Source organism: Silene latifolia, chromosome 5 (assembly GCF_048544455.1).
Source record: "Silene latifolia isolate original U9 population chromosome 5, ASM4854445v1, whole genome shotgun sequence".
Classification (NCBI taxonomy): Eukaryota; Viridiplantae; Streptophyta; class Magnoliopsida; order Caryophyllales; family Caryophyllaceae; genus Silene; species Silene latifolia.
Genome location: NC_133530.1, coordinates 18,692,307 through 18,836,485, shown reverse-complemented (window position 1 = coordinate 18,836,485; position 144,179 = coordinate 18,692,307). Strand labels below are relative to the sequence as shown.

The 144,179-nt window shown below is 39.3% G+C and overlaps 12 protein-coding genes and 2 long non-coding RNA genes across 14 annotated transcripts; 4 read left to right on the top strand and 10 right to left on the bottom strand.

The window, feature by feature from the left end:
• Positions 1-20,482: 20,482 nt before the first annotated feature.
• Positions 20,483-21,769, bottom strand: LOC141654967 (protein FAR1-RELATED SEQUENCE 5-like). Its single transcript, XM_074462072.1, has one exon. It carries the CDS (start codon positions 21,767-21,769, stop codon positions 20,483-20,485), a length of 1,287 nt encoding a protein of 428 aa, XP_074318173.1.
• Positions 21,770-21,799: 30 nt separating this feature from the next.
• Positions 21,800-22,585, bottom strand: LOC141654964 (protein FAR1-RELATED SEQUENCE 5-like). Its single transcript, XM_074462071.1, has one exon. It carries the CDS (start codon positions 22,583-22,585, stop codon positions 21,800-21,802), a length of 786 nt encoding a protein of 261 aa, XP_074318172.1.
• Positions 22,586-34,263: 11,678 nt separating this feature from the next.
• LOC141656963 (polyubiquitin) lies at positions 34,264-35,544 on the bottom strand. Its single transcript, XM_074464059.1, has 2 exons — positions 35,436-35,544; positions 34,264-34,875 (listed from the first exon to the last, which is right to left on the bottom strand). Exon 2 carries the CDS (start codon positions 34,873-34,875, stop codon positions 34,414-34,416), a length of 462 nt encoding a protein of 153 aa, XP_074320160.1. The 5' UTR covers positions 35,436-35,544; the 3' UTR covers positions 34,264-34,413.
• A 440-nt stretch (positions 35,545-35,984) lies between these two features.
• On the bottom strand, positions 35,985-38,519 carry LOC141656958 (B3 domain-containing transcription factor VRN1-like). Its single transcript, XM_074464054.1, has 4 exons — positions 38,396-38,519; positions 36,960-37,302; positions 36,610-36,761; positions 35,985-36,464 (listed from the first exon to the last, which is right to left on the bottom strand). Exons 1-4 carry the CDS (start codon positions 38,474-38,476, stop codon positions 36,129-36,131), a joined length of 912 nt encoding a protein of 303 aa, XP_074320155.1. The 5' UTR covers positions 38,477-38,519; the 3' UTR covers positions 35,985-36,128.
• Positions 38,520-40,024: 1,505 nt separating this feature from the next.
• On the bottom strand, positions 40,025-43,701 carry LOC141654963 (B3 domain-containing transcription factor VRN1-like). The gene is made up of 3 exons (XM_074462070.1): positions 43,096-43,701; positions 41,467-41,783; positions 40,025-40,211 (listed from the first exon to the last, which is right to left on the bottom strand). Exons 1-3 carry the CDS (start codon positions 43,699-43,701, stop codon positions 40,025-40,027), a joined length of 1,110 nt encoding a protein of 369 aa, XP_074318171.1.
• Positions 43,702-49,487: 5,786 nt separating this feature from the next.
• LOC141654962 (uncharacterized) lies at positions 49,488-50,336 on the top strand. The gene has a single exon (XM_074462069.1). It carries the CDS (start codon positions 49,488-49,490, stop codon positions 50,334-50,336), a length of 849 nt encoding a protein of 282 aa, XP_074318170.1.
• Positions 50,337-77,044: 26,708 nt separating this feature from the next.
• On the bottom strand, positions 77,045-77,898 carry LOC141654961 (B3 domain-containing transcription factor VRN1-like). The gene is made up of 3 exons (XM_074462068.1): positions 77,709-77,898; positions 77,480-77,640; positions 77,045-77,377 (listed from the first exon to the last, which is right to left on the bottom strand). The coding sequence occupies exons 1-3, from the start codon at positions 77,896-77,898 to the stop codon at positions 77,045-77,047; spliced, it is 684 nt and encodes a 227-aa protein (XP_074318169.1).
• An 899-nt stretch (positions 77,899-78,797) lies between these two features.
• Positions 78,798-80,675, bottom strand: LOC141656956 (polyubiquitin). The gene is made up of 2 exons (XM_074464052.1): positions 80,537-80,675; positions 78,798-79,879 (listed from the first exon to the last, which is right to left on the bottom strand). The coding sequence occupies exon 2, from the start codon at positions 79,877-79,879 to the stop codon at positions 78,962-78,964; it is 918 nt and encodes a 305-aa protein (XP_074320153.1). The 5' UTR covers positions 80,537-80,675; the 3' UTR covers positions 78,798-78,961.
• Positions 80,676-83,830: 3,155 nt separating this feature from the next.
• On the bottom strand, positions 83,831-85,155 carry LOC141654960 (B3 domain-containing transcription factor VRN1-like). The gene is made up of 3 exons (XM_074462067.1): positions 85,066-85,155; positions 84,276-84,576; positions 83,831-83,970 (listed from the first exon to the last, which is right to left on the bottom strand). The coding sequence occupies exons 1-3, from the start codon at positions 85,153-85,155 to the stop codon at positions 83,831-83,833; spliced, it is 531 nt and encodes a 176-aa protein (XP_074318168.1).
• Positions 85,156-86,277: 1,122 nt separating this feature from the next.
• Positions 86,278-131,429, top strand: LOC141654959 (uncharacterized). Its single transcript, XM_074462066.1, has 6 exons — positions 86,278-86,287; positions 87,495-87,611; positions 130,803-130,918; positions 131,028-131,080; positions 131,189-131,294; positions 131,418-131,429. The coding sequence occupies exons 1-6, from the start codon at positions 86,278-86,280 to the stop codon at positions 131,427-131,429; spliced, it is 414 nt and encodes a 137-aa protein (XP_074318167.1).
• Positions 88,474-89,447, top strand: LOC141655962 (uncharacterized). The gene is made up of 3 exons (XR_012548269.1): positions 88,474-88,573; positions 88,929-89,136; positions 89,223-89,447. It is a non-coding gene; the product is annotated as an uncharacterized LOC141655962 (long non-coding RNA).
• On the bottom strand, positions 121,558-123,904 carry LOC141656962 (polyubiquitin 11). The gene is made up of 2 exons (XM_074464058.1): positions 123,725-123,904; positions 121,558-122,439 (listed from the first exon to the last, which is right to left on the bottom strand). The coding sequence occupies exon 2, from the start codon at positions 122,437-122,439 to the stop codon at positions 121,750-121,752; it is 690 nt and encodes a 229-aa protein (XP_074320159.1). The 5' UTR covers positions 123,725-123,904; the 3' UTR covers positions 121,558-121,749.
• A 1,806-nt stretch (positions 131,430-133,235) lies between the features above and the next one.
• Positions 133,236-135,110, top strand: LOC141655961 (uncharacterized). Its single transcript, XR_012548268.1, has 3 exons — positions 133,236-133,471; positions 133,694-133,835; positions 134,825-135,110. It is a non-coding gene; the product is annotated as an uncharacterized LOC141655961 (long non-coding RNA).
• A 3,568-nt stretch (positions 135,111-138,678) lies between these two features.
• LOC141654958 (B3 domain-containing protein At3g18960-like) lies at positions 138,679-139,941 on the bottom strand. The gene is made up of 2 exons (XM_074462064.1): positions 139,861-139,941; positions 138,679-139,077 (listed from the first exon to the last, which is right to left on the bottom strand). Exons 1-2 carry the CDS (start codon positions 139,939-139,941, stop codon positions 138,679-138,681), a joined length of 480 nt encoding a protein of 159 aa, XP_074318165.1.
• Positions 139,942-144,179: the final 4,238 nt, after the last annotated feature.

The following is a 144,179-nucleotide window of genomic DNA, read 5'->3' as shown; positions in this document are numbered from 1 at the left end:
CAGAGCCACTTGGGCTCGGTCCAGGTGGAAGTTTAATTGACAATGACGTCAAATATGGGGTCTCAGTTTGGTGTACCGAAGTTTGACGGAAAAAGTAGCTTCACCCTCTGGCAAAGGAGGATGAAAGACCTTCTGGTTCATCTTGGCTTGGCTAGAGCCTTGAAGGGGGTCAGTGGTAAACCGGAAAAGATGAGTGATGATGACTGGGAAGAGATGTGTACTAAGTGTGCTAGTACCATCAGGCTGTGTATTTCAGATTCAGTCATTAATTGCGTTCTTGATGAAGACTCTCCATCGGCGATATGGAAAAAATTGGAAAAGCTGTATATGGCTAAAAGCTTGACCAATAAGTTGCTTTTGAAGCGGCGGATGTATCGGTTGAGGATGGAAATCTCATTGGGCATATGAATATGTTTAATGGACTCTTAGATGAGTTGAATAAAATCGAGGTAAAGTTGGAGGAGGAAGACAAAGCATTGTTACTTCTTAACTCTCTCCCGGATACATATGAAAATTATGTGGATACTATCTTGTGCGGGAAGGATACCATTACTATGGATCAAGCGCAAGCAGCTCTATTGTCTTTTGATGCGAGGAAGAAGGACAAGGCTGGGGTGCAAAGTGGCAGCGGAGATACGGCTGCCGTTGCTCATGGTGGGAGAGGTCGATCATTAAACAGGGGTGATGGGTCAAAGCATGGCCGGTCTCAGTCCAGGAATGCTTCTACAAGCAAGGATGTGAAATGTTACAAGTGTAGTGAACTTGGGCATATTAGGAAGTTTTGTCCTAATAAAAGTGGGAAAGGCAAGGGTGACACCAACTTGGTTGTCGGTGAAGGAAGTGAAGGGAGTAGTAGCTGCTTCTTAACCGATGGTGATGAATTACTTGCGGTCTCAAATGGGCACGATGCTTCTTCTGAGGAGGAATGGATTTTAGATTCTGGTAGTGTCAATCATGTTTGCTTCCGGAAAGAATGTTTTGAAGAGATCCAATTGGGTGTGACTAAGAAGTTGAGTTTGGAGGATAATTCAACGGTGGATGTCATGGGTATTGGGGTGGTGAAATTCAAGACTTCTAATGGGTTGGTGAACACTTTGGATCGGGTTGCTTATGCTCCAAAGTTGAGACGGAATCTAATTTCACTTAGTCAATTAGACTCTCAAGGTTATGGGTTCAAAGCTCATGGGGGAGTGGTGAAGGTGACTAAGGGTTCAATGGTCCTTATGAAGGGGGAGTTGCATCGTGGGTTATACCGTCTGAAGAGCTCACATGTTGGCTGGAAAAACGAAAGGCGTCGACATGTTAGTTTCCAGGTTGCAGACGGGGGCAAGGGTGGTAAGAGTGAGGGGGAGAGTCTCCTCTCCAAATTCAAGTGATGCTACTAACTTGGTACGGCTGTACACGGTGCATTGGCCGTGGTTGTGAGTTAGAGAGAGGATACTAACTCGGGTGTGCAGCTGGTAAGTACGGTAGGTCAATGGTTGATTCCTCGGTTACCCTTGGGCTGGAGGGGGAGATTTGTTGGGTCGTAACCCAATATGTGTCTAGCCCAAAAGTTCTCTTTAGAACTTCGTCTTATGAAATAAAACATAAGGTTTGCTTTGCTTGTTTAGTGGGCTTGGTCCCCACGTGGTGTAGGTTAGAAGCCAAATCATTTGGCTGGTTGTTGGATATAAAAGGAGTTCCTCCTTTTATCTTGAAAAAAAGGCAGAGAACACAACAAGCACAACACACAAATCACAAAAAAAAAGGCAAACTTGCAGGTTGATTTGAGCGTGAGCTCAAATTGGTGCCACATCTTCTAACAAGAAACGGGTCTGTTTTCTTGGGTCTTCTTACACACGGTTTGATACAAGACGGTGATTGTCTTGGGTTAGTGTGTGGCTGGGTGGCAGGAGCAAGGTGATTTTGTGGTCGATATTCTTATCTCGTTTTCAGTTAATCGAGGTCAGTATAGTTCTTTGTATACGGTCTTGTATACGGATTTACACATTATTTAGGAGGTTTAATCTAGACCATCTTACTAGTCAGTTGGTGGAATTTGTCAATTGTTCTAGGGTTTAGATTTGGTTTTTTCCTAAATTATTGTGGTTCCGAATTGGTGTATTATTCGGAACGATGGATTGTACTGGTACTATTATTATAGTGGATTGCTCGATTGGCTGTGGGTTTTACCTCCGGATTTGGAGGGTTTTGTCCTGGGTATTTACCCTATATTTCTGTCTCGTCTTATTGTTGTTTACAGTTACTACTTTTGGTTTTATATTGTCGATTGTGCTTCCATTGCGTGTGGGTAATTTGGCGTAAATTTCCCAACAACTTATTACTAGCTTAATTGGGCTCACTTAATATACTCTATTTATTTATTTAATTTCCAAATTTCCCAGAAAAAAACAATTAAAACTTTATTAATAGGATCACTATTTTCCTATTGGTTAAATTACATTTATGGGTCCATTTAAGCAAGTAGCTACATTGAGCACTGTGACAGAAACATCACATTATTTGAAAGTTTAATCTTCAGTTGAAATAATCTCAATCTTCTGTCACGTCTTCAGATTTCATGGAACTACTCGGACTAGCAACATCAGCAGTATCAGATGAACATCGGATTATTTCGACTTTTATCAGATGTTTGGTAACCTTAATCAATTCAAAAACACAGACATCACCTACTCGTAAATTGTTGTCCAGTGCAAACTGTTTCCATCCCCTATAGAACTTCTTATACGTCGATGTGCCAATACATCTCACAGACCATGTACCACCACTTGGATTCACGAGTGTGTAACTTCCTGGTTTAATACTTGTGTGCTCGCTACCAAATGCTAACGGTACATTCTGTGGTACAAATCAATAAAAATTAAGCTAGAGAAATGAAATTTGCAGTAGTTTACTCTATTTACTTCGACTCCTCACTTTGGTTGTGTATTGTGCATCGACATGACTCTGGGGTTGAAACACAACTCTGTATGCAAATTAGCCATAACTGGACTTGGACATGCACTTGTGTCTGACACATACGAAGTACATTGGATAATTTAAGTTATACTCCCTCCTGTTCAGCCTAATGTTCCCCTTTCTCTAATATACGTGTGTATTATAATGAAAGGGGAACATAAGGCTGAATAGGAGGGAGTATAAGTTTCAAACAACCCTCTGCAGAAATTTCTATGAAGGTTTTATTACTATTTCATGAATGCTGCTCTAAGAAAGGATTGCATTAGTGAATCAGCTTAACACGAATAACCGACTTGAGTTTGAAAGCCTAAATCTAGCCATGGGAGAGGCAATAACCTAAAGTCTTAAACATACAATTTGGGTTTGTAAATATAAGTTGAGTACTTACCAAACAAAAGAGATCAGTCACATAAGATGGTCGCATTACGACTGTGAAAGACGGAATATCAAATTGATGGGAATTAATCTTCTTGACCTGTATTTGAGTGAGAGTACCAAACTTACTTATGTATTGTCTCACCAAAGCACCCATCCCTTTTGCTGCATCAAAGAAAAAACTTTACACATTTGATTCATCCAACAAACGGAAAAAAAAATACTAAAATGACAGGGTCACCCATCCGTTTTTCTGCACCAAAGAAAAAATTTTACACATTTGATTTATCCAACAAACAGAAAAGAAAAAAAACTGATATGACAGTGTCAAATGATGAAATTGGCCATTTCGACTTTAAATGAAGTGTCATACCCATATTCACAAGTCGAATTTCTGCAATTACACATGGTAATATAAAAGCCTGAGTAACATCAGAACAGATGAAAAGAAAACATAAAAATGCACCTTGTGCTGAAGAAATAGGTGCACTAGAGTTCATCTTTGTCTTACTGTCGCTCACTCTCTTCCGGACTTCCCTGGTTTCACAACGACCAAGAGGGTACTCAATCTCGCAGGCGGTCATGTCGAAGATATACACATTGAAATGAGATTTTTCTCCATATGTAAACATCAAGAAATGACCATGACATATTGAACAAAAGTTCACAACTTTAGACCAACCATGACCAAACCATGCCCTGCCATTTTCTTTCAGTAACTCGACCTTCCACGTCTTACCAGTTGGAATTTTGAGGCTTACAACACCCAAGAGATCCTTCCCATGGTCTGTCATAAACTTCTTCGGGATTCCCTAATACAATTAAGGATGCCGAAAACAAAACTGAAGAATGAAGATGAAAAGACATCATATTTACACAATTGGTCACCAGAAGTAACGAAAACGAATAGGGATAGGGATAGAAATGTGAAATGTAGTACCAATTTACAAAGGTCGTGTCAAGGCTCAAGAATTATCTTGAAGAAGCTTGGAAAGTTATTAGGAAGAACATCAACATCCATGAAAAAGATTCCCTTAGTTTTACAAACTAGTTGAAATGAGCCGCGGCTTCGCACGCGGCTTCCAACATTTTATTTTTTTGCGAAAATGTAAACCGATTAGAGGCGTCATGTAAAATGAGCGCATGTTTTATTCAAACAGTATTAGTAACATACAAAGTCCATGTGTTACGTATTTTGAACTGTACTTATATATGCTTCTATTTACACAACTGTCACATGTGAAGTATATCACCCATTAACATTGTCGCTCAAAATTGATAATGTCTTCGACTATTTTGAAAACTATCTAACACATCAGCCAAAAGGGCAGGGTTTACAAAGGGTTGACATGGCTCGGTGCAATTAAAATGACCTTATATTATACTCGATAATCACCAAGTTTATCAATTCTACGAAAATAAAGAGAAGTGTCATTGACGTTAAAAGATACGGAGTATATAAATAGCTATATATTGAGTATAAATCATATTAGCATATTTGAATTGTGTGTTGTTTTAGTCCTCGTTTGAATGTCAGTCCAAAATAACGAGGCTTTAATCCAACGGGGTATCTAACTTTGCTTTGCACTATGAAAAGATGGCCACATTCATTCTTCTATAAAACTGTTTTATACAAAAGTTATTGTAAAACCGCCAATTCACTATGTTTAAAAAAAAATAACCTTCACTAAGTGCATCAAAGTGCTCTATTAATTAATGATTTTAAAATATTTTATCACAATTTATTTTACGAGAAACTTACCCATGACATTTACACATATACTCCGTATTATTTCAGAGCTAGCATCTATAAAAAATACTACATTTTCAAACCGTTTAGCTGGCCTTCTATAACGATCATTGTTCAAGGAATTTGTCACTTACTATTTTTTTGTTGCCCATCGATTTCTCTCCAAGTCTTTTTTTCTCCCGCTCTAGAAAAGAAGCAAAAGCGAAGATCCGATTGTTATACTCCGTCTCGTTTGTTTCCGGATAATGGAATAGAGTAGAATGGAGTATGTTATCATAGAGATATGGTGTTCCAAATTCATTCTTACTTAAAATTATTTGGTTTAATCTAAACTTGTAAAGGGAAGGAATAAAGCTTGAAACTTAGGGTAAATGTGGATCTTCTCCATTTCCTCTCTAATACACCAATTTTTAATACTCCCTCCAATTTCATTTATTGTTTCCCTTTCTTTTTTCGGGTTGATCAGTTTAGTTAGTATCTTTCAGATGTATTCAGATTTGAGTTTCTTTCGAGTATGTCAAATTCAGTATAGTTTCAATCTATGGTACAGAATAAAAGAAAGCGACCTATATTTGTACATTACGCATGTGGATACATATGTTTCGCGTTGTTTCCTACATTGTTATTGTTCCGGGTGTAATTCCAGAGCAGTTTTTTGTTACCACCCGTGCTTGTAGAATGACGTCTTTGGTTGGCTTCTCCTTTCGGTCTCCTGAAACAGTGAACAAACTGAGGGCTCGGCTTTGGACCGAGCGAACTCACTCCGACGCTCAAGTCAGTAACTTAGAGAGGTAAGTTGTTGTTACTTGGCGAAGTATGTATTGTAGAGAGATAAGGAAGATATTACCAGATGAATAGTGATTCTTAGGTTAAATTGTGATCACCTCCTCAATGAGAGTTGAGGAGTATTTATAGACTTTCACCTTTTGTCACGTAGTGGCCAAGTGGCCAAGTGGCTAGCAGGTGGAAAGACTTATCTGCCCTCGGCCGAGGGACCCGTAGCAGGTCGGCGGGCGCTGTTGACTCGCCGCCGAGGGGTCTTGGATATGAGTTCGCGGATGTGTGCCCCGGCTGGCTAGTTGCCCCGGCCGTCACCCAAGAGACAGGCCGACAGGCTGCGTCCGTTAGGCTATCTAAGCTGTTGACTTGCTGTGGATATCTTTGACCTTGCTCAATATGTTGACTCGGTCAGAGGGTGCAGAATATGCCCCATCAATTTGCCCCTAGCGTAGTCTATGCCGTGGTATGGGCTCCGATGTATGTTGAGCGTATAACTATTGAGCAAGGTCAAAGATATCCACAAAGAAGTCAACAAATTTAGACAAACCCTAACGGACGCAGCTGTCGGCTGTCTCTTGGGTGACGGCCGGGCAACTAGCCAACCGGGCACACATCCGCGAACTCATATCCAAGACCCCTCGGCGAGTCAACAGGGGCCCGCCGACCGCCACGGGTCCCTCGGCCGAGGCGTATAAGTCTTTCCACCGCTAGCCACTTGGCCACCACGTGACAAAAGGTGAAAGTCTATAAATACTCCTCAACTCTCATTGAGGAGGTGATCCACAATTTAACCTAAGAATCACTATTCATCTGGTAATATCTTCCTTATCTCTCTACAATACGTACTTTGCCAAGTAACAACAACTTACCTCTCTAAGTTACCGACTTGAGCGTCGGAGTGAGTTCGCTCGGTCCAAAGCCGAGCCTCGCTTGTTCACCGTTTCAGAGACCGAAAGGAGAAGCCAACCAAAGACGCTATTCTACAAGCACGGTGGTAACAAATAACTCGCTCCGAATTACACCCGAACAATTGGCGCTGTCCTGTGGGGAAGGATACTAGAAGCTAGTCACATTCATTCCCAAACAAAAAACAAAAACCCACCCGAAAAGCTAAGAAGATGTCAAAACAACAAGAGGTATACGTGACTGACGAAACCGAATTCTACCATGAGGATACTGTCCACAATTCTGAGTTGCGCACCCTCCACCGCCGGGTAATTCAACCGGAGTACGGATGCCAATAATACCAGATATGCACGCCCGCCGAAAGCGGTCACCATCATGGGACACGTGGTTGATGCAAAGAAAATCAAGCAACTCCTGGACCTAATTAGTAGTACGCCGCTCACACTCCACACCGACAAGAGCGACGGAACCCGTCCCAGAGACCAGGGCCTGAAATGTGACCCCAAGAGATTTGAACGAGCACTTTGGAAGAAGTGGCCTGTCAAGACGCAGGGAGCCCGAGCGCTAGTGGCGGACTGAGTCCTTCCCGCACTCACGGGAGGACGGGCGCCGCCGCAAAGACCGACGAGGCATTCCCCAACGAAGTGGAAGAAGTCCGACTTACCAGAGTCGGAGAAGAAGTCCGACTTACCAGAGTCGGAGAAGAAGTCCGACTCACCAGAGTCGGGGAAGAAGCCCGACTCACCAGAGTCGGAGAAAAAGCCCTTCCCGCCACGGGGAGAGGAGCCGGACTAGGGATGCGAGGAGCCGATCGCCGCGTGTCGTTCGACACGTGGTCGGGCACCCCTCAAAGACCTACGTCCTAGATACCCCGGTGCCGACTAAGCTGAAGTTTCCACCCATAGCATACAAAGGAGAAGGCGACCCAACCGACCACGTCGAGGCTTACGAGTCTCACATGTCGGTATGGGAGCAACCCGATGAGGTTTGGTGCCGAGTCTTCCCAACGACACTGCATGGGATGGCACAAAGTTGGTACAAGGGGCTACCCGACGGGTCGGTATACTGTTACGCCGACCTAAAGGACACATTCCTAGCCCAGTATTCTTGCAACAAGAGGAGGGCCGTAGAGACATCGGACCTCCTGACTATCAAGCAGGAGGGAGGCGAGTCTCTCCGAAGCTATGTAAAGAGGTTCGACGCCAAGGTTTAGCAGATTCGCGAGCTGAACAGCGAACTGGCGGCCTTCGCACTGATGAAAGGCCTCCCAAAAGGGGACCTAAAAAATGAGCTCATCAAGTGCGGCGGCCTGAACCTGGAGTCCGCCAGGAAGATGGCCGATCAAGCCATCAAAGTGGAGGACTACCACAAAACCTGGGCGGGCCCCAGCGAGGCCGAGCACTCAGAGAGTAAGAGCCGCCGGGAGGACAACCCGGATGGAAGACGCCGTGACAATAATAGGTCACGGTCTGGCAGATCCGCCAGGGAACAGGACTCGGCGGGCGCCGGGGGGAGTTTAGGACCGAACTACCAGAAACGCTTCAATGGCCACACCCCCTTGGTCGTATCTGCCGCTGAGGTCTTCGCCCTGAGCAAGAACGAGGGTCAGAAGTGGGAAAGGCCTCCCAGGCCGAGGAGTGACAGTGACACAAGCCAGTACTGTGAGTACCATGGCCACACCGGCCACTTAACTGACGATTGCCGGCATCTTAAGAATGCCATCGAAGAGCTGATCCGGAAGGGGAGCCTCGGCAAATATGTCGCCAAAGGCCAAAAGACTGATGCCGGCGGCTCGAATAAAAAATCCGTCTTCGAACGGATAGGAGTAATCAATGTTGTCATCGGGGCAACGAAACGGGGTCCGCTCATGGGCACAAAAGGCACTTGAACGAGCTGTATCAGGCCATCAACTTTGTGCCCAAAACAGCGGCCACCGCTTCCAACATCCCCGATATAACTATTGGGAAGAAGGACTACGAGGGAGTCATCGCCCCTCACAGCGACCCACTTGTAGTCCACTTGGACATATCCAACCACCTGGTCAAGAGGTGCACGATTGACACAGCGCCTACACGAACATTATGTTCAGGGAGTGCTTTCTGGGGCTCGGCCTGAAGATTGAGGACTTGAGCCCCTGCACCAATCTGCTGTACAGTTTCTCCGGGGCCGGCCTGGTACCCCTAGAGTCAATCAGACTGCCAGTGATGTTCGGCGAGGGGAACGCGGCCAGGAATGTCCTAGCTGAGTTCGTGGTCATTGACGGCTCGTCCTCCTACAACGTTCTCATAGGCCGAGTCACTCTGAGCGAGACCGACGCCGTGATGTCCGTCCGGGCCCTGACACTGATGTATGTCTCGGACCGGGGGGAAGCGCATAAGCTCGTCTCCAAGGAAGAGAAGGACGAGGTGGTCAACATCCAAATATCTGCCAGAGGATGCAACATGCAATCCCTCAAACTGGCAAAGAAGTCAGAAAAGGGGAAGAGCCCATCCTTACAACAGGAGGGCGACTTCATGGATTCAACTGTCGGCATGGTCGAGGGGGCCGAGACCGAGGAGGTGGAAATTGACCCAGGGCGCACCGTGACTATCGGTGTCAACCTGGAGCCAAAATCCAGGGCCGCTCTCCTGACTGCGAAGAAGAACAAAGACGTCTTCGCCTACTCGGCGGGCCGAGATGCCGGGCGTGAGCCGGAAGGTAATTGTTCACAAGCTGAACGTACTCCCCACCGCTCGCCCTGTCAAGCAAAGGATGAGGAACTCCTCAGCCGAGAAGGATGAGGCCATCAAAGCCGAGGTAGATAAATTACTGGCGGCGGGCTTTATCATGCCCTGTACTTATTCTGAATGGTTAGCTAATGTTGTAATGGTGAAGAAGTCGTCGGGGGCGTGGAGGATGTGTGTATATTTTACCAATCTTAATAAAGCGTGCCCCAAAGATTGCTATCCCTTGCCTCGGATAGATAGTCTAATCGACGCGACGGCAGGCTACACTATCCTGAGCCTGCTGGACGCCTTCTCAGGGTATCATCAGGTATTCATGGCCGAGGAAGACATGCCCAAATGCGCATTCATCACTGCTAACGGCACATACATGTATAAAATGATGCCGTTTGGTCAAAAGAACGCCGGCGCAACTTACACAAGACTAGTGGACAAAGTGTTCCAAAATCAAAAAGGGCGAAACATTGAGGCTTACGTCGACGATGCTATTGTAAAAAGCAAGTCCGACAGCGAGCACTTGGCCGATTTACACGAGACATTTTGTTCACTAAGAAAATACAAGATGAAGCTCAACCCAATGAAATGCAACTTCGGTGTCCGGGCAGGTAAGTTCCTCGGCGTACTTGTCAGCGCCAGGGGAATTGATGCCAATCCAGACAAAGTCCAAGCAATCCTGGATCTGCCGGAGCCGAGGAATCGAAAAGAGGTTATGATGCTGACCGGGAGGATGGAGGCTCTAGCCCGTTTCATCTCTCGGTCAACCGACAAGAGCACCCCATTCTTCAAAGTGTTGAAGGGGAATAAGGACTTCACCGGGGGGAGGAACGAGCACGGCTTTCAAGCAACCGAAAGCCCACCTTCGACTCTCCCAACCCCGTCCCGGACCGATCTTTGGGGGAGACGCTATATCTATACATAGCGATTACCTCGGCCACGGTCGATCAATGTCGTCGAGAAGAGGACAAACAAGCAAAGACCAATCTACTTTGTCGGCCATACGTTGTTGCCCGCCGAGAGAAATTACCCGATTGAAAAACGCCTTTCTTTGTCAGTCGTCGCGGCAAGGAAACTGAAACCCTACTTCGACGCACATCCCGTGACGGTCTTAACCGACCAACCATTGGAGAAAGCATTGGAAAAATTTGAGCAATCCGGCAGGCTCATCAAATGGGCGATAGAGTTATCCTGGCCGGCATTCGATGCAAGCCGAGGCCCTCGATAAAGGGACAAAACCGCGATTTCTGGCCGAGTGCACATACTAAGAAGAGCAAAACCCCGGAGTATGGGAGGTATACACCGACGGGTCCTCCACGACGAACAACTCGGAGCCGATACTTATCATCGGCCCAAACGGGGACGAGTTTGAGTACGCCTTGAAATTTACCTTCTCGGCCTCAAACAACGAGTCCGAATACGAGGCGGTGATAACCGGAGTCGAGCTAGCTAGGGCTGCCGGGGCAGAGCACATTATTTTGAAAACAGATTCACTCTTAGTGGCTAATCAAATCAGAGGAGAGTACGAGACTCGGGACGACGGGATGATAAGATACCTGGAAAGGGTAAAAGCCGACACTTCGAAGTTGAAATCCTTCCGGATACAATGCATTCCCAGTGCGAGAACAACCGAGCCGACGCTCTCTCAAAGCTTGCCGTTCAACCATCAAGAATATCGGTCGAACCGTCTTTGGTGGACATCGGGAATGCCAAAAGCATTACTGAGACCGTCGGCATGGTGGGCGACATAGAGGCCGAGACGACGTGGATGACTCCGATAATGAAGTACAAACTGATGAATGAGTTACCGGAGGACCGCAGTCTCTCACAGAAGATAAAGAGGATCGCAGCAAGATACTTGGTGTTTGAAGGAGAATTATACAGGAGGTCCGTGACAAGGCCACTCTTGAAGTGTGTCGGTCCAACCGACGCGAGCTATCTTGTGAGAAATTCACGAAGGCATCTGCGGCCATCACATGGGGGCAAGAACACTAGCCCACAAAGCTCTCCGAGCCGGCTACTTCGCCCACCATGCTTGCGGATTCCGAGCCAAAACCAAAAAGTGCAACAACTGTCAAATGCATGCTCCGGTGATACATGTGCCATCCCGAGACTGCAGGCCGGTACTTAGTCCCCTTCCTTTTGCACGATGGGGATGGATCTCCTAGGGCCATTTCCAACGGCATCCGGCGGAAGAAAGTTCTTGATTGTCGCCGTTGACTACTTCACCAAATGGGTTGAAGGCGTAGCGATACTGCGAAGACGACGGCGGCCGTAAGAAAGGTAATCTGGGAAAATGTCATAACTCGTTTTGGGTTACCCCAGGTCATGGTATTCGACCACGGCCGAGAGTTTTGGAGCGACACAATAATGAGCTGGCTGGAGGAACTTGGTATCAAATTTGCATACTCCTCCGTCTGTCACCCACAGAGCAACGGACAGGCGGAGGCAGCCAATAAAACAATCCTCAACGGTTTGAGGAAGACAGTTGAAGACCTAAAGGGAAGATGGGCCGATGAACTACCCGGCGTCCTGTGGTCCCTGCGAACCACGGAGAAAGAAGCAACGGGGTACAGCCCATTCCACCTAGTCTATGGGTCCGGCGATCCCCGCCAATTGAAGCAACGGTGCCAACATACGAACGGCCACCTTTAACCCGTTTAAAATGAGGAAGGTTTAAGAACCTCCCTAGACCTGGTCGAAGAAAGCCGAGATACAGCACGCCTCAACTTGGCAGTATACCAGAACCGAATGAAAAGAGCCTACAACCGAAGAGTCCACAAAAGGGACTTAAAAGTAGGAGACCTAGTCCTAAGAAAGTCAGCCGCCACCAACAAAGGGAACATTCATGGCAAACTGACTAACGGGAAAGTCCTACAAAGTGGTTGAAGAAATGAGGCCGGGTACATACCGGCTGACAGACATGGAGGGTGTGCCTTTGATGAGCCATTGGAACACTGACAATCTCAGGAAATACTTTGTATAGCGGCGGAGGTGCCCAAAGACAACTGTGGGCACCCCGACGCATGTTTATATCTAATGAAGAACCATCCAAGTTTTCCATCAGTGTTCATTTTCCCCCATAGTCACCATCAAGAAGTAGACACCACGAAAGTCGTCCCGAGAGGTACATACGCTGTCGCGTCGTAACCCCTAGTCGCCTCGGCCAACTGAAGGCCTGGCAGGGGACACAACGATCGATACGCTAACATACGCTGTCGCGTCGTAACCCCTAGTCGCCTCGGCCAACCGAAGGCCTGGCAGGGGACACAACGATCGATACGCTAACATACGCTGTCGCGTCGTAACCCCTAGTCGCCTCGGCCAACCGAAGGCCTGGCAGGGGACACAACGATCGATACGCTAACATACGCTGTCGCGTCGTAACCCCTAGTCGCCTCGGCCAACCGAAGGCCTGGCAGGGGACACAACGATCGATACGCTAACGTACGCTGTCGCGCCGTAACCCCTAGTCGCCTCGGTCCGCCGAAGGCCTGGCAGGGGACACAACGGTCGATACGCCGATATACGCTGTCGGGCCGTAACCTCTAGTCGCCTCGGTCCGCCGAAGGCCTGGCAGAGGACACAACGGTCGATACGCTAACATGTTCACAACGGCGGTTAGGAAGCGCAAATCCGACGCCTCGGCCAGACCGAGAGTGAAAGTGGAAGCGACCAACACGCTAACATGTTCAAGAAAAAGACGTTAAACGCAGTTGAGATACGCATTCTAGCTGCCTCGGCTAAGCCGAAGGTAAAAATGAAAAAGCGCTCAATTAATAACGCAAGAAGACAAGAAAAGACCTCGGCCAAGCCAGAGGCAAAACAAGCAAACTCTTACTAAAAATGATAACAGTTTACAAATGAGAAGGATACAGACGACGGCCGTCCCCATAGGGATAAGCCAAAACGCAACCTACCAAAGTTTTACAAAAACAAGGAAAAGAAAAGCAAAAGGTTACAGACATGACATTTGAAGCGCCAAAAGATGGCAGGGAGGAAAGGCTCGATAGTTGGCCCCGAACAGCTAAAGCTATCCGAGACGCCGGGTGAGTCCGGTGACGACCGCCGTCTCCCTACGCTGATCTTTGCCCACCTTCGGCAGGCGGCGGCGTCAACCGGTGGCCGGCCCCCGAGGAAAGCTTGTCATTTCCACGTGCCTTCAGCCTTTCAGCCTCCTCTTCGGCCTCCTTCACCTTTGCATCATAGGCCGCCTTGGCCTCGGCTATCTGAGCCGCCTTCGCCGCCTCCGCCTTTTCCGCAGCCGCTTTTTCCGCGGCATCGGCCATCTCATCCAGAAGCTGTTCAAATTTCTCCCACGGGAAGGAGCCTTCAGTAATGAACTTCTTGATTGCCTCCCTGGTCGCTTCCTCGGCCTGGTCCCGGAATTGGGCGCACATGGTAGGGATGATCTCAGTCTGAAGCATCTCAATATCTTTCTCCTTTTGGGCAAGGATATCCTTTGTCCCCTCATGCGCCTCCAACTGAGCCAAGTACATTTCTCTCCATTCTTCCCTCTTGGCAACTACGGCGTCGTAACCGCCCTTATACCTGTCCCGCTCCTCCAAAGAACTTGGCGGTGGCATCGGCGACCTCAACTTTGGCCCTCTCGGCCAATAGCCGCTTCTCAGCTTCCTCCACACGCTTTCGTGCAGCAAGGAGGTCAAGCTTAGCCTTCCCGGCTTCCCCCTTTGCAGCGGAAAGATCAAGCTTAAGCCGTTCAATCAATGGCCCAGCTTGGGCCATAACCTTTTCTTGCTCCATAATGTGGGAGCCGGCTAGCTGAGTCCATTTCGCCAGCCTCTTGTATATTCTCGTCCCCTCGGCCACAAGCTCGGTGGGGGAAACCTTCTGGAGTAAGGAGTCAACGGTGACGTTTCTATCACCCGCCTTCTCAGGCTGCTTCTCTAGTTGCCGCTCGGTGAGAACGCGACGCCGACGGCGGATCTACAAAAATTTACACAGCGCATCCATGTCAACATTCATTGACACATCCGAGAGTCTGTCATCGGGAATGCATAATGAACCAGCTAAGTCTGAACCACAGGTTAGGTCCGTACCAGTCTGGACCTTCTTAGATGGAGGACCGGGTGAATCGTTCTTTTCCCTGGCAACGGCAGAAGCCGGCAGTGGCTCTTTTCTCTTCTTTGGAGGAGGAGGGCCCTTCGCAACAGTCACCACCTCCGCGTCAACATCGACGACCTCCACATGCCCCTCCTGGACCGCTGGGGTTGAGGAAGGAGTTGGGATTGACGTCGTCGCCGACCTGGACGCTGCCTTTGGTATTCTCTTCGGCACGCCCCCGAGAACCCGTGCTTGAGCCGCCGCCGGATCCAGTGCCTTCAGCTGCTTGTCCATAAGTTCGTTGGGAGCCAGTCTACGATCACGCGCGTCAGCCTGAGGGTGCCGCTCAACGACGTTCCCGTCCTTATCAAGCCCTAACCTCTTCAAGGTCCCCTCAGACAGATCCTGGCCAAACCGGTCTGCAAGAAACCAGATAAGAGTTACATAAAAGAAGTAAAACAAAGCTCTAAAAACAGGAGCGTAACAGGCAAAGATGGGCCTCACACCGACCCTACTCACCCAGGTTGAGGGCCGGTATGAGGCCGACGCGGCAAAGCAGCTCATCTTGAAGAATAATCTGAGTCGGGGGCACCCATCCCTTCTCGAAATCAAACAGTTGCATCGCCGCTCCTCATCCGCATTAAGAGGAACCCTACTGGCATCCATCTTGAGCTTACTCCGGGAGACCCATTTTTCACGCTCCCTCTTACTCTCGCACCGCAAGTTGACTTGGTCTTTGGAAGGACCAGGCGTGGATAGTCATCCGGCACTTCGACATACACCCACCGCCCCTTCCAGTCCTTGCAGGAAGAAAGCTTATCAACGGAGAGGACACCCGGCTCCATCTGCACGCTGTACCACCCCGCTTTACCGGGGGTCGATGCCCGAAGATGATGAAGCCGGCGGAATAAGTTAACTGTAGGTACCTCCCCCTTAAAAAGACAGAGCCACACGAAGCCAACTATCGTCCTAATGGCCAACGGATGCAGTTGAGCCACGGCGACGTTCATAGCTTTGATGATGGCCGTGACGTATTTGTTCAGAGGAAACCGGAGCCCATACTCCAGGTGCCTGATATATACGCCGATATGACCCGGAGGAGGGCAACAGACCGCCTGACCCTCCCCAGGGATAACGATTTTGTACCCCTCACCGAAGGAGAAATGACCCTCGAAAAGAGTTCCGCCGGAACAACTGGCGAATTTATTGGTCCAGGCACGGTCAGGACCAGTCGTGCAGGCCTCGCCGTGATCCAGGATATGCGGCCTCTCTTCACCAGAAGGAATCCTTTCCTCACCGTCATCATCAAAGTCATCATCAACATCATCATCCCCCCAACCCTCCAAAGCTTTTGGATCGACTTCGGGAGACGGAGACCTAGGGCCCCCAGACCTTATCGGGATGGCGTCTAGTATCTCCTCCTCATCAAGATGCGACGGGGAACCCCCCGGCGCAGGTTTACTAGGTCCGGCACCAGCAGAAGACATGTTTACAACGAAACTTACAAGTTAAAAAGAGAAAAATTTGGTTGTTTACCTTGAAGAAAAGTGCTAGCCGAAGTAACGACTCTGAAGACTAGAAGAGAAAGAAGCCCTTGAAAGTTTAGAGAGAAGAAAATTTTAGAGAAAATGAAATTGGTGCCCAATTTCAAGGACTAACTGCCCTATTTATAGGAGAAGGCCCGTGAAAAAGGACCAATCAGGGCACAGCCCATGAAACGTCAGCCAATCAGCGAACAGACACGTGTCAGACATGCAACCACGGAATGTCAATCGTTGCAACAGTTGAACGTCAATCAATGCAACAGTGACCAAGATTCTTCAACACGCCCCTTCAAATCTCTCTGCCCATTCATCTTCCTCAACAAATTCCTAAGCATCTGTTCTCCGCCAGCCACATGATCAACCAAGCTTGTCAGCACCGGTTGGGGGCAATCAAAAGCACACGGCGCTCACAACCTCGGTCTCGGCCAGCACCACTTTCTTTTCCACATCTGATGTCCGTTACACATCCATGTGGAGGGGGGATATGGTACGGCCTAAGCAGAGCCACGCCGAGGTAGAAGAAGCCGGGGCAGAAAAATTTTGTCTTACGCAGAATATACGCTCAACATACTTTGGAGCCCATACCACGGCATAGACTACGCTGGGGGCAAATTGATGGGGCATATTCTGCACCCTCTGACTAAGTCAACATATTGAGCAAGGTCAAAGATATCCACAGCAAGTCAACAGCTTAGACAGCCTAACGGACGCAGCCTGTCGGCCTGTCTCTTGGGTGACGGCCGGGGCAACTAGCCAGCCGGGGCACACATCCGCGAACTCATATCCAAGACCCCTCGACGGCGAGTCAACAGGGCCCGCCGACCTGCCACGGTTCCCTCGGCCGAGGGCAGATAAGTCTTTCCACCTGCTAGCCACTTGGCCACTTGGCCACTACGTGACAAAAGGTGAAAGTCTATAAATACTCCTCAACTCTCATTGAGGAGGTGATCACAATTTAACCTAAGAATCACTATTCATCTGGTAATATCTTCCTTATCTCTCTACAATACATACTTCGCCAAGTAACAACAACTTACCTCTCTAAGTTACTGACTTGAGCGTCGGAGTGAGTTCGCTCGGTCCAAAGCCGAGCCCTCAGTTTGTTCACTGTTTCAGGAGACCGAAAGGAGAAGCCAACCAAAGACGTCATTCTACAAGCACGGGTGGTAACAGTTATAATACGAAAACCAATGGTATGAAAATGATAATCTAATGTTAATGTGTTGATTGTATCTACAATAAGCGAGCTTTAAAAGATACACGTTTATTAAGACTCGGTAGTAAAAAATATAATTTAAAATTTCCGTTTTGACCGTATAAAATAGATAGACAATAAAGTAAACCCGACATCACGCCCAAGATCAACACCCTAACAACACAACAATAACCAGTTGTCTACAAAAAAGCATAGCTACTTTATAATTACATATTATGAACATAAATTTGAAATGAGATAAAATTAATGAATAGTAAATCAAATGCAAATACAAATTTTTTTTTTCTAAAAAATAAAATAAGACCATATTGGGGATATAAGAGTTGAGCTTTCACCTTAATAAGGTTATTCTTCAATCAAATACAATTGTTTTTCTTAATAGGAAATAAAACACTACCGGAGTATAATTTATACGGAGTACATGATCTTCAAGTAAGATAGCGGAGCTTGAATCGAAAAAGAATACCTACTATATTTCTCCTTTTTTTTCTCAAAAATATACTAATGAGATGAAATTATAAGATATTAATGAATGAAATAATTTGGTAATAATAACATTATAGGTGCCGGGTCTAACAATCTATTACAAATTTACAATAAGAGATTAAGCCAGCACTTTTATCGTACATTATCAAATTTTACAACTCCATCTACATTCTCTACCTTTTTACAGATTCATCTTTCTTGAAAAAAAAAACTAAGTGATAAAATTATAATTCTATACAACATTTCTAATTAAATATCACATCGTAAAACTGCATTTTAAATATCAAAATGGATACAAAATGACAAAAGAGTTGTCTTGTAAGAAAGCAATCGATTATATAATAATGTTATTGTGAAACAACTCATAAGTAATTGACGTCCCAAATAAGCTCTGCTAACAGAAAAACAATTGTGTTTAACTACAGAGGAAGTAGCGGCTGTAGCGCCTCTTTATTTAGGGTAAAATGACAAAAACTACTAACCATTTATTAGGGCAGAGTACGGATCGGGTATTTGATCCAAAGTGCTAGTTCGGATCGGATATCCATATTAAAAATCCTGAACTTAGATATCCAATATCCAAACCAAATGTTTCGGATATCCAATGTTCGGGTATCCAAAACAATCGGATCGGATGCGGATATCCATACTTTAGAATTTACTTTAAAATTAAGTTTGAAACACGATTATATTCATTGTCTTACATGATGATTTTCTTTAGTATTCTTATTCCAATGTTCTCGACATAAAATTTAAGTACCACCTAGATATTTCTCTAATATTTTAAACATTAATTAAGTTGCATAAAATAAAATTTTATTTTCTCGAAATTATACTAGAAAACTATAGTTTCGGATCGGATCGGATATCCAAATGTTTTAATTCTAATATCCATATCCAAACCAAAACCAACGATTTCGGATCAGATATCCAAACCAAACTTAACTTTCGGATCAGATATCCAAACATTCGGATCAGATTCGGATCGGATATCGGATCAGTTTGGATAATCGGATTTTTTGCTCTGCCCTACCATTTATGTGTCAAAAATTCAAAATCTCTCTTATAACTTTTGTATTTTGTAAAATTACTACCTTATATCACTTAGTTGCATCAAATTGTGACCAATTTATAATTCGGGCAAAAAAAAAAAAAAAGATTTCTCGTTGGAATAACCAAAGATTCTCCTTAAATATGACATGAAGTATCTATTAAAACCGGAAGATGGTAGAGTTACACCAGGTGTATGAGGCCCTCATACACCACCAATAATGACGCGCCACTTGTCCAATTCAAAGAATCTTTTTTAATCTAATTAATCCCTTGATTCCTTCATTAATTGCCCCCCCTAATTAATGTTCTTGGTTTTGCCACATATTTTATTAATTAAAAAAAACTTCTCTCCTAATTTATATTTAAGTCTTATTTATTACTAATACCTTTTATTATTTTTAGTATTTATGTATACAGTATATATCTTTAATATTTCGTATATTTATGTATACCTCTAATATACGTACACAGTCCTGTATACGCTACGGTTAATTGATATGTATTGTATCAATTTCTTTATACGGTATGATTACTCCTTATATGTATGTTTATGTATTTACGTTAATTTTTTTTTTTTTTTTTTTTTTTTGTTCAATTAATATTTTTTCATATAATACCTTTTCTTTTGTCTTATATTATTTTAAATTATACCTAAATTTCGTTGTAATTTATTTTTTTGCGTAATGTTTTGTTTTATACACACTGTTTTTAATATTTAATTTCTTGAAATTAATTTTTTTTAAAAAAAATTTAAAATTAAATTTATTTTATGATTAATTTTCATTGTACTTTTTTTTTTTTACTTATGTGGGTATGAGTAAGTTATGTCTTTTTTTATACACATTATTTTAAAATTTTAATTAAATTGATAAATATTTTATTTGCTAATATCCATGACCGGAAGTTAAAAAGACCTTATATATATATATATATATATATATATATATATATATATATATATATATATATATATATATATATATATATATATATATATATATATATATATAGGATGGACATATGACAAAGATATAAGTTAGTGGGTGCAGTGGTTTCCTTACTTAGTTCATGCTTTCCTTACTAAGTGTCTCGTGTTCGAATCCTCTTGTGGGTTTTTCTTTTTGTTTTTGGCATAATTTTGCACAAGTTAACCGTATGCTATTCTAATACTCAATACTGTGAAAATGAATTAAGGAAAATAGTCATTGATTTTGATTGATCATACATTATTTGTTTAAAGAAGTCAAATGATATACAAAAAAAAATCATACTTCCTATTTACAACCTATGACTATAATTTGTATATTGAGAATATTGAGAATTTGAATATTGTGACCTAAATTGCGATTGGGAGAACGTCGGAGTATTTTGTGACGGTGTAAAACGTGGAGTATTTTGTGTACCACTAAAGCCACTCATAAAGGATGAAGCATCATCGTTTGGAACATGTCGGGTTGGGTTCGTATTTGGGGGGAGCGTAGTGGTTGTCGGATCCTCATCATTTGTCTTTCTCCTTCTCTTTGTCTGTTTGACAATACGTCTTCTGCCATTCCCTCGCTTGTCGGGGGGGTCTCTAATGTCACCTTCTTGTTGAGGTGTGTTTATGATAGTCTCCCTAGGTCGTAGTCTCCTACGACCCCACATTTTTGAGGAAACTCCACCTGCCGCAAATGAATCTATAGATCGTATCCCAAAGATGAGCCTCTAACTCTTTGATTAGTTCATCGGTTCTGCTATTATAAATGGCAGAAGACCCTTCACTTTGCATAGCCAACCTCTTAATGTAATCATTTTTTACCGTTATCTCAAGAGACCTTTTAACACGTTCTGACTCATCCGGGTTGTAGTACCCAACCCGAATATTTTCGTATCCTCTAACCAAATCCTTGCGCCGTTCGATTATGTATTTGTGCAGGATAGCTTTTACGTCCAACACATCAAGACACTTCATGATATGGCGACATAAGATCCCTCTAAATTCAAACATCTTACAACCACATTTATACTCACCAGTGATTGTGTCAATACTCACTTCAAAACTTCTTCGATCTTTCTTCCAAAATGCTTCTGTCACTTTTGATGTGGCCCTAAACCTCTTGATGAAACCCAAACTATTTGGAAGAGTTTCGACATTGGTGCTTATACAACCATATACCTCTGTTTTCACCTCTCCGAATTTACTGTTTGTGTAGACCTTACTAAAGATATCCTCGAATAATATCATGGGATCCCATTTAAGTGGGCTCTTAATGTCTTTGGCGTTATTGACTTTCTCGTCCTCCACCTTTTTCTCTATGGCATCCTCGTACTGCTCCATGAATTGCATCAGGCCGGTTTCTATGCTCATGTACGTTTTAATAAATCTGTTTGTTTGTTCACTCCTCTGAGTAGAAGACATACCCGCACAGAAAGTGTCTTTCCAAAAAACAGGCATCCACCGCTGTCTCATATCCCATGCACCCCTCAACCATTTGTTACGTCGCAAGTTGTATTTTTCCATGAAATCGTCCCACATATCTTGCAGTTCCTCCTCGGTGATACTCTCGTGTACAAGCGTACGCAAATCTCTGTCAATCTGAGGAAATTGTGGGTGGTCTTTTAGATTCTTATCCGCGTTTTGAATAATATGCCAAAGGCATAATCTATGTTTAGTCTCCGGGAACACTTTCTTGATTGCCCCTTCCATTGCTTTACATTGATCAGTTAGTAAGACGGTTGGAGCTCTACCCATACATTCTATCCACTTCTCAAACACCCACTCGAATGACTCTGTGTCTTCGTATGAAATTAAAGCCGCTGCATATAATATTGTACTTCCATGATGATTAACTCCAACGAATGGACAGAAAGGCATCTGGTACCTGTTGCTTAGGAATGTACTATCGAACGACGATGGGTCACCAAAAGCCTTGTACATGGCACGACATCGTGCATCGACGAAAAATGTTCAACGACTTATTATCCGCGTCCCTTTCAACAAATAAATAGTAAAAATCGGATTCTGCTCTTTTAAGCCCTCAAAATAATTTAAGACCTCTTTAGCGTCACCACGGAACCTACTTTTGCGACGTTCGCTGTTGATGAAGTTTCTCGCGTCCTGCCCATTGAAATGTAGATTATGAATCCCTCCAACCTCCCTAACTAATGTGTTGAAGTTCCGGGTAATTGGTATGCCAACTCTGTCGTTCAACACCAACCTGGCCTTGAAATATTCGCTTATGTGCCTATAATTGACTACATGCCGGCTAACCTCAGGATTCAAATCGTGATTATGTACCAAATCACAAGTACAGATTATAAATTTCCCACTGTCGTGATTTAATTTCCCAAATACATACATTTTACATGGTGTTACACACGAGCTTTTCTTCGTCGTATTGCCCTCTGAACACATAAACCTAATCTTGTTCATCATGTGGAATCGTGGTTCTTTATCCCCAACTCCGTTTCGACGTACCCCCTGCTCCTTGAAGGGAGCCAAAAGTTGGCTACTACGAACATGAAGTTCAAACCCCGTCTTATAAGCGTAAGTATAACAGAAAGCAGCAAACTGTTCACCTGATTCAAATTCCGCACCAATCGTAGGCTCAATAGCTGGTTGATTGTCTTCATTGCCTTCCAGAACATGTGCTGCATGCCGTAACAATTCAGTGGCTGTTTCATTCTCGTCAATGACTTCGTTTTCTCCCTCCTCCTCGATATACAAAGCATTTAAATCAAAACTATTCGACATTTTTAAATGATGAAGGTTGTTTTGAGAAGATGAAGGTGATGGAGTTGATGAACTTAGAGTTTCTTTGTGTTGAACTACTTTGACTGTGGAAGTTGAAAGGTTAATCTCAATTTACTTTTAATTATTTTTATTTTTTTCTCATATTTTATTTTTAATTATTTTTAATTTTAAAAATAAAACCTACTATTTACGGTGGGTGGAAGTTGGAAGGTTTTCTCCCTAATTTTCTTTTAATTATTTTTAATTTCTTACTCATATTTTATTTTTAATTATTTATAATTTTAAAAATAAAACCTAATATTTACGGTGGAAGTTGGAAGGTTTTCTTCCTAATTTTCTTTTAATTAGTTTGATGAAAAATTCCCGCCTAATTCTCCCGCCAACCTAATCCTACCATTATCCACACTCCCTATAAATCCCTATGATTTAGTCATATAGGACTTTTTTTTTTTCAACTACAAAATCTTTCAAATATTAAGATTATGGGTGTCTTGCCGTCACCATATTGCGATCCCTCATTTGTAACAACCCTAGAAAGCTATGACAAGTTGCTCAGTAGAAATCCGAATTTCTTAATTGGGAAGGAGTTCATGGAAAGGGTGATGATCAATCGTCAGAAATTTATTGATCTTGCAGGCGCTAGGTTGGGTTTTTTACCTGGTTGTGACACTTACCCAGTCGTTCCTAGGCCAAGAAGGCCTCTTACAAGGAAAATGACATCTAAATTGTCTACGGCCGTATCCAACTTACTTGAAGCGAAGAATTGTCGTACTTGACATTCAAGCTATTCTTGATTATTATGAGATTGATGATCGTGACGTAGAAGGTGAATGGAGGAACTATTGGGAGATGGAGAGGGATTATATCATTAGAACTGGCGTAATTCCAAGTCACCTATGGTGCTTTCTTGTGTAAAATGTGTAATTGAATGAAATATTATTCAAGAATTGTTATGGTTACTAGCGTTTGTTTTAGTTAATTTAAATTCAATTTATCGTACTTGAACAATTTAGATTAAATATATCTTACATACATGTAACGGGATAATTTACGTAAGATAAAAAAATCGATAATTCCTATTTACGTAAAATAAAAAAATCGATAATTTCTATTTACATAAAATAAAAAAATCGATTAAAGAATTTTAAAGGACACAATTTCATTGTATTGGAATATTGAAGGACAAAATGTCATTTCCTAAACATATTTATTTAAAAAATTCTCCCAACTCCTTCAACAAAATTTATTAATTTTAATTTATTAAGTAAAATAAAATCCGTGGCAGTTGAAAGGCCACATGTTGTTTCATTATCTCATCTATAAATACACTTTCACTAAATGCAAACCCTAGTTTCTCAACCAACAATTTACCATTCTTCATTTCTGTTTTCATCTTCTCCTTCTCTTAAAACCCTAAGCTCAACAACCCTAAATCTTTAAACACCAAACTTCTTCTTTCATATAATGGATAAGAACATTCGCCTAACATTGATACACATGGAGAGGAACAAATACTATATCCGCCGCTTAGACGATTTAGAGACGAAGATCCACGACTACCTTGATAAGATTCGGGAGATGGGTATTAGCCATGACGTCTTGTCGGAGATGGAGCAGATGAGGTTGCATGCAGATTATGAATCTGCTATATAAGACCTCCAAAAAATAAAGGAGAATAGGAGCATTCTCATGGAAGAGAATGACTCCCTTGAAAAAGTTATTGCTAAATTTTTTTCAAATTAATTTAGTATGTATGTATGTATGTTTGGATGTTGTACCCAAATCCACATTTTTTCCTCCTATTTGGGTATTCATCTCGGTTTGTTAGTTTTTTAATTTGTAAAATATTTAAATTATTATATAAAATGTGGACTTCTAGTATTTTCCATTTATGTACTTTATTCAATTCCATCTCTTTTACTTGTTTAGTTGAACAGTTAAAATTGATTTGACAAAACACAACACAAAAAGAATAATGAACTGAACAATTGGGAGATTTGACATAATACCAACCAAAAAGAGTAATAAAAAATGAACAATTCAAATTTGATTTGACATAACACAACTTGAAATGACTATTGTAACTTGAAATGACTATTGTTGTTGCGTGTGTAAGAAAATCCGGCGGCATGCATAAAGTCTTCAATTAGAAAACGATTTGACTTCCAAATCAAATCAAGTCACAACTTTTAATAAAAAAAAAAAAAAAAAAAAAAAAAAGATTTTAAAACCCTAACTACTACCTTTTCCCATTATAAAAGGCAAAACACATTCATCTCAAAATTATCTTTCAGTACACAAACCCTAATCTTTTTTTATCCATACTCCTCCATTATCAATCAAGGTATTTGTTCTTTTATCTTCAATTATTGTTTGGGTTTTTTGTTTTTGTCAGAATTGATTTTATTGAATAAATCCCAAACCCAAATCGATTTTTTTAACTATCTATTTAACTGATTGTGCGGTTGTTGCTTCTTAATTTAATTTAATTGTTTCAGATGGATAGACAGTTTGTTGCTTTCTTATTTCAATACACAATGGATCGCAGAAACGTTCTCACTCACCGCGAGAGATTGACGTTCAGTTGGAAACCCTAATCACCAGAGCGTCTCATGTACGAGACATGGCCATAACAAGAGGGATGCATGACGTACAAGCAAATATGGATAATATGATAAGCATATTAAGGGCAAATCGCGAACCAGCGCTAATAGAAATTAGCAAAATTGAAAGGGAGATTGTTCAACTTGAATCTCTTGGATTTTAATTAATTTTAGTTAATATTTCGTATTTTGTAAGGATTATTGTAAGTATGGTTTGTATTATATTTTATGAATCTATGAAGATCCTTTTTATTTACCCAGATGCAAGTGTCTTTAGTTGCAAAATTAACAATGAAATTTATACAAAAAAAAAAAAGAGAATTAAACGACAAAATGTAAACGAAAATAGATTATTATTAACATAAACTTTAAAAAAAAAAGTACAATATTAAGCCTAGTCCTTATTAATCAAGGACTTTAAAATGTTAATATCATCCTCTAATTCTTTCCTAAGTTTGCAACATTTTTCATGTGTACCCAACACGGATTTGACAAAATCATCCGCTTCCTTCTCCATTTCCTTCATGCCTTTTGCATAACAATCGCTGCGAATTTTAATCGCCCCGACCACCATCTTCATCACTCTGAACTCCTGTTCATGGAGCATGGCAACCTGTTCTTCTAAACCGATTCTAAGATTCAATAGCAATATTGTGAAGTCCTTCCATTTGAAATTTCTGAGGTTTTAGAGAGAAGATAAAGAGAGATAAAGTGAATGAGTAAGGAAAGGTTAGGTAGAAATGGATACTTCTTTTAACTCACCCGTATTTATAACAAGGATGGTGACCTTTGGTTCATGAATTAAATTAAATAAATTAAATTAGATTAAATTAAGTGGTTCATGAATAAATTCAATTAAACTATGAATAATACGCCTCGATTGGAAACCCTAATCACCGGGCGTCTCATGTACGAGACGGATCCTTTGGTTTGTATTATATTTTATAAAACTATGAAGATCCTTTTTCATTACCCACATGCATGTCTCTTCAGTTGCAAAATTAACAATCAAATTTATACTAAAAAAACAAATAGTAGAGAATTAAACGACAAAATGTAAGAACGAAAATAGATTATTATTATTAAGATAAACTTAAAAAAAGTACAATATTAAGCCTAATCCTTATTAAGTAAGGATCGTAAAATCTTAATATCATCTTCAAATTCTTCCCTAAGTTTGCAACATTTTTCATAAGTACCCAACACGGATTTGATGAAACCATCCGTTTCCTTCTCCATTTCCTTTATGCCATTTGCATAACAATCGTTGCGAATTTTAATCGCCCCGACCACCATCTTCATCGCCCTCAACTCCTGTTCACGGAGACAGGAAACTTGTTCTTCCAAAAAACTCATAGATCCAATCATAAGATCGTTAAGGCCTGCAATTTATTTGCCATTTCAAAAAATCTGAGTTTTTAGAGAGAAAATAAAGAGAGATAAAGTGAATGAGTAAGAAAAGGTTAGGGAGAAAGGTGATTCTTCTTTTAACTCCCCTCGTATTTATAACAAGGATGGTGACCTTTGGTGAACCATAACATGAATAAATTAAATTAAATTAAACTAAATAAAATTAAATTAATAAAATGTGGTGGTTCATTAATAAATGCAATGAAAATTAAAGAAACACATCGGAATACTAAAAGACAAAATTTTCTAAGATTATAATTACAATATTAAGGAAAATAAAGATTACAATATTAAGGAAAACTAAATTAATAAAAACTAAAACTAAAACTAAATTAAAGGTTACAATATTAAGGAAAAAAAATAAAACTAATTTCTAAGATAAAGAAGGCAAAATAGCCTCTAAGGCCCCGATCTCCCTCTCCAAGTCCTTCCTGAAATCGTATGTCCTCTGATAGTCACGTAAGAAAGATTGTATGAGGGACTCGAGTGATTTGTCGAAATCTTTGATACCTCTTTCATGCCAACGGTTGCGGCGTTCCATAAGGGATTTCATCCTCGAAACATGTTCCAACTCCGTCACACAGAGCTCATCCACCAAAGCTTGTTTACCTCTGATTGATCTATTAACAACATCAACGGCCGCGTTTTCCATCTTGACGTATACAAATATAAGGATTAAATTAGAATTAAGAATATTAAAGGTATTATTGAGAGAAGAGAGAGAGAAGTTGAACAAATAGAGAAAGAGATGAAAATAAGTACTATTGAGAGAAGTTAGAGAGAGACTTTGATTATGTTTTAGTTGATATGATAACAAAAAAAAAATGCTTATAAAGGTTGTAATATTTACCAATCCGTGGCTTTATTTGTGATTGGTCACTTATAGGATCAACGGCCACGATTTAATGTGGAATATCATCAAATATTTTAATTACAACTGAACGGTCACGATTAATTATTAAGTACCATCACTTTTTAAGTTGTTTTAACACTAGATTGTCCTTTTCCCGCCAAAATATTCGTACAATCCTATTGATCATACGTTGCAACGATTAGTCGATAGCAACGTACGATCTCATCTTAAGTCTTAGAAACTTGTTAAAATTAGTCCTACACTGTTGATCGGAATAATTAACTAATTATAGCAACATACGATTGATAACAACTTAACTTAGGTCTTACGTCCCGAGACATAGGTATCTACACCCGTATTGATCGTACATTGCTATGATTAGTGAATAGCAACATACGATTGATAACAACTTAACTTAGGTCTTACGTCCCGAGACATAGGTATCTACACCCGTATTGATCGTACATTGCTATGATTAGTCAATAGCAACATACGATTGATAACAACTTAACTTAGGTCTTACGTCCCGAGACATAGGTATCTACAACCGTATTGATCGTACATTGCTATGATTAGTCAATAGCAACGTACGATCTATAACATTTTAAACATAGGCATCTAAACCCGTATTGATCGTACATTGATATAATTAGTCAATAGCAATGTACGATGTATAACATCTTAAACCACAAGACATAGGTATCTAAACTCATATTGATTGTATATTGCTATGATTAGTCAATAGCAACGTTCGATCGATAACATCTTCAACCATAATACATAGGACCATAATACATTGGGATCTAAACTCGTATTGATCGTATATTGCTATGATTACTCAATAGCAATGCACGATCGATAACATCTTAAACCATAAGACATAGGTATCTTAATCAATTATCCCGTTCTAATCATATATAAACTCATATTGATCAAACGTTAAGTCTTAACCTTAGGTCTTAAATTTACGTCTTAACCTTACGTATTACACATACATCGTACATATGGCTAAAAACCCTAAAACCACAAATAAACCCTATAAACCCTATAAACCCTATACACCCAAAACTCCTAAAAAACCTAGAAACCCTAAACCCCAAATAAACCCTAAACCCCAAATAAACCCTAAAATTTTATTTTAACCAAACCATGATGGACTAAAATTTGGATGATCATCAACGCGACAAGCTATGTAGAACATTTGTATTATATTTCTATTTTAATATTTTAACTTAATAAACAAAATAAATTAAGTAACAGTAAAACCATTCATTTTTTAACTGTTGTTTTTTAAACACAACAAAAATAAAAACTTATATTTTAATATAAATTTAACTGTTGTTTTTTATTTCATAACAAATAAAAACTTATATTTTAATATCAATTTAACGATTGTTTTAATATTTTAATATTTTAAAACTTGTTTTTTATATTCATTTATTATATTAATATGTTACTTTATCAATGTAATCAGTATATTTATATTATGTTTTCAATAATAAAATTTATATTTTAATATTTTAACTTAATAAAACTAACATTTAAAAATATGTTTCGGCATTAATATGTTACTTTAGTCTACGAATTACATAAAATATTTACTTTCAATTATTTAAAAACATGTAAATAAATTAAGATATATATTATTTACTATTATTTTTAATAATATAATTGGTCATTAATAATTTTAATCTACTTGCCTTTTCAAATCTGAAAATAAATTAAGATGCATAGGGAAGACAAACGTTAATAATTCAATTTTATGGAGAATAGTAAGAGTTACACTATTTTTTTTTTTAATTCCATTTTATCGAGTATGATAACAGTCGCCCTTTTTGGTTTATATTTTTTAATTTTAATTTATAAGGACAATTAAATTAAAAGAAAGGTAATATGAAAAGAAAATTACTTTCATTAATATTAAAAACGACGTACAAAGGGAAAAAAACAACAAACAGAATTTAAAAACTAAACCTAATGACTACAACCAACACAAGAATCAAATCTAAGTTTCTTAGAATTGAGCCTTCTTGGACGAGTCCTCCCGAACCTCTTCTTGGACATCTTTGAAGGGAGGATGTCGGGGGTTTTTGTGCATGGCGAGTTCCCCATAGCTTTTCCGGAGTTCTTCGGCTTAGGAGGGGTTGCTATAACCTCAATCACCTCCACTACTTCGTCCTCCTCTTCCTCCTCCACCCTAACAATGGAGGAATCAATTTTAGGGGTAGCTAACATCTCTATCCCATCGTCAATTTTCTTCCAATACATTTTGTCGAGTTCAAATTTACCCCAATTAAGCATATTAAATTCCTCCTCAAATAAATCGACAAGGAAAGTATTTCCATGGTAACCCGGACTAGCTCTCGTTAAAGCATTTTGGACATTAGTAGGACCAACTTGTTTGATTATTTCTCTCATGAACAATCTCGTGCACACAATGTCTCTTGCATGGGCTTTCCTCTCTTCCGACATTTTTGTTATTTCACTTGAGGATAGTTAAATTAATTTAGTAGGGAAGATGTAGTTTGGATGAATTAAAATTTGGAGGGAATGACTATATTTATAATACAATATTTCCCTCCCAAAAAAAATAATCAATGCATGGTTTCCCGCCAAATGCAAGTTAGGTGGAGAAAACCCTAACGACCTTTCATCTTCTTAATGATTACAAAATAATAATAAGAAGTTATAGATTATCAGCAAACAATTCGTGTAGCACAGTTGGTAAGATACATAATTTTCTAACCAGATGTCTAAGGTTCGAACCTTGTTGCGGTACATTTTATTAACAACTTTTTTCTGCGTACTTTTTGTAAAAAAAAAAAAGTATTTAAATGAAAATAGTTGTACCATAAATAATTACGTCCAACAAATTTTTATTATTAACATTTTTTAAGAATTTTTTATTAAATAATTATGTCCAATAATTTTTTTTAAGAAAAATACAAAATAAATTTTAAATTTTTTTTATTTAACTCACTAATTTCATACTTAATATTATGAAATTATACAAAAATAAATATAATGTAAAAACAGTGCCTTATAAAATGCAAAAACAATTTATCAATAATTAAAAAAAAAAATAAAACCTTGAAATACGAACAAAAATATATTCAATAATAAATTAAAACGAAAAATACATATAAAAAATAATCAGCAAAAATAATTATACAAAATATATTACAAAGATAAATAATAAATAAGAAGAAGAGATACAAAATTACGAAATATACAGTATAAAAATGTATACAATTAATATCGTATAAGCTCAGGTACAAATATAACGTATTAATTAATGTATCCGCCTCAGTATAAATATACGGTATACAAATGTATACATAAATATTGAAATACACAAAAATATTAATAATAAATAAGAGTTAAATAAAAATTAGGAGGGAAGTTTTTTTAAATTAATAAAATATATGGCAAAACCGAGGACATTAATTAGGGAGGGTAATTAATGAAGGAATCAAGGGATTAATTACAATAAATCAGATTCTTTGAGTTTGACATATGACGCGTTTTCATTGGTGGTGTATGAGAGGCCTCATACACCTGGTGTAACTCTACCCTTTTCGATTAAAACCCTTCACCCAAATAACTTAAATTAATGTAGTTAGTACTCAGTATAACCTTATTTCTTCCATATGTTCAATCATGCATAAACCAATCTCTTTCATTAGCTCCGGCCATCTCGCATTTCTAATCTTTTTTCTTCTCAAATTTCTTCCACTATTTTGGGCATTTTTAGTGGATAAGTGTTGTCCTCTAAATCCGCATTGTTGTCAAACGTCAGTGTATAAAAGACATACAACTCCTTCGACACTTGATTGTGTAGACCGCTTTCATTTTATTTAAAGTTGAGAAAACAAATCCCCAATTTCACCCCAACGTCTAAGCATACGACACAACTAACAACGGTCACAGCTAACAAACCCAAAAAAAATTATACCATGATAAAAAGGTCATTACAATATGAGCAAATTCGAAATTAGAAAGATTAATTACAATGAACAAATATAGGCTATATAAAACCAGAAGCACAAAGTGGCAGCTATAACAATTGAGGGAGATCAAAACCTGAAATGCGGAGGTGCAAAATCGTTGGTGTGGTTCATGTAAGCAAGCGATGTCGATTCAATTTTTTTTCCTACTCGACTAATCAAATAGGTAGGCTCTACAACATATACAATACCCAACTCACTCGAGACCAAATAATATGATTCGGTGTGGATGGTTCTATTTAATCTAACATGCAGGGGCGTCTTGAAACATTCGGAGGCCCGGTGCAAAATGAAATAATGAGGCCCTAAAAACTATACTCAAACTTTATAGAAATGAACATATTACGTTTTCCATTTCTTGGCAGATAAAGGTAAGCAAACTAATTAACTTTGAACAACTTTCTTAACAAAATACACTCAAAACTTTTTTTTGCCAAAGAGAAATCAATCAAAACCATCACAAATATGTACAGATTTATGAAATGATATAAGTAAAACTATTTAGTCATAATTATTCTAGATTAGTCATGATTGATCGACAAGTAATGAAAACACCAGATTAGAATATAAATGCAATTTAAGGGTCAACATTACAATTAGCGAGGGCAGATTTTGGTAATCACCAGATTAACTAAATCGTTCAGACTCATACAACGATTTAACCAAAATAATCTTGGATTACAAATGAATTAAAACTAAAATCATAAAATTAGAGAGGAATTCCTACCTTATCTTCAGATTCTCTCTCCAATTCTCCTTAGTAGTAAGCCTTTCAACTTGAAATTGATGAATTTGGATTGCTTTTTTTTTTAAAAAATTGAGAAATTAAATGAATTTGAAATTGAAAATATATAATCAGAGGATTAGATTTGGGAGTTAGAGTGTGAAAATCTCAAACATTACATTGGAAAGGAGAAAATTATGGCTTGATACCTTAAACATCTTTACTGTAAATTGTAATTTTAGATTTGTTTTTTTTTTTTTTTTTTTTACAGTGAAGGATACAAACTTGGGCTTGAAATTTGGAGGCCCGGTTCGACGGCCCTGGGCTGCCCTGGGCCTTAGACGCCCCTGCTAACATGTAGAAAAGTAGGAGGTAAAAGCTATAACAAAATCAGTAAATGTGGTATGTAAAATGACGGTGGAGAAAGAAAAAAGAAGAGAATCAAACAGCAAAAATAAACACTACCGGGACACGGTAGGATGGAAGTTACCAACCAAAACAATATGAAGGATTGAAGGCGTCAACTATGGCTATTATAGCTGAGAACAACGGCGGCCAAAAGTTAGTAAAAATAATACCCAAGGGCAAACTTTCATTAGACTATTGTATGTATACAAGTGTCCGATTTTATATGATATAGATGTCAATTAGAATAGCTAGTTCAACACGAATAGGTGGGGCAATTCATCAAATACCTGGTGACCCTATTCGTAACAATAACTTTTCTTACTAAGTATAACTATGTCTATCAAAATAGAGAACCCATCAATAATTTGTCGGATTGAAACACGAGATCCCCACCAGTTATGTTATCTAAGCAAGCAAACAAAACCAAATCGTAACAGCGAGAAACTCAAACCTTCTTAAAAAGAAATAGTTAGACTTAAATTAATCAATAACCAGTGACACTCTGTATATATAGTGAGCAATTTTCAATGAACTTCAATGAATATAACAAAACAACAAAGATACCAGAAAATAGTGTACTTATAGTGGTTTGCAGCCATGAAAAGTATTAACGCGGGGACGAAACGTTCTAATAATGAAGACAAATAGTACCGCTGAGCTTCAAATATAAAGATGCTAATGACTTAGAAAGATGTTAATAGAGGAAACGGAGTACGAAGAAAATAGAAAAATGCGAAGATGACTTTTCAGCCCGAGGTATGATTGTATGAAGTGTGAACAAGAAAAGGCTAACAAGTAGTGACGTAAGAACAACGTAAGGGAGGAGAGAAAGGAGAATAAGGAAGGGGGTTTGGTAATTAAGGCGGTTTACATCTGTGATTTGCAAAGAAGGCTAAGAATGGCAGAGAATGTAATTACGATGATGGTCAAAGGGTATGAGCTGTGCCAAAATATGCAAACCCCTTATTCTCTTTTTATATAAGATAAGATAAGACTTAACCGTTTAAAGTGTAACAGAAGTCTATAGGTAATAATTTACTGAAGCCTACATTCATTAACAGCAGGCTATCTTTGCAACTAACACCAAAGGCCCAATAGAAAAACAAACTCACTGATAGCAGTAAAGTTTTGTTCAGGAAATTTTTTGAAAAAAAATTATTCAATTTCTGTGAAAAAATTTCAGTAATGACCACTTGTCTTGCATGCAAAAATTATCTCAACTTAAGTCATAAATTTGTGTCAAGTAATTGTTACCACTGTATCTGTCAAATAGGTCGAGCAGGTCGAATTTGGGTCATAGAACTTAAGGTTACTCCATCAAATAAGTAAAAAAAATTAAATTTAGGTCGACAATTCGAAAACTTCATTCAGATGTCACAAACTCTGCCCGAATGAAGATTTGCTAAATCATCATGAGTTACGGTCGTTTGGAGGTTATAATGTAACAATAGGTTAAATTAGGCTCACAAGTCGAGTAAATTTTGACAGGTAAAATAGGAGTTTTTGACAAGTATAAACACAGAAAGTTTTGACAGGTTGATAAACACAGGAATTTGAAACTTGAATAAAAACAGGGGAACTACCACATGATCAATAAGCAGTTGATATATATTGTAGGGCAAAGAATACCAGTAAATGGAGTTTAATGGATATACCAACACACACACACAAAATAGACGTAAATGGGATTTTATTCATGTAGTTAATGAAAGAAGATCATCATAACTCGTTCATGACTTAAAACAAAAGGAATAGTTGTCGAAAAATGAAAGAGAACTAGTCTTAAAAGCGAAGAGACATGGTAAAGTCGAAACCCCAGGAGCTCAGAAACCACCACGTAGACGGAGAACAAGGTGGAGGGTTGATTCCTTCTGAATATTGTAGTCAGCCAAGGTGCGGCCATCCTCCAACTGCTTCCCTGCAAAGATCAACCTCTGCTGATCTGGTGGGATCCCTTCCTTGTCCTGTATCTTTGTCTTGACATTATCAATAGTATCCGAGCTCTCAACCTCTAAAGTGATCGTCTTCCCGGTAAGAGTTTTCACAAAGATCTGCATCCCTCCTCTGAGACGGAGCACCAAATGGAGGGTGGACTCCTTTTGAATATTGTAATCAGCAAGGGTTCGGCCATCCTCAAGTTGCTTGCCTGCAAAAATCAGCCTTTGCTGGTCTGGAGGAATGCCTTCCTTGTCCTGAATCTTGGTTTTGACATTGTCAATGGTGTCGGAACTCTCAACCTCGAGAGTAATGGTCTTCCCAGTAAGGGTCTTAACAAAGATTTGCATCTATACACAATCAAATGCACCAATTAAGACTTAAGCGGGTCAGAAACCCGGATCAAACAGAAATCGGGCATCAAAGAGATCCCCTAATACAGGGAAGCCATATGGAAAAGTAATTATCTTTTTCATTTGATTGTATACGTTTCTCAAAATCTTCTTCAGATAATTTGAAAACCGTATACAATCAGACAAAAACAATCAATTTTTTAAACGCTAAATCAGATTCTAATCAATCAAACTCCTCACAATAAACGCAATTTAAACAGAAATTAAACAAAACAAAACAATATAAGATCAGAAGCGAATAGTTGATTTTTAGATCAATTAATCAAACACAATACAGAAATTGCGCCTTCTAATCATAAAAACGGCATACAATCATACAGTTCTAACAATTAATACGATAATCAGATCTAGGGTTCTAAATCGAGAAAATAAAACCCTAATTGTTCGCAGTTGTAATATCAATTCAAAATTAGAATACAATCATCAATTTCCGATTCCGATACTGATACTGGTTGCGATTGCAAAGAGCAAGAAATTAAAAGAAGACGGAAGTTTACCTTGTGTACTGATGATAATCGAAGAAAATTGCGATGAAAAAGGATTTATTGAGGAAGGTTGGGTTACAGGGTGATATTTATAGGGTTTGGTTGTTTGACCAACTCAATGATAAAGATTAGGAAATAATTAGACCTAATTATTTTTGAAATTATAATATTATTATAATAATTATAATAATATTAGAATTTGAGAGAAATTGTATTAATCTTTGATATATAGACAAATGAAATTAGTATTGAATGATTAATAAATTAGGCGTCATTTTATATAAGGGGCTGCATTTGCGCCAGTAATATCTAACGATTAAAAAAGTAGATGTGTACTTTGTATTGATTAAATTCGGTAATCCTGATTGTGCCCACTAGTTTTCGTATACCTTGGCCTCCGACAAGTCCGTTATATGGGGCCCCTAAATCAACGGTGTAAATAGGTAATCAAGGACATATGTGAAAGGTGGGTGTAAAATAGGGATTTGAGAGTATATAACGGTTTTAAGATGACAGAAGTTTAAGTTAAGTTTGTCGACCCGATCTAATCTTAACACACATTATATTATATGAACAAAATCAAGCAAAGAAGCCTTCATGGGATCCCCTAAGGAGCTTTCTATCCATCACCTTACAGGCTTACGACCAAGTATCAACTGTACTAAGTTTCGAAACAACATTATATATTGTACACGCATAAGAGTGCTAATCATCGATTAATGTTACTTCGGTCTCCACTTCTGGAGATCTCTTGGAACTACTCCGACCAGCAACACCAACGCCAACCCCTAATGGTTGAGATGAACATCGGATTATTTCAACTTTGAACAAACACTTGACCGCGTTTATCAACTTAAAAACACAAATATCATCGACGCTTAAATTATTGTCCAATACAAACGTCTCCCATCCCAAGGAAAACTTCTTGAACACTGGCCTTTTGCCCTCGAATTTAATCGGCCATGTATCACCAGTTGCATTTTGAAGTGTGCAGCTTTCCGCATTAGTCAAGTATTCAGCAGCGAATTTCATAGGTACATTCTGCAGCACCAAATTCAAACAAATTCAACTACTACGTATTTTCTTCATCTCATTTGTTAAAAGTGTTCCGTCTCTCCAAAGTTTTTAAGGTCATTCAAAAATCTTCTTAGCTAAATAAGTCTAAGTAATCATCTTATAGTCTTACCATAAGAAATTTATACTTCACGTAAGATGGCCGCATTACAACGGTAAAAGACGGGTTTTCAAATTGATAAGAATTAATCTTCCTGATATTATGACGGGTGATCGCACCAAATTTCCTTCTATACTGTCTGACAAAATCCAGCATCCCATGTTCTGCAGGAAAAATAAAAGCTAATAACTGAGTAACTGAACCAACAAATTATGTGAAATATGGATAAATATCATTTCTTGTGATGGTTTAACTTGAAATAATCGTCACGGATTCATGGTCATGAGTTCATGATCAGTGACGAACAAAACTCTTTATCCCGAAAATATTACTCCGTAGCAATTAGCAATATAACAAATAACCTTTCGGTGAAGAACTAGGTGAGCGGGGATTTGGCTTGGTCTGAAATTCACTCATTGTCTTCGGGACTTCGGTTTGTTGAGGATCAAGAGGGTACTCAACCTCGCAGGCGGTCATGTCGAAAATATACACATTGAACCGAGACTCTCCTTGATAAGTAAACATCAAGAAATGGCCATGACATATTGAATAGAAGTTCACAATTTCAGGCCAACCATCTTTAAACCAAGCCCTGCCGTTTTCTTTCCGTAGCTCGACATCCCATGTCTTACCATTCGGAATTTTGAGGCTTACAACATCCATAAAATCACTCCCATATTCTGTCATAAACTTCTTCGGTATTCCCTGATACAAGTTTACATTGTTAGTTTTCACTGCATGTAAATTGTAGTCCCTATGCAGCATGTTACAAAACACGGCATAATTGGTAGCAGGAGTAACAGGAGCAGTTTTATGAAATGAAACAATGATTGAATGTCGAGTTATGCTATAAAAGTTGATTAACCGCGATATATATACATAAGAAATATTGCATGCATCTGATCTACGAGTACTTATCTCGTGTAGGCCGGAGACTAGGACTCTAATATCAGATACAAGGCAATAACAAACAAAACTGATCATTGTTTCATCTGAAAGATGCTGAGATTTTTTCAATTTCTCAAACATCCATTAAACAAAAGATATATCCATCTTAAGGAATACTCCCTCTATCCCGGTCATTTGTCGTCCTTTTCCATTTTGAGTGTCTCAGTCATTTGTTGTCCTTTTTATTTTAAGAATGAACTTGATGAGTAATTTGATCATTCTCATTCAAATTGTTCCACTTGTCATTTAGTTATTGGTTCTCTCCTTTTTCCTTGGTCTTTGTGCCAAAACCAAAGGACAACAATTGACCGGGACGGAGGGAGTATATCTTTTACAATGTAATTTGTACTATATTTTCCGAAGTTCTGGTTATCTTCAACATTATAAAGTCTGAAATTATCACACATTGCATGCATGCAGTAGATCACATGAAAATATGATGTTGATTCTATGGCCTGACATCACATAGCACCGTATGTATACAAAGATATATCCGTCTCAAGGAAGACTTAGCGAAAAAAGGGTGCAGTCACCAGGACTAGTTTTTTAGACAAAATAAGAGATCCAAATTACAAGTTATAAAGGGTAAAAACACAGCCCATTTGATAATGCAACTTAATCAAATAAAAGAACGGTTTTTTTAACTTGTGCCCAACTGAGCAACTGACACATGTTAAGAATATACTTAAACGGATAGGTTTGAGTATAAAATTTCTAAGAAATTGAAGTAGAAAATAAGTTTTTCATTACTCAAGATATTCATCCTCAAATTTTCCATTTTAAGTATCCTTAACACAGCACATGTCAGAAAAACCGTAAAAATGGTTAATTGCCAAGTAGAGAGGAATACCAATCTTTGAAGGTCGTGCCGAGGCTCGAGAATTATCTTGAAGAAGCTTGGAAATTGTTGAGAATGATCATCTATAGCCATGATTCCATGAAGGACAACAATAAAGTATTATTAACCTGTTAATTTGTTAGGTGGTTATTAAATGGGAGGTATAGAATGGACAGTCCGTGAAGTAATAACTAATAAGTAGGTTTGGCAAATTGGTTAATCGGGTTGGATTTGGGACACCTCAGTTAGGATCAGATCATTTACTTCTAGTACTCATTTTGTGTCAGTTCGTGCTTAGTTGCGGTCAGATCATTTAGTTCTAGCACTCATTTTGTGTCAGTTCGGGTTATTTTGGGTCATCAGTTTCAGATGTCAAGTTGTTGTTGTCATTGTCATTGTCATTTCAAGTTTGAGTCTTGTCATTTTAGGTCGTGACATTTTCAGGTATGGGTCATTTTGGGTGTTGGTTCATTCGTTTAAAAAGATTGATTTGGTCACCTTTGTTGGGTGATCTTCGCTCGAGTCAACTTTGGTCAGCATTATCAAGTCGGATTATTCAAGTCGTATTATTCAAGTCGGGTTGCTTTTGGATCTTAGGTCAGCCTTTATCAAGTCGGATTATTAAAATAAGTCAGGTCAACTTTTTTTTTTGGTATATAGTCGACTTAATAGTTATCTACTCCCTCCATACCACACCAATGGTAACATTGACTTTTTCACACTTGCCGAAACACGTTTTGCAACGTGAATATCTTTAGTTACACATTATTAAAAATTATAAAAATTTGAAGACGATAAATTAAACAAAAATTCACATGACTATATTTTGTTTTATAAATTAAGAATAATATCTAAAATTCTCTACAAACATGAATAGTGTCAAGATTCTCAATGTTACCATTAGTATGGTATAGAAGGAGTACTATTATTGGCACCAAAACCAATAGACAATAGTTATCTATTCTTTTTGGCACCAAGACCAACGAAATAACTAAATAAGTGATAATGAATATGACCACATTGAAAGCAAATCGCCCACTTGCATATGAAAACCCACAAAAACTCACCAAATATTGCAATTGAAAACAAATTACAATTAGATTATTACACCCTAAAATAAAATCACAAATTCTCATTATAGACGGACACTATCCGTCTATACGTATAGACGGATACCATTTTCCCTCACAAAATACCCATTTGTCATAAAGTGGGAAGCACGTGGGGGGTGCCCCACCTTATCCTCCTACCCATTTTATTAGAGGTCTTTACCCCGTCTGTTCGCCCCACCCGTCTATACCAAGACCTATTGAAATAAAATAGGTATCTACGGAGACTGAAGGAGTAATAACCGTAGCTTCTAGCTGAGAGCTAGTCCTATAAACATTTCCCAGTCGACAATAAGATCTAAGATGTACGCTGTATAATGTATTCATGTTGTCATGCGCACACCCGTTGTAAATTTGTAATACAATAGATTTGTAATGGAAATAGGTCGGGTCGGGCGGTGTCTTGTGCCGGCCCGTCGTCCCTAGAAGACAAAATGGCACGGCACTGGCTCATGAAGATGGATGAAATATTAGATAAGTAAAGACTCTAAAGAGAAAAACGACTGCACACCAAATGGAGGGTGAAGTCCTTTTAAATATTGTAATCAGCAAGGGTTCGGCCATCCTCAAGTTGCTTGCGTGCAAACATCAGCCTTTGCTGGTCTAGAGGAATGCCTTCCTTGTCCTGAATCTTAGTTTTGACATTGTAAATGATGTCGGAACTCTCAACCTCGAGAGTAATGATCTTGCCAGTAAGGGTCTTGACGGAAGATTTGCATCTACACATAATCAAAACCAGCAATTAAGACTTGAGCACTCAGAAACCCGGAGCAAACAGAAATCGGGCATCAACGAGAGGCCGAGAGCCCCTAAAACAAGAAAACCATTATAAGCATAACTAAAAACCAGGTCATGTGGAAAACTAATTATCTTTTTCATTTGATTGTATACGGTTTTCAAAATCTCCTTCAGATAATTTGAAAACCGTGTACAATCAGACAAAAACAATAAATTTTTTAAACGCTAAATCAAACATTAATCAATCAAACTCCTCATAAAAAGCGAAATTTAAACAGAAATTCAACAAAAGAACATAAGATCAGAAGCGAATAGTCGACTTTTAGATCAAATTATCAACCAATTAACCAACATGCTACAGAAATGGCGTTATCTAATCACAGGAACGGAATACAATCATACAGTTTTAGCAAGTAATATGATAATCAAATCTAGGGTTCCAAATTGAGAAAATAAAACCCTAATTGTTCGCAGTGCTAATATAAATTCAAAATTCGAATACAAACAAATTATGTGCTGATGATAATCGACGAAAATTGCGTTGAGAAGAGGAATTAATGTAGAAGGTTGGGTTACAGGGTGATATTTATAGGGTTTGGCTAATTATTTTGGAAATTATAACATTAAAATTTGGATTTGAACTTGTATTTAAACACTGATATCTAGTCAAGTAAAATAAGTATTGGAAGGGATGGGTGATTGAGCTGTTAGATAAGTTGGCGTCATTAGATAAGGAGCTGCATTTGCGCTAATAATGCTTAACGATTTGAAAAGTAGGTATTTGTATTGATTAGATTCGGTTATCTTAGTCTTCTCTAATAACTGTGGTTTGTAGTTGAGTACTGCTCTCGGTTATAATAGCCGCGCTATAAACTTTGTAGCCAAATGATGCTTATTGATGGAAATGGATGAAATACGAGTACAGTCGTATACAAGTGGGAACATCCGACAATTTAATGCTCTTTCCGGCTCAGGCAATGATACTGTATTTATCATCGGTAAAAGGGTTCTTCAAGGAAATAGGCATATCATATGTTTACCCGTGAGAGTGGAAGAAATACATGCGACATTCGGACCTTAATTAAGTTACAGCAAAATTGTAATTTAAATAAGATTTGGATTAAAGAGTACAAACTTAACACGATGATGGAGTTTTAATTACGGACTATACCAAGGTCCGAAAACAAAGTTACAGTTTTGCTGTAATTAAGGTCCGAAAACAAAGTCACACTTCACTTCCGCAGATCAGATCTTGTAGAAGTACTCGGACTAGCTACACCAACACCAACACTTGAAGTTGAGGCGGGAGATGAATGTGGGATTATTTCAACTTTGAACAAACACTCGACTGCATTTATCAACTCAAAAACACAAATATCATCGACACATAATTTGTTGTCCAATGCAAACTCCTTCCACCCCCAACAAATTTTCATAAACTTTGGCTCACTACCATTGTATTTAATTGGCCATGTCTCACCAGTTGCATTTTGAAGCATACCGGTCCCTTGTGCATTTCGGAAGTATTCAGCGGCAAATTTTGCTGGTATTTGCTGTGACACCAAACCGAAACAAATTAAACCAGTAGCTATTTTAATTGGCATGCCCCTCCACGTCATTTATATGTTACAGAGTACGGAGTACTAATTTTAAGTTGTACTCCGAATCACGAAGTTTTTGCTTAATTGGGGTTTAAACCCAAAGTATTTATCAAAATAGTGTTACTTTGAAACTATTTACCAAAAATGAGTCCATGTCATCAATTTGGTGTCTTTTTTTTTTTTTTTTTTTAATTGCCTGCTACATTGTCGCTGTGTGGGACAGCGACTACTCTTGACTACGGCAACACGCCAATATCTACGAACAACCAACAACCACCAGCTACCAAAGCCCCACCGCCAACATAACGATGATACCATACGTAAGTCATTCATGATGACAAATCACTATTCACGACATGACCAAGCACACCATACGGTCATAAATATAACCATTGAAAAACAGAACAAGCCTTTACGACGTCGCGACGATAATGAAACAGCTCAAAATCGATACAATTGTGCCAAGCGTCATCATATTAACTATTTATACATGTATCGGAATCTATCTCGTTTCATACAACACACACGGCGATTGCTAAAATTTGCCGTAACGGAGGAAAACAGAGCATAATGGATGCTCCCTGGCCGTACATTTACACATTAATTTTATGGTATATGACTATTCAATGATTAATGGAGTAGGAATTTTTTTGTTGAGAAAATATGTTGTATTAAAGTTTTGTGTGTATTGTAGCCAAATATATTGGGAATACATATGCAAAATGAGTACAAGTTTTGCGTGCATTGTAGCTGGGTGTGGTTTGCAGAGAATTACATTTAGAGTATTGCGTCATTTTGAATAAGGTAATCTCGGAGGAAGAAGATAAAACATCCAATTATAGTGTTTATAGAGCACATGAATTGACGGCTAAAGTACGCAGAGGAAGAGCAGAGCAACAAGATGAGGCAGTTAAGGGTAGTCGCTGTCCCGCACAGCGACAAGGTAGCAGACAATTAAAAAAAAAAAGAAAAATACCAAATTGATGACATGGACCCATTTTTGATAAATAGTTTCAAAGTAACACTATTTTGACAAATACTTTGGGTTTAAACCCCAATTAAGCAAAAACTTCCCGAATCACTGTATGCAATTATGCATGCAACGTTCTTATAACGACTGTAGACGCACATCAGTCGTTATCCATTTAGTAATGAAGTGTATATATAACTTAACACAAATATTTGTGTTTAGATCCGTTTTACAACTATATTAGTGTAAAACGGCCTTACACAAGACTAACTCTACAATGAATAAAATTCTTACCATACGAAAGTGATTACCAGTTTGCGTCACATAAGATGGGCGCATTACAATGGCAAAACAAGGGTTTTTGAACTGATAAGAATTAATCTTATTGATATCCTTACGGGTGACCGCACCAAATTTCCTTCTAAATTGTCTGACCAAACCAAGCATCCCATTTTCTGCAAGAAAGTTGAAACATAACTGATTGAATGAGTCAGCAAAAAGGATCTTAGAAGAAATAACCATCACGGCTTCGTTATAACCTTTTGGTGAAGAACTATGTGAACCTGGGTACGCCTTGGTCTCGCTTTCTTGAGGATCAATAGGGTACTCAACCTCGCAGGCAGTCATGTCGAAAATGTACAAATTGAACAGAGACATTCCTCTGTAAGTAAAAATCAAGAAATGGCCATGACATATTGAACAGAAGTTCACAATTTCAGGCCAACCTTCTTTAAACCAAGCCCTGCCATTTTCTTTCCATAACACGACTTCCCATGTCTTACCAGTCGGAATTTGGAGGCTTACAACATCCATAAAATCACTCCCATATTCTGTCATAAACTTTTCTGGAATTCCCTGATACAAGTTTGAAACTGTTAGTTTCCATTGCATCATTTGCATGTACTAACATTCTGATAGTTTCCATTGCATCATCAGTAAAAAAAATGTATTAACAAAGAAAATGACTTTTTCATCCAAAAGATGCTGAGATTTTTTCACTTTCTCAAACCTTAAATAAAATGTACCCCTTTTCTCCCAATCATTTGTTTTCCTTTTTTATTCATTGTGAAAGAGAATTTAATCAGACGTGGGGAGTAGTAATTTACTCTGTAATTTGTATTCCCTCCGTCCCACTCATTAGTTATCGAATTGAATTCGCCTTTTTTGGCTCACAAATCTACCACGTGGACATGAGCACTTTGCAAGCTAAAGTTCTGGTTATCTTCAACATCATATTTCATAAGTCTAACATTATCACACATTGCATGCATGCAGTAGATCACATGACAATATGCTGTTGATTCTATGGTCCTGACATCACATAGCACAAGACTAGTTTTTTAGACAAAATAAGAGTTCCAAAGCGTAAAAACATAGCCCATAAAAGAACGGTTTTTTTAACTTGTGCCCAATTCGACAACTGACACATGTTAAAGATACTTAAACAATAGTTTCAAGTATGAAATTTATAAGAAATTGAAGACCAATCACTTTTTCATATTTCAAGATCACAAATTCTCATTATAGACGAACACTATCCGTCTATATGTATAGACGGATAGTGCTTCCACTCACAATTCACAAAATACCCATTTGCCATAAAGTGGGAAGCAGATGAGGGTGCCCCACCTTGTCCCCATACCCATTTTATTAGAGGTCTTTACCCGTCTGTTCGCCCTACCGTCTATACCCAAACCTATTGTTTCAAGATATTCATCCTCAAACTTTCCATTTTAAATATCCCTGACAAGGCACATGTTAGGAAACCGTAAATAAAAAATGTTTAATTGCAAAGTCGAGAGGAATACCAATCTTTGAAGGTCGTGCCGAGGCTCAAGAATTATCTTGAAGAAGCTTGGAAAGATTTGAGAATGATCGTCTATAGCCATGTAGGATATAACAAAACAAATGATAGCTTGTTAATTTGTTAGAGGTGGTTAAGTGGTTTTCTTTGGAATAAAGTGTTTATAAGATGTATATATAATGGACAGTCCATGAAGTATAGGCAGGGGTGACAAATGGGTTATTCAGTTTAGGTTTGGGTTGGGTTAGTTATGGTCGGATGGTTTTTGGGTCAACGAATAAAATATACTCTAATTAGTAATAATGTGATTAAGAGAGTTAAATAGCTAGTACTTTCAAAATTAATCTATAAATACTATTAAAAGGCTAAACTTTAAAGGCCACATAGACAATGCCACCTCGCATTACTAAATGCCACCTTGCATTACCAAAATTCCACGTCACCAATCCTCAAATTAAAAATATTTACATAACAAATAAATTAGTATAAAAAACATTAAATTTTGGCATTTTTAATTTCTAGATAATAAAAAAACAATTAAAAATCAAAATTCATACTAAATTTTAAATTTCTATGTTTATTCTTATGATATTTTAAGTAACAAATAAATATCATATAATTCTAATTTTACGCGGTTTATGAAATAATAAAGAATTTGTAAATATTAAGGGCAAATAATAACATACTTAACATTAAACATTGACATTTTAATTTTTAAAAGTATAATTGGTTAAACGAAAAAAAAAAATTTACATCACTCTAATTTAAAATTATTTATATGTGCAACTCCTTCTTGAATATTATTGCAATAAACTTGCTCAATTTCAATAAATTGAATACATATGTAAATCTATAAATATGCCTACTTAAAACATTTAATTTTAATCCACGTGTAATTTTTCTATTGGTTAATAATAATTCAATTATATTAATTACTTGATTATCTAACTAAAAGATAATTAACGCAATGAAGAGAGAGAAACTAGAGAGAGAGAAAGCTCTGAAAAAAAGGAAGATCTGCTAGGTTGTTTGTGCGCCGTTTTTCTGCAATAATGGTGAGAGCTACTGCATCCACCTCAAATTCTGCAAATAAATCTACACAAAACACCAAAAACATGTCTAAATCTTCATCTCCTGTTATAAATAATCCAAAAAAAACTGGTCCTTCTGCATCTACTGTTACTAAAACGAAGAACGTTAATGAAATTACCGTCCGCTCCTTTTGACCTTGAATCATGAAATTAATGAGAGTGGTGAAGCATGGTTGGTTCGGGGTAAGAGAAAGAAAGCGACTTTAGCAACTATAGAGGAGGAACCTCGGGATTTGATGCAAGTTACCGAGAGGATATTCGGGAAGAGCTTAATTTCTGGAAGCCCTCTGTTTATTGTTTCATCCTTGGTGCGAATCCCCTTTGGATGTTGTTGAAGGGTTTATCAGCGTATCCGGACGAACTATCCAATTGATAAGGTATCCTTTCTACCCAGTGGTATTTTCCTGGTTCGTTTCATGTACGAGTAAGGATCTTGTTCTCGAGCAAGGTCATTTTTTGTTTGATAATAAGCCCCTTATTGTGAGAAATTGGACCGAGAATGTTGAATTAACAAAGGATGATGTTAAAGCGGTCCTGTATGGTTCAAACTGATGAACTTACCTTTAAAATTCTGGGGTAAGTGTCTCCCAAAAATTGCAGGACTTTTGGGTAAGTACATACGCAGTGATGTTTCTACCATGGAAAAAACCCGTCTTGGCTTTGCACGTGTTTTACTTGAAGTACCCTTTGGTCAAAAGTTACCTACTTTTGTTAAATTTCTTGATGAAGATGGTAACATTGTTAAGATTGTGGTTGAGTGTGAATGGCAACCAATTTCATGCTCTGTGTGTGGGGGTATAGGTCATGAGAGTGAGAAATGCAGGAAACCTAAACTAAAATCAACTGAGAAACCTGTTCAACAACAGTGGATCCCAAAAAAGACCACTGCTCCTATTGTGACTGTTAACCCACCCTCTGTCATTGTGCCCACTCCTCAACCAGCTAAGCCTGTATCTCCTGTGGTCATTCTACCTGTGACCCCTGCTGGGACTAAGACCCCTGAGGAAGTCCAGCATAAGTTGCAGGTTACTTGGTCCAAGGATGGTACTTACAGTCAAGTTCAAACTCCTGCAAAACCACCTATCACTATGAGCAGGCAGGAAATTATTCGAGCAGGGAAAACCAATACTCACCTTAGTCAATATACTTTCCAGGATGCTTTGAACAATGCCACCCCAAAACCTGGGATTGGCACTGCTCTGTCTGGTAATACTAATAGGGTGGGGATTGGTACAATTGGTAGTGTGTTACTCCCTCCTGGGAGTAATGCATAATCTTGGTTTCTGGAACATTAGGGGCCTGAACAATCCATCTAAACAAAAGCAAGTTAAATGGTTTCTTCATTCTCATCAGGTGGGTTTATTTGGGCTCCTTGAGACAAAGGTAAAACCTTTGTCTCTAAATACAGTTAGAACTAATGTGTGTGATGGATGGTCTGTGTCTACTAACACTTCTTGTCACACTGGAGGAAGAGTATGGGTGCTCTGGAATCCTAGCATTTTTCATGTTCATTTTGTTCATTACGATTTCACTCATTCATATGGAGGTTACTGAGATTAGTACAAAGTTCCATTTCTACTGTTCCATGATTTATGCCTTTAATGACACTGCTGGAAGAAGGTCCCTTTGGCATGATTTGAATCTCCTCTCAAGTGGTGTTCATATTCCTTGGATCCTTTGTGGAGATTTCAATTGTGTCTTGAGCCCTTCTGAAAGATTGGGGGGTCAAACTTCTGAGGAGGAAATGGTAGAGTTCCAGGCCTGTATTGATCATTGTCATCTAGTGGATAGTCCTGCTGTTGGCTCCTTTTACACTTGGAATAACAAGCAGGACCCTCAGACTAGAGTGTATTCCAGGCTTGATAGGGTTCTTGTTAATAGTGAATGGCTTCAGTGGAGACCTTCTTCTCATGCCCATTTCTATAATGAAGGTCTCTTTGATCATACTCCCTGCATTATTCAGGATGCTACCAATCAGACTGCAGGGAGAAAAAGTTTTAAATATTACAACATGTGGAGTCAAGTCCCAGAATTTCATACTTGTGTTGCTCTTTATTGGCATAAAATCTGGCAGGGGACTAGAATGTTTCAAATTGTTATGAAATTGAAAAGTTTGAAATATCCTTTGAAAGCTCTTAATAAGCTTCTTTTTGGTGATATTGAGAATAGCACTGTTCATGCCTGGAAAGTTTTATCTAACATTCAAGATCAGCTTAAGTCTTGCCCTGCTGATCATGGTCTTATTGCTCAAGAAAAAGAAGCTGCTAACACTTACAGAAATTTGCAGATTGCTTGTGACAGCTTCCTTTTGCAGAAAACTAAAGCTACTTGGGTTAATCAGGGTGACAATAACACCAAGTATTTCCACAGTATTTTGAAAAGTAAGAGTGCAAGGAATAAGATATTCCTTATTGAAGATGTTGATGGTGTTGCACATTCTAATGGAAGTGATATTCAAAATGCCTTCTTGCAATACTATGAGGAGCTTCTTGGTAAAACTGGAACTGTCACTACTGTCAGTTCTAGTGTTGTTCAGTTGGGACCTGTTTGCTCTCAAGAGCACAATGCTGTACTCTTGTCACCAGTTACTAAAAATGAAATTAAGGAGGCCATTTTTTCCATTCCTACTCATAAGGCTCCTGGGCCTGATGGGTTCTCTAGTGCATTCTTTAAAGATGCATGGCCTATACTTGGGGAGGAGGTATGTGATGCAATTCTGGATTTTTTTCACACTGGTAAACTCTTGCAGCAGGTGAACCATACCTTCATCACTCTGATTCCTAAAATTGATATTCCCCAAAATGTCACTCAATTTAGACCCATCTCCTGCTGTAATGTTCTTTATAAAGCTATTTCTAAGATTTTGTGTACTAGGCTAGCTGCTGTCTTGCCTGACATAATTGATAAGAGTCAGGGTGGTTTTGTTAAAGGCAGGAGTATAGTTGAGAATATCTTAATTTGTCAGGACCTTGTAAGACTTTACAATAGGAAATCTATCTCTCCCAGATGTTTGATGAAAATTGATTTAAAGAAAGCATATGATTCTGTGAATTGGGATTTTGTAGAACATATGCTCATTGCTTTACAGTTCCCTGACAAGTTCATTAAGCTTGTTATGGTGTGTGTTAGATCTGCTTCCTACTCTCTGGTTCTCAATGGAGAGAATTTTGGTTACTTTAAAGGAGCAAAAGGACTAAGGCAAGGTGATCCCATCTCCCCCTTGCTGTTTACTATCACAATGGAATATTTGAGTAGGATTCTCAAGCATGTGACCACTACTATGCCTTTCAAGTATCATCCTCTTTGCAGTCACCTCAAAATTTCTCACCTAATGTTTGCTGATGATCTTCTGTTGTTCTCCAAGGGTGATATAACTTCCATAATGATTCTCTTGAGGGCATTTGCTACCTTCTCTGTGGCCACTGGGCTACAGATGAACACCATGAAGTCAAATATTTATTTTAATGGTGTTTCTTCTAGTCTCAAAGCTGATATTATGCAAGTTTCTGGTTTCAGTGAAGGGTCTCTACCATTTAAGTACTTGGGAGTCCCTATTTCTGCTGGTAGGGTCCCTGTCAAAGATTATGCTTGCCTCATTGAAAAAGTCACTGATAGAATTAGAGGGTATGCTGCTAAAAAACTCTCTTATTCAGAAAGGCTAACTCTTGTGAATCTTTGTGCTCACTACTCTTTATACTTATTGGGCAACAATCTTTATTATTCCAAAAGGGGTCTTGAAGAAGATTGATGCTCTTTGTAGGAACTATCTATGGGATGGTTCTACTGAATATATGCGAGTTCCCTTGGTTGGATGGGAGAAAGTTTGTGTCCCTAAAAGTGAAGGTGGATTAGGGATTAGAAATAGTTATGCATGGAATCTTGCTGCCATTTGCAAATTATCTTGGTGGATCTATACAAAGCCTGATAGCTTGTGGGTTCAGTGGGTTCATCATGTGTATATGAAAGGGGTTCACTGGCATGTTTATACTCCAAAAACTGATACTGCTTGGAGCTGGAAAACCATTTATAGAGTTAGGCAGAAGTTTGAATTGGCCTTCTCCTCCTCTGGTCAATGGTTGCCTAGTTCTCATGACTACACCCCTGCTAGTGGATATAATTGGATCAGGAAGAAGCAGCCTGTGGTTAACTGGGAGCATACTGTCTGGAATTCCTGGTCTGTTCCTAAGCATATGTTTATCAATTGGTTGATAACTCGTGAAGCTTTGCTGCTCAAGGATAGGCTCTATCATCTTGGAGTTTCTCCTGATGCAGACTGTTGTCTATGTGGTGCTGCTACTGAGACTCATGTACACTTGTTCAGTCAATGTGTGTATACACGAAGACTGATGCTTTTACTGAGTAGCAAATTGAAGATCACTTTGCCTGCTGTTAATCTCCTTGGATGGATCTCCTCCAAATCTTGGGCTAAGGTGAAGAAATGGGTTACTATAGCTTGGATTCAAGCTGTTTACTACACTATTTGGATTCAGCGGAATAGTGCAAGAATCAATGGGTGTATTATGCATCCTGATGCAGTCTTTCAGCATATTAGTAGCATTCTCAATTTACGTACTATGTATTGGCTCAAATGTACTAAAAGAGTTAGTGATGAAACTTGGATAAAATCAATTCAAATATGATTGATTTATCCTTGTTTTATGAATTGTAGTGTTTGTAATTGTTTGTTATGAGCTTAATGAGAATTTCTAACCTTTCACCAAAAAAAAAAAAAAAAGTAATCTCTAAATACAAAGTGTTACATACTTATAAAATACAAACAAAATAAAAAATATTAGTTGCAAACACAAAAACCAAATTTATACAAACTATTTATTTTCCTCTCATAAATTTATATCAATCTACCTATTCATTTAATTTTTATTTCTTTTATTTAATAGATGGTCTTTTGGTTTTTCCTCACAATTATTATACTTTGTATTTATTTCACCATAATTTTTTTTATCTCCCCCTTAGTTTACAAAACGTTCTTCTTCTCTCAAATAAATTTTTGAAATTAATTATAAAAAATTTCTTATATAAATATTACAAAAACCCTTTTTTTTATTTTTATCCAAAGAGTTGGTAGGTAAAGTATGCATATATAACCAATTGAATTATTTAAATTTTTTATTGTTATTATGTTTTGAATTAATTAAGAGTTAGAATGATATTTAATTATTATTTTTGTGTAATTTTTCTATTGGTTAATAATAATTCAATTATATTAGATACTTGATTATCTAACTAAAGTAATATCTAAATACCATGTGTTACATACTTATAAAATACAAACAAAATAAAATACAAACTCTTTATTTTCCTCTCATAAATTTGGTATCAATCTACTTATTCATTTAATTTTTATTTCTTTTATTTAATAAATGGTCTTTTGGTTTTTCCTCACAATTATTATACTTTGTATTTATTTCACAATAATTTTGTTTTATCTCCCCCTTAGTTCACAAAACATTCTTCTTCTCTCAAATAAATTCTTGAAATTAATTAGATAATTAATTACAAAAAATTTCTTATATAAATATTACAACAATCCTATTTTTCATTTTTATCCAAATAATTGGTAGGTAAAGTATGCATATATAACCAATTGAATTATTTAACCTTTTTTTTTATTCTTATTATGTTTTGAACTAATTAAGAGTTAGAATCATATTTAATTATTGTTGTTGTGTTTGTATTAAAATTGCAGGAGGATGGCATACTCACATATCAAAAACATTGCATGAAATCTGGAATTAATGGTTATAGAACTTCTTTGCAATTATCTTTTGGCTTGAATATATTTTTCATTTTTTATTGAGTTTTCCTTTTTTTATTACTATGGTGTATGCGAAATATCAAATTTTTAGTATGAATCTCTAATTAATGGTGACATGTTACATTATATATTCCAACCCTTGGAATATTAATTGACAAATTTTGTAAATTGTACTAAATTGTCTTACACCTTTTCATGCACTTTATTAGTTTTCCGTGTACTCTTCAACTTGTATTTTGTGAATCAGGTTATAAATCAAATATTTTAGTCGACAAACAAGATTATAAATCAAATGTCTTAATGGAAGTGTTCAAGTTATATGCTCCAAGGATATAAATTGGAAATTTTAATGCGGATCAAGGTAAATAATTTGCATGATTTTTTATTGGAATCCGATGATCATTCTCCAATCCATTGTTTCAACTTTGAATGCTTTCAAGCCTTTAAATCATTTTTATTTTCCATCAAATATTTTCTTCTAGCACGCCCAATATTTCTTCGAGAAATGTTTATTTTTTTTTGTAATGATTTGTATATATTTTTCTTTTCTCATAATCAATTGTTACGAATATTTTTTAATTATCACCCCACTTCTCTTTTTTTGTCTATTTTTATATTATCGCTCTTTTTTTCTTTAATTTCTACTTTGGGACGTGTTTTTTTACCAAATGCCTCTTATAACTTTTTTAAAAATTACAAAATAAATATCGTTTAAGGGTAAAATTCTCACATTACTCCGCCAAATCCAAACTTTTTCCTAATCTTAATTATTGCACACAAGTAAATGAGGTGATAATTAAAAAATGGAAGTATAATAATAAAAATTGTGCATCCTTATTTCTTTGGAATTTATTGGGATATGCGTTAAAGCTTCTCACATAAAAGTTCACAAACAACAAGAGATATAGAGAGGACTCTTATTGACAAGAGACATAGAAATGAAACTAGAATGATGTCATTGTTGAACATATACATTTTCTCGTGTATCCTCTAAAAAATTGCTCACACAAAATTTATTTTAAAAACTAATGAATGCATATTTATTCAAAATTTTATTTGTACTCAAATCCTTGCTAATAATTTAAGTATATCACTTAGGTCTTTCGTTATACAAAAATCATTTCAATAATATTTTTCCCGATACATAGGAAATCAATTGAATTTACAAGGACGATGTTGTAAGACCGACAAATTGACAAGAATTATAAATGTATTATTTGCTGAAAAAGTTTAACAAACTCCTTTGCATTTAAGAAAATAAACTTGTAATTTTAGCCTAATTAGTAAGATAAACATAAGTTGTATTTTAACAGAGCGCTTTCTACGTGTTATTCACATCGTCTCTAATTGACTAAAGATAATATGTAAAATTCAGTTATAAAATATCATTATTATCCATTCATTTATATATTTTATATATTTACTTTATTTTACATTTCTTTTTTCATTAGAATACGTTAGGTAATAAGGAATAGAATTAGATGTTCAAGTGTCCAACCTTTTGTTTTTTTGCCGGATAAAAATGGGACTAAGGTTCTTATAACGCACCAAAACAACACTGAAAACAATATATCAAGTACTAGAATATCAAAAGCCGTCAATGTTGAGTGAACTGAATAACCACCATGACAAAGTCAAGCGCCCTCGAAATCCAGAGACAATCTAAACACCGTAAAAAAAAAAGCAGGGAACAAAAACAGAAAAGGGACTGACAGTGATTAACACAACAAGACAACAATCAGTAAATGGACAAATACGACGAGGACCTTAGCAAAATAAGAGTAGTTTGCGAACTTAATATTCTACTGTTTGAATGCAATTTTACGTTTTCCCATAATTTGTGTTTACTTTTGCTTCTAGGCTTTGAGAATAAGTTGTTTAAAGTGCTCTGATGAAACACAAGACAATACAATTTCTCAGTTAATTTATATGCAATACCAGCCTTCGAAATCAGAGAATGGACATTCGTATGTTCTTTAAAATGAAGGATTCATGGGTTTTGCTGTCATTGTTCAATAAAGAGTTTGTGACTTCCAACAAATTCCAACTATTATAATATAATAAATTTCCAAGCCCCCTTAGATATTATAATATACTTATCCTCAGGAACTGTGGCAGAACCCTCTTTATTGTCTTGCTTAGGTATCCTACCAACATATCTTCAAGATAATAAGCAAGAAGACAAACAAGCCGAATAACGCATTCATGAACGATACTGCAAAAATAAAAGAATAAAAACAATCAAACCCGTGATTTTCACGGGTCACAAAACTAGTTATTTATTATAGTGTTGCAAATTTGCAATTAATAAATCTTTTATTTTGATATATATAGAGTATATAATATTAATGTGACCTAAAAAAACTAATTTGGGTCACCTTGGATCATTTTGGGCCGGTTGATTACTGGTCGCGTGGTCTTGGGTCAGGTTAACTTTGGATCAATAAAGTTTGGATTAGGTGTAGTCGGGTTTCAAGTCATGTAATTTCGTGTCACTTTTGGATTCGAGCCAGCCTTATTAAGCCGGATTATTCGAGTCAGGTCAGTCTTTTCAGGTCTGCCATTCTGTTGAATTCTTTATGTTTCCTTTTCGGGCATTATTCATAAGTAAGGAGAATTTTCAATATAACTTTTTACAATATAACATAAATAAAAATAGTGATATGAGATTTTGTTTAAATTGTTTTACTAAGTATATATATTATGAATATCTAAAGATATAAACAAAAGAAAATAAACATTTATAGACTATAGACATGTGTAATGCAAACGTAAAGAATTTTATGAAACGGAGCAACTAAAGACATTTCGTATGACGTCCTGATATTAAATATATTAACCAAAAAATGCTTACTCTTTCTAATATCATATATTAAATTAGATAATTATAAAAATTAAGAATAATTATATGTTTATACTTAAAATTAAAGAACAAAAACTTTTGTAAAAAGGCGTTAATCATACCCGTTTCTAACCCGAACCCGACCCGAAATCCGTATAAAACCACCTGTACAAACCCGTATTTTCAAAACTCGTAACAGACCCGACATATTTTACCCAAACCTAAAATGATCAAATATGTAACCCACCTATTCGACCCGTTTGATAGGTTTAAGTGCTACTCATCGAACAAACTTTTCCAAATCAACAAAAAAGATTCACAAATTGTTCTATAAGACCATTTTTAGTAAAAGACTAGCCTAATGACAGAAAGCCCAACTAAGTAAGTTGATAAATGTGTAAAAAAATTGTTTATTTTGGTAACATAATACTTCATCTTGATAACTTACATATTTAAATATGTCAGTATTTATTATAAGATATCGGGTAATCAACATAAAACTTAAATATAAATGTAATTATATATTAACTTTGGGCTTTTCTCCTTTTGGGTCAGTCCTATGCGATAGAACGGTCCTATAGAAGAGTTGCTGAAAAAGATTTATTCATGTACGGTTTTTTAGCTTGTTGTTGGGTGCTACATTTTGGGCCCGTTGGAAAGGGAGTTCAACCTGTTCTTAGAACTGAGGCCCAAACGCCGGGCTCAAAATGTACAGTTCTCCGAAGTGTCTTTCTTCGTAATAAACGGAAGTGTCTATTTAATAGCCACTTTAAATCACTGATAATGTTGTGTTTGAATCCGTTTTATAATTATAATAAAGGTTTTTCTAAGTTAATTATAAAAAGTTTTGATGGGCCATATTCTGCACCCGCTGACCAAGTCAACATATTGACCAAGGTCAAAGCTAAAAGACAACAAGTCAAAAGAAAACAGCCTAACTGACAGAGCCTGTCGGCCTGTCACCTGGATCTCGGCTTGGCAACTAGCCGGCCGAGAGGCATATCCGTGTACTCACATCCAGTCCCCTCGGCATGGAGTCAACCAGGCCTGCCGGCCTGTCATGGGTCCCTCGGCCGAGGGTAAGATAGTCTTTCCACCTGCTACGCCACTTGGCCACTTGGCCACTACGTGACAAAAGGTGAAACTCTATAAATACTCATCATCTCTCATTGAGAAACTAACTGGAATATCTGGTATAAAACTCCCTTATCTCTCTACAATATACTTTGCCAAGTTAAACATACAACTTATCTCACTAAGTTTACTGACTTGAGCGTCGGAGTGAGTACGCTCGGTACCAAGCCGAGCCCTCAGTTTGTTCATCTTTACAGGAAAGAGTGAAAGGAAGAGACAAGCAACGACATCATTCGACAAGCTCAAGTGGTCACAATCCTGCTCCGGAATTACACCCGGAACAATTGGCGCCGTCTGTGGGAATACGTACTAAAAGTTAGTCACCTACATTACAAAAAAAAAAAAAAAAAAAAAAAAAAAACCATTCAGCGAGCTAAGAAGATGTCAAAGCAACAAGAAACTGTGAGTGAAGGAACTGCATTCTTCCAAGATGACACGTTCCGTAATTCTGAGATCGGGCAGTCCCCCACCGGCCGAGTCACTGAACCGGCGTATGGGATGCCGAAAGATCCAGAAACACCGCTGTCTACCGACCAAGTCACTGTCATGGGACATGTGGTCGATGCGGCCAAATTAAAGCTATTCCTGGACCTGATGGGTAGTACGCCGATTACCTCTGTCACGGCGACGGGGACGGCAGCGCATCCACTTGTGACCAGGGCCCATAGAGTAACTCCGAACAACTTGTCCGGAGCGATACAAGGAGCTGGGCGTGCTAAAACGCCAGCAGAGCCCGTGGTGCCAGTGGCAGACCTGAGTCCTTCCCCCACTCGCGGGAGGACAGCGTCGCCGCGGCAACAACGAGGCCACCCCCGAAGGAATGAAAGAAGTCCGACTCACCAAAGTCGGACAACAAGAAGCCCTTCCCGCCAGAGGGAGAGAAGCCGGATTAAGGTTGCGAGGAGTTGATCGCCGCGTGTCATTCGACATGTGGTCAGACAGCCCCTCAGTACCTATGTCCTCGAGATCCCTGTGCCGACTAAGCGGAAGCTGCCGCCCTTATCATACAAAGGGGATAGCGACCCGACCGACCATGCCGAGGCTTTCGAGTCGTACATGTCGGTATGGGAACAACCTGATGAGGTGTGGTGCCGAGTCTTCCCAACGACCCTGCATGGGATGGCTCAGAGTTGGTACAAGGGGCTACCTAATGGCTCGGTATCTTTGTTATGCCGACCGAGAGACAATTTCATAGCCCAGTATGCTTGCAACAAGAGAAGGGCCGTGGAAACATCAGATCTCCTGACTATCCGACAGGGGGAGGACGAGTCCCTCCGAAGCTACGTGAAGAGATTCGACTGTAACACCCCACGGTAATTGAAGAGATCCAGTGATAAGCTTAAATGACTAGTGCTTAAAAGGATTGGAAGTACTACTCATATCAACAAAGTGCACTTTCTTTTATGGTTATCCATGCGAAAGAACTACAAAGTTAAGCGTGCTTGGCTGGGAGTAGTCTTAGGATGGGTGACCTCCTGGGAAGTTTCCCGAGATGCGTATGAGTGAGGACAAAATGCGCTATAAAGGACCCGTGTTGATTTGTGGGCCATGTACACAGCCTGGTGAGCTATCATAAGTAACCGCTCCCGACCCTAAGTTTGGGCCGGGGTGTTACAAGTGGTATCGGAGCAACTCCGCGACCGTGTGGTGATCGGAGGCAGTTGTTATACGCTCTTGGAGGCAGTGGTTATACGCTCCATTGTGATCACACACCTAGCGGGGAGGATTCTGGGTTAGCGGTTATGCTCCCAGGCGCAACGAGGACGTTACGTTCTTCAAGTGGGGGTGATTGTAACACCCCACGGTAATTAAAGAGATCCAGTGATAAGCTTAAATGACTAGTGCTTAAAGGGATTGGAAGTACTACTCATATCAACAAAGTGCACTTTCTTTTATGGTTATCCATGCGAAAGAACTCCAAAGTTAAGCATGTTTGGCTGGGAGTAGTCTTAGGATGGGTGACCTCCTGGGAAGTTTCCCGAGATGCGTATGAGTGAGGACAAAATGCGCTATAAAGGACCCGTGTTGATCTGTGGGCCATGTACACAGCCTGGTGAGCTATCATAAGTAACCGCTCCCGACCCTAAGTTTGGGCCGGGGTGTTACATCGACGCTAAGGTTCAGCAGATTCGAGAGCTGAACACCGAACTGGCGGCCTTCGCGCTGATGAAAGGCCTCCCGAAAGGCGAGTTCAAAAATGAGCTGATCAAGTGCGAAGACCTCAACTTAGACTCCGCCAGAAAGATGGCCGACCGAGCCGTCACTAGTAGAAAAAACCCCTACAGTGGCGGTTAAAAATGACCTTTTATGGCGGTTTTTAAAGGTTTTGGGTGCGTCGTATATCACGGGGTCGTATATACTTTTGCGGCGGTTGTACAACCGCCACTATAGCTCCCATATGTTGGCGGTTGTTACAAAAACCGCCATTATAGACTTATATGAAACGGCGGTTGTTAGATAAGAACCGCCACTATAACGCGTTTATAGTGGCGGTTATTGTTTGAAAACCGCCATCATAGGTATTTTAATAAGAACTTTGAATCACAAACCGCCACAACAGGTTAATATAACGCCGATTCTTGTTAAAGAACCGCCACTAAAGGTAATTATGACGTCGGTTGTTAGTAATGAACCGCCACTAAAGATAATTATGACGTCGGTTGTTAGTAATGAACCGTCACTAAAGTTGAACTAATAGTGACATTTCATACTTAAGAACCGCCACCATAGATTGATATTTTAAAAAAAAAAAAATTATTTATTACCAAAATTTTGGTAGCAATGACCTATAAATTTGACAAGCCAAATAGCGATATAAACAAACAATACATACAAAAGAATGTTAACCAACGAACTTGCATATTACCCGATAGAACAATAATGTCGATGTTTTTACATCCAAGTATATAAATAATCACATACACCCCTTAGTTAATAAACTAGTCAGTATTTCATGTTAGTGGATGCAAAATACGGACTTTGTCTACGATAAACCCCATCAGTCAAGTAAATATCACCAGCTTGAAAAGTTGTCGAGCCACTCATCCCTTTCGAATGTGAGCCATTCGAGGATAACTTGGCTGCACAATAAAGAAGCCAGACGATGTAAGTGACAACATCAAAATGCTATTTTAAAACGCTGACGAGAAAAAGTTGAGTTTTAAATAGTAAGCAATTAAACAGCAGTATACTCTATTTACCAAAAAAAGATTTAGTCAGGTAGGCCACATTCATGAAGTATAAATGACATTTGAATGCATCTAAACAATCGACCACACAGTTAAACAAAAAAGCATCAATGTCAATCTGAAACAATTACCAGGCCTATATTCCTATATTCTTCTTATAAAGCATAGAACACTAACAAGTTTGTCAAAATAGCTATAAGAACTTACCGCAAAGCATAGAAAGGAACCAGTTTACATTCATATTCAAGCCAATAGTAAATTGAGCTATCATCTTTTACCTCTATATTCACAAGAGCCAAATGAATTCGCTGGGCTAATAATATGATAAATGTTAACTTTTGGATGACACGTAATAATACGACATCCAAAATTGCATCAATTGAATGTTACTTGATAACATAATCATAGAGTCATAGTCCCAAACAAATGAGAACGCAACTAATGCTAGATTTTAAAGAGCAGGTAATGAACTCACATTGATGTCATTTAGGTACCTCTCCTTCTCCATCCTTACAATCTGAAAATTTCAAAATCAACCGATGAAACTTGAAAGCTTGACGAAAAGTAGAATGGCTAATTAAGTTTCAAATAAAGGAGAACATACAGTTCACATCGATTATCAATGACTAATCTATCAGTGGATGGTTATAAGAAGAAAGATGAAGGGAGATGTACCATGAAATGAGTCTCAATTACCTGTGGCATAGTAGGAGGCTGTCATTTTGCTAATTAGTACTCTCAAATAGCAGTAAAAATCAGTGACGAACATACAGTTCACATCGATTATCAATGACTGAGGCGAAGACCATGACAAAGGCGACGAAATTTTACTGGGAAATAGTTAGCGCAATAGGTTTATAAATACAGGAAAACCGGAAAAAAAAAAGTTGTACATCAAGAGTACCGCAGAAGGTTTATAAATATCAGTAAGTGCTCCAACTATGACCTGCATAAATGATATAGCTTTTAAATTCAAGTCAATTCAAAATAGGTAGTGCATTTTAAAAGAACAAATGAAGATACAGCAAAAACATACCCAAACAGGAAAAAGAGTTGCCAAGGTCTCAATAATATTTTCATACTGACTTACTTCCTTTGGGGAGCTGCTAGGAATATCCCCGGAGTAATCTGTCGCTGCCTTGCATAAGAGAAGAGAACTCATACATGGACATCTAGTCAGCTATACTATTGTTACCATATAAGAGTAAGGCGCAAGTGAAAGCCAATCCTCGAACAAGGGTGAATAATCGTGCCAAAACAGTTTCACAGAACTATTGTCTAATTCATAAGTGATGCACATAATATCAGTTTATAAACAATGAAGCCAAATTATGAATGAATCTTCACTTACTGGGCAGCTACCCTGTTTCCTAACATCCAACATTTGCCTTTTTAAGAAGACTTTAGTATCCCCATAATGCAAAAAAAATGTACACTGCTTTGCTAAGATTGATATCTATCACTACACATTGCACAAACCCATGTCCTCTTCTAACCTAAGAAGCAGGCAATGTTTATGCCGTCAGCTAAACACTTAAGCCTTTTCCTAAACCTGGTTTCTACACTAAAGATAATCTGAGACCCACGATAAATGCGTCGTGATAGGGTTTTTTCTACTAGTGAAATCCAGTTGAGGATACAACATTTTATAAGAGCACAATAATCCCTGCAACAGAAACACTTATATTAACTAACATACCATATTACAACATTTTACCTCAAAACAAAACATTAATTTGTAGCAAATCACACCATATTTTCAATGTTTTAAAAAGTTGCATATAGATTAACCTGATATGTTCCACTTCTTAAAATGTACATATGGCTGACATTCAGTGGATTCAATTAGCCACTTTTAACTATGTGCCTCTTGTGTTAGCAAAGCTATGGGCATGTTCTGTTACAATCTGCTCCAGCTCTGCTCTACACGCATAAGAACCTGCAAAATGGATAAGAAACCAGGTGAAACAATTTATCACAATAACCTATACAATGCTCGTATAGTCGTATTTGTTGAATTGTTGCCATAAGTTAGGCTGTAAACTCAACAACTCCCTTGAACTTCATAAACCAGCAGGAACCCGACCTACTATACTCACATAAGCGAAGAAGATGAGACTCGAAGCAGCAAAACTTCAGCTTTTAGGATTAGTTTCAAAAATTTCATGCCAATTCAGTGTTTAAACTTGGCCTTCACGACATGAGTATAATACGAACTGAAGTATAATACACAACCGCTGGAGCTTTATTGTATTCACAAAATCTTAATTGAACTGAAAACAATCCATTCCTTTCACTCAAATCGATTAAAACGATTCATCTCCTAATTAAATAGAAGTTTAATTGAAAGGCCTAACCCTAATACTTAATTGTAGCCTAATTGATAAAATAATTGAATCAATAAACTGTAAATGATAAAAACAAAACCTAAATTAAGTTATAAACCGAAAACAATTCAGGAAAAACAAAGGATTAAAAAAATTGACTGAAATTTAATTGAAAGCCCTAACCCTAACATGATAATAATAATTGAATCGCCCCATTGATAAGAAAACCGAAATTCAGTGAGAAACGAAATCAAATCCTCGAAAAATAGATCAATTTCGATTACGTTTAAAAAAATTGAAAGATAAAATCAAACCTGATAGCAAATTGGAATTTGATGAATTCGACGAAGTCCCTAAACAATCGCCCCATTTTTCTTATATACCGAACCCTAGTTCCGTGCAATTGAATTATCGACGGCTGATTTGGATAATTAATTCGGGGGTTTTGGTCTCGAGCCTAGAGTAGATGAAGAATGTCGTCGGTAGTGAGGCTAATGAAGATCGTGATTGATGAGAGAGAGTGAGTTTGACTGAGTACGAGAATGGAGATGAAGGTGGGGAGATAGAGGTGTTGATGGAGTAAATTTGTTACCGAGAGGAAATCGACGGTTGCTGCTATCAGAGACGAATGAATCAATTTTCTAAAATGTGTTAGCTAGGAAACTAGGGAATTAATTGTAAGGGGTTTTGATTAAAGTCACTTGTGATTAAAAACCGACCCAAAATTAAATAATGGCGGTTTTTAGCCCAAAAAATTGCCACTTTCTATTATCTTTTAGCGTCATTTTTAACGTCGGTTGTTCATATAACCGCCACAATTGACTTATGGTGGCGTTTTCTATTTGAAACCGCCATAAAAAGTTGCAGTTATCACGTCGGTTCTTACATAAACCGCCACAATAGACCTCCTAAATACCTAAAAATTGTGTTCCCGCCAATTTATTGGGCTTTTCGCGTCGTTTCTCTTAGAACCGCCGCGATAACTGCGTCGTGATAGGGGTTTTTTCTACTAGTGCGTAAAGGTGGAAGACTATCACAAAACCTGGGTAGGCCACAGTGAAGCTGGGCACCCAGAGAGAAAGAGCCGCCGGGACAACGTAGATGAAGGTCGCCGTGACGGGAATAGGTCACGGCCTGAGAGGTCTAATAGGAAACAGCACTCGGCGGGCGCCGGGGGGAGTTCGGGACCATACTACCAAAAGCGGTACAGTAGTCTCACCCCCCTGGTCGCCTCTCCAGCCGAGGTCTTTACCCTAAGCAAGAATGATGGACAGAAGTGGGCAAGGCCCCCCAAGGCGAGGGGGGACGGTGACACAAGTCAGTTCTGCGAGTACCACGGCCACACCGGCCATAAAACTGACAAATGTCGACATCTAAGGAACGCCATCGAAGAGCTAATCCGAAAGGGGAGCCTCAGCAAGTATGTAGCTGGAGGCTCAGGAACAAACGCCGACGGGGCGAATAGAAAATCAGTTTTTCAACGGATGGGATTAATCCAGGTTGTCATCGTGGGAAACGAGAACGGTGGGTCAGCTAATGGGCACAAACGGCACCTAAATGAGTTATACCAAGCCATCAACTTTGTGCCTAAAACAGCGATCCCCGCTTCCACCATCCCCGATATAACCATTGGAAAAAAGGACTACGAGGGAGTCGTCGCCCCGCACAGCGACCCGCTTGTAGTCCACCTGGATATAGCCAACCACTTGGTCAAAAGGTGCCTGATTGACACAGGCGCCTACACGAACATCATGTTCAGGGAGTGCATTCTTAACCTTGGTCCGAAGATTGGAGACCCGAGCCCCCGCACTAACCCGCCATACACTTCTCGGGGGCGGCCTGGTACCCACAGGGGTCAATCGATCGCCGGTGATGTTCGGCCAAGCGGACGCGGCTAAAAATGTTTTATCTGAGTTCGTGGTTATCGATGGTTCGTCTGCCTACAATGTTCTCATAGGCCGGGTCACTTTGAGCGAGGCCGATGCAGTGATGTCCATCCGGGCCCTGACATTGATGTACGTCTCGGACCGGGGGGAAGCACAAAAGCTCGTCTCAAAGGACGAGAGAGATGAAATAGTCAATATCCAAGTTTCTGCCAGGGGGTGCAACATGCAATCCCTCAAAGTGGCAAAGAAATCGGAGAAAGGGAAGAGTCCATCTTTGCAGCAGGAGTGTGAACCGATGAATACTAATGTCGTCATAGTCGAAGGAGCCGAGACCGAGGAAGTAGAAATTGACCCAGGGCGCACCGTAACTGTCGGTGTCGACCTGGAGCCAAAATTCAGAGCTGATCTCCTAGACCTACTGAGGAAGAACAGAGATGTCTTCGCATACTCAGCTGCCGAGATGTCAGGCGTGAGCCGGGAGGTGATCGTTCACAAGCTGAAGGTACTCTCCACCGCTCGGCCGGTCAAGCGGAAGATGAGGAACTCCTCGGCCGAGAAGGATGAGGCCATCAAAGCTGAAGTAGACAAATTATTAGCGGCGGGCTTTATCATGCCTTGTACTTACCCTGAGTGGCTAGCAAATGTTGTAATGGTGAGGAAATCGTCAGGAGCGTGGAGGATGTGTATTGATTTTACCAATCTTAATAAAGCGTGTCCTAAAGATTTCTATCCCTTGCCTCGAATAGATAGTTTGATTGACGCCACGGCAGGCTACACTATGCTAAGCCTGCTAGACGCCTTCTCAGGGTATCATTAGGTATTTATGGCCGAGGAAGATATGCCTAAATGCGCATTCATCACCATTCACGGCACATTCATGTATAAAATGATGCCGTTCGGTTTGAAGAACGCTGGCGCAACTTACACTAGGTTGGTGGACAAAGTGTTCCAAAATCAAAAAGGGCGAAACATCGAGACTTACGTCGACGATGCTATTGTAAAAAGCAAGTCTGACAGCGAGCACTTAGCCGATTTGAGCGAGACATTTTGTTCACTAAGGAAATATAAAATGAAGCTTAACCAAAAGAAGTGCAACTTCGGTGTCCGGGCCGGCAAGTTCCTCGGCGTGCTTGTCAGCGCCAGGGGAATTGATGCCAATCCGGAGAAAGTCAAAGCAATACTAGACCTACCGGAGACGAGAAATCGAAAAGAGGTTATGACGCCGACCGGAAGGATGGCGGCTCTCGCCCGCTTCATCTCTCGGTCGGCCGACAAGAGCACTCCGTTCTTTAAAGTCTTGGGAATAAAAACTTTAGCTGGGGGAGGAACAGAGCACGGCTTTCGAGCAACCGAAAGCCCACCTTCGACACTACCGACCACTGTCTGTGCCGACGCTGGGGAGACGCTATATCTATACTTAGCGATTACCTCGGCCACGGTCGATCTTCGTAATCGTCAGGGAAGAAAATAAGCAGCAACACCCAATCTACTTTATCAGCCATACACTGCTGGCCGCCGAAAGAAGTTACCCACTAATCGAAAAGGCAGCCCTCGCCGTCGTCGTTGCCGCAAGGAAGCTGAAACCCTACTTCGACGCACATCCCGTGACGGTCTTAACCGACCAGCCATTGGAGAAAGCATTAGAAAAATTCGAAAAATCCGGCTGACTTATCAAATGGGCAGTGGAGCTCTCCGGCTTTGGCATTCAGTACAAGCCGAGGCCTTCGATAAAGGGGCAAGCGCTTGCAGACTTCCTGGCCGAGTGCACGTATCAAGAAGAATCACATCCCGGCGTGTGGGAAGTGTATACCGACGGGTCCTCCACGGCGAACAGCTCAGGAGCCGACATCCTTATCATCAGCCCTAACAAAAACGAGTTTGAGTACGCCTTGAAGTTTACCTTCTCGGCCTCAAACAACGAATCCGAATATGAGGCGGTGATAACTGGAGTCGAGTTAGCTAGAGCTGCCGGGGCGGAGCATATTGTGTTGAAAACAGACTCGCTCTTAGTGACTAATCAAATCCGAGGAGAGTATGAGACTCGAGACGATGGGATGGTAAGGTACCTGGAGAGGGTAAAAGCTGACACCTCAAAATTGAAATCTTTCCAAATACAGTGCATCCCCAGGTCTGAGAACAACCGAGCCGACGCTCTCTCGAAACTTGCCAGTTCAAGCATCAAAAATGTCAGTCGAACCGTGCTGGTGGATATCAGAAATGCTAAAAGCATCACTGAGACCGTCGGCATGGTGGGCGACATCGAAGCCGAGACGACGTGGATGACTCCGATAATGAAATACAAACTGACAAAAGAGTTGCCGGAGGACCGCAGTCTGTCTCAGAAGATAAGAAGGATCGCTGCAAGGTACTTAGTGTTCGAAGGAGAATTGTACAGAAGGTCCGTAATAAGACCACTTTTGAAATGTGTCGACCCAGCCGACGCAGAGCTTATACTGACAGAGATTCACGAAGGCATCTGCGGACATCACATGGGGGCGAGAACGCTAGCCCACAAAGCTCTCCGAGCCGGCTACTTCTGGTCTACCATGCTGAAAGATTCCAGGGCAAAAACCAAGAAGTGCAAGAATTGTCAGATGCATGCTCCGGTAATACATGCACCTTCCCGAGACCTGCAACCGGTACTTAGTCCCCTACCATTTGCACAGTGGGGGATGGATTTATTAGGACCATTTCCGACGGCCTCCGGAGGAAGGAAGTACCTGATCGTCGCCGTTGACTACTTCACCAAATGGGTCGAGGCTGTCGCGGTACCTGCCAAGACCACGGCGGCCGTAAGAAAGGTGATTTGGGAGAACATCATAACTCGTTTTGGGTTACCCCAAGTCATTGTATTTGACCACGGCCGAGAGTTTTGGAGCGACATGGTGATGAATTGGTTGGAAGAGCTCGGTATCAAATTTGCATACTCCTCCGTCTGCCACCCTCAGAGCAACGGGCAGGCGGAGGCAGCTAATAAAACAATACTGAACGGGTTGAAGAAGAAGGTTGAAGATCTAAAGGGAAGATGGGCTGATGAACTACCCGGCGTCCTGTGGTCCCTTCGAACCACGGAGAAAGAAGCAACAGGGTACAGTCCATTCCACCTAGTCTATGGGTCTGAGGCCGTCCTGCCAATTGAAGCAGCGGTGCCGACATTCAGAACGCAAACCTTTAACCCAGTCGAAAATGAAGAAGGCCTGAGAGCCTCCCTAGACCTGGTCGAAGAAAGTCGAGATACGGCACGGCTCAACTTGGCAGTATATCAAAACCGAATGAGAAGAGCCTACAACCGTAGGGTCCACAAAAGGGACTTAAGAGTAGGAGATCTAGTCCTGAGAAAGTCGGCCGTAACCAATAAAGGAAACATCCATGGTAAGATGACGGCCAACTGAGAAGGACCCTACAGGGTAGTTGAAGAAAAGGGGCCGGGGACATACCGGCTGACAGACATGAAAGGTGTGCCTCTGATGAGCCATTGGAACACAGACAACCTTAGGAAATATTTCGTATAGCGGCGGAGGTGTCCGAAACCGTTGTGGGCACCCCAACGCGTGATTATATCTTATGAAGAGTGATCCAAGTTTTCCATCGAAATGCTCGTCGCCTCCGTAGTCGTACCAAAGTAGACGCCACGGCCAAAGCCGGGCAGTCACTACAAATGCAGTTGATACTCGCGAAAGCGACCAACATGCTTAAGAACGTATAAGTACAGTTGAGAACGCAAATCTGACTGTCCCGGCCAACCCGGGAGTGGCAGAGGAAGCGATCAATATGTCTATAGATACGAATGCAGTCGAGCCGTAACCTCGATTGCCTCGGCCAAAGCCGGGAGTGACGGGGCACGACCGATATGCTAACATGTTTATAACAGCAGTCGGGAAGCGCAAATCTGACCGCTTCGGCCGTGGCCGAGAGTGGAGGAGGAAGCGACCGACATGCCAACATGTTGCTGAGCAAATTGGGAAACGCGAATCTTGCTACCTCGGCCTGTTCAGGTACAGCAAGAGGGCACGGCCAATATGCTAAAAACGTTTAAGTACAGTTGAGATACGCAATCTAACTGCCTCGGTCAAGCCGAAGGTAAAACGAAAAAGCGCTCAATATGTTTAAAAACGTAAGAAGACAACTGAATCGAGGATGAGATCAAAGCCTCGGCCAAGCCGAAGGCAAATAAACAAACTTCATTAAAAATGTTTACAAGTGAGACAAAATAAAGTCGACGGCCGTCCCCATAGGGATAGCCTAAGCTCAACCTACCAAAGTTTAACAAAAAAAGAAGGAACAACAAAAATTACAACATTCAGACATGAAGCGCCAAAAGGATGGCAGGGAGGAAAGGCTCAAAAGTTGGCCCCCGAACAGCTGAATCTGTCCGAAGGACCAGGTGAGTCTGGTGACGACCGCCCGTCTCCCTATGCTTGTTGCTGCTTGCCACCGGCAGCAGCAGCAGCATCACCGTCGGTGGACGGCGCAGAGGACGACTTGGCAGCTTCACGTGCCCTTGTCTTCTCAGCCTCCTCTCTAGCCTCCTTCACCTTAGCATCATGGGCCGCCTTCTCCGCAGCCTCCTGAGCAGCCTTCGCCGCCTTCGCCTCGGCCGCGGCCTTGGCCTCCTCCACAGCCGCCTTCTCATCTAGAAGTCTGTCAAAATCTTGCCACGGAAAAGTGCCTTCAGGAAGGAGCTCCTTAATCGCATCCCTGGTAGCATCTTCAGCTTGGTCCCGGTACCGGGCACACATTTCAGGGATGATGACGGTTTTCAGCAGCTCAATATCCTTCTCCCTCTGAGCAAGGATAGCCTTTGTGCCCTTATGTTCCTTCGCCTCGGCCGAATGCAGGGTCTTCCATCTTTCCCTCTGCTCAACCATGGCCTTATAACCGCCTTCAAATTTGTTTCTCTCCTCCCGCAGCTTAGCGGCATCAGCCAACGCGGACTCAACCTTGGCTCTCTCGGCCAGGACCACCTTCTCAGCGTCCTCCTTAAGCTTTCGCTCAGCGAGGAAGTCCTTTATGGTGGCCATGAAGTCGTGCTTCGTCTTCTCGGCCTCCTCCCTAGAAGCTGCAAGCTCAAGCCTAAGTCGTTCGAGCGTAGGGGCAGTTTGAGCCACGAGCTTTTCTTGCTCGATAAGATGAGTGCCGGCAACTTCAGCCCATTTCACCAGCCTTTTGACCAACCTTATGTCGTCCGCCCTGAGCTGAACGAAGGAAACCTTCTAGGACGAGGAGTCGGCGGCGATATTTTTGTCGCCCGTCTGCACAGGCTGTTTCTCCAATTGTCGTTCGGTGAGAACAACAGCTGGCGACGGCTGATCTATAAAAAACCCAGACAAAGCGTCCATGTCAACATTCATCGACATATCAGAAAGCCTGTCATCAGAAATGCATAAGGAACCTGCTAAATCCGAGCCATGGGTTAGATCCGTACTACCCCCGGCCTTCTTGGATTGAGGGCCGGCCGACCCCTCCTCTTTCCCCGCCTCTCGAATAAAGAAGCGGCAGCAGGCGTTGTTCCTTTCCTCTTATTTGAAGGAGGAGGACCCTCCAGAACGGTGACGTCCTCGTCAACATTGACGACCACCTTATCCTTTTGGACTACGGGGATTGGATATCGAGTCGGAGTTGACGTCGTAGCCGCTGCAGACGTTGCTTTTGGTCTCCGGCGCGGCACGTTACCGCCAATCTCTGCTTGAGTCGCCCCCACATCCATTGCCTTCAACGCCTGCTCCAGAGTTCGTGCGGGGCCTGTTTGCGATCACACGGCGCGGCCTTAGGGTGCAGTTCAACAACTCTCCTGTCCTGGTCAAGTCCCAACTTGCTTAGGATGGAGATAGAGAGATCCCGGCCAAATCGATCTGCAAGAAACAAAGTCAACAGTTAAGCGAAAGAAGTAAACCGAGGCTCAAATATCGAAGCATAAAAGCAAAGGAGGGCCTCATACCGACCTCACTCACCCTGGCTGAGGGCCGGTATGAGGCCGATGTGGCAAAGCGGCTCATCTTGAAGGACGATCTGCGTCGGAGGCATTCATCCCTTCGGCGTGCCATCCTTCTCAGCCTCGAACATCCTCATCGCCCGCACTTCGCCGTCATTAAGATAAACCTTCTTGGCGTCCATCTTAATCTTATTACGGGAGACATATCTTTCATGCTCCCCCTGACTCTCACAGCGCAAATTGACGCGGCGCTGGAAGGACCGGGGCAGTGGATAGTCCTCCAGAACCTCGACATATACCCACCGCCCCTTCCAGTCTTTGCAGGATGTCAGCTTGGAGACGGTCACATAACCCGGCTCGGTCTGCACCCTGTACCACCCCATAACGCCTTGGGTAGACAGCCGAAGATGGTGGAGCCGGCGGAAAAGGTTCACCGTTGGGGCCACCCCCTTAAAAAGACAAAACCATACGAAGCCAATAATCGTCCTAATGGCCAACGGGAGCAGTTGTGCCACGGCGACATTCATGGCTTTGATTATGGCCGAGACACGTTCATGAAGAGGAAAACGGAGCCCATACTCCAGATGCCTAATATACACGCCTATACAGCCTTCGGGAGGGCAACAGACTGCCTGGTCACTCTCAGGGACAATAATTCTATACCCCCTGCCGAAGTTGTAATGGTCTTCAAAAACTAGAGAGAGGAAATTTTTCTTGAAAATGAAATTTGCACATCAAAATGAGGGGCACACTGCTCTATTTATAGAGCAAAGCCCGTTCAGTGGACCAATCAGAGCAAAGCCCATGAAGCGTCCACCAATCAACACCAGGCCACGTGTCAAGCATGCAGCCACGGAATGTCAATCGACATACAGTGACAAATCTTCTTCGACACGCTCCTTGGTATCTACTTGCTAACGGCCAGCTGATCAACCAAGCTTGGCAGGACTGGCCGGGGGCAATCAAAAGCACGCGGCACTCCCAACCTTGGTCTCGGCCAGCGCCATTTTCTTTTCCACATTCGATGTCCATTACACAACAATGTGGAGGGGGGATATGGTACGGCCTGAACAGGACCAAGCCGAGGAAGAAGTTCAACACGCTCCTTGGTATCTACTTGCTAACGGCCAGCTGATCAACCAAGCTTGGCAGCACCGGCCGGGGGCAATCAAAAGCACGCGGCACTCCCAACCTTGGTCTCGGCCAGCGCCATTTTCTTTTCCACATTCGATGTCCATTACACAACAATGTGGAGGGGGGATATGGTACGGCCTGAATAGGACCAAGCCGAGGAAGAAGTTCGACATGCGCAAAATACGCTCAACACGCATCGAAGGTCCATACCACGGCATAGACTACGCTGGGGGCAAATTGATGGGGCAAAAATTTGCACCCGCTGACCAAGTCAACATATTGACCAAGGTCAGAGCTAAAAGACAACAAGTCAAAAGAAAATAGCAACCGACGAGTCATCGTCGTCTGTCCACACTGGATCTCGGCTTGGCAACTAGCCGGCCGAGAGGCATATCCGTGTACTCACATCCAGTCCCCTCGGCATGGAGTCAACCAGGTCTGCCGGCATGTCATGGGTCCCTCGGCCGAGGGTAAGATAGTCTTTCCACCTGTTACGCCACTTGGCCACTACGTGACAAAAGGTGAAAGTCTATAAATACTCATCATCTCTCATTGAGAAACTAACTGGAATATCTGGTATAAAACTACCTTATCTCTCTACAATATACTTTGCCAAGTTAAACATACAACTTATCTCACTAAGTTTACTGACTTGAGCGTCGGAGTGAGTACGCTCGGTACCAAGCCGAACCCTCAGTTTGTTCATCTTTACAGGAAAGAGTGAAAGGAAGAGACAAGCAACGACATCATTCCACAAGCTCAAGTGGTCACAATCCTGCTCCGGAATTACACCCGGAACAAGTTTGTTGAGAATATTTCATTAATCATGGTAAATGTGAGTTTGTACATCTATCTTTCCTGATTTATTCTCAATAAAGTTTCTGTAATTAACTTATTAACATGTGTCCTAATGACACATGTTAGAAAAACCCAATAATAATATAAAATCGCTAAACATGAGACTAACTCTAAAAAAATGAATATCATGTAAAATAAGTATAACTAAAATAAAATATATCCTCTAATCATTGAAAAAAAATCACTGTATGAGACGAAAGTAATTTTTCTTCTAAAATAATTATATAATTTTTTAGGATTTTTCCCTGAAAATTGATATCTTAGTCGTTATTTCTACATAAATCCGCTACTTATAATTCGGGGTCTACAATTTGAGTTTTAGAATGGGACCTGCTAAATTCATTTGACGGCCTGGTTGTACATTCGTAATGAGTACACTCGTATACAAGTGGGTAAATCCGACAATTTAACAATCCCCTATTTACTAAATAAATAGGTGAACTCATAATTTTCTGTGCAAAAAACATCATTTTAATTTTTAAATAAGGAAGCTATTGATAATTTAATTATATTTACTAAATAAGGAAATTAACAATTATAATGTATTTCATTATATAATTTTTTTTCATAAAAAATAATCTTTTCATCAAATTATATAATTTTCACTAAACACTAAACTATTATATTTTAATTAAAGTATAAATAATATAAGAATATAACCAGTTAAATTTTTTATTTATATTATTATTTTATAATAACTTGATTCATACTATTCATATTATGTATAAACAAAACTTTAACTGGTTTTGATTAATTTCATAACAAAAAAAAAGTTGAGAGAATTTATAAATTGGAATCATTAGCATTGTGGTATAAAAAAATAATTTTAAAAAAAATGTATTTCAGCACATTACTCATTCCTCTTGGATTAATTTTCAGTTTTAATCAGGGACGTAGCCAGAACCGAATTTTAGGTGGGGCCGAAATTAATCTTTTTGTCTTCGACTTAAATATATCTGATGAAACTAAAATACCTTAACATATCTCTTATATTACATTTAATTTATCAATTTTCGATATCACTTATCTTCTCAATATGTCTCAAAATGCCTGAATACAAAATTAAAAATTATAGGAATACTATATACGAAAATACTCAGAAATGAATAAAGAGTGTGCATGGAACAAATAAAAAAAATGGTATAAGAATAAGAAATACACAAATTGTTCTATAAGACTGTCTTATAGTATAAGACCAACCCATAATCCAAAAGCCCAAACAATTAACTCATAACTCACCTTTTTAATGAAATAACCAAAAGCCCAAAAAACTTAGTTAATAAACTTGTAAAAAAAATATTTTATTTTGATAACCTAAAGTTTTATATTAATAACTTGTATATTTAAATATGTTAGTTTTTATCATAAAATATCGTCTTGTTAAAATATAAATTAAATTAAGTGTTATCTTTGGGCTTCTCTTCTTTTGGATCAGTCCTATGCTATAGGACGGTCCTATAGGAGAGTTGCTGAAAGAAATATTATAAGAGTAGTTGTAAAAGTTGTAGAGTCCCTTCATGGCATAAACTTCAATTGATAAAAATCGTAAAACAATTAAAGAAATAGAAAGCCCACTAATGAAAGCTAATAAAATAGGGCTGGAGAGAGATTTAGTCTAATTAAAAAATAAAAAGTAAAGGATGTGTTTATGAGGAGTCGAGCTGCGGACCTTCAGATAGCATATTCTAACGATGGGAGCATTGACCAACTGTGCCAATAGAACAAACGTGTATTTCTTGCTGTCCTTTCCTATACATAGTATTTACAAAGGACCCCGGGCCATGGCCCACCCTGGCCCAGTCCTAGCTACGTCATTGGTTTTAATTTATTTTTTGCTCGAAAAAAAATATAATAACGAGAAAAATAAACCATTAATGAGATACACTATTATTTTAGAGTTCAATTTTACTTAGTTTTATGCATTGCGCGGGATCTAAACTAGTGGACTACTTAAAACACCAAAATAATAGTCAAGGGTCTAATGAGTTTGAACAATGGATACTTAAAACACCAAAATAATAATCCTCGACTTCCCGGGAGCCTTCTTTCCCTAGCCTTCCGATCAACTATACAAAGTTCCGAAACCAACGTGTTAATTGTCAATCCCTACCTCACACTTCACTTCCGGAGATGTTGTCGAAGTACTCGGACCAGCCAGGCCAACACCAACGCTTGAAGGTAAAGCTGGAGATGAATGTCGAATTATTTCAACTTTGAACACACACTCGACTGCGTTTATCAACTCAAAAACACAAATATCATTGACGCATAATTTGTTGTCCAACGCAAAGTCCTTCCATCCTGAAGAAAATTTCATAAGCTTCAGCGAACGGCCATCGCATCTAATCGGCCATGTATCACCAGTCGCATTTTGTAGTGTGCCCGTCGTCCCTTGTCCATTTGTGAAGTATTTAGCAGCAAATGTTAATGGTATACTCTGTCGCAGAAAACAGAAACAAATTAAACCAGTAGCTATTTTAATTGGCATTTACTATATGTTACCGAGTACTAATTTTAAGTTGTAGACGCACATCAGTCATTATAAAATATCCAAATTAATATCTCATATGAGTCATATCCATTTAGATCCGTTTAGATCTGTTTTACAACGATATTAGTGTAATAAAACCGCCTTACACAAGACTAACTTAACAAAAATACTTGTGTAAGACGGTTTTACACAAACGGAATGGTATGTTTGCAACGTTCTGACATACTTGTGTAGTAGAATGAATAAAATTCTTACCATGCGAAAGTTATTAAGACTATGCGTCACATGCGATCTGTGCATTACAATGGCAAAAGAAGGGTTTTCGAACTGATAAGAATTAATCTTCTTGGTATCCCTACGGGTGACGGCACCAAATTTCCTTTTATATTGTCTGACCAAAGCAAGCATCCCATTTTCTGCAAGAAATTGAAACTGAACTGATTGAATCAATCAGGAAAGAGGATCTTAAAAGAAATAACCATCACGGCTTCGTTATAACCTTTTGGTGAAGAACCTGGGTACGCCTTGGTCTCGCTTTCTTGAGGATCAATAGGGTACTCAACCTCGCAGGCAGTCATGTCGAAAATGTACAAATTGAACAGAGACATTCCTCTGTAAGTAAAAATCAAGAAATGGCCATGACATATTGAACAGAAGTTCACAATTTCAGGCCAACCATCTTTGAACCAAGCCCTGCCATTTTCTTTCAGTAACTCGACTTCCCATGTCTTACCAGTCGGAATTTTGAGGTTTACAACATCCATAAAATCACTCCCATATTCTGTCATAAACTTCTCTGGAATTCCCTGATACAATTCTGAAACTGTTAGAGTTTCCACTGCATCATTTGCATGTACTAACATCAGTAACCATATATATCAGAATTTAGTCCCTATGCAGTGTGCAGTATGTCACAAAACACGGCGTAATTGCTAGGAGTGACAACTGACACGGGCTTTTTTATGAAATGGAACAATAATCTAGTTCCAAATTACCTTAAGAAAGTTGATTAAGCACAATACATACATAAGAAATGTTGCATACATCTGATTTACTTATCTTGTGTAGGCTGGAGACTAGGACTTTCAGTGGCACAACCAGGATTTGCGGTTAGGGAGCGAACAAGTAATGTCATAAGTAAACTTTAAAAAATTCGGAATTTTAACTAAACATTGCAAGATTTTCATTTTTTTTTTTCAACGGGGCAAGCGCCCCTACTAGTCCCCCTAAATCTGCCACTGAGGACTTTAATACTCCTTATCAAACAGGACTTCAGTACATTTTACTCTGTAATTTGTACTATACTTTCCAAAGTTGTGGTTATCATCAACATCAAAATTCATAAGTCTGACATTATCACACATTGCATGCATGCAGAATATGTTGTTGATTCTATGGCCCTGACATCGCCTAAAGGGTGCAGTCACCAAGACTAGTTTTGTAGACAAAATAAGAGCACAAATTCTCATTTAGAACGAGCATATCCGTCTTAACTTTATGACGGGTCAAATATTATACAAAAGAGAAAAATATAATGAATTAAAATTACCGATAGGTTTGTCTCATCTATGCAAGTGAGGTTGGTAAAAAACATAGCCCATTCATTCATGCAACTTTGGCAACAAAAAAAAAAACGGTTTTTCTAACTTATGCCCAACTGGACAACTGACACATGTTAAGGATACTTAAACAGATTGTTTTAAGTATGAAATTGATAAGAAATTGAAGTACAATTACTTTTTCATTTTTCAAGATATTCATCATCAAACATTCCATTTTAAGTATCCCTAACAAGGCACGTACAAAAAAAATGGTAAATTGCTAAGCAGAGAGGAATACCAATCTTTGAAGGTCGTGCCGAGGCTCAAGAATTATCTTGAAGAAGCTTGGAAAGATTTGAGAATGATCATCTATGGCCATGAAGGACATAACAAAACAAATATTAGCTTGTTAATTTGTTAGGTGGTTAAGTGGTTTTTTGTGGATTTTTAAGTGTTTAAGAAGTATATAATGGACAGTCCATGAAGTAAGAAGTAGAGGTGGCGAAGGGTTAATTGGGTCGGGTGTGGTTCGAGTTAGTTAAGGTCATGTCAATTCAGATCTAGCACATATGTCTTTTAGGGTCAGGTACTGGTGGAGCCAGAATCATTTAAGTGTGGACTCTATTTTAATGTAATTGTTGTTCATTTCTTTATTAAGGGGTCGTAAAGACAAAATTTTCAAATCGGACAAATTTTGATGATGAAAAACGTCAATTGTCGGAAAGCTGTGGGGTCTCAAGACCCCACTCCCTTACATGTGGCTACGGCACTTGGGGTCAGTTTGTCGGAAAGCTGTGGGGTCTCAAGACCCCACTCCCTTACATGTGGCTACGACACTTGGGGTCAAGTTATGTCAATTCGGGTTCGACTCATTTTAAATCGCTCATTTTTTGGTCAATGATTTAATACTTTAACTAGGATCCAATGGACCCTTTATTTATATTCTCGTATGCACTTTCGGGTCTCGGGTTAGCGTTATCAAGTAGGGTTATTCGGATTCAGTTAGTCTCCCTTAGGACAGAGGTATTCGTAGCAACATTAAAACGTGTCAAACTCCCACTTGACCATTAAAGTTAAATATTTTGTTTTTTCACGATTCATTCTATTTTTGTCATATTCATATTATCAGCCCGTTTAAACTTAAATTGGAATCTCCATCTTAAACAAGAATCTGTCATTCCGGTTGGGTCAACTATTCTAGGCCCAGTAATAAAGTGCTCTCAATATAACAACAATTGGTCTCCCTTGTGACGGGTTACCATTTGTGGCGGGTATTTTGTGAGTTAAAATGGTAACAAAATGGGTTAGTGGAGAAAGGGGACCACATGAATAGTGTTGCAGAGAGAGAGTACTTTGTGAGGTAAAATGGTATCCGTCACTCAAGAGTGACGGATATGTGCCGTCACAAACAAGAATTTGTGATATAACAATAACAGGCCTACAAACTTTTCACAATCAACACAAAGATGTACACACTACACATGATGCCTTTGTATCCAAATGTATGGAAATGAATGGTTAGGAAAATGTACACAAGAAACTTGTCATGCACATACCTTTGTAATGAACTCATGATGCCTTTGTATCCAAATGAGGCTTAATGACGGAAATGGAAGAAATATGACTATATGAGTACAGTCGTATACGAGTAGGAACATCGACAATTTAATATTCTCTCCGTCTCAGTCAATGAAACTGTATTTATCAATGAAAAAAGTTCTTCAAGGAAATAGGCATATATATGAGGCTTACTAGCCAAAGTGGATGATGTGAGGGTGGGATCTAACCTTAGGGATAAAATATAATCTTCAAGAAGTTTTCATTTACAACAAGAAGCTTTCATTTACGTCAGTAATATCTAAAGATTTAAAAAATATATATTTATATTGACTAGATCCACATATTCTCGGACTTTTTTGTTTATAAATGAGTATCAACAATCGTGCTTAGTTGTCTACTACATGTTCTTTTCACATAAAGTATATAGACAAAGATGAAACTAATGAACACAATAGTACATCAACATTCAAAAACTAAATTTAATAAAGATTTGGATTAGAGAGTAAAAACTTAACCCGTTTTAATTAATTACGAAATTGTCAATAAATAAATAAATTACAGACTACATAAAACACACAAATTATACTCCAAATAGTTCCTGGGGATTCTTTCCCTAGCCTTATGATCATACTATACGCTGTTTCAAAAACAACTTTACAGTTTCGAGTTTGTAAAAGTGTTAATCGTCGATTAATATTACCTCACGCTTCACTTCCGGAGATGTTGTAGAAGTACTCGGACCAGCCACACCAACACTTGATGGTAGAGATGAATGTCGGATTATTTCAACTTTGAATAAACACTCGACTGCATTAATCAACTCAAAGACACAAATATCATCGACGCATAATTTATTGTCCAATGCAAACTCCTTCCATCCACATGAAAATTTAAGAAGCTTTGGTGAACTGCCATTGTATCTAATCGGCCATGTATCACCACTTGCATTTTGAAGCGTACCGGTCCCTTGTGCATTTGTGAAGTACTCTGCAGCAATTTTTGATGGTATTCTCTGTGGCACCAAACCGAAACAAATTAGACCGGTAACTATTTGAATTAGCACGCCCTTCCACCTCATTTATATGTTATATAGTACAGTGAATAAAACTCTTACCACGCGAAACTTATTACCAGTATCCGTCACATAAGATGGGTGCATTATGACGGTAAAAGAAGGGTTTTCGAATTGATAAGAATTAATCTTCTTGATATCCTTACGAGTGACCACACCAACTTTCCTTCTATATTGTCTGACCAAACCAAGCATCCCATTTTCTGCAAGAAAGTTAAAACATAATTAACTAGAAATAACCATCACCGAAAATTCTAGTTCCGTCACAAACCTTGTGATGAAGAATTAGGGGCACTGTGGTTAGCCCTGGTCTTAGTTACGTTGACTCTCTTCTGTACTTCCCTAGGTTGTTGAGGATCAAGAGGGTACTCAATCTCGCAGGTAGTCATGTGATGTCGAAAATATGCACATTGAATCGCGACATTCCTCCGTAAGTGAACATCAAGAAATGGCCAGGACATATTGTCATATTGAATAATAGCTCACAATTTCATTCCACCCGTCTTGAAGCCATACTCTGCCATTTTCTTTAAGTAATTTGACAATCCATGTCTTACCAGTTGGAATATTTAGGCTTACAACATCCAATAGATCATTCCCATGATCCGTCATGAATTTTTTTGGAATTCCCTGGATAATCCGAAACAACAAAATTTAGGACTTCCGTTACTATGCAAGCCAGCACGCAGCATGCAGTGTGTGAAAATTTCAGGGGACGAACTAGTAGCGTAATGTAGTAGCCAGTAGCCTCGCAAAAAATAACTTTTAACCAAAGGACTTCTACTTCCGCCATCCCAATTCCTATTTATAATGTACTACGAGTATTTTCTAAATTTGGATAACTAAAAAATGAAGAATGATAACAAAACCCGAAAACGAAAAAAGGAAAAGACACCATATCTACAAAATTCGTCACTAAATCTAAAGAAAAAAAGAGAGAAAAGGTAAGAATAATACAGAGTACCAATTTTTGAAGGTGGTGATTAGGTTCAAGTATTATCTTGAAGAAGCTTGGAAAATTATTTGGATGATCATCAACATCCATGATGAGACTTAAACAAGTTTGACGTTCATCAATCAAATATAAATTATAAATAAATATGGAGACTGGAGTAATTATATAATAAAGTAAATAAGGAGACTTTAATCACTGAAACATCAACTGTTGAGGACTACATTAATTACCAGAGCCGTTTTTATGATAAATTTTTTGTTCAGTTTCATTGTTACCCTGCTCATTGATCCTATTTGCTTTCCGCGAGTGAGATAATGTCTATTGCTGTTTTCATACGTAGCTCTGCGGAGGTATTCAAGTTTCGAAAACCAGTAATGGAGTTTGACGGAGACACCACCACACAAATTAGATACAAATGGCACTTTTTATTCATGTAGTTAACTTATATGAGATCCAACATTAACATGTTTTATGACCAACAAAAGGAATAGTCGTCATAAAATGAAAGGGAAATAGTCTATAACGACAGAGAACGGACATGGTCAAGTAAGAACCCCGTCCCCAAAAGCTCAGAAACCACCACGGAGGCGGAGGACAAGGTGGAGAGTGGATTCCTTTTGGATATTGTAGTCAGCCAAGGTGCGGCCATCCTCCAACTGCTTCCCTGCAAAGATCAACCTCTGCTGATCTGGTGGGATCCCTTCCTTGTCCTGAATTTTCGTCTTAACATTGTCAATGGTATCCGAACTCTCAACTTCCAGGGTGATGGTCTTTCCGGTAAGGGTCTTCACGAAAATCTGCATCCCTCCCCTTAAGCGGAGCACCAAATGGAGGGTAGACTCCTTCTGGATGTTGTAATCAGCCAGGGTACGGCCATCCTCCAATTGCTTTCCGGCAAATATCAGCCTTTGCTGGTCTGGGGGGATTCCCTCCTTGTCCTGAATCTTGGTCTTGACATTGTCAATAGTGTCGGAGCTCTCGACCTCAAGAGTAATGGTCTTGCCAGTAAGAGTCTTGACAAAGATTTGCATCCCTCCCCTCAGACGAAGCACAAGATGGAGGGTAGACTCCTTCTGGATATTATAATCTGCCAAGGTGCGGCCGTCCTCCAGCTGCTTACCAGCAAAGATAAGCCTTTGCTGATCTGGGGGGATGCCCTCCTTATCCTGAATCTTAGTTTTGACATTGTCAATGGTGTCAGAACTCTCGACCTCCAGAGTAATGGTCTTTCCAGTCAAGGTTTTCACGAAAATCTGCATGCCTCCCCTCAAACGAAGCACAAGGTGAAGGGTAGACTCTTTCTGAATGTTATAATCAGCGAGTGTGCGGCCATCCTCGAGTTGCTTCCCAGCAAAGATCAGTCTTTGCTGGTCTGGAGGAATGCCCTCCTTGTCCTGAATCTTGGTTTTGACATTGTCAATGGTGTCGGAACTCTCAACCTCGAGAGTAATGGTCTTGCCAGTTAGGGTCTTGACGAAGATTTGCATCTACACGTAATCAAAAGCCCAATTAAGACTTAAGCACTCGTAAATTTGAGGCGAACAGATTTCACTTAATTAAGAATCATCCATCAATGAAATCCCATAAAATGGGAAAGTTTATGGTCATCATTAACAATCAGTTTGTGACAAAAAAATAAAACTAATTTGCTGGTACGCAGACGCCACTTATTATGGCAAGTACTTCCTAATGATCAGACAATTCAAAGTATATGACCATCAAATAAACCAACAATTATTTCATCATAATAACAAAAAAAGAAAAAGAAAAATCTTTGCAGAATCATCGATCGCCACACAAATGAATCACAAATCTAAAACCAGACAATTCATTAATTGCTAAAAAAAAATTCAATCAATTAAGAACCAGCAAAAAGAACGAAATTTCCACACAATTTCAACAAAAGATTAAGCGATCTGAATTAAACCAATGGATTTGCAATCAAATTATCAATCAACGCAATAAATCAATCAAGCTGGGTAAAAAATTGTAACTTCCGATTACAAAAATGAAACCCTGATCTTAATGCTAAGATCAATTGAAAATTATGGTGCATGAATTAAATTAAAGTAAATTACAATAACAAAATACAATAAAATAAAAGAAGAAATTGAAGAAAAAATAGAAAGGGGGAAAAATTATACCTTAGCGAAAATAATTGAGGAATTGGTGATTGAATCAATTGATTGATTGTGAGTTGAATGAAAGGGTATGATTATATGCGGTGGTATTTATAGGGATGGTTGTTGGCCGGCTTATATATAGATCAGGATTAGAAGTCACCCCTCACGTCACGCCTCTTCTTTCCTTTTTTTTTTTCGACAATAGTAAACTTTCATAAATAAAAGAAGGTACTACAAACCGTTTATTTAAAAAACAAACAAAGGGGGATTAGATACTCCCGAGCTACCGAATATAACCGATGAAAAAGTACAAGAAGTCGTAACTGAAGAGAAAATACGAATCTTCTTAAAAGGTGGATGATAGTGGCTGTCAAATTCGATGGACTGAACTTCCTTTCTCTTGGTCCTTGTAAGCATAGAGATAGAGCGAGCAGATCTGCAAAAAGAAGTTGAAACGTCGACGGAAACAGACGAGCGTTTTTTAGAAGTAGGAAAAACTAGACCTGTACGACCTTTGCCCTTGGAATGACCCTCATCGCAACTCCATTTGTTGTCAAATGGATTCCTAACCGCTGCAAATTTAAACGTTGTCATTGATACTTTGCTAACATGGGAAGAATCAGAAGAGAGCCTTTTCTTTTTATCCGCTTGAAAAATAACGTCCTCTTGAACCAGCTCAGCACTTTCTTGCTTGACATGAAGGGTTGAATGAAGATTCTCCGACATAGGAGAAGAAATGGGAACCTCTGCTGGCCCTGAAATATCCTCCAGGGGAGTTTCCGTCTGGATAGTTTTAGAGATGAGGGGACGGACCCTCATGGTAGACCAGGGGCGAAGCCAGGCGGTGGCAAAGGGTGGCCGCCGCTACCCCAAGCAAAAAAATAATAATTGAGAAATCGATTTCCTGCTACCCCAACTGTCATAAGAATAGGATAATTATAAATAACAGCGCAATATTAACAATAAAGGGCGTTTGTTCCAGTGGTAAGTGTAAGAAATTCTCAAGCAGCAAGTCGCGTGTTCGAAACCCGCAACCATCCTTTTTTTTCATTGCTTTCGACTTTTTCTCACCACTCTCATTAAATGTTTCTTAATTGATTGGAAATCTCAAACAAATTCATTAAAATCCCTTTTTAAGATAATTATTTTATACCTGATTTATAATTATTTTATACTTGCCTTTTTTTTCTTTAATTGATTATTATTTTTCTAAAATTTTCTAATTATTGATGTTTTGTACTAGAATCTTCTTTTTTCTCTATTGAATAACTTGAATTTTTTTTTTTGGCCTTGGTAGTTTTCTAAGAAGATAAAAATTTGAATGATTGATCTTAGCAATAAAAAAGAGGTCACGAATTATAGATAAGATTGTATTATACCGTGATAAGACGGTGTATTTTATATAAAAAAAATCATTTAATGTTAAGAATTGAGCAATAGGTCTCACTTGTGACGGGTCAAGTATCATCCATATAGGTAGAGAATACAAAAAGTAGAATGCATAGGGAATTACAAAATCACAAATGACTTGTCTTTATCCTCCCATGTGAGTTTTATTTGAGCCGTCACAAACTTATGACGGATATCAGCCGTCACAAATGAGAATTTGTGATAATTGAGTTGTATTTTATATAATGGGACCCTCTCATTCGATTTACTACTTTGAACGAGATAAAAAATATGGGAAAATTGAATATAAGGTTTTTGTCGCGGTTTATTGTTTGTTTCTTTCGTGTTAAGTTGTCATAATTAGAAATCATCTTAAATTATTCTCTCGCGCCATGAATTTTACTTTATTTTACGATTATGATGTATATTTTTTCGCTACCCCATATTTGGAATTCTGGCTTCGCCCCTGTGGTAGACAAGGATCTAGGGTGAAAGAACGCAAGATTTTTGCCCTGGATTAAATTCTCATAGTCTTGAGATGAAAGAGTTAGCTGATTATGTGGCTTCTTCTTGTGGGTAAAACTGAATTGAGATGATCTTGAGCTGGTTGAATTGACCGTCTCATCCATGGCCTCGCAAGGCACAAGGCTACACTGGGAAGTCACCTCGGGTAAACTAGCAGGGGCACTATCATCAAACGAAGCCGAAGATAACAAGGGCTTCTTTCCTTTCCTTGCTGGTGTTTTCGCAAAGGAATGAGAGGTAGAGTCAGCACTCTCAGCTGTCATGGCCTCTTCTTTCCTAACGTGAAACTCCTTGCAATCCAAACCATTCTACATGGATTTGGTAAACGGGTTAATTAGGTCGGGTCTAGTTTTGGGCTTTCGGCCAATTTGAATCAGGTTAATTAGGTCAGGTGTTTTTTTTTTGGTGTTGACCAGAAGTATCCCCCTACCGACAGCTGGGGCAATCTCCTTCGGGGTACTGAAGACAATTTAATGGGTTGACCCCTCCCAAGTTTGGCTTTTTCATTCGCAAGAGTCAGGAATCGAACCCCTGACCACTTGTTTAAGAGATGAGAGCCCTTACCACTCACACCAGCCAACTTTGGTATTAGGTCAGGTGTAGTCAGTATGCGAGAATAATTATTTCGTTTCTTTATTATTAAGGAGGCGGAGTTGGTTTTGTCGGGCCTGATTTTGTCCATTCGCTTTTGTGGTTTTTGTGGTAGCTTTGACCGTATTTTTTTCCAAATACTTCCTCCATTCAACTCCACTCTACCTATTTCTATTTTCTACACTATTCACAAATACATATTAAATTTCGATTTTCTCTCGATACATAAGTGAAAATACATTCATGTGGGATTTTATTTGATTCGTCTTTACGAGTACATTACAAATATCTAATTTTTATAATTTTTGCAAATACGTAGCTAACGATATTTACCGTGTAAAACACGCGTTGACAAACGTGAAAAAGCAAAGTGGTAGAGTGGAGTTGAATGGAGGAAGTATATTTGACTGGTTTCATGTTTTGCAGCATATTTACTGTTATTGATATCCAAATATATAACCTTTGAAATATTAACGGATTGGATTGGAGGAGATAATTCACTCGACGAACAATGAAATTATATAAGTCAATGTGATATGACATCATCCAAAAGGTTAATTATAATACGTGTATAGATTGAACTAGCTCAACTATACATTGTTTCTTAAGACTCTACGGTATCCAAACGACCAAATCATTACCTACTTCACCAATTCTTCTTTAAGACAATCTTAACTTTAGACGAGTCTCATTCAAAACAGATTATAAGAGAGGTGAAAAAGAAAGATGCTTGTGAAAGTTTTTGAAATTAGACCGATATTGAAATTAAAGAACTTATAGTACACAAGTCCGGCGTCTTTTAAATAAGGCCTACATAAAACCAGCAAAAACAATTATACTGGTAAAACAAGGGTTTTCAAATTGATAAGAATTAATCTTCTTGATGTGCTCACGGGTCAGAGTTCTGAATTTCCTTTTGTATTGCCCAACCAAAGCAAGCATCCCATATTCTGCAAGAAATAGGGAAAAGCAAGAAAACCAAGTGTGAAGAGCGCGCGCTAGTAGTAGCCTGTATCCGAGCACAAATTATTGTGTAAAGCAGCCTTACCGCCTTACACAAGACTTGATGTAACATTTTTAAACATTTTTATAACCATAATTTATGTTTTAAAGACCTGTCTTACACTATTAGTGTAAAACCGCCTCACAGAAATTAGGTATGAATTTTAACCCTAGAGGCCTAGACTTATTACTCGACGAATAATTTTCACTAATTGTAAAATGGAAATTGAAATCAAGTAAGAAAACAGAGAACCTTTTGATGAAGAGCTAGGTGGACAAGGGTTGATTTGAGGATCAAGAGGGTACTCAATCTCACAAGCGGTCATGTCGAAAATCAACACATTGAACCGAGACATTCCTCCATAAGTGAACACCAAGAAATAGCCATGACATATTGAGTAATAAGTCACAAACTCATGCCAACCATCTCCGAACCATGCTCTGCCATTTTCTTTTAGTAATTCAACTATCCATGTCTTACCGGTTGGAATTTTGAGGCTTACAACATCCGACAGATCATTCCCATATTCAGTCATAAACTTAATAGGAATTCCCTGATACAATTAGACAAATATTAGCTTCCATTGAACGTAAACCGTAAGTCAGAGCCTTTTTCTTGAGGACTCTTGATATCATATTAATATCATATTAGATTTAGTGAAGAGAGAATATTTCATATGATCCTGGAAAACTTATATTGATTTGGGATTATGAAATATGAATCATGGAGCTTATTGATCTTACCTAGCTCCATACGCGCATCTCAATCATTTGTTTACATTTCATATTTTTCATAAATTATTTTAATCAGAGGTAAACAAACTACTGTGAAGGAAATGTTGTTACGAAAGTAAGAAGATAGCAAATTTATACAACTTTGGCAAAACAAAGGACATGATTAAATGGCAGAAGAATATATACTCCCTTCGTTCAAGCCAATATAATTATATACGTTTGATCAAAATACACCTCACATAGTCACATATATTGATCAAATGTATGGAATTGACTTGGATAGAGGGAGTACAACATTAGTGTAGTACCAGTTTATAAAGATCGTGTCGAGGCTCGAGAATTATCTTGAAGAAGCTTGGATAGTAATGAGAATGATCATCAATACCCATGATGGACATTGCAAATTTAGCTGTGTTGTTTTATTTTGGATTATTTCAAGTGTTTAACAATGTGTTTAATAATGGAAGCTCCAAGAAGTAAATATAACAAGTCTTTTGGATCATAAATAAGTTAAGCTGCTAAGCTGTAGGAAATGAATGCAATTCTTGTCAATCAACAGTGGAGAGTGGAAGAAATATGAATATTTATCCGTTTTAAAGTTAAAAACGGATCAAATAATATACTTCCTCCATTCAACTCCACTCTACCTATTTCACTTTTGTACACTATTCACAATTGTGTATTCAATTTCGATTGTCTCTCGATACGTAAGTGCAAATATATTCATGTGGGACCTTGTTTGATTGATTCGTCTTTACGAGTACATTAAAAATATCTAACTTTTATAATTTTTGCAAATACGTAGCTAACGATATTTAGCGCGTAAAACACGCATTGACAAACGTGAAAAAAGAAAGTGGTAGAGTGAAGTTGAATGGAGGAAGTACAACTTACATAGACACGACAATATCTTGACTAAAGGCATGTCAATTAAGACTTTCAAGGATCATGTAGTGAGAATTGGACTTGGTTCCATTATGTAGTACATCCATTAAGTTTTTGTAAGAAACTTTTATTAAGTTGTATATTTTCTCTTTTGGATTTATATGCGTATATTTATAAAGTAATGTTGAGAAATATCATTTTGCTTGAAGCTCGATTAAACGTGGGATTTACTCATTAGGTTAAATGTGTATGTAGTGTGAGTGATTTGATATATTGTGATACATCGAAGATTAATTCTTGCTCTAAGGGAGTTCATCGTCATGATCCATATGTTATGTATCTTGTTAAATGGATCAAGTGGGAGAATGTAAGATATTCCATAAAATAAATAAGTATTTTATTAATAATTAATTAAGTTATTTTATGGAGAGTAAGTTGGTACATTGTATTGTGGAATTTAACTAGGATTTTGTTTCCACTATTATCTCCCATAACTTATCACTCACAATTCACCAAACCTACCTCATTAAAAAAATACACCATCTAAATTGTGAGGCTGAGGGTTTGGAAGTCAAGCCAGATTTGGGGCATAAAAAATTGGGTTATTCATTAAGACGGATTAATAATTTCAAGCAATGGCTGGAGGTAAGTAATCGATCCCTTTTATCGCTTCCGCATTCAGTTTATACATGTTTATTATGAGATTAGAATATGTTAATTTAGACTATAGACACACCGTCACACCCTTAAATACAGAGGCGATTCTAAGATTTATTTAAGAGGGTGCGTAAAATTTTTGCATTGATGGGTTGATTGACCTATGGTAATTGGCTATTTGCAATTTAGTTGTGATAATTTCAGTCCTTAATCGTTGCGAAAAAGCCTCTTAAATCAAACTGTCTTTCTTGGTGTAGCAACTTTTTGGTGTTAGTGGTATTTATTTTAGTTTATGGTCTCATTAATTTTCTCGAGGTGCAATTTGTAGTTTTGACATTGTAAACCTTTTGTAACTAATGTTGTCACATTAACTATTGTGTTTATTAAAGAGGTTCGATTTGTAAGTTTAATTGGTATACGAGTATGTTTCTTTTATTACGAGCCCTTTTGTTATGAGATAGATCGGGCATTTAGTAAGATTTCCTCAAAAACTAAGGTGTGTGACATTTAGTTATAGACGTGTTGTGATGTGATATTAAGCTTCTGTGTATTTGTACGACTAACTAATCTCTTATAAGCGTACTAAAAGTGTCATTATTGGATTTTAACCTGAATAATTGTATTGTAAAAAAAAACAAATACTATGTAAATCCTAACAATAATTGAAAAACATGAAGCACATAACAACATATCAAAGGCTAAACAGTAATATACGTTAAATATTTTAGTCTTAACTACTTTTTTGCTGAATTACAAATTTCTTAGGATGAGTAATGTAGTTAGTTTGAAATTGAAGTACGCATCAAAGCCTCTTTGTACACGGGAGTTCACGAGACATAATATTACAAGTTGGTCCGGGTATCGCCCGAACATTAAATTTAGTAAGTAATTAAAATAGGAATAAAAGATAGAAATAGAGAATGGGTTGGAAAGAGAGGGTAATTAAATAGAATAGAAAATATGGGAGACTCATATATATAAAATCATCCACCAATAAAATGTCTTTAAAAAAACTCAGCTTCTATACACAATCACAAATTCACAATATTCATCAAAATCAAAATCAAAATCTTCATCAAATTACCCAGCTTGCAGGTATTGTTTCGGATTAGTTTTGTTTGCTTTTATTTTATTAATTTTCGGTTGAAATTCTGCGTGATTAACTTTCAATTTTATTAATTTTTGGTTGAAACAGTTATGTCTGATTCTTCTTCTTCTAACCCGGCATTGAATCCTATGGTGTATCGTCGTGCGCGTAGTTATGAGGATTTACTGGGTGTTTCTACCTCCAAAATTAGGGCTTTGGATATAAGTATGTTTTCTATATATGTATATAATTTCAATTCAATTGTTCAGTCTTAATCAGCTAGTATAGTTCATATCGGTTTACACAAAACGAATCAGTTGTTTTAAACTATTTTTTGATACTATTTAGTGAAATTCTCTGTAATTTAAATCCATGTTAGTATATGTTGTACTTGTACAAGGTTTAAAGCAATTTACAACAACCCATGTGTTGTAAAGGGTTTGATACTTTGATGTACATAGTTTTACCTCTATGTAAACAACATAGTGAGTCACTTTACTTTACGCCGGTCATAAATTCAAAACTAACAATTCACACGTAAAGGGTCTGGAAAAGGGTCCCACCACAAGGGTGTAATTGGGGCAAGCCTTCCCTAGCCATGAAGCCACAAGGGTGTAATCGTGCTTAAAAGGACTATGCTATGTCTATTGAAAAAATTGAAAGACTATCTTTTTTATTATTATGTTTTGGTGACAGAATATATAAGTAGTTTTCAAACTTGTGGAGTAAGGAGGGATCGCCCATTTTTGGATCAGACTGCTTTTATAAACGACTCATCCCCGCTGTATGAAAATGGTGATGGACTTGAGGAGGTGATTTATCATTTGTCCATTGCCTTTGGTTTTGACTTTCTCTATTGGGGCTTGATATTATACTTTTTTTTCAAGTATTTCTGAGTTGGTTTTCGGTTTTCTTTTCAGCTGCTCGCTAGGTATGCTATGTCTCATAATCTTCCATTTAGAAACCCTATGGAGTAAGTATTTCTGTATTTTGGTTTGGTTCAATACTCACTACTTTGCTTTTTATCTGCTTTGTAACTGTATTACTCGTAATGATTATAATACCATGTTGTTGTCTTCAGCAAAATGCCTCTTTAGGTTATCACTTTACCACAATATCCTACACGTCAAGTCAGTGAGTTTTCCCCGTTTGCCGAAATAGCTCTAGCCTATTTCAATTGCGTCCAGGTATGTGTGTTTATCCCCGTTTGTATTTGTTTGTTTATACTACTCGGTTGTGCTTAGTACGAATGATTTTGACTTATACAACCTGACCTTGTTCAATATTGTGTGAGAACTCAATATGATGCATAGTTTTGTGCCTACACTATCTTACACGCCCTCATTCAGCTAGTTTGTTTACTATGCGCGAATACCAAGGAAAGTCATTATCTTACTTTCTATTAGTCGTTGCATGTCAGATAATCTTGATGTTCAATTTTAATCTAGATTTAAATTCGTTATATGAAAAGTTAATGGTTGCGTCATTTCCCAAATCAAGGTATCAATTGTACTGATATTTGACTGTTATGGTATTTGCAAGAATGTCGATTTCAAGTTAGTCGAGGTAACTCGTGTTGGGTATGATATCTCATATCCCAAATCAACAATGCACGTCAACTTTGATGCTAAATCAAAATCTGGAAAGGATGAAATGTTTTATGCCGAGTTAAAAACTCCTTCTTTGAACAAGGTTGATGAAAAAGGAATTGTAATTCAAGGTTGCGCGTTGTTGAAGAAAGTTGATACAGGTTAAGACTTGTGACATATTGTAAATTTAGGAAACTGAGATAAAATTTTAATACTAATGACATTTACTTTTTAAAACTCAATGCAGGTAATCCTTTGGGCATCAATTGCATGATTTGTCATGACAAGGTGATTCACCCGGGTCCCAAAGACGGTTACAATGTTGTACTTGGAGACAAATTTAAAGACTTAAGATTTTGGCTTTATCGTCCTTCAACGGGATTGAATTGTTCGACAATTAGAGAAGATACAATAAGATATATGGATAAATATCTCGTCTTTGCAATGAAAGCCGTCAAACATCTCAATTGTAAAGTGGTAAGTCAGTTGTATTATGTGACTCTTTTCTTGTTTTATCTACAATAGTGTCAATTAGGTGTTAAGATTTTTTTTGGTTGGTTGTTTCGGATCATGGAAATCAGATCTCTTATATTGTAATCGATAACCCAACCACCACACACAAGACTTCTATAGTGCAATGGCGATTTATATTAGAGGGGACTGACAAATTGACAATTATTGTAACTTGATGTAATATCTCTTACACAAGGAAAAAGACCCCTTAGCCCTGCAAATGATATGTGTGTTTTTGAGGTTGTTATGATGTTGCTGGTTCATGTGGTTTGGCTTTTGGCCAATCAAGTGAATGATCAACTATTTGAAGAAGTACACCAGTTGTCCTTTTTGTTTTAGAAAGGTAATATAGCGTACACCGGTAGTTGTCTTTAGCATCTTTAAGGCATTGTTTGGATAGAAAAAAAGGAGGGAAAGGAAGGGGAGGGAGAAGGAGGGAAGAGAAAGGAAGGGAAGGGGAAGGGAGGGAGAATGGAGGAGATGATTTTCCCTCCAAATCTTGCCTATGTTGGTGGGGAAATAATTTGCCTTGTAGGAAGGAAATGGAGGGATCCATTTTCTCTCCCTTCCAAATCCCTCTACCTTCATTTTGCTAACCAAACAATGGATTTCTCATCCTTCCAATTCCCTCCTCTCCCTTTCTTCTCAAATCCCTCAATCCAAACACACCCTAAAAGTGCATTGCAAAATACTCGGAATTGCTAAAATTTTGAATCTTCATAAAATCATCATTGATTCACTGCTCGTCATTTTTGGGAATCCTCGACTTCAAAATGATTCCCAGTTTTGGCTCACTGCAAGTTGACTTGGCTCGGTTTCCCACGGTCATTTCAAGCGTTTCTGGTTTTATCTTTTTATGTGGCTCTTTGGTTTGGATATTTATTTTGTGTTAGCCTGAAACCCAAAGTTTTGATGTTTGCAATGAGAATTTAATATTACCTAACAAAATGATTTTGCGGGTTTGCAAAGGTGCCAGCTTCATAACGCCGATTTAAAATTTTATTGATTTGGTTTTTCAGGAGGCTGATTGGGAACTTTTGGTAGTCACAACAGTTATTGACCGGATGGAAAAGTGTAGAATAATTTTTTATATGAATTTCACGGTGAAGTCGAGCAACTTCAACAATGAAACCAAGCTTTGTTTCGCCGAGCTCATTCTTCCCTTGTTTAGTGGTCACTCTCCCGACAACTGGACTATGGAGAAAGAGCCGTTTCTCGAAGTTATTGGTTGTTGCATCATGGAAAAGGATGCTAAATATGGTAAATCATTTTTATAATGATGCATTTTATAATCACTGGAGGGGTAAAGTAAAAAACAATGGTAGACATTAGTGGTGGCGATAAAGGGAATAAAATGAAATAATGAATTAGGTGAGTGTAATACATAATATAGAGGTTTAAAGGGGTAATTGATAACCATTTTATAATATTTGTGCATTTACACTGTCTTTGGCAACCTCTAATGCTCACTTTTCTGCAGAATCTTCATTTGGTAGAGTTTGCGCTATGTGCACTGGCGGGCTTATTCATCCAGGTCCAAAATATGGCTACCGGGTTCTTGCTGGGGATGATTTTGCCATGTATGATTTTAAGACATGTGGCAATGGAGTATTTTGAGTGAGGTAATGTACTACTTATTTACTCTATAGTCTCCTACACTTACACTTTCCTACACTTACACTTTGTGACAACTGCCCTTTTAGACTATAATTAAACCGAGTAGCACACAGCTTTTGTAACGAGTTTTCTTGATACTAAAACGTCTGGTTGTTAGTTGGTGATTCAATGCAGTCGAAGCCTATTTGAGTTGGGTGAATCGAATTATTGGTTTAGCTTCGCCACACCTACAGTTCTTTTCACGAGTTAATGAGTTTGAAACTTATTTATGCACTGCCGAAAATTTCTTCTGATTTGAGGTCGTAAAGAGCCTTAAAAATTCTCCCTTAAAGATCACTTAATCAAGGGGGGAGAATGTGAGATATTGACGACATTGAATAGCAATTACAATAATACACTAATACTGCATAAAATATGTAACTGTTTTAGGTTACACCCTACAGTGGTGGATAGTGGTTGAGCCTATACCATGTTTTTTTCTCTCAAACTCATGGCTCTAACCATAATGACGAGGAATTACATTTCTTGCACATAATGGCTCAGGGAAATTAGCCCAAAGGCTCACCATGCTTTGGTTCAGGAATATGATGTAATATAGCAAAATGTTGTTGTAATGGCGTGAAGTAAATATTTGTAATTGTTTACAAAGTCATCACAATAACTGAAGTTAAATTATGTCATCTATGTGTAACTGTTTACAAAGTCATCAGTATCACTGTATTACTCAAGCTATTATTTTTTTTTAGTTCTGCAAATTTGATTTTGAACTTCTTGCCCGCTTTGTAGAGTACGATTTAGCATGACTTAATGGTCTGACTAAAATCATTTAACGAACCATAATAATGATATGTAGGCGAACTATTCTTAGCGAATCTGGCTTGTCAAAGTTTTTGCTAGTAAATAAGGAGTAACTTCTATGTTAGTTTATTTGCAGCGGCTTCATTTATGTCTAAAATTGTGGCTCACTCGTTCTTTTAGTATTGGGCCTATTACAATTTACATTCTTTTTTAATTGTGCAGGAATTTGTCTGGACTTATGCTGATGAATTACGTTTTACTGTTGAAAGGTTGGAAAGATGATCCTCCACAACATTCAAATGTATAACACTCATCCGGAACACCTGTGGAAACATAACAACGCTAGATGTGTAGAGCATTGCGGTAGGGTACTGATTTTGGCGATTTAGCTGTGATGTAGAGAAACATCATCATTCACTTCTTTTGTTCAACTTCTTTATGCACTGTTATCAGATTTTGGTACTCGTCTTCTTGAACAAATCTATCCTGTGTGTTTATATATCGAAATTGCTTTGGAGGAGTCAGTGATGTGGTGCAATTTACATAGGTGGTTGTGTTTTATGAGACTACGACAACAGGATGGATTGCTCATGTCTCGAGATATTCTATCCAAATTAAGGACATCTGTGACATTTTGCGATATAGCTGTCAACGTTTTTAGCCGGATAAAGAAATTTAAGAATCGACCGACTCTCCTTAGGGCACGATTGGAATGAGGCTACTCTCCTCTTTAGAGGGTTAGTAGATACATCTTCCGGCTATGAAACTAGTTTTAGTCCCGTGCAAAAAATGCACGGTTATACTATTAAAATTTTAGACAGATGGATATAATTATAGAGAGTTGAATAGAGAGTCGTATTTTTAATGACTTGATAAGTGAATTAATTTCTATGTTATTATGATAATCTAAGCCCATGTAAATTTGCACAGTATGATGTTTAAAACATTAATTGTAAGTAAAAGTATACAAAAAATGATTACATTCTCTGTCAAGTCATATATAACATTTTAAATTTGAAATATAAATTACGTACATTAGATATTAATTAAGATATAGTACATATGCTGAACCCGCGACATTTCACATGACCTACATTTTAATATAATAAAGTGTAGATTAACATTTCATTTTTTTTAGCCTCCATGTACTTTTTTAGTCTTTATTTAAGCTTCTTTTACGTTTTATATTTTTCCTTAAAAGATACTTTAATCTGTCAACAAAGAAAAAATTGTATGGAGAGAAAATTAAATAAATCCAATGCAAGTTTGTGGTAGGGTCCACCTATAAAAAATGCAATTCTTTACCCTGATTTTAAGGAACCAATAAGAAAGATAGAAAAAACCTAGCTTTTATACTAGGTAGATGTTCGATTTTGATTAATGGTTAAAAATTATGATGTGTTTTAATTAGTCAAATGTAATGAGACGTAATAATTACCTATATTTGAAAAATAAAAAGATTTAATTTTACTATTTATCAAAGTAAAAAAGTTCATTATTAATTTGTTTGCGAATTCAAGATCTTTTTATGCAACACTTGATTGTATTTGTTCCGGGTGTAATTCCAGAGCAGATATTCGTTACCACTCGTAGCTTGTAGAATGTCGTCTTTGGTTGAATCCTTCTTTCCTTAATTGTTCCTCTCAGCCTCTCCTGCAACAATGAACGAACTGAGGGCTTGGCTTTGTGCCAAGCGTACTCACTCTGACGCTCAAGTCAGTAAACTTAAGGGATAAGTTGTTGCTTGACTGAATGTATATTGTAGAGAGATAAGGAAGATAATACCAGATGAATAGTGTTTCTTAGGTTAAGTTGTGGATATCTTTCCTCAATGAAGGTTGAGGAGTATTTATAGACTTTCACCTTTTGTCACGTAGTGGCCAAGTGGCCAAGTGGCTAGCAGGTGGAAAGACTGATCTACCCCTCGGCTGAGGGACCTATGGCAGGCCGGCGGGCCCTGTTGACTCACCGCCGAGGGATCTTGGATATGAGTACGCGGGTATGTGTCCCGGCTGGCAGGTTGCCATGCCGAGACCCAGGCGGACAGGCCGATGGGCTGCATCGGCTAGGCTGTCTAAGCCGTCAAATTGCTGTGGATATCTTTGACCTTGCTCAACATGTTGACTTGGTCAGCGGTGCAGAATATGCCCCATCAATTTGTCCCCAGCGTAGTCTATGCCGTGGTATGGGCTTCGATGTACGTTTGAGCGTATATTCTGCGCAAGTAATTTGTAGAAAATTTTCTGCATCGGCTTCTTCTGCGGCGGCTTCTTTTACCTCGGCCTGGTCTTTCTTAGGCCGTACCATATCCCCCCTCCACATGGATGCGTAAAGGGCATCCGATGTGGAAAAGAAAGTGACGCTGGCCGAGACCAGGGTTGAGAGTGCCGGTTGTTTTTGATTGCCCCCGGCCGGCGCTACTTAGCTTGGTTGATCATGTGGCCGGCGGAGAACAGATGCTTGGGAATTTGTTGAGGAAGGTGAATAGGCGGAGAGATATGAATGGGCGTGTTGAAGACGCTTGGTCACTGTTGCATTGATTGACGTTCAACTGTTGCAACGATTGACATCCCGTGGTTGCATGTCCGACACGTGTCTGCACGCTGATTGGTTGACGCTTCATGGGCTGTTCTCTGATTGGTCCTTCTTCATGGGCTTTTCCCTATAAATAGGGCAGTTATCCCGTGAAATTGGCCACCAATTTCATTCTCCAAAATTTTCCTCTCTAAACTTTCAAGGGTTTCATTGTCTTCTAATTTTCAGAGTTGTTACTCCGGCGGGTGTTTTTCTTCAAGGTAAACAAACAAACTTTCCAATTTCTTAACTTTGTAAGTTTTTATTGTAAACATGTCTTCTGCTGATGCTGGGCATAGCAAACCGGCGCGGGGGGGTTCCCCGTCGCGTCTTGGTGAGGAGGAGAAGTTGGACGCCCTCCTGATAAGGCCTGGGGGCCCTAGGTCTCCTTCTCCTGAAGTTGATCCCCGAATTTTGGAGGAATGGGAGGATGACGATGATGTCGATGATGATGCAGACGATTTTGGTGATGATGCTGAAAAGGCCCGTCCCAAAGAGGGGAGGCAGTACGTTATGGATCACGGTGACGTCTGTAAGGTACGCGTTGACCGAGCTTGGACCCATAAGTTGGCCAGTTGTTCCGGTGAGACATTTTTCGAGGGCCATTTCTTCTTTGGCAGGGGATACAAGATTGTTATCCCCGAGGAGGGTCAAAGCCGTCTCTGTTGCCCTCCACCGGGCCATACCGGCGTATACATGCGACACTTGGAGTACGGGCCCGGTTTCCGAATGAGTACGTCATGGCTATCATCAAAGCTATGAACGTCGCTGTGGCCCAACCGCATCCGTTGGCCATGAGGACGATAGTCGGCTTTGTGTGGCTTTGTCTCTTCAAAGGGGAGGCCCCGACGGTAAATTTATTCCGCCGGCTTCATTATCTCCACCACATCTCTCGGCGCGTCGGTTGATACAGTGTGCACATGGATAAGGGTTATGTCTCTGTTGACAAACTTACTTCTCGCAAAGACTGGAGAGATCGGTGGGTGTACGTTAAGGTGCTTGGATGACTATCCGCGCTTTGCCCCACGTTTCCAAAGACTGGTTAACTTGCGGTGTGAGACTAAGGCGGAACATGACAGATGGGTCACCCGGAAAAAGCTCAAGATGGATGCCAGCAAGGTCCTTCTTAAAGAGGATGAGAAGTCGCGATGAGGCTTTTTGAGGCGGACAAGAGTGGGTGCCGAAAAGATGGATTCCCCAACGCATCATTCTTCGATGAGCCGCTCACCATGTCGGCCTCATACCGCCTTAGCACAGGTGAGTGGGGTCGGTATGAGGCCCATCACCGCTGTCAATGTTCCTGTTTTTTCGAACTTCGATTTATTTCTTCTACTTAATTCTTGCTTTGTTTCCTTCGCAGACCACTTTGGACCGGATTTGTCCGAGGATATCCTCCGGAGAATGGGGCTGCACAAAGACAAAACCGTTGCTAACTTGCATCCCAAGGCTCTGACCCATGACCGCAGGACGTCGCCGAATGATCTTATGGACCAAAGAAATGAAAAGCTTGAATGTGGTGGAGGCCTGTGCGAAGGTTGTTAGTAACATGCCGCGTCATACGCGAAAACAAAGCCTTCGGCGGTGATGGCGTCGACATCGGCTCCGCCTTCCATCCCCCCTTCGTTCGTAAGGAGACGGTGGAGATCGTTTATATCTCCAATGGGGATGACTCCGATGAGGAGGAGGGGTCGCCCCTTGTCCGTAAAAGAAAGGCACAGCCTTTTACTGCGCCGTTGCTTCGCTGCTGGCGACGAGGAAATGCGCCCTTCGGCCAAGAAGGCCAAGCACGGTATTGATCTATCCGTGGCTCGATTTAGCTTTGTTCATCAGCGCCGCCGATGATGTGCTCTTCGGCATGCCTATGTATGTTGATACGATGCTCTTTTTCTTTTTTTTTTTAATTTTGTAGATCACCATTGCCGACCGCCGCTCTTGTTGAGCGTGAAGTGGAGGAGAACCCCGCGCAGTCGGGTGATCATAACGTCGCCATTGACTCTTCATCCCGTAAGGTTTCCCTTTCCCGACCGCAGTCGGTGATCGAAACGTCGCCACCGGTTCTTCATCCCGAAGGCTTCCCCTCCCGACTTGTAGCGGAAAGCGAGGTTGATCAAGAGATCGGCGAGGTGGAACGAGTCGACCGTGCTCGTATCATGGAGCAGGAGAAGGCCGTGGCGCAATCCGCTTTTGAGCTTAATGCCACTAAGAAGGTGGCCGCGAAGGCGAAGCTGGATCTTCTCAATGAGCAGAGGCTTAGGGGGAGGCCGAGAAAGCGCTCTTGGAGAGAAAGCTCGGGAGGACGCCGAAAAGGAGGTCCTTCTTTGAGAGAGCCAAGGCCGAGGCCGCGCGCCCGAAGTTGAAAAGTCGCGGCGAAGTATGACCTTGTTCGAGGCACGCCGACTTTTATCTCCAAAGCAGAGGAATGAATTCGGGAACGGTTTCGATCCAGGGGAAGGTGATTCGGAGCAAGGAGGCCATCATTAGGCAAAAGGAGGACGACATTGAGATGCTCCAAACCGACATGCTCCCTAACATGTGCGCCGAATTCCGGGATCTGGCCGAAGACGCTGCCAGGGAAGTGATTGGGGAACTCTTCCCTCTTGACGGTTCCTTCCCGTGGGGCAGATTTAACGAGCTGTTTGACGTCAAGCTCGAAGCTAAGGAGAATGCCGTGGAGGAGAGAGCCAAGGAGGCGGTGAGGGTGAAGATAGAGAAAGAGGCGGCCGAGGAGGCAGCAGCCCTTGCTGAGAAGGCAAAGACGGCCAATGAGGAGGCCAAGAGAATGAGGGAAGCTGAGGCTGCCGAGGCAAAGGCTGAGGCCGCTGAAGCTGAGGCTGCCAGGAAAACCGCTGGGTTGCCCATCGAAGGAGATGCTGCTACCGCTGCTGATGGCGAGCAGCAACAGACATAGGGAGATGATATCTGTACCCTTTTGCCTTTCTGTCTTTGTATTTTGTACAACTTTGGTAGGTTGTCTTTTGGCTGACCCTTATGGGGACGGCCGTCGTTTGCATTTCTTGTAATTTGTTGAACATTTTTAATAAGAGCTCGTTTCGTCTGCCTCCGGCTTGGTCGAGGTCTTTACCTCATTCCTTTTTCTTGTGCTAATAGTTGAGCGTCTCAATCTGTACTTAGCGTTTTCACTTTGCCTCTGGCTTGGCCGAGGTCTTTTCTTGTCTTTGTCTGAGTTTTTCTCATGTTATTAATTTGGCGTCTCCTTTGTTTCCGCCTTGGCTTGGCCGAGGCAGTCTAGAGTGCGTTCCTCAACTGTGTAACGCTTCTAAGGCGTTTTGATCGCTTTGCGAGTATCAACTGCGCTGGTCGTGACCGTCGAGGTGTTCGTTTCCTGAGGGTGATTGTCATTCTCGCCGGTGTGACGGTGTCAGCCGGCGTGTGCTCCTTGTTATTGACTGCCGTGGCGTCTACCACTTGGAGTGACTGCGACGGCGTCAAACCTCTTGGGGTGACTGCCGTGGCGTCTACTACTTGGGGTGACTGCGACGGCGCCTACTTCTTGATGGAGACTGCCGTGGCGTCTACCACTTGGAGTGACTGCGACGGCGTCAAACCTCTTGGGGTGACTGCCGTGGCGTCTACTACTTGGGGTGACTGCGACGGCGCCTACTTCTTGATGGAGACTGCCGTGGCGTCTACCACTTGGAGTGACTGCGACGGCGTCAAACCTCTTGGGGTGACTGCCGTGGCGTCTACTACTTGGGGTGACTGCGACGGCGCCTATTTCTTGATGGAGACTGCCGTGGCGTCTACCACTTGGAGGATGCGACGGCGTCGTCAAACCTCTTGGGGTGATCGCTAGTGGCGTCTACTACTTGGGGTGACTGCGACGGCGCCTACTTCTTGATGGAGACTGCCGTGGCGTCTACCACTTGGAGTGACTGCGACGGCGTCAAACCTCTTGATGGAGACTGCCGTTCTTGTCGGTATGACAGTGTGAGCCGACGTCTGCTTACTGATAAAGACTGCCGCTCTTGTCGGTATGACAGTGCGAGCCGGCGTCTGCTGCTTGCTAGTGACTATGGGGAAAATGAACATTTTGATGGAAGACTTGGACGATTTTTCATTAGATAAAAACATGCGTCGGTGCCCACAATTGTTTTGGACACCTCCGCCGCTACGAAATTTTCCCGAGATTACCAGTGTCCTAATGGTTTATCAAAGGCACACCTTCCCAGTCAGCCGCTAGTTACATCCATGAGGTCGCCCTCCTGTTGTAAGGATAGACTTTTCCCTTTCTCTGATTTCTTTGCCACTTTGAGGGATTGCATGTTGCATCCTCTGGCAGCTATCTGGACGTTGATCACCTCGTCATTCTCGTCTTTGGAGACGAGCTTATGCGCTTCCCCCCGGTCTGAGACATACATCAGTGTTAGGGCCCGGATGGACATCACTGCGTCGGCCTCGCTCAGGGTGACTCGGCCTATGAGAACGTTGTAGGCGGACGAGCCGTCGACGACCACGAACTCAGCTAGGACATTCTTAGCCGCATTCCTTTCGCCGAACGTCACCGGGAGTCTAATTGATCCCAGTGGTACCACGCCACGCCCCGGAGAAGTCGTATAGTGGGTTGGTGCGGGGCTCAAGTCCTTGACTTTCGGTGCCGAGGCTGAGGAAGCACTCCCTGAACATGATGTTCGTGTACGCGCCTGTGTCAATCAGGCACCTCTTGACCAGGTGGTTGGATATGTCCAAATTGACTACAAGTGGGTCGCTGTGAGGAGCGATGACTCCTTCGTAGTCCTTCCTTCCAATGGTCATATCGGGGATGTTGGAAGCGGGGATCGCTGTGTTGGGCACAAAGTTGATGGCCTGATATAGCTCGTTCAGGTGTCGTTTGTGCCCATGAGCGGACCCTCCGTTCTCGTTGCCCCCGATGACAACATGGATCACTCCTATCCGTTCGAAGACGGATTTCTTACCCGAACCTATAGCGTCGCCTTTTGGCCTTTGGCAACGTACTTGCCGAGGCTCCCCTTCCGGATCGCTCTTTCAATGGCATTCTTCGATGCGGCAGATCGTTGGTTAAATGGCCGGTGTGGCCGTGGTACTCACAAGATCTTGGCTCGTGTCACCGTCACTTTTTGGCTTGGGGGTCTCTCCCACTTCGGCCCTCGTTTTGCTCGGGCGAAGACCTCGGCGGGCGATACGACGAGAGGGGTTTTATCATTATACCGCCTTTGGTGGTATACGTTCTGAACTCCACCGGCGCCCGTCGAGTCCTGTTTCCTGGCAGATTTGTCCGACCGTGACCCCTTATTGTCACGGCGTCTTTCATCGGACCGTGATCCATTGTTGTCGCGGCGTCTTTCATCCGGGTTGTCCTCCCGGTGGCTCTTCTTTTCTGAGTGCTCGGCCTCGCTGGGGCCTACCCAGGTCTTGTGATAGTCCTCTACCTTGATGGCTTGGTCACCATCTTCTGGCGGCATCAAACCCAGGCCTCCGCACTTGATGAGCTCATTTTTAAATCTCCCCTTGGGAGGCCCTTCATCGCCGTCAAGGCCGCCGCCTCGGGATTAATTTCTCGAATCTGCTGGACCTTTCCGTCGAACCTCTTCACATAGCTTCGTAGAGACTCGCCTCCCTCCCGTTTGATAGTTAGGAGGTCCGATGTCTCCACGGCCCTTCTCTTGTTGCAAGAGTATCAAGGGCTAGAAAGGCGTCCCTTAGGTCGGCGTAATAGTATACCGAGCCGTCGGGGAGCCCCTTGTACCAACTTTGAGCCATCCCATGCAAAGTTGTTGGGAAAACTCGGCACCAGACCTCATCGGTAGACCTGGCAAAATCAACCCGACCCGGTTGACCCGACCCGAAAAGGATGACCCGAGACCCGAAATTGACCCGAATTGCTGAACCCGAATGACACCCGAAACCCGAAGTGACCCGACCTGACCCAAAAATGACCCGAGCTTTCTTGGACCCGTAACAGACCCGACCCGAAATGACCAATCCGAAACCACTCAACCCGAAAATGACCCGACAAAATATAACTTTAATTGACCCTAATAGACTTGAAATGCCTCTCTTCTCTTAATCTTTGACCCAAAAATGGCCTGATTCGAATTAACCCGACCCGCTTGACCCGAAACACACCCGACCAACAAACCCGAAATAGACCCATAACCCGAAATGAACTGACCCGATCCGAATTAACCCGAAAATTTGAGAAACCCGAAATGACCCGACCCAAACTGGCCCGACCCGAACCCGACCCGGTTGACCCGTTTGCCAGGTCTACTCATCGGGTTGCTCCCATACCGACATGTAAGACTCGAAAGCCTCGGCGTGGTCGGCTGGATCACTATCTCCTTTGTATGATAGAGGTGGCAACTTGAGCTTAGTTGGCACCGGACTTCTAGGACGTAGGCGCCGAGGGGTCGTCGACCATGTGTCGAACGACACGCGGCGATCGGCTCCTCGCATTCCTAATCCGGCTCCTCCCCTCGTAGCGGGAAGGGCTCCTTCTTCGACTCGGACTTCTTCTCCAACTCTGCTGAGTCGGACTCCTCTGGCTCCTTTGGGGTAAGCCTCGTTCGTGCTTTGGGGACGCCTGTCCTCCCATGAGTACGGGAAGGACTTAGGTCTACCACGCCCACTTTGGGCTCCCCGCGACTTGACCGGGTCGGTCTTCTCCTAGTGCTCCGTTCAAATTTCTCGGAGTCACATTTTGGGCCCTGGTCTCCTGGGCGGTTTCCGCCGCTCTTGTCGGCGTGACAAAGGTGAGCAAAGGCGTATTACTAATTAGGTCCAGGAGCATTTTCGGTTTGCTACGTCAACCACGTGTCCCATGATGGTGACCTGGTTGGTTGGCAGCGGCGTGTCTGGTATTATTGGCATCCCGAACTCCGGTTGGATTACTCCGCCGGTGGAGGGCTGCACGACCTCAATTGTTGAAGGTATCATCTTGGTAGAATGCGGTTTAAGTCGGCCACGCACGACCGTCTTGTTGTTTCGACATCTTCTTAGCTTTTTGGGTGGGTTTTTGTTGTTTTTTTTTTGTTTGGGAATGAATGTGACTAGCTTCTAGTAACGATTTTCCCACGACGCGCCAATTGTTCCGGTGTAATTCCGAGAGCGTATATTCGTTACCACTCGTAGCTTGTAGAATGTCGTCTTTGGTTGAATCCTTCTTTCCTTAATTGTTCCTCTCGGCCTCTCCTGCAACAATGAACGAACTGAGGGCTTGGCTTTGTGCCAAGCGTACTCACTCCGACGCTCAAGTCAGTAAACTTAAGGGATAAGTTGTTGCTTGACTGAATGTATATTGTAGAGAGATAAGGAAGATAATACCAGATGAATAGTGTTTCTTAGGTTAAGTTGTGGATATCTTTCCTCAATGAAGGTTGAGGAGTATTTATAGACTTTCACCTTTTGTCACGTAGTGGCCAAGTGGCCAAGTGGCTAGCAGGTGGAAAGACTGATCTACCCCTCGGCTGAGGGACCTATGGCAGGCCGGCGGGCCCTGTTGACTCACCGCCGAGGGATCTTGGATATGAGTACGCGGGTATGTGTCCCGGCTGGCAGGTTGCCATGCCGAGACCCAGGCGGACAGGCCGATGGGCTGCATCGGCTAGGCTGTCTAAGCCGTCAAATTGCTGTGGATATCTTTGACCTTGCTCAACATGTTGACTTGGTCAGCGGTGCAGAATATGCCCCATCAGTATTATAATTCATAAATTTTCTATTTTAGTGCAGAGATTATCATTATATATGACACATTAATAACCAATTTATTTATATTTAGCACCCATATGACACATTAATAACCAATTTATGTATATTTAGCACCCATTTTATTTTTTAATTGTGATTTTGTCTTAAATAAAGTTACTACTCCGTATTATACTATTGATTGTCTTAAAATAAACATTATAATATCACTAATATAGCAATATATATCGCTTTTATAAATATCTACGTGATTAATATTTGTATGGTATTGTTGTAACTAAGGTTTGCCGTTAATACAAACTCTTATAAAAACTCTCTAAGTTTAAGCGATTTTGTCTTATTGTGAGGCATTCTTGGAACTTAGGTATCAACCCGACATCTTTTGCGTCTCTTAAATAAGATGTTTTGACTTTTGATCAGATCTAAATGAATGATTAGACATAATGTAAATATTAAGACTTTATAACTACTCCCTCCGTCCCGATCAATTGTTGTCCTTTCATTTTGGCACAAAGACCAAGGAAAGAGGATAAGGCCAATAACAAAATGACAAGTGGAATAAATTGAATGAGTATGATCAAATTACTGGGTCTTTTGCCAAAATAGTTGTTTAACTCAAACTATTTTCCAAAATAACCATTTTGTAAATCTAATTACCAAAATGACCACCTAGGTTATAAAGTTACCATAAAAAAAGCTAAACAACTTTTTTTTCAAATTTATTTATATTCCCTCAAAATAATACAATATAAACTAAACTATGAAAAAATTCTACAAAATTGAAAAATAGCAATATTTCAATATTCAATATTATTTTTAGAAAATTATCTATTGACTCATGAATCTAATTTTCTCTTTTGATTGAAGCCCTGTGAATTTTTCTTAAAAGTTTCAAAAAAACGTGCAATATTATAAATACAATTTCATAAAATATTGTTTACAAAAAATAAGAACATGCATTAAAAAAAAACTAAAAAGCTAAATAAAAAACATGCAATTTTCTTTTTAATTGTCAAAGCCCTATCAACAATGTAAGTATAGTATTTCTAATCTTGTAGCTACTATTAATGTTGATTTTTAAAATAATTTCAATTTATAAAAAAGATTATATAAGAATAATTTTCATATATTATGAAAGTGAATCATTTCTTCATTTATCATGATGAACTTAAATAATTTATAAATTAATTTGGATATTATGGTTAGTTAATATTTATAGTCATATACTTTATTACTTTGGTAGATGGTCATTTTGGTAAATACAATGGTCATATGGTCATTATGATAAATAGTTTAGACCAAATGGCTATATTGGCAAAAGACCCTAAATTACTCATCAAGTTCATTCTTAAAATAGAAAGACACCCTAAAATAGAAAAGGACAACAAATGACCGGGACAGAAGAGTATTTTTTTTGTTACTAAGTTAATTACCCGTTACAACGCACGGGCATCCAAACTAGTATAGTGAATATACCGTAATATCTTCAACAGGAGGTTTCGTCCTTAATTTGTCATCCTTACTAACAAGAATGAGTAGAAAAACCACAAATTCTCATTGAAGACGGACATTATCCGTCACAAGCTGAAGACGGATAGTGACAGTCTTCAATGAGACGGGCCGTAGAAAAACAGGGCAAGAATCATTGAGAAAGCATTCAAGTTTCAAACCCTGGCTGGACAAGGCCGCACCACTTTTGTCTAATTCTGACCCAACTAATGACCCCGATTATGCTACGGCCTACATATATTCAAAACATAAAAGTTCCTAGGAGCTTTCTTTCACGCCCTTTCGATCAACAGGACCATAGACTAAAAACCATTGTTCCAAAAACAGCATTACATTTTCAAACGTTAATCGTCGAGCAATATTACTTCACCCGCTTCTTCCGGATATCTCGTGGGATTACTCGTATCAGCAACACCCCCAACACCTGATGCTCAAGAAGAGCATCGAATTATTTCAACTTGAAACAGACGTTTGGCAGCATTTATCAACTCGAAAACACATATATCACCAACTTGTAATCTGTTGTCCAATGCATACTTCTTCCAGCCTCCAACAATATTCATATACTTCGGTGTATTGCCTTCACATCGAACATGCCATGTATCACCAGTTGCATTTTGAAGTGTGCAGCTCCCTCGAATTTTTCTCAAGTACTTAGCAGCAAACGTCAATGGTACGTTCTGCCTCACCAAATAAAAGCAAATTTTAAGTAACTATTTCGTACTGCTCCATTCATCTCATTTATATGGTTTATTTTTCAGTTTACTTCAACGAATCAAATTCTTACCAGGCGAAAATTATACATCACATAAGACGGTCGCATTCTGACGGTAAAACAAGGGTTTTCAAATTGATAAGAATTAATCTTCTTGATATGCTCACGGTTGAGAGTTCCAATTTTCCTTCTATATTGCCCAACCAAAGCAAGCATCCCGTTTTCTGCAAGAAATAGGGAAAAATAAGATAACCAAGGGTTAAGTGCGGGCGCCACTAGTAGCCCATATCCGACCAAAAATTCTTGTTGTAGACCCGTTTCACATTATTAGTGTAAAACCGCCTCATAAAAGATAAATTGATGACCGAGAACATTAGATATAAAATTGGCATCAAATAAGAAAACAGAGAACCTTTTGATGAAGGGCTAGGTGAACAAGGGTAAGTCTTGATGTGAGTTTCAGTTGCAGTCTTCGGGACTTGGGTTTCTTGAGGATCAAGAGGGTACTCAATTTCACAAGCGGTCTTGTCGAAAATATACACACTGAACTGAGACATTCCTCCATAAGTGAACACCAAGAAATGGGCATGACATATTGAATAATAGGACACAAACTCATGCCACCCATCTCTGAACCATGCTCTGCCATTTTCTTTCAGTAATTCGACTTTCCATGTCTTACCAGTTGGAATTTTGAGGCTTACAACATCCAATAGACCATTCCCATATTCAGCCATAAACTCTTTAGGAATTCCCTGATATAATAATAAATAATTGCATTTATTAGTTTCCATCGAATGTGTATGTAACTGATCGACAAGAATAATACTCCCTCTGTCCCGCTCATTTGTTTATCTTTGGATTTGTCACCAAAACCAAGGAAAGAAGAGAGGGCTAATTTATTGGACGACAAGTATATCCAATTAAGTGTGTATGGTCAAATTGCCCAAATGCATTCCCAAAATAGAAAGATAAACAATTGATTGAGACAAAGGGCCAAAGGGAGTAGCCGAACAACATCAAAACAAATAGTGACGGAGTTATTTTGTTTTTTTAGTGTTGATTAGGAGTATCCATATCCCCTGTTGACAGCTGGGCAATCTCCTTTGGGGTACTCAAGGCAATTTAATAGGTTGATCCCCGCCAAATTTGGCTTTTTCATTAGCAAAAGTCAGGAATCAAACCCTTTGACCACTTATTTAAGAGTTGAGAGCACTTTACCCCTTATAGAGACGGAGTTAATGACATGCAATTCTCCTTTGGGGTACTCAAGGCAATTTAATAGGTTATGTACAATTTTATATTAGAAAATATTTTATGGGTAATTTGGCCATACTTATCCATTAAAGGGAGTACTCCATTTGTCATCCACTAACCACCACCACAATAGTTAATCTCTCTTCAAACAAGTCATTTTGGTTTCACAAAATCTCATTGAAGACGGCACGTATCCGTCACTTTGGAGTGACGGATACCATTTCCTCTCACAAATGACCCAAATAGAGGAGAGAGGGAAGCACATGGAGGTGCCCCCACCTTGTCCCCCCCTATCCGTTTTGTGAGTGACATTACCCGTCACTTGCTCCGACCCGTCTTCAGCAAGACTAACTGTTTTGGTTTGAAACAAAAAGACGGGATTTTGAGACCATTTTATCCGCATGTGATCACTATTCTTGCCACCCCAAATGATATCCTCCTCTTTTCTTTGATTTTTGTACCAAAATCAAATGTAAACAAATAACCGGAACAAATGAGTAATTAATATTTTTCACTTCTACAATTACTAGGTTTAGTGTCCGGTACCGCTCGAGTTAGACCAATTTAATTCCAACTCTACCTAGCTAAACCGAGATGACCCGTAAGTAAAGCTCGCAAAATTGACCTGACCTGATAATCCATCCCGAATAACCCAACCCGGCACCCGAATTTAACTCAAACTCGAATTAACTCGACCCCGAAATTTCATTGATATAAACTGATTATTATCCATAAATAACCTCATAATAGTTGACCCAAAAATTACCCGAATCTGAAATGATCAGGCCAGACCCGACTCAAAATCTGCATACCTGAAATGACCCGACCCGATTGTCCCATTTATCAGGTCTACTCGTAAGTCGATAATATGTCTACGCCTAATGCATAGACGCAATAATAAATTAACTTAATAATGATTTAAATAAGAACAAATTGACATTTTTCTTTATATTTTAACCTTACAATTAAAATATATATCTACCTATAAATCAATATATATATATAAAAGAGGCTTTTTTCAGGCAATTCTAGAGACTCTAAGTTTTTTGAAACACTCTAATTAAAATAATAATATTAGTCGTAGAAAAAAACAGAATTTGTAAATATTAATCTTAATCTAAAAAGATAAGTACCATATTAATAAATAACAAAAATAAATCTTAATCTTCTCCATATCACGTACAAACAACGTAAAAGACTATGCTCTAAGCTAAAGGACTTATACTATGATACAAATTACCAACTAATTGCCAACTATGTCAAAGATACGGTTCTCGACTATAAATATACATTCATCTTCCATCGCCTTTCCAATACTATATTCTTCTTTGATTTAAATGTTTCCTCTTCTTGATTGTTCATATATGGAGTTTATTAATTTTAAAAATTCATGTTTGTGTTAGACAGTAAATAGAGTATTATTAATTGCAATAAAATTAGTGTTAGACGCTTAGAGATATGGAAAGAAGAAGTCGCCGCCGTCGAAACTAGCTGCTATTTGAACGACTCCTCCCCACAAAACTCAAACTCGACTCCATCGAATTTCCTACATCTTGAAATCACCATGCTTTCGACTTATACCACCATGTTCAGCATGTTATGATTTGTGAGCACGAACCCGAATTTCACATGATGAAGACGACCTCCATCTCGAGCCAATCCGAAATCTACGGATTTGCAGTTGATAAATTGACGTCATAGGACCTTGACTAGAAACCGAAGATAGAAAAATCTCTAACAATGAAGAAAGATATTGTTGTCCTGGTTTGCGAGACTGTCTAATGAATTCTGCTGATGTTGATGTTGATGATTTTATCATTGTGTTTTATTTATGCCTTCTCGGATTTTATGACCTGAATCGATTCGACTCGACCCGATAATTTGCTCGGCTCATTCTCGATTTCCATATAACGGTTTTGACTACCGGCAAGCATTCAATCAGTGGTTTACTTGAAAATCAAATTTGATGAAGAGGAGACGACTTAGTGAAAAAATAATTGTGTGAAGATATTCTATATTATCTTCTGAATAAACACCATGAAAATTGTGTATCGTATGATTATTTTGGTATTATTCATGGTTTTATACGGTATAAAAGAAAGAATAGTTAATTTAACTCAACAGATTAAAGCTCTTATATGAATGATCAATGTGCTAATGAACCTATATGAATGATCAACGTACTAATAAACCTATATGAATGATGTTTAATACTAATATAAGCGTGTTGGCCTAGAGTTTAATTTGGTTGGTGTTCTGAATTGTATTAAAAGAAGGTGATTTACGAGGATTTGAAGACTTAACATGCATAGGCTGTTTTATGAGAAATTGGAGGCTTGCAGTGTTGTAATTGTTGTAATATACGTGTGATTGGTTATCTCATATTGTGTTTCCAGATATTAGTAGATTGTATTATATATATTTTTTTAAAAAAAATTCATTATATTTTTTAATTGTTATTTGATTAGGCATAATAACGCTTACATTTAATTATTAGTATATCTAATGTAGCTCAAGTTGATTAAGGATCCGACCAAACCTAATACTAAGTAAATACTTTGATTGTCACGGTGTTACTACTACTAAGTTTTCTCATGGCGCAAATTAGTAGTGGTGTTTTTTACGAATTCACCATATAGAGAAAATACGTACGTAGTACGTAGATACAAACTCAATTAGCTTTTAAGTATTTCTATGCTATTAACTTCTAAGTCATTTTTGTGCTATTGTACATGTTTTTATATAACCCAAATTTTTGTTTAAGATGGGTATATCCGTCTTAAACTATTTAAGACGACGGGTCAAGTAGTATAACAAATAAAATAAAAGGAGAATACATAGGAAAAAAAATGTATTTGTCTTAAGGGAGACTAACTGTTACATAAACTCGAAGTGTTAGTAATATTTTAGAGGGGTAAAATCAAGAGGTTACCCATGCACACATATCTCAAAGACACACTTAACTTCATATAAATAATGGATGGAAGTATATTTTGGGATATAATGTCAATAATATTTGTTCCTAGAAGAATGGGGTGAAGGGGTTACCCCTAACTCAGTTAGTCTCCCTTATGAAAGAAGTATTCGTTTTAACTCTTAATATTAAAATAAGTGAAATATCATTCCATTTGAGCATTAGACAAATCTGTTTTTTCCCTATGCATTCTGCTTTTGTCTTGCTCATAACTTAATATGGATACACCAGCTTAAATAATAATTTGTACCCCTAAAAACACCTGCCAAAATTAAACCATCTAATTTGTTTCCAAAGACATGTATTTTCTTTGCTAGATCGTTGTATTCTTGTGTCAAAAGTAAACGTAAATAGGTTATCGAAATGGTCAGGTAGCAAGTTAGCAAAAAAAATAAAAAAAATAAAATGAAACGTGTCTACAATTTGTTTGGTTTCTAGATTCTATACTACAGAACTACAGTCCTACAGACATAGTCATACACTGATTCAAATCTCTGAATCTTTCTCAACGAATTAACCCTAATTTCATAATTTTACCCCCAAATTTTCAATCTTCCGATTAATTCATCACTACAAGGGAAATTCTTTCATTCATAATCCATTTTCATTGTCATTTACTCCAACATCATTAAAAATCTTGAACATTTGTTATCGTTTACGATTCCTGTCATTTATTCTTAAATTTCGCGCAATTTTATATGCATTTGTTTCGTTGAAGCTCGATGGATTACTTAGCTTCATGTTTTAAGATCCATCGTTAATCCACTATAACGTTTTGTGGATCGGAACCCAATTATATAAGGGGTACTGTGTTGCATGTTAATTATTAGATGTAAACTCGTGCAAGATTGAAGTGTGTTTTTAAAAGCTATATATGATATTTCCATGATATATTGGTTACACTTATGAGTGATTTGTCACAATTAACAAAATAACTCGCTCTGTTATATGTAGTAGATGGAGCCTATATATATTAATATATATAAGGTGTATATATAATAAAATAATGTTATGTGTTTGGGTTGGTTTCAATTATACATTATTTATATTTATTTTGAGTTTTTTACCCACTAAAACTCATACGATGTATTTGCATTTTTTTTAAACCTAGAGGGGTAAAATCATTAATATTAACCAACAAGACAATCAGCTATCTCGGGCAACAACTACTATCGGTAAAATATTATATGGATGTTAATTAATATTTATAATTGTGAACACCTGCTTAAAATGGTAAAAAAGTTCCACAACAATTAAAGGAGAATCAGATTTGAAACCCGTGCAACGCACGGGCACAAAATCTAGTTAGTAATGACCCTAATAGAATTAAACTCGCCATGAACTGTAACCGATTGAAAATCCTATTCTTATCTCGACACAACCTAAACGTGTTATGATCCGACCCGTCATCAAGTTGAGCGCCCCTTCAATAACAAAAAATGAAAAGAGTAACAAGGCAAGGTCGCAAGGATTGGTTGGTAACCATTGAGATAGCTTTCAAGCCCTGGCTCGATAAGGTTAGCGCCACTTTGTCTAATTATGACCCGACTCGTGACTAGGATGACCATATTGCTAAAGCCTAATGTAACCAAAATAAATAGTTCCTGGGAGCTTTCTTTCATGCCCTTTAAATCAACAGACCATGTACCAAATACCATTGTTCCAAAAACAACGTTACATTTTCCAAGTGTTAATCGTCGAGCAATATTACTTGAATAATCTCCTCTTCCGGAGATCTCGTGGGACTACTCGGACCAGCAACACCCTCAAAAATCCGATACTCTAGATGAACATCGGATTATTTCAACTTGGAACAGACGCTTGACAACATTGATCAACTCGAAAACACAGAGATCACCAACTTGCAATTTGTTGTCCAATGCATATTTCTTCCAGCCTCCACAAAACATCACAAACCTTGGCTTATTGCCTTGACATCGAATAGGCCATGTATCACCGGTTGCATTTTGAAGTGTGCAGCTCTCTTGATTTTGTATCAAGTACTCCGCAGCAAACTTCAATGGTATATTCTGCAAGCATCAAATCAAAACAACTTTTAATTAAGGAACTATTTCGTATTACTCCCTTCATCTCATTTATATGGTTTATTCTTACCAAGCGAAACGTACAGCTCACACAAGACGGGTGCACTATGATAGTAAAACAAGGATTTTCGAATTGATAAGAATTAATCTTCTTGATGTGCTCACGGGTGAGAGTTCCGAATTTCCTTTTATATTGTCCAACCAAAGCAAGCATCCCATTTCCTGCAAGAAATTTGAGTAAACCTATATTAGATCAGAAATAAGGATAAACAAGATAACCAAGGGTTAGTACTTAGTAGTAGTCCATATCCGAGCAAAAATTCTTGTGTAAAGCGGCCTTGCATAAGACTTGAAGTAAGAAAACAGAGAACCTTTTGATGAAGAGCTAGGCGGACGAGGGTTAGTCTTGATGTGATTTTCAGTCACGGTCTTAGGAACTTGGGTTTCTTGAGGATCAAGAGGGTACTCAATCTCGCAGGTGGTCATGTCGAAAATATGCACATTGAAACGAGACGTTCCTCCATAAGTGAACATCAAGAAATGGCCATGACATATTGAATACAAGTTCACAATTTCATGCCAACCATCTTGAAACCATGCTCTGCCATTTTCTTTCAGTAATTTGACATTCCATGTCTTACGACTCTTACCAATCGGAATTTTGAGGCTTACGACATCCAATAGATCATTCCCATATTCCGCCATAAACTTAATAGGAATTCCCTGATACAATTACACAATTATTAGTTTCTATAAACAAAACAATGATAATCGAATGTCGATTTATCTTATGTAAATTAAATGAGATATATACTTGAAAACATTGCATACATTTGTAAATGGCATTACTTTCCAAAGTTATGTTTATTTTCAATTTCATAGGGTTTGATACTTTCATATTATTTTCACATTTGCATTAACTTTATGTGAATGATCAAATTACTCTTTAAAAATATTTAAAGTATAGGTAAATAAATGAACGGGATAGAGGGAGTACAAGTTTGGCAAAACAAAGGAACTGATCGATTAAATGGCAGACGAATACAACTTAAGTAGAGTGTAGTATATATACCAGTTTATGAAGATCGCCTCGAGGCTCAAGAATTATCCTAAAGAAGCTTGGAAAGTTATGAGTATGATCATCAATAGCCATGAAAGACATTGGAAATCTTGCTAGTTGTTTTCTTTTGACTTTCAAGTGTTTTTATTTACAAGTTGTGTATAATGGTCTAACGGATGGTACATAAAGTAAATAACAAGTCTTTTCAGTAATAAATAACTGAAGCTTGGAAACATTTTCGGTTATTTATTTACCTATTTTATTTTAAGATTTCTCATTAATTAATTTACTTTGACATATTAATTGGGAAGGTTTTTAATCGGTAATTTGACCACACACTTCTATTATGTTCCATTTGCCAATAACTAACCATCAAGTATTTCTCACTTTTATAATTACTAGGTTTGGTGGCCCGCCACCTGGGCCATACGGAGTATATATAACATCTTCTACTTCAAGGTCATGCAAATGTGGTGCTTAATTATGGATTAGCATGACTCAACAGGTCATGATCCTCTCCATAACCTTGCTTGGGCATGGTCTTAGTCATACTATTAACCAATTTTCATTTAAGACGACACTATCCGTCTTAAATTTAAGACGCATCAAGCTCTAAGATATGGTCACTCAAAGTTTGTTCGGTCAAAAAAACTTTAACATACAAAAACTCCTACCCACATGATCCAAATACAACAATTTTTTAAAAAATCGTAGTTTCAAAAAGATAATCGATTTGAGAAAAAAAAAAAAATTATCACATTCTGGAATCGTAAACACGAGTTATGGCCTCTTAAGGTTTTTCGGATCAAAAAAATTAAATATTTCGGACAAAATGTCAAATCTCAAGGATACCGCTTTTATTTTCCGTACGATGGAATCACACATCGGTTTTACATTAATTACTGAATTTTTCTTTTTCAAAATGGGGCCCAAACACTGAGTATTTAACGAAATAGGTTGAGTTTAAAAGTATTTACCCAAAATGGGCCCACGTCATCACCGAAGCTAGGTTCGGTTTCAAGCCGCTCTCCCGCTCAACGACTATAGCCAGGGTGGCAGTTTAGAAGATCACAAACCTCACAATGCTACAACAAGACAAGTCGCTTACTCGAACAGCGATTTCAGCTAAAGGCGCCTTCCCCCTTAGCAACTTAATGGGCAATATTTGGCTTAATTTCGTAGATTTTCCACCCTCCCTCTCAGACTAAAGTCGCTCAGGGAGGGAGCGACTTGAGGTCAAATCGTCGTCGTCCTCCTAAGCGACTTGGGTCTGCTTAATTATAAATTCCAGAATTTGCAACATTATACAAACCTGCACACGATCATCCTCCATAATCTGCAATACATTCTTCTTATCTCCCTCCATTTGCATTGAACAAGACACTAATAATACCTTGATTTTCAATGGAGATTGAACAAGAAAGACCCAAATAGTTGTTTGATATTGCCTAGAAACTAATAATTTGAGTTATAATTGAAATAATTTTGTTCAATTGGGGATGAACGAAATGAGGGAGAAAGGGGTGTTTTTGTTTTGATTAGAGCAGCCAAGCAAGTCGTTGTCAGGCAGAGCGACTTGACTTCTTCCCACAGTTTCGCCAAATCCGATCCTACATAGACCCATTTTCGACAAATACTTTCAAACTCGACCTATTTCATTAATTAGTTTGTTAAGGAACCCATTTTGAAAAAGAAAAAAAAATCTTAATTACTGGCTCTCATTTTGTTTGAAATGTATTTTGCACTAATAACAACACAACTACGTCAGCAAACCTTGATTTAGACAAGACTTCAAAATTTTGGTGAAATGAAATTCCACTTGCCTCGACAAGTTGATAAACCGAGCTAACTGAGATGACCCGCCTATAAAACATGCATTTCAGTCCTTCTTTTTGAAGACGAGTAATTCTACCGTCCTCCCGGAGGATGGTACTCCTTACACACAAGTCATTATAATAGTCCACTTGGGTGGATTGTGTTTGTGTGTGAGGAGTACCGTCCTCCGCGAGGACGGTAGAATTTCGTAATTGCTAAATCCTACACACACTTTTACTATATCCCGCACATTTTTCCTTTCTTTTCCACTACTACCCTTTATCATAAAAACAATAAAATTAAAAAAATTAAAAGCACTCGATTCCAGCCCGTTGCACACCCTCCTCAGTCTTCTACCCCTTTGCTCCGGCCACCCTTCCCCCAACCTCGACCTCCTCGCCCAGCGCCGGCACGCCGTCGACCCCCTTGCCCATCGCCGACCACCCTAACTCCGCACGTCGTCAACTCCAGTCTTGTGTCTACAGAGGATCGTCGTCGACCACAAACGCCGTTGTCCAATCGCCTTCTTTCTTCTCCGTCGCCGATCGATTGATGGGGCGGCTGGTGAGTGCAAACATTTGGAGGTAGGGAATGAGGGTGGTGAATGGTGATCCATCGGGGTTAATTAAATTTAGGGATTTCTTTTTAGGGTTTTGATTTCTCTCTCTTGGTGTTGGTGCGGTGAGAAATGAAAGGGGTAGATTTGGAAAAATGTGTAAAATTGTGCGAGATTTAGTAAAAGTGTGTGCGGGATTTAGCATGTCCCTAGAATTTTTGTTTAAAGACGGCCACTATCCTGTTGAAGATATTATTCACAATAACAATAAAGATTCTATCCTACGTAAATCTTGCACCAACTGATTGCATCTCCTAGCATATTAGTCTAGTATATTATCCTCCCTTATTTCATGTATTTAGTTGCCACAATTGTAGGATATTGTTGATGGCTTTCACACTAGAATTGTACCTATATAATGATGTACAATTGTAGGATATTGTTGATAACTTTCACACTAGAATTGTACCTATATAATGATGTAATTAACATTTGCAACATATACAAAAGCCTTCATACTTCAATATCTTATATGGTATCATCCTGCCAAACGATCCTAACCCTAATTGTCTTCTTCACCGCAAGCTTCATCACCATGGCCAACCACTCTAATGCCCTCATCCCAAATGTTGATGAACCCAACAAACCCTTACTCTCCATCTCCTTTCCCAACTGCCATCAACTGACCCCCACCACATATCGTTCATGGCGTTTCCAAGTGACTCGGTTCCTTCAAGGCCTCGGCTTATTTGCCTTCCTTGATGGCTCCCTATCTCCACCACCAAAAACAACCGCACCCGAACCCACAACCACAAAACCCAACCCTGACCCCGTTCCCAACCCTGCGTACCAAACCTGGTTCAAGCAAGACCAACTCATCCTCGATGCTCTCACCGGAACCCTTCATGAATCAGTCGCTCCTATTATTCTCGATGCCATCACATCTCGAGAAGCATGGACCCTTCTTGCCACCACCTATGCCAATCCATCACGCGGTCATATCCTCCAACTCAAGGATCGCCTCCGCAATATCACCCATGGTGACAAGTCCATCACGGACTATGTCCTCTCCATCAAATCATGTGCTGCGTGCCCAATTAGCCCAACTCGGAAAACCCGTCGACTCCGAGGACCTCACTGCCCAAATACTCAACGGCCTCGACCAAACCCTATATAAATCCGTCATTGATGCCGTTAGAGCCCATGACACACCAATAACCTTTGAAGACCTCCACGAGAATCTTATTCACCAAGAGCTTCTCGTAAAGAACCAACCCATCTCAACACCTTTCCAGCCGTCTGCTCATGCTGCCACCTCTCGCCAACCCTACTACAACCCTCATCAACCACGACATCAACCCCACTCCACCCAAACCCGTTCCCAATATCAATCAACCACCCAACCTCGATACCAACAGCCCTCCACTAACACCAACCAGGAACCCAAACCCTTCCTCGGACGGTGTCAATACTGTCGAAGCAAAGGGCACGTCATTAGCGACTGTCCCGACTTCAAACGAGACTACCCAAATGTTACTTTTCCACCACCAATTACCAAACCACCTCGTGCTCATGCCCACACCGCCACTGCTGCCACCCACCCCACCTCTTCCTACCTCATTGACAGTGGTGCCTCGCACCACATTGTCAACGACCTCGACACCCTATCTCTCCATGCCCCCTACACCGGTCCAGACGATCTCGTCATAGGGGATGGATCCTCTCTGCCAATCACCCATTATGGTTCATTTTCTCACAACTCTCTTATTTTTAATAATGTATTAGTTGTACCCAATATCGCCCGTAAATTGCTTTCCGTTTCTAAATTCTGTAAAGACAATCATGCTGTTGCCTTTTTCTCACCCACCTTTTTTTGTTTTAAGGCACTCTCGACGGGGGCAATCCTTCTTCAGGGCCACTTCCATGACGGCATCTATGAATGGCGTCCTCCACCTCCTCAACACGCATACACTGAAACCTCATCCACCTCTTGGCATCACCGACTTGGCCACCCCTCCACCGCCACTCTCAAGCTTCTCAATACCAATTTTAATTTACGTATTTCAAATTTTGATCACTGTAATGCGTGTTTAATAATAAAAGCTCAAAATTACCATTCTCCGTCTCGTCCCTTACATCGACAACTCCACTCGATCTCATGTATTCGTATGTTTGGACGGCACCCTTATTATCTCACGACAATCTCAAATACTATGTTATTTTCGTTGACCATTTTAGCCATTATTTTTGGTTATATCCCATTAAAAACAAATCTGACACACTGCCTACATTCACTCGGTTTCGTGCTATAGTCGAAAAATTCTTTGACAAACCAATTCGCACGTTTTACTCGGACAATGGTGGGGAATACAAGAAACTTACCCCACACCTCCTAGATAACGGTATCACCCACCTTACCTCACCACCACACACACCCGAGCATAATGGTTTCGCAGAGCGCCGTCACCGTCACATAGTCGAAACCGGACTTGCTCTCCTTACCCAAGCCCACTTACCTACTACTTTTTGGTCCTAAGCTTTCACCACTGCCGCCTACCTCATTAACCGGCTACCAACACCAACTCTTCAAAACAAATCTCCATATGAAGTCCTCCACGGCACTCCACCAAACTACCATAAGCTTCGTCCCTTTGGATGTCTCTGCTTCCCTTGGCTCCGCCCATATAACAACCACAAACTTGAGAGCAAATCCACACTTTGCATCTTTGTTGGCTACTCATCCACACAAAGTGCTTACCTTTGTTATGACCCGTCTACCAACAAGCTCTACACATCTCGCCATGTTCGCTTCGTTGAAACGGATTTTCCTTACCCGTCACTCTCCAAAACTTCTCCCACCCCACCCTCACCACTGATCGTTGGTGCTCCCTCTCCACTCCCCTCATCGACATTGTCCCACCCTTCACCACCCCTCACCAGATCAACCTCCCACCCCCACTACTCCTCCTCTCTCCCCACGTTCTCCTCAATCCGCAACATCACCACCCTCCACTTCTACCCCTGCCACAACTCCCACCGCTGCCAACCCGTCACCATCACCCTCACCACCACCTCCCCCCCACCCCCCACCCCCTCCACCTCGTGTGGCAACCCGTCTCTCCTATAACATTATTAAACCGAATCCGAAATACGCGAAAACAGCCCTTGCACCTCTCACCCACACAACTCCTACAACCACTAAACAAGCACTTATCGACCCCCGTTGGCGAGCTGCTATGCTCGATGAACACCAAGCCTTACTCAAAAACCACACGTGGACACTCGTCCCTCGCACCCAAGCCCAAAACCTAATCGGCTGTAAGTGGGTATTTCGAATAAAATATAACCCCGACGGTAGCCTAAAACAACATAAAGCCCGTCTTGTTGCTAAAGGCTTCCACCAACGTCCGGGTGTTGATTATTCGGAGACCTTCAGTCCCGTCATTAAACCCACTACCATCCGCCTCGTTCTTTCCATCGCCGTCACTCAACGATGGCACCTACACCAACTTGATGTTAACAATGCCTTCCTTCAAGGCACACTCACCGAAACCGTTTACATGATACAACCCCCTGGCTTCACTGACCCGGAGAAACCTGACCATGTATGTCAACTCCGCAAAGCCCTTTACGGCCTTAAACAGGCTCCGAGAGCTTGGTACACCGAATTAAAATCGTACCTCATCACGTATGGTTTTAAAAACTCTGTCTCGGACCCGTCCCTTTTCATCTTATCCACACCTCAAACGACCCTCCTTGTATTAGTTTACGTTGACGACATCATCGTCACCGGCCCAAACCAAAATCATATAAACCACTTTATTACACAAATTTCCACCAAATTCTCTCTAAAAGATCTAGGTCCCCTGTCATATTTCTTAGGCATCGATGTTACCCCGACCAAAACCGGTATTCACCCTAATCAAACCAAATACCTATCCGACTTGCTCCATAAGTTCAATTTCCAAGATTGCAACCCCTCTGTCACTCCAATGCTTCCGCACCCACCACTCCTCGCCCAACCAAACCAACCTATCGTTGATGAAACAACCTATAGTGCCATAATTGGCAGTCTCCAATACATATCCCTTACTCGACCTGATATAGCCTTCTCCGTCAATAAGCTTGCACAATTCTTAACCCATCCCACTGACCATCATTGGACAGCTCTAAAACGCTTGCTAAGGTACCTTTGTGGCACTCTTCACATGGGTATTCATCTCACCAACACCTCACCTCTCTGCCTTCACGCGTTCTGTGACGCGGACTGGGGTCGTGATGTTAGTGATTATTTCTCCACTTCAGGCTATCTTGTCTATCTTGGCTCAAACCCAATCTGTTGGTCTTCCCGTAAACAGAGAGCTCTCTCACGTTCGTCCACCGAAGCAGAATTTAGGGTCGTGGCTGATACTACTTCCGAGGTTCTCTGGTTACTATCTCTCCTTCATGAGCTCGACATTCGTGTTACTAAAGCACCAGCTATCTATTGCGACAATCTCAGTGCTACCCACTATTCTGCCAACCCGGTCTTTCACTCTCGAATGAAGCACCTCGCTCTTTCCTTTCATTTTGTTAAAGAGCAAGTTCGTCTCGGTACAGTCCACGTACAACATATCAATGGCAGTGACCAACTCGCTGATACACTTACCAAGCCCCTTCATACGCAGCGGTTTCTCGAACTATCTTTCAAGATTGGACTCCGTCAACGACCGTCCTTCTTGAGCGGGAATGTTGAAGATATTATTCACAATAACAATAAAGATTCTATCCTACGTAAATCTTGCACCAACTGATTGCATCTCCTAGCATATTAGTCTAGTATATTATCCTCCCTTATTTCATGTATTTAGTTGCCACAATTGTAGGATATTGTTGATAGCTTTTACACTAGAATTGTACCTATATAATGATGTAATTAACATTTGCAACATATACAAAAACCTTCATACTTCAATATCTTATATATCCGTCACAAGCTGAAGACGGATAGTGGCCCTCTCATAAAATGCAAGTGGGGGTATTAATTTCCTCCCACTTGCACTATCCATTTGCATTTTGTGAGAGAGACACTATCCGTCTTCAGCTTGTGATGGATAGTGTCCGTTTTCAATGAGATTTTGTGCATTTACAAATGATGGATCGACGCAATAATAAATTAGCTTAATAATATTTTTTTTTTATTAAAACACCCGGGGGTGTTACTATAGCAATGAAATATCAAAGAGTACAGCGTTATGAGCAGCCGGCGGCAAAACATCAGACCATACCGCTCGACCAATAGTTCTAAGAGTAACATGAGCTAAACAATGCGCCACACAATTATTGACCCGACTAGTATGAGACCATAAAACAGACTCAAAATCATTACATAAGACAAAAATATCATCAATCACTTGTGAGAAAATGCTTCTTCCATTCCGCTTTCCTTTAAAAGAATCAACGAGCTCCAAACAATCACTTTCCATCACCACCTTACGCACACCTCTCGCTCTAGCCTCATTTAGACCATCCCACATCGCCACCGCCTCAGCAACACTCGGCTCCCACCACTCCGTGCGAACTATGGCTACCCCCCACATCATCGCCCCTCCTTCATCCCTACATACCATTCCCGAACTAGTACCTTCCCCCTCCTTTGCGCCCGTATCCACATTTATCTTGACATAATCCCTCAGAGCCGCTGTCCACGCTTTCGTCCTCTCCCCATCTCCTCCTCGGCCAGCTTAATAATACTTTTAAATAAGAACAAATCAACATTTTCTTCTTTATATTTTAACCTTAGAGTTAAAATATACTCGTATATATGTACCTATAAATAGGGTTGTGCACCAGTCCCGAAGGACCTGAATTTCAATGGACCGGAATCGAAATCCCAAAAAACCATGGGCCGAAGATTGTACTGGAAAATTTCAGACCTGACCGGACCGGTTAGACCGGAATTATTTTTACTTACAAACTTTTTTAAATTCCGGGATTAAGTAGACCTACAATGTCTTTTTAAATAATATTTTAAGAAAAAATCAAATAATAATAATTCTAGTCTTTTCCAACTGGACCGAAAATTTCCGATCCAAGTCTTAAAAATATTGGACAGGGGACCATTGCACATCTTATAACATTGACTTATAACATTGTTATAAACAGATTATTATTCATAAATAACTTGATAATGACTGACCCGAATTCAAATGACAAGACCTGAATTCTTGCAAACCCGAAATCGACCCGACTCGAAGTGACTCGTCCTTAGTTGGGTCATTAATTTGGCAAGGGTAGTTTGGATTATATCGGAACTGAGATGTCTCAAATTGCCATATTTGCCAAGATTTCGATTAGTGTTTTTAATTGAGTCATTAATTTGGGCAAGGGTAGTTTGGTCAAGTTTAGTTATAAGAATAGTAAACAAAACATGGTTATTACTTTTTTGGCCAATTTGTCACAATTCCACATTGTTTTTACCAATTCGTCATAAACCATAGTTTTTTTACCAATCCGGTGAATAGGGGTGAACAAAAAGTGGTCCGGACCGGCAAACTGGACCGACCCGGACCGGCCGGTCCGGTCCGGTCCAGACCGGATACATATCGGTCCGGTCTCCGGGTCCCAAAAAATATGGTGACCGGTCTCCGGTCCGGTCCGGTCCGGTCCACATAAAAAAAATAAAACTAAATTGCCTTATAAATTAATACACGTCCTGGTCCAAACTCGAAAAAAACGGACGAAAGGGTCCTCAGCCCGGCCCTTCTAACCGGTCCGGTCCGCGGTCTTGGGATATGTGGTTATCCGTCATGAATTTTTTTGGAATTCCCTGGATAATACGAAACAACAAAAGTTAGGACTTCCGTTACTATGCACGCCAGCACACAGCATGCAGTGTGTGAAAATTTCAGGGGACGAACTAGTAGCGTTATGTAGTAGCCAGTAGCCTCGCAAAAAATGATTTTTAACCAAAGGACTTCTACTTCCGCCATCCCAATTCCTATTTATAATGTACTACGAGTATTTTCTAAATTTGGATAACTAAAAAATGAAGAATGATAACAAAACCCGAAGACGAAAAAAGGAAAAGACACCATATCTACAGAACTCGTCACTAAATCTAAAGAAAAAAAGAGAGAAAAGGTAAGAATAATACAGAGTACCAATTTTTGAAGGTGGTGATTAGGTTCAAGTATTATCTTGAAGAAGCTTGGAAAATTATTTTGATGATCATCAACATCCATCAAGGAGACTTGAACAAGTTTGACGTTCATCAACTGAAACATCAACTCTTGAGGACTACATTAATTACCAGAGCCGTTTTTATGATAAATTTTTTGTTCAGTTTCATTGTTACCCTGCTCATTGATCCTATTTTCTTTCCGCGAGTGAGATAATGTCTATTGCTGTTTTCATACGTAGCTCTGCGGAGGTATTCAAGTTTCGAAAACCAGTAATGGAGTTTGACGGAGACACCATCATACAAATTAGATACAAATGGCACTTTTTATTCATGTAGTTAACTTATATGAGATCCAACATTAACATGTTTTATGACCAACAAAAGGAATAGTCGTCATAAAATGAAATGGAAATAGTCTAAAACGCGAATACAAATCCAACATGGGTATAACGACAGAGAACGGACATGGTCAAGTAAGAACCCCGTCCCCAAAAGCTCAGAAACCACCACGGAGGCGGAGGACAAGGTGGAGAGTGGATTCCTTTTGGATATTGTAGTCAGCCAATGTGCGCCCATCCTCCAATTGCTTCCCTGCAAAGATCAACCTCTGCTGATCTGGTGGGATCCCTTCCTTGTCCTGGATTTTCGTCTTAACATTGTCAATGGTGTCCGAACTCTCCACTTCCAGGGTGATGGTCTTCCCGGTAAGGGTCTTCACGAAAATCTGCATCCCTCCCCTTAAGCGGAGCACCAAATGGAGGGTGGACTCCTTCTGGATGTTGTAATCAGCCAAAGTGCGGCCGTCCTCAAGCTGCTTTCCGGCAAATATCAGCCTTTGCTGGTCTGGGGGGATTCCTTCCTTGTCCTGAATCTTGGTCTTGACATTGTCAATAGTGTCGGAGCTCTCGACCTCAAGGGTGATGGTCTTTCCAGTCAAGGTTTTGACAAAGATTTGCATACCACCCCTCAGACGGAGGACAAGGTGAAGGGTAGACTCCTTCTGAATGTTGTAATCAGCAAGGGTGCGACCATCCTCAAGTTGCTTGCCTGCAAAGATCAACCTTTGCTGGTCTGGAGGAATGCCCTCCTTGTCCTGAATCTTGGTTTTGACATTGTCAATGGTGTCAGAACTCTCGACCTCGAGAGTAATGGTCTTGCCTGTAAGGGTCTTGACGAAGATTTGCATCTACACATAATCAAAACCACTAATTAAGATTTAAGCACACATAAATTTGAGGCGAACAGATTTCATTGTGAGATAAGAGTAACAGAACAAATTGAGAATCGTCTATCAACGAAATTCCCTAAGGGTGTGTTTGGATTGGGGTATTTGGAGGGAAAAGAAAGGGCGGGAGAGTAAGGGATTTAAAATCTCTTGTTTGGATAACAAATGAGGGTGGGGAGAAATGATTCAATTTCCCTCCTCCAAGCCTAATCAAAATCTCTCTCCACAATAGGTAAGATTTGGAGGGAAATTGTATCCAAACACCCACACCTCATTCCCTCTCCCCTTCCCTTCTCTCCCTTTCTCTTCCCTCCTTTCCCCTCCCCTCCCTTTCCCTCCCCTTTTGCTATCCAAATACACCCTAAGGGTGTGTTTGGACCGAGGGATTTGGAGGGAAAAGAAAGGGAGGGAGAGTAGGGGATTTAAAATCCCTTGTTTGGATAACAAATGAGGGTGGAGGGAAATAGAGGGGGAGAGATTTGGAGGAATCCAATTTCCCTCCTCCAAGCCTAATCAAAATCTCTCCACAACAGGCGAGATTTGGAGGGAAATTGTATCCAACCACTCCACTCCACTCCACTCCACTCCACTCCACTCCACTCCACTCCACTCCACTCCACTCCACTCCACTCCACTCCACTCCACTCCACTCCACTCCACTCCACTCCACTCCAAACACACCCTAAAGCAAGAAGCTATCCAAACACACCCTAAAGCAAGAAGCATATGAACCACCATTAACAATCAGGTCATTTAAAAAAAAATTATCTGGTACGCTAGTTTATTATGTTAAATATTCCCTCCGTTCCACTCATTTATCGATCATGTTAATTACTAATGTTTAGTATATGACCATCAAATAAACCAACAATTATTTCAACATAATAACAAAAAATAATCTATGCAGAATCATCGATCGCCATACGAATTCAGACACAATAATCACAAATCAAAATCCAGGCAATTCAGCTAAAACAAACCCTAATCAATTAAAAATCAGCAGAAAGAACGAACGTTTCACACAATTTCAACAAAAGAATAGATCTGAATCGAACAAATGGATTTGCAATCAAATAATCAACACAATTAAATCAATCAAACTCAATTAAAAAATTATAACTTCCGATTACAAAAATAAAACCCTATTCTCAATGCTAAGATCAATTGAAAAATATGATGCTTGAATTAAATTAAATTAAATTATAATAACAAAATACAATAAAATAGAAAGGGGGAAAAATTATACCTTAGCGAAAATAATTGAGGAATTGTTGATTGAATAAATTGATGGAGAGTCGATTAGTTGAATGAAAGGGTATGATTGTATGATTATACGCGGTGGTATTTATAGGGGTGGTTGTTGGCCGGCTTATATATAGATTAGGATTAGAAGTCACCCCTCACGTCACGCCTCTTCTTTCCTAATTATTTCGTTTCTTTATTATCATGGAGGCGGAGTTGGTTTTGCCGGGTTTGATTCTTTCCATTCGCTTTTTTTGGTTTTCGTGGTAGCTTTGACCGTATTTTTCTCTAAATATATTTGACTTGTTTAATGCTTTTCAAAGATATTTAGCCCGTTTGACGACACTTCGGTGTAAATTTTTATTTGGTACCAAAGTAGCTTTATTTGACCAAAATTTCAAATTTATCCGGTTTTTTGCAAGTGTTTGGCAAGTACCTTATTTGGTCAAATAAGGTACTGAATGAAATGCTACCTCGCGGTGAGATTTGAGAAATCGTGACTGAAATGACTTATTTTCCATTTTTACCCATTTATTCTATAATGTTAAATAATTTTCATATCCTTTTACGTCATTTTACCAAAATCAGATACCTTTTCAGCTAGTTTGCCAAACACATTTTTATATAATCGCTTCACTTATCACCCCTAATTTTCAAATACCTTATCGCTTACCTTTTCAGTTTCGATTCCCTTTTCGCCAAATAACTTTTCGTGTTTTGTTCAAATACCTTTTCAGGTAGTTTTGCCAAACAGAGTCTTACTGTTATTGATATTCAAATATAACCTTTGAAATATTAGCGGATATAGGATTGGATTGGAGGAGATAATTCACTCGACGAACAACGAAATTATATAAGTCAATGTGATGTGACATCATCCAAAATGTTAATTATAATACGTGTATAGATTGAACTAGCTCAACTATGCATTGTTTCTTAAGACTCTCCGGTATCCAAAGGCATTACCTACTTCACCAATTCCTTTTAAACAGTCTTAACTTTAGACGAAACTCGTAACAAATTATAAGAGATGAAAAAAAAAGAAGCTTGTGAAACGTCTTTGAACTTTGACCCATTTTGAAATTAAAGAACTTATAGTACAAGTCCTGCGTCCTGTAAATAAGGCCTACATATAACCAACCAAAACAAATAAGTTCCTAGGAGCTTTCTTTAATTTTCTGGCCTTCCGATCAATCGTACCCCCTACCAAATACCAATTTACCGTTATTCCGAAAACGTTACAATTTCAAGTGTTAATCGTCGATCAATATTACTTCAATCACCTCTTCCGGAGATCTTGTAGGACTACTTGGACCAGCAACACCTACACTTGATGCATGAGATGAACATCGAATTATTTCAACGTTGAAGAGACACATGGCAACATTTATCAACTCGAAACACATATATCACCAACTTGTAATTTGTTGTCCAATGCATACTTCCTCCAGCCTCCAGACAACCTCACATGCCCCGTACTGCGTTCAAGTCGAATAGGCCATGTATCGCCAGTTGCATTTTGAAGTATGCAGCCCCCTCGAGTTTTCATCAAGTACTCCACGGCAAACTTCGCTGGAACATTCTGTCGCACCAAATCAAAACAACTTTAACTAACTATTTCGTATAACTCCTTTCGTCTCATTTATATTGTTTATTTTTCAGTTTACTTCGATGAATCAAATTCTTACCACGCGAAAATCACCTGTCACATGAGACACTTGTATTATGATGGTAAAACAAGGGTTTTCGAATTGATGAGAATTGATCTTCTTGATGTGCTCACGGGTGAGAGTTCCGAATTTCCTTTTGTATTGCCCAACCAAAGCAAGCATCCCATTTTCTGCAAGAAATAGGGAAAAGAAAGATAACCAAACGGTGAAGGGCAGGCGCTGGTAGTATCCCATATTCGAGCAAAAATTCTTGTGTAAAGCGGTCTTAAACAAGACTTGGTAAAACGGAGTATTCCTGTTTCACATTATTAGTGTAAAACCGTCTCACAAAAGAGCAGTTGATGTCCGAGAACATTAGGTATGAATTTTAACTTTAAACTATAGATTATAACATTAAATTAAAACTATAATTAATTTATGTAAATAATTTAATTTAGAACGACTCTATATAATAAAATCTATAAAATGTCATGCTCTAGCACAGATCTAACCTAGTTAGGTATGAATTTTAACTTTAAACTTGTAGGATGAAAATTGAATTGACATCAAGTAAGAAAACAGATAACCTTTTGATGAAGAGCAAGGGTTAATCTTGATGATCTGAGTTTCACTCACTGTGTTAGGGATTTCGGTTTCTTGAGGATCAAGAGGGTACTCAATTTCACAAGCGGTCATGTCGAAAATCAACACATTGAACCGAGACATTCCTCCATAAGTAAACACCAAGAAATGGCCGTGACATATTGAGTAATAGGTCACAAACTCATGCCAACCATCTCCGAACCATGCTCTGCCATTTTCTTTTAGTAATTCAACTATCCATGTCTTACCGGTTGGAATTTTTAGGCTTACAACATCCGATAGATCATTCCCGTATTCAGTCATAAACTTAATAGGAATTCCCTGATACAATTACACAAATACGGAGTATTAGCTCCATTTGAACGTAAACAGCATCAAAATATAGTCCTGATACGTATATAGATAATGCCGTAATTAGAGGTCCAAGAATGATTTTATACTCTAACAGAAAGTGGCGGAATCAATGACAGGGTGGCATTATCCAGAACTCATAAGAATATGTTATTGATCCTACCTAGCTCCATAAGCGCGTCTCAATCAATTGTTTACATTTCATATTTTTTGTATGTTATTTTAATCAGAGTTGAACAAACTACTAAGACAGAAATGTTGTTACGGACGTAAGAAGATTGCAAATCTATACTACAACTTTGGCAAAACAAAGGAAATGATTAAACACAAAATCTCATTAGACGGCACATATCCGTCTATAACTGAAGATGGGCCAAATACAATATCACAATTCTAATAGGACAAGCAACAAATGGGGTGGTGGGAGGCAAAAATGTCGCCACTTTCAAGCTATTTGACCCCTCTTTAGTTATAAACGGACATATCCGTCTATAACAAGACTAGCTGAAGATTAAATGGCTGAAGAATATATACTCCCTTTGTTCAAGCCAACTTTATACGTTTGATTAAAATACACCTGACATATATTGATCAAATGTATGGAATTGACTTGGATAGAGGGAGTACAACATTAGTGTAGTACCAGTTTATAAAGATCGTGTCGAGGCTCGAGAATTATCTTGAAGAAGCTTGGATAGTAATGAGAATGATCATCAATACCCATGATGGACATTGCAAATTTAGCTGTGTTGTTTTATATTATTTCAAGTGTTTAACAATGTGTTTAATAATGGAAGCTCCAAGAAGTAAATATAACAAGTCTTTTCGATCAATAAATGCAATTCTTGTCAATCAACAGTGGAGAGTGGAAGAAATACGAATATTTATCCGTTTTAAAGTTAAAACGGATCAAATAATATACAACTTACATAGATACGACAATATTTTGACTAAAGGCATGCCAATTAAGAGGATCATGTAGTGAGAATGGGACTTGGTTCCTGTAGTACATCCATTAAGTTTTTGTAAAAAAAACTTTTATTAAGTTGGATATTTTCTCTTTTGGATTTATATGCGCATATTTATAAGGTAATGTTGAAAAATATCATTTTGTTTGAACCTCGAGTAAACGTGGGGTTTACTCATTAAGTTAAACTAGTATTGGTGTCCGGCTTCGCCCGGGCTACCTCTACTTACCATTTAATTGTTTCTTCATTAAATAAAATTACTTAAAGTTTCATAACCATAAATTTATCATTAATAGGTTTTTCTATGACATCCTAAAATTACGATGAAATAAATTTTGAGACAAATTCAGTACTCCCGCTATTAATATTTTACTTTTATTAATGAAACAATAGTAATATTTCACTACTTGCCCGTAATCATTAGTACTTTCACTACTCCGGCCGTAATTATTGTTACTGTCGCTATTGCCGCATTAATATTGATAATTTCACTAATGCCGCCGTAATTATTGTTACTTTCACTATTGCCGCATTAATATTGATTATTTCACTACTCCCGTTGTTGTTTCTACCACTTTCACTAATCTCGCTCATAATATTGTTACTTTTACTATTCAATGAGTGATAATTACTACGGAGTATCATATAACTAAATCTATGTTACTACAATTCTTTTCTTTACTGACGAAATTACTTTTACTACTTAAGCATTTAATTTTAAGAGGATTATATATTATATAAATATATTACATATATGCATGAAATCAAATCGAAAAAATTATGAAATATTATATATTATGGAATCTAAAATTGCATAAATTTTAAATTTAATATATAATTTTATGATGATAATAATTAATACCATAAGTGTGTATGTTTATACTAATTAATTATTTTATTTTAAGGAAATTGACCATCTTCTAGTCTTCTATAAATATTTAGGAAAATTACCAAACATATTCTTTCTTTTAGTCTCCTTGAAATTGACCATCTTAATTAATTACTTTATTTTAAGGAAATTGACCATGTTTTAGTCTATTACAAATGTTTAGGAAAATTAACAAGCTTGTATATAATTTAATTTTAACCCAAACTATATAATATTTGCATTGAGATCCCTTAATCGGGTCCATCACACGGTGCTAGTGATTTAAAACTATATAGTATAATTAATTTGTATAACTTTCTTTAATTACATTGAAGTCCCTTGGTTTATGGAATTAATATATAGTATTGATTGATTGATTATAGTATTGATGATTGATGTGTGTGGTGTGAGTGACTTGATATATTGTGATACATGGAAGATTAATTCTTGCTCTAAGAGAGTTCATCGCCATGAAGCCCATGATCCATATGTTATGTCTCTTGTTGAATGGACCAAGTGGGAGAATGTAAGATATTCCATAAAATAAATAAGTATTTTATTAATATTTAATTAAGTTATTTTATGGAAATTAAGTTGGTCCAGGAATTTACCTAGTATTTTGTTTTCACTATTATCTTCCATATTTATTCTGATTAAGGTTCACCAAACCTACCTCATTAAGAAAATACACCATCTAAATTGTGAGGCTGAGGGTTTGGAAGCCAAGTCAGATTTGGGGCATAAGAAATTGGGTTATTCATTAAGACGGATTAATAATTTCAAGCAATGGCCGGAGGTAAGTAATCGATCTCTTTTATCGCTTTCGCATTCAGTTTATACATGTTCATTATGAGATTAGAACATGTTAATTTAGACTATAGAAATTTAGACTATAGACACACTCCTAAATACAGAGGCGATTCTAAGATTTATTTAAGAGGGTGCGTAAAAAATTTGCATTGACGAGTTGATTCACCTATGGTAATTGGCGATTTGCAATTTAGTTGTGATAATTTGAGTCCCCAATCGTTGCGGAAAAGCCTCTTAAATCAAAATCTCTTTCTTGGTGTAGCAACTTTTTGGTGCTTCACGTTCATTCTTACTCTAAAGTTCTTACCAAAGTGATAAATTCCGATGCGTATTACGACAACTACTAATGCTATTAGTGGTATTTATTTTAGTTTATGGTCTCATTAATTTTCTCGAAGTGCAATTTGTAGTTTTGACGTTGTAAACCTTTTTTTGTAACTAATGTTTTCACATTAACTATTGTGTTTATTAAAGAGGTTCGATTTGTAAGTTTAATTGGTATACGAGTATGTTTCTTTTATTACGAGCCCTTTTGTTATGAGATAGATCGGGCATTTAGTAAGATTTCCTCAAAAACTAAGGTGTGTGACATTTAGTTATAGACGTGTCGTGATGTGATATTAAGCTTCAGTGTATTTGTACGACTAACTAATCTCTTATAAGCGTACTAAAAGTGTCATTATTGGATTTTAACCTGAATAATTGTATTGTAAAAAAAAAAAACAAATACTATGTAAATCCTAACAATAATTGAAAAACATGAAGCACATAACAACATATCAGAGGCTAAACAGTAATATACGTTAAATATTTTAGTCTTAACTACTTTTTTGCTGAATTACAAATTTCTTAGGATGAGTAATGTAGTTAGTTTGAAATTGAAGTACGCATCAAAGCCTCTTTGTACACGGGAGTTCACGAGACATAATATTACAAGTTGGTCCGGGTATCGCCCGGGCATTAAATTTAGTAAATAATTAAAATAGGAATAAAAGATAGAAATAGAGAATGGGTTGGAAAGATAGGGTAATTAAATAAACTCAGCTTCTATACACAATCACAAATTCACAATATTCATCAAAATCAAAATCAAAATCTTCATCAAATTACCCAGCTTGCAGGTATTGTTTCGGATTAGTTTTGTTTGCTTTTATTTTATTAATTTTCGGTTGAAATTCTGTGTGATTAACTTTCAATTTTATTAATTTTTGGTTGAAACAGTTATATGTCTGATTTTTCTTCTTCTAACCCCGCATTGAATCCTATGGGTTACCGTCGTGCGCGTAGGTATGAGGATTTACTGGGTGTTTCTACCTCCAAAATTAGGGCTTTGGATATAAGTATGTTTTCTATATATGTACGGAGTATATAATTTCAATTCAATTGTTCAGTCTTAATCAGCTAGTATAGTTCATGTCGGTTTACACAAGTTTTAAACCATTTTTTGATACTATTTATTGAAATTCTCTGTGATTTAAATCCATGTTAGTATATGTTGTACAGGGTTTAAAGCAATTTACAACAACCCGTGTGTTGTAAAGGGTTTGATACTTTGATGTACATAGTTTTACCTCTTTGTAAACAACATAGTGAGTCACTTTACTTTACGCCGGTCAAAACTAACAATTCGCACGTAAAAAGGGCAGCCCGGTGCAAGATGGCGTCCCCGCTAGGCGAGGGTCCGTGGAAGGGTCCCACCACAAGGGTGTAATTGGGGCAAACCTTCCCTTGCCATGAAGCCACAAGGGTGTAATCGTGCTTAAAAGGACTATGCTATGTCTATTGAAAAAATTGAAAGAGACCATCTTTTTTATTATTATGTTTTGGTGACAGAATATATAAATAGTTTTCAAACTTGTGGAGTATGGAGGGATCGCCCATTTTTGGATCAGACTGCTTTTATAAACGACTCATCCCCGCTGTATGAAAATGGTGATGGACTTGAGGAGGTTATTTATCATTTGTCCATTGCCTTCGGTTTTGACTTTCTCTATTGGGGCTTGATATTATAGTTTTTTTTTCAAGTATTTCTAAGTTGGTTTTCGGTTTTCTTTTCAGCTGCTCGCTAGGTATGCTATGTCTCATAATCTTCCATTTAGAAACCCTATGGAGTAAGTATTCCTGTATTTTGGTTTGGTTCAATACTCACTACTTTGCTTTTTATTTGCTTTGTAACTGTATTACTCGTAATGATTATAATACCATGTTGTTGTCTTCAGCAAAATGCCTCTTCAGGTTATCACTTTACCACAATATCCTACACGTCAAGTCAGTGAGTTTTCCCCGTTTGCCGAAATAGCTCTAGCCTATTTCAATTGTGTCCAGGTATGTGTGTTTATCCCCATTTGCATTTGCTTGTTTATACTACTCCCTCCATTATTTTATATATGACGTTTTTGTTTTACGAGATAAGCCTTTGACTTTCAATTATATAAAAATATACTCTAGAAAAAATTATGAAAATTATATCACTAGATTCGTCATAAAATTTGCTTTCAAAAGAGTATACGTTTCATATTATTAACTTATATATTTCGAGAGATATTAAAGAGAGAAGTGAGTGTCTCGAAATGTGAGAATGACATATATAAAATAATGGAGGGAGTACTTGGTTGTGCTTAGTACGAATGATTTTGACTTATACAACCTGACCTTGTTCAATATTGTGTGAGAACTCATTATGATGCATAGTTTTGTGCCTACACTATCTTATACGCCCTCATTCAGCTTAGGTTGTTTACTATGCGCGAATACCAAGAAAAGTCATTATCTTACTTTCTATTAGTCGTTGCATGTCAGATAATCTTGATGTTCAATTTTAATCTAGATTTAAATTCGTTATATGAAAAGTTAATGGTTGCGTCATTTCCCAAATCAAGGTATCAACTGTACTGATATTTGACTGTTATGGTATTTGCAAGAATGTCGATTTCAAGTTAGTCGAGGTAACTCGTGTTGGGTATGATATCTCATATCCCAAATCAACAATTCACGTCAACTTTGATGCTAAATCAAAATCTGGAAAGGATGAAATGTTTTATGCCGAGTTAAAAACTCCTTCTTTGAACAAGGTTGATGAAAAAGGAATTGTAATTCAAGGTTGCGCGTTGTTGAAGAAAGTTGATACAGGTTAAGACTTGTGACCTATTGTAAATTTAGGAAACTGGGATAAAATTTTGATACTAATGACATTTACTTTTTCAAAACTCAATGCAGGTAATCCTTTGGGCATTAGTTGCATGATTTGTCATGACAAGGTGATTCACCCGGGTCCCAAAGACGGTTACAATGTTGTACTTGGAGACAAATTTAAAGACTCAAGATTTTGGCTTTATCGTCCTTCAACGGGATTGAATTGTTCGACAATTAGAGAAGATACAATAAGATATATGGATAAATATCTCGTCTTTGCAATGAAAGTCGTCAAACATCTCAATTGTAAAGTGGTAAGTCAGTTGTATTATGTGACTCTTTTCTTGTTTTATCTACAATAGTGTCAATTAGGTGTTAAGATTTTTTTTGGTTGGTTGTTTCGGATCATGGAAATCAGATCTCTTACATTGTAATCGATAACCCAACCACCACACGCACAAGACTTCTATAGTGCAATGGCGATTTATATTAGAGGGGACTGACAAATTGACAATTATTGTAACTTGATGTAATATCTCTTACACAAGGAAAAAGACTTGAATCAATCGTGTTTGCGAGGGACATGACAAAGGGCTAAGAAAGACCCCTTAGCCCTGCAAATGATATGTGTGTTTTTGAGGTTGTTACGATGTTGCTGGTTCATGTGGTTTGGCTTTTGGCCAATCAAGTGAATGATCAACTATTTGAAGAAGTACACCAGTTGTCCTTTATGTTTTAGAAAGGTAATATAGCGTACACCGGTAGTTGTCTTTTAGCATCTTTAAAAGTGCATTGCAAAATACTTGAAATTGCTAAAATTTTGAATCTTCATAAAATCATCATTGATTCACTACTCGTCATGTTTGGGAATCCTCGACTTCAAAATGATTCCCAGTTTTGGCTCACTGAAAGTTGACTTGGCTCGGTTTCCCACGGTCATTTCACGCATTTCTGGTTTTATCTTTTTATGTGGCTCTTTGGTTTGGATATTTATTTTGTGTGAGCCTGAAACCCAAGTTTTGATGTTTGCAATGAGAATTTAATATTACCTAACAAAATGATTTTGCCGGTTTGCAAAGGTGTCAGCTTTATAACACCGATTTAAAATTTTATTGATTTGGTTTTTCAGGAGGCGGATTGGGAACTTTTGGTAGTCACAACAGTTATTGACCGGATGGAAAAGTGTAGAATAATCTTTCATATGAATTTCACGGTGAAGTCGAGCAACTTCAACAATGAAACCAAGCTTTGTTTCGCCGAGCTCATTCTTCCCTTGTTTAGTGGCCACTCTCCCGACAACTGGACTATGGAGAAAGAGCCGTTTCTCGAAGTTATTGGCTGCTGCATCATGGAAAAGGATGCTAATTATGGTAAATCATTTTTATAATGATGCATTTTATAATCACTGGAGGGGTAAAATAAAAAACAATGGTAGACATTAGTGGTGACGATAAAGGGAAGAAAATGAAATAATGAATTAGGTGAGTGTAATACATAATATAGAGGTGTAAAGGGGTAATTGATAACCATCTTTTATAATATTTGTGCATTCACACTGTCTTTGGCAACCTCTAATGCTCGCTTTTTTGCAGAATCTTCATTTGGCAGAGTTTGCGCCATGTGCACTGGCGGGCTTATTCATCCAGGTCCGAAATATGGCTATCGGGTTCTTGCTGGGGATGATTTTGCCATGTATGATTTTAAGACCTGTGGCAATGGAGTATTTTGAGTGAGGTAATGTACTACTTATTTACTCTATAGTCTCCTACACTTGCACTTTGTGACAACTGCCCTTTTAGACTATAATTAAACCGAGGAGCACACAACTTTTGTAACGAGTTTTCTTAATACTAAAACGTCTGGTTGTTAGTTGGTGATTCAATGCAGTCGAAGCCTATTTGAGTTGGCTGAATCGAATTATTGGTTTAGCTTCGTCAAACCTACAGTTCTTTTCACGAGTTAATGAGTTTGAAACTTATTTATGCACTGCCGAAAATTTCTTCTGATTAGAGGTCGTAAAGAGCCTTAAAAATTCTCCCTTAAAAGATCACTTAATCAAGGGGGGAGAATGTGAGATATTGACGACATTGAATAGCAATTACAGTAATACACTAATACTGCATAAAATATGTAACTGTTTTAGGTAACACCCTACGGTGGTGGATAGTGGTTGAGCCTATACCATGTTTTTTTCTCTCAAACTCATGGCTCTAACCACAATGACGAGGAATTACATTTCTTGCACATAATGGCTCAGGGAAATTAGCCCAAAGGCTCGCCATGCTTTGGTTCAGGAATATGATGTAATGTAGCAAAATGATGTTGTAATGGCGTGAAGTAAATATTTGTAACTGTTTACAAAGTCATCACAATAACTGAAGTTAAATTATGTGTAACTGTTTACAAAGTCATCAGTCATCACTATAACTGAAGCTATTATTTTGTTTAGTTCTGCAAATTTGATTTTGAACTTCTTGCCCGCTTTGTAGAGTACCATTTAGCTTGACATAATGGTCTGACTAAAATCATTTAACGAACCATAATAATGATATGTAGGCGAACTATTCTTATCGAATCTGGCTTGTCAAAGTTTTTGCTAGTAAATAAAGAGTAACTTCTATGTTTGTTTATTTGCAGCGGCTTCATTTTTGTCTAAAATTGTCGCTCGCTCGTTCTTTTAGTATTGGGCCTATTACAATTTACATTCTTCTTTAATTGTGCAGGAATTTGTCTGGACTTATGCTGATGAATTACGTTGTACTGTCGAAAGGTTGGAAAGATGATCCTCCACAACATTCAAATGTATAGCACTCATCTGGAACACCTGTGGAAACATAACAACGCTAGATGTGTAGAGCATTGCGGTAGGGAACTGATTTTGGCGATTTAGCTGTGATGTAATCATCCTTCACTTCTTTTGTTCGACTTCTTTATGCACTGTTATCAGATTTTGGTACTCATCTTCTTGAACAAATCTATCCTGTGTGTTGATATATCGAAATCGCTTTGGAGGAGTCAGTGATGTGGTGCAATTTACATAGGTGGTTGTGTTTTATGAGACTACGACAACAGGATGGGTTGCTCATGTCTCGAGATATTCTATCCAAATTAAGAGGACAATCTGTGACATTTTGCGATATGGTTGTCAACGTTTTTAGCCGGATAAAGAAATTTAAGAATCGACCGACTCTCCTTAGGGCACGATTGGAATGAGGCTACTCTCCTCTTTAGAGGGTTAGTAGATCTTCCGGCGCGATTTTGATTAATGGTTAAAAATTATGTTGTGTTTTAATTAGTCAAATGTAATGAGACATACTAATTACCTATATGTGAAAAATAAAAAGATTTAATTCTACTTTTTATCAAAGTAAAAAAACTCATTATTGATTTGTTTGCGGATTCAAGATTTTTTAAGCAACACTTGATTGTATTATAACTAGCTTTAGACCGTGCATAAAAATGCATAGGTTGTTGTTTAAATATTATGGTGATGGTGATTTTTTTTTTCGAATTTAAATATTTTTATTTTTATCAATATAAATATTTGCCATGAATTATTTTGGTGATTTTTTAAATGTTAAAAAAAAAACCACCATAATGATTTAATCAGTATAATTATTATGGTAATTTTTTTTTTTTGATTTTTAAAAATTTTCATTTCAGTAATTTTTTTTTTTTTTTTGGAGATCTTTTAGACCTATATTTGTTATGTTGGTTTATTCCTTAGTTATTAAATTTACTTAGTTAATGATGCATCAAAAATTAGTGAATTAAGAAATTAAATTAGTGAATTAAGAAATTAATTGATCAAAATTGATGTAAGTGATGGTATAAATAGTGGTGGGTCAAAAGTCTATTTATCTCTTTAATTTAAGCAGCCAATCAAAAGTCTTAAAAAGACTTGGCTTTTATATAATGTAGATTCATAAATTTTCTATTTTAGTGCAGATATTATTATATATGACACATTAATAACCACTTTATGTATATTTAGCACCCATTTTATTTTTTAATTATGATTTTGTCTTAAATAAAGTTATTATACTATCGATAGTCTTAAAATAAACATTATAATATCACTAATGTAGCAATATATAATCGCTTATATAAATATCTACGTGATTAATATTTGTATGGTATTGTTGTAACTAAGGTTTGCCGTTAATACAAACTCTTATAAGAACTCTCTAAGTTTAAGCGATTTTGTCTTATTGTGAGGCATTCTTGGAACTTTGGTATCAACCCGACATCTTTTGCGTCTCTTAAATAAGATGTTTTGACTTTTGATCATCCCCCTATAACTAAAAGAATAAGAAATCTTATGATTTTTCCCGCTCAATTGTCTTCACCTTCTTAAAGGGCCTAATTTTTCAACGTATCAAATCAGCCCATATACTTATTCTAATAATGGCCCAAATTTCCAATCTGCCCAACTGATATTTTTCCATCCAAATGAACTTTTCATACGTTACATACAAATCTTACAAATCTTTAATAAAATCAAATTTAAAATCAAAATATTGGCTCAATCTTTGCCACAAATAAAATATTTGACAAGAAAGATTCCACAACTTTATCCCATATTTAATAAAATATTTTGCATTCAATTAACTTCTTATTTAATAACGCATTCACACTCCAATCTTCATAAAAAAAAACTGAAAATAAATTAAAAAACATATTAATGTAAAATAAGAAATTAAATTATATACTAGGTATATATAATTTTCATATTGTGAATATATGCTACGTTTAATTAGATGTGTCGTATTATTTTTATAATTTGTTTCCGTTTATAAAGTTAATATGCGATTTACTTACATTTTGTTTTTAACTCAATGATCATATCCCCCTATTAGTAGTGACCCTATATTAGAGCATGTTTTTGAATAGTAATCGGTTTTCATTATATGTAATAATAAAAAAAAGCTTGCAGAAAAATAATTTAATCTAAAAGTCTTTTAAATAGTACATTTTTTTAAATATATCACTAACATTATAAAGTACATTAGAACTTATAATAAGTACAACTCATATATACAAATATCTTAAATGACCACTATATAAGCAAAACTCACAAATATCTTTCTTTAGCTCTCAAATACCATGCTGTAGCACGGGATCTCAACTAGTATCTAAATAAATGATTAGACATAATGTAAATATTAAGACCTTATAACTATTTTTTTTGTTACTAAGTTAATTACCCCGTTACAACGCACGTGCATCCAAACTAGTATAGTGAATATATCGTAATATCTTCAACAACAGGTTTCGTCCTTAATTTGTCATCCTTTCTAACAAGAATGAGTAGAAAAACCACAAATTCTCATTGAAGACGGACACTATCCGTCACAAGCTGATGGCGGAAAACAGGGCAAGAATCATTGAGAAAGCATTCAAGTTTCAAACCCTGGCTGGATAAGGTCGCACCACTTTTGTCTAATTCTGACCCAACTAATGACCCCGATTATGCTACGGCCTACATGTAATCAAAACATAAAAGTTCCTAGGAGCTTTCTTTCATGGCCTTTCGATCAACAGGACCATTCACCAAAAACCATTGTTCCGAAAACAACATTACATTTTCAAATATTAATCGTCGAGCAATATTACTTCAACCACTTCTTCCAGTCATCTCGTGGGACTACTCGTACCAGCAACACCCCCAACACCTGATGCTCAAGATGAGCATCGGATTATTTCAACTTGGAACAGACATTTGGCAGCATTTATCAACTCGAAAACACATATATCACCAACTCGCAATTTGTTGTCCAATGCATACTTCTTCCAGCCTCCAACAATATTCATATACTTCGGTGTATTGCCTTCACAACGAACAGGCCACGTATCACCAGTTGCATTTTGAAGTGTGCAGCTCCCTCGAATTTTTCTCAAGTACTTCGCAGCAAACGTCAATGGTACGTTCTGCCTCACCAAATAAAAGCAAATTTTAACTAACTATTTCGTACTGCTTCATTCATCTCATTTATATGGTTTATTTTTCAGTTTACTTCAACGAATCAAATTCTTACCAGGCGAAAATTATACATCACATAAGACGGTCGCATTCTGACGGTAAAACAAGGGTTTTCAAATTGATAAGAATTAATCTTCTTGATATGCTCACGGTTGAGAGTTCCAATTTTCCTTCTGTATTGCCCAACCAAAGCAAGCATCCCGTTTTCTGCAAGAAATAGTCAATAATAAGATAACCAAGGGTGAAGTGCGGGAAGCCGTAGTAGCCCATATCCAAGCAAAAATTCTTGTGTAAAGCGGCCTAACACACCTCTCACGCGAATGCCCATTGGGCTTGAAGTGTGGATGCAATTACTACCTGATTCTTAATATTCCGCTTTAGAAATAGAGGTTGGTGACGGGTGAGAACCCGTAATCTTTCAATCACACGTCTCTAATACCAAGTCAAGTAACCCGTAATCTTTCAATGACACGTCTCATCCAAAAGTTAGTTTTAACTAATTGTTGAGTCTCAATATCGGTTTTATACTCTTGAACAATTTTTTTTGTTGTAAACCCGTTTCACATTACTAGTGTAAAACCGCCTCACAAAAGATCAATTGATGACCAAAAGCATTAGATATAAAATTGACATCAAATAAGAAAATGGAGAACCTTTTGATGAAGAGCTAGGTGAACAAGGGTAAGTCTTGATCGGAGTTTCAGTCACAGGGACTTCGGTTTCTTGAGGATCATCAAGAGGGTACTCAATTTCACAAGCGGTCTTGTCGAAAATATACACACTGAACAGAGACATTCCTCCATAAGTGAACACCAAGAAATGGCCATGGCAGATTGAATAATAGGTTACAAATTTATGCCAGCCATCTCTGAACCATGCTCTGCCATTTTCTTTCAGTAATTCGACTTTCCATGTCTTCCCAGTTGGAATTTTGAGGCTTACAACATCCGATAGACTACTCCCATATTCAGCCATAAACGTTTTAGGAATTCCCTGATACAATAATTGCATTTATTAGTTTCCATCGAATGTGTACACATGCAAGTGTCCCGCTCATTTGTTTATCTTTGAATTTGCACAGAAACCAAAGAAAGAGAAGGGGTCAATTATTGGACGACTAGTATATCAAATTGAGTGTGTAAGAACAAATTGTCCATCAAATGCATTCACAAAATAGAAAGGTGAACAATTGATTGAGACACCGAAAACAGAATAGGATAAATGACCGGGCCAGAGTGAGTAACCGAACAGCATCAAAACAAATAGTGTTGAGCAGGATATTCCTACCGACAGCTAGGACAATTTTCTTTGGATACCCAGGCAATTTAATGGGTTGACCCTAGGCAAGTTTGACCTTTTCAGTCGCAAGAGTCGGAAATCGAACCCTGACCACCCAGCCAAGTTTGATATAGTGACGGAGTTAATGACATGCAATTCTACATACATAACATTGTGCGTAAGGAAATCATATTTACTAGGTGTAAACTGTAAATAGAGACGGAGTTAATGACATGCAATTCTATAAATGAAACAATGATAACCGAATGCTCGATCCTACTATCTTAGATTTCATAGGGACATATAATTGATTTTGAGACCATGATTACCATTAACTCCTAATATATTCCCTCCTTCTCAATCATTTGTTTACCTTTTGTATTCTTTATGAGGATTTAATCGGAGGTAAACAAACTATTGAGACGGAAATGTTGCTTATAGATTACATAAAAGAGAGAAAACAAGATACAAACGTATAAATACGGAATTACGGAGTACCAGTTCATGAAGATCTCCTCGAGGCTCAAGAATTATCCTGAAGAAGCTGCGGAGGTTATGAGAATGATCATCAACTGCCATGAAGGATATTGTAAATCTTGCTTAGTTGTTTTTTTACTGTTAAGTGTCTAACAAAGTTGTGTTTAGCGGAAGCTCCATTAGGTAAATTAATAAGGCTTTTCGGTAGTAAAAAAATTGAAGCTTCTAGACGTTGAGGATGTAAAATGCATGCAATTCTTATCTGTCCAGATTATTTATTTAACTGTTCAATTTAACGGTTCTTATTTATTTATGTTATTTTCTCTATTGGGAGAGTTTTTTTTATGGGTAGTTTGCATAAAAATGGTTCACACAACGAGTCACAAGGATTAATAAATAAGATCAAATAGTTCACACAACGAGTTATAATAACTAATCAACAAGGATAAATGATTAGCACAGCAAGTCACAATGACAAGGGAAAATGGTTCATACAACGAGTCATAAGAACTAATGAAAAAGCACAGATGGTTCAAACAACGATTCAGAAGGACTAATGAATAAGGACACACGTATCCATTATACTCCATTTGTCATCCACTAACCACCACCACAATAGTTGGTCTCTCTTCATACGGCTCTTTTGGTTTGAAACAAAAAGATCACTAGATCTTAAGACCAATTTATAGCCAAATGTGATCACTTCTCGAAAACAAGTTGGCATAGTTACATTTGAGTGAATTGACCATATAATGGTAACAAAATCTTATTGTTCCGGGTGTAATTTCCAGAGCAGTTATTAGTTACCACCCGTGGCTTGTAGAATAATGTCTTGAGTTGAACCCTTCTTGCTTCTATCGTCCCCCTCGGCCTCTCCTGCAACAATGAACGAACTGAGGGCTTGGCTGTGTGCCAAGCGTACTCACTCCGACGCTCAAGTCAGTAAACTTAAAGGATTAAGCTGTGTTACTTGGCTAGATACGTATTGTAGAGAGATAAGGGAGATATTACCAGATGAATAGTGTATTCAGGTTTTAGTTGTGGGATCCTTTCCTCAATGAAGGTTGAGGAGTATTTATAGGCTTTCACCTTTTGTCACGTAGTGGCCAAGTGGCCAAGTGGCTAGCAGGTGGAAAGACTGATCTACCCCTCGGCCGAGGGACCTATGGCAGGCCGGCGGACCATGACGACTCACCGCCGAGGGGTCTTGGATATGAGTACGCGGGTATGAGTCCCGGCTGGCAGGTTGTCCCGCCGAGACCCTGGCTAGCTAGCAGCCGATGGGTCAGACGGCTAGTCGTATAAGTCGTTGACTTGTTGTGGACATCTTTGACCTTGCTCGGTGTGTTGACTTGGTCAGGCGGTGCAGAATATGCCCCATCAATTTGCCCCCAGCCGTAGTCTATGCCGTGGTATGGGCTCCGGCGTACGCTGAGCATATATTCTGCATAAGTATTTTCGTAAAATTTTTCTCAGATCGGCTTCTTCTTCTCGCATCGGCGTGGCTCTTGGTAGGCCGTCGTATACCATATCCCCCTCCACATGGATGCGTAAAGGACATCCGATGTGGAAAAGAACATGACGCCGGGAGACCAATGCTTTGAGAGTCTTGGGTTGATTTTGATTGCCCCGGCCTGCTTCCTAGCTTGGTTGGTCGTGGCCGGAGAGACCGATACCTAGGAAATTGTTGAGGAAGATGAATAGTCGAAGAGATGTGAATGGGCGTGTTAAAGACGCCTGGTCACTGTTGCATTGATTGACGTTTAACTGTTGCGACGATTGACATTCCTTGGTTGCATGCTCGACACGTGTCCGCTCGATTGGCTGTCGCTTCATGGGTCCGTGCTCTGATTGGTCCTTCTTTATGGGCTTTTTTCCTATAAATAGGGCAGTTTTTCCGTGATTTTGGTCACTAATTTCGTTTCCTCAAATTTTCCTAAAATCTTCATCTTTCTTAAACTTTCAAGGGCTTCCTTTTCTTCCAATCTTCAGAGTCTTTGATCCGGCGAGCACTTTTTCCTTTTAAGGTAAACAAACGAATTTTTCTTTTATCTTGCTAGTAATTTGTCAGTGAACATGTCTTCTCGTCTTGGGACCTAGTGGGCCCGTGTCGGAGGGTCATAGGTCTCCTTCTCTCAAGTTGATCCTCAAATTCTGGAGGAATGGGAGGATGAAGATTCTTGTGGTGATTTTGGTGATGATTTCGGTGAGGAGGAGGAAATATCTCGTCCTAGTGAGGGGAGACAGTACGTCATGGATCACGGCTATGTCTGTAAGATCGGCCTTGACCGTGCTTGGTCCCATAAGTTTGCCAGTTGTTCCGGCGAGAAACTTTTCGAGGGCCATTTTTTCTTTGGTAGGGGGTATGAAATTGTTATCCCTGGGGAGGGTCAGTCCGTCTGTTGCCCTCCACCGGGCCACACCGGCGTGTACATGCGGCATTTGGAGTACGGGCTCCGGTTTCCGTTGAACGGGTATGTTATGGCCATAATTAGGGCTATGAACGTTGCCGTTGCCCAACTGCACCCGTTGGCCATGAGAACCATAATCGGTTTCGTCTGGCTTTGTCTCTTTAAGGGAGAGGCTCCGACGGTGAATTTATTCCGCCGACTTCATCATCTTAAACCATCAATCTCTGGCCGCGTCGGATGGTATAGTGTGCAAACGGAGCAGGGTTATGTCTCTGTTGACAAACTCTCTTCTTGCAAGGACTGGCAGGGTCGGTGGGTGTACGTTAAGGTGCCGGACGACTATCCGCTGCCCCGCTCCTTCCAGCACCGTCAATTCTTCATCCCAGAAGGTTTCCTTCTCCCAGCCGCAGGCTGGTGGTCAAAGTGCCGCCACCGTTCCTCCCCCCCAGAAGGCTTCCGTCTCCCAGCTCATAGAGGAAGGCACGAAGCTGATTAAGGAGCTGGCGAGGTGGAACGTGGTTACCGGGGCTCGCCTCATGGAGCAGGAGAGGGCCATTGCTCGAGCCGTTTTTCGAACGTAATGCCGCTAAGCGGTGGTGGTCGCGTCGGCGAAGCCGGTCTCCTCAATGAGCGAGGCTTAGGGAGATGCTTTGAGAAGGCGCTCTTGGTGAGAGAAAACTCCGGGAGGACGCCGGAAAGGAGGTCCTTCTTTGAGAGAGCCAAGGCCGAGGCTCACGGCCGAGGCCGCGAAGTCAGCCGGAGAAAAGTAGCCTTGCTCGGGCGTGCGACCTCTATCTCCAAAGAGAGGGATGAATACAGGGGTCTTTTAAGGCCCAAAGCGGAGGTGATTCGGGGCAAAGAGGCCATCATTAAGCAAAAGGAGGTGGACATCAATATGCTCCAAACCGTCATGCTCCCCAAACTGTGCGCCGAGTTCCGGGACTTGGCCGAAGACGCTGCTAGGGAAGTTATTGGGGAGCTTTTCCCTCTTGATGGTTCCTTCCCGTGGGGCAGGTTCGACGTGCTGCTTGATGACAAGCTCGAGGCTAAGGAGAAAGCCGCGGTGGAGAAGGCCCAGGAGGCGGCGAAGGCGAAGATGGAGAGGGAGGCTGCCGCGAAGAAAGCAGCTCTTGCTGAGAAGGCTAGGGTGGCCAAGGAAGAAGCTGAAAGGATGAGGGCAGCTGAGGATGCCGAGGCCAAGGCCGAGGCCGCTAGAAAAGTCCTTGGGTTGCCCTCTTGGGAAGATGCGGCTACCGATATCGATGGCAAAAGAATAAAGCTTAGGAGAGCAAGTTTACAGCAGATCTGTTTCAGCTCCTCACTACCATGTGCTGCTTGATGAGAACAAGTTTACAGCAGATCTGCTTCAGCTGTTCGAGGGCCAATTACTCAGCCCTTCTTCCCCGCTATCTCTTGGTATATGAACATAATTGTAGCTTTTGCTTTTTGTACAACTTTGGTAGGTTGTGTTTCGGCTTATCCCTGGGGGGACGGCCGTCGTCTGTATTCTTTTCACTTGTAATCTTGTAACTTATCTTCTAATAATAGTTCGTTTCTTTCGCCGTCGGCCTGGCCGAGGTCTTTATCTCATCTTTGTCAGAGTTATCTTCCTGTATTTCTAATTGAGCGCCCCTTTTGCTTTCGCCTCGGCTTGGCCGGGGTCGTTTTAGAGTGCGTATCTCAACTGTGTTTCAACGCTTCCAAGACACTTCGAATGCTGTTGCGAGTGTAATGTGTGATGGCTCTTGTCGGATTGACCGTGGGAGCCGGCGTTGGTTTCTTGACGGAGACTGCCGCTCTTGTCGGTATGACAGTGTGAGCCGGCGTCTGTTTCTTGATAGCGTGTTACGTGGCGTCTACCACTTGGAGTGACAGCGACGGAGTCTACCTCTTCGGGTGACTGCCGTGGCGTCTACTACTTGGGGTGAC

What these genes read in the sequence shown, in the direction of transcription:
- LOC141654967 (XM_074462072.1), bottom strand. Translation starts at nt 21,769, where the DNA reads ATGTACAAGGCTTTTGGTGACCCATCGTCGTTCGATAGTACATTCCTA.
- LOC141654964 (XM_074462071.1), bottom strand. Translation starts at nt 22,585, where the DNA reads ATGTCGAATAGTTTTGATTTAAATGCTTTGTATATCGAGGAGGAGGGA.
- LOC141656963 (XM_074464059.1), bottom strand. Translation starts at nt 34,875, where the DNA reads ATGCAAATCTTTGTTAAGACCCTTACTGGGAAGACCATTACTCTCGAG.
- LOC141656958 (XM_074464054.1), bottom strand. Translation starts at nt 38,476, where the DNA reads ATGGCTATAGATGATCATTCTCAACAATTTCCAAGCTTCTTCAAGATA. An exon ending in ACCTAGTTCTTCACCGAAAG is followed by an intron (nt 36,762 to 36,959) that starts GTTATTTGTTAT and finishes TTTTTCCTGCAG; the next exon opens with AACATGGGATGCTGGATTTT. An exon ending in TGAAGTATAAATTTCTTATG is followed by an intron (nt 36,465 to 36,609) that starts GTAAGACTATAA and finishes TTGGTGCTGCAG; the next exon opens with AATGTACCTATGAAATTCGC.
- LOC141654963 (XM_074462070.1), bottom strand. Translation starts at nt 43,701, where the DNA reads ATGCAAATGATGCAATGGAAACTAACAGTTTCAAACTTGTATCAGGGA. An exon ending in CTGGTAATCACTTTCGTATG is followed by an intron (nt 41,784 to 43,095) that starts GTAAGAATTTTA and finishes TTGGTGTCACAG; the next exon opens with CAAATACCAGCAAAATTTGC. An exon ending in ACAAGATCTGATCTGCGGAA is followed by an intron (nt 40,212 to 41,466) that starts GTGAAGTGTGAC and finishes GATTATGTGTAG; the next exon opens with ATGCAAATCTTCCGTCAAGA.
- LOC141654962 (XM_074462069.1), top strand. Translation starts at nt 49,488, where the DNA reads ATGCGAGTTCCCTTGGTTGGATGGGAGAAAGTTTGTGTCCCTAAAAGT.
- LOC141654961 (XM_074462068.1), bottom strand. Translation starts at nt 77,898, where the DNA reads ATGTCCTGGCCATTTCTTGATGTTCACTTACGGAGGAATGTCGCGATT. An exon ending in CCCTAATTCTTCATCACAAG is followed by an intron (nt 77,641 to 77,708) that starts GTTTGTGACGGA and finishes ACTTTCTTGCAG; the next exon opens with AAAATGGGATGCTTGGTTTG. An exon ending in CTGGTAATAAGTTTCGCGTG is followed by an intron (nt 77,378 to 77,479) that starts GTAAGAGTTTTA and finishes TTGGTGCCACAG; the next exon opens with AGAATACCATCAAAAATTGC.
- LOC141656956 (XM_074464052.1), bottom strand. Translation starts at nt 79,879, where the DNA reads ATGCAAATCTTCGTCAAGACCCTAACTGGCAAGACCATTACTCTCGAG.
- LOC141654960 (XM_074462067.1), bottom strand. Translation starts at nt 85,155, where the DNA reads ATGTCCATCATGGGTATTGATGATCATTCTCATTACTATCCAAGCTTC. An exon ending in GACACGATCTTTATAAACTG is followed by an intron (nt 84,577 to 85,065) that starts GTACTACACTAA and finishes TAATTGTATCAG; the next exon opens with GGAATTCCTATTAAGTTTAT. An exon ending in ACCTAGCTCTTCATCAAAAG is followed by an intron (nt 83,971 to 84,275) that starts GTTCTCTGTTTT and finishes TATTTCTTGCAG; the next exon opens with AATATGGGATGCTTGCTTTG.
- LOC141654959 (XM_074462066.1), top strand. An exon ending in AATTAGGGCTTTGGATATAA is followed by an intron (nt 87,612 to 130,802) that starts GTATGTTTTCTA and finishes TTTTGGTGACAG; the next exon opens with AATATATAAATAGTTTTCAA. An exon ending in CCATTTAGAAACCCTATGGA is followed by an intron (nt 131,081 to 131,188) that starts GTAAGTATTCCT and finishes TGTTGTCTTCAG; the next exon opens with CAAAATGCCTCTTCAGGTTA.
- LOC141656962 (XM_074464058.1), bottom strand. Translation starts at nt 122,439, where the DNA reads ATGCAAATCTTCGTCAAGACCCTTACAGGCAAGACCATTACTCTCGAG.
- LOC141654958 (XM_074462064.1), bottom strand. Translation starts at nt 139,941, where the DNA reads ATGGCAGTTGATGATCATTCTCATAACCTCCGCAGCTTCTTCAGGATA. An exon ending in GAGGAGATCTTCATGAACTG is followed by an intron (nt 139,078 to 139,860) that starts GTACTCCGTAAT and finishes TTATTGTATCAG; the next exon opens with GGAATTCCTAAAACGTTTAT.